This window comes from Peromyscus californicus, unplaced genomic scaffold (assembly GCF_007827085.1).
Source record: "Peromyscus californicus insignis strain IS unplaced genomic scaffold, ASM782708v3 Scaffold_5__1_contigs__length_169319896, whole genome shotgun sequence".
In the NCBI taxonomy this organism is placed as follows: Eukaryota; Metazoa; Chordata; class Mammalia; order Rodentia; family Cricetidae; genus Peromyscus; species Peromyscus californicus.
Window position 1 is genome coordinate 125,536,456 of NW_026294573.1, and position 144,179 is coordinate 125,680,634.

General features: G+C 41.3%; 2 protein-coding genes and 1 pseudogene across 5 annotated transcripts in view; 1 reads left to right on the forward strand and 2 right to left on the reverse strand.

Annotated features, from left to right (window-relative positions):
• The window catches only part of Ggh (gamma-glutamyl hydrolase), a 21,022-nt gene extending 10,997 nt beyond the window's left edge, over positions 1-10,025 (reverse strand). Inside the window, exons 1-6 of one of the 2 annotated variants that reach the window (XM_052716362.1) lie at positions 9,840-9,954; positions 7,361-7,409; positions 6,325-6,439; positions 3,464-3,514; positions 1,296-1,380; positions 1-17 (exon numbers count right to left, since the gene is read on the reverse strand). The exon at positions 1-17 is cut by the window's left edge and continues 122 nt beyond it. In XM_052716362.1, coding sequence (XP_052572322.1) covers positions 1-17; positions 1,296-1,380; positions 3,464-3,514; positions 6,325-6,431 — 260 coding nt within the window. In that variant the 5' untranslated portion in view covers positions 6,432-6,439; positions 7,361-7,409; positions 9,840-9,954. Of the gene's footprint in view, positions 18-1,295; positions 1,381-3,463; positions 3,515-6,324; positions 6,440-7,360; positions 7,410-9,839 lie in introns of both variants that reach the window. The other variant, XM_052716361.1, reaches the window with a different exon arrangement.
• Positions 10,026-23,745: 13,720 nt separating this feature from the next.
• Positions 23,746-48,273, reverse strand: Ttpa (alpha tocopherol transfer protein). Of its 3 annotated transcripts, XM_052717915.1 has the most exons (5): positions 48,031-48,273; positions 41,624-41,777; positions 33,917-34,110; positions 29,330-29,440; positions 23,749-26,074 (listed from the first exon to the last, which is right to left on the reverse strand). In XM_052717915.1, exons 1-5 carry the CDS (start codon positions 48,232-48,234, stop codon positions 25,901-25,903), a joined length of 837 nt encoding a protein of 278 aa, XP_052573875.1. In that variant the 5' UTR covers positions 48,235-48,273; the 3' UTR covers positions 23,749-25,900. The 3 variants fall into 3 exon arrangements, with proteins under 3 accessions (XP_052573876.1, XP_052573875.1, XP_052573877.1); XM_052717916.1 differs by lacking the exon at positions 29,330-29,440 and having other exon boundaries at positions 23,746-26,074; XM_052717917.1 differs by lacking the exons at positions 29,330-29,440; positions 33,917-34,110 and having other exon boundaries at positions 25,888-26,074.
• Positions 48,233-98,982, forward strand: LOC128097049 (40S ribosomal protein S6-like; annotated as a pseudogene).
• Positions 98,983-144,179: the final 45,197 nt, after the last annotated feature.

Below are 144,179 nucleotides of genomic sequence, written 5' to 3' on the forward strand. Positions count from 1 at the left end.
TCTCCACCATCATAACTCTTTTGGGAGAATGAAAGAGAAAGAGAAAACTATGTTGATTCAAACTTTATATATACATATATATATGTATATATATGTGTGTGTGTGTGCATATATATGCATGTGTGTATAACAAGCAATACACACATATTACTTGTTAGAACTGCAACACAGATTTTTGCAGAATTCTCTGAGATTCATAAGTAGGCTACCACTTAATCTGTCTTCAAAAATATTCTGAGGCAGGATGGAAAAGGGGAGTGAATTGTGGGCACATTATGTCTTCACCCAAAGAGTATAAAAGGTCATGAGTTATTTAGTCTAGCTAGTAAAAGTTATTAAGCAAGTATCTCAAAAAAGTTGTTATTGAGGAAAATGTTTAAGAGAGGCTGGCAAGATCTGAGTGCCAGAGATGATAAATGAAAAGTTGCTGACGCTATTTCAAGGGAGAAAAGGGGATCTAAGAAGCTGTAACAGAAGTGCAGACTCGAGGTGAGGCATGGCATAGTAGCCAGGGGCTCTGCATGGTAAACACACAGGCATGTGAGCTCAAGTTCTCTGATGAAGCCACATCTGTCCTGAAGAGTCGAGACTGACCAACTGACTAGATCTTGTGCCTATGAGGAGACAGCATGCCACAGATTGACAGCCTGAATTACCTTGAGCTATCTTTCGTCTCTTGATAACCATTTATTAGCAGCCTTTGTGTCTCACTTGACATATTTATTATTGCTAGACACAATCTTTAAAATATATTGCTGAACTTAGCAAATATATGGCCTCCCCAACCCTAAAGCTAAAAATTTTGGAAGCTAGTACCTGAAACTTACATAAGAGACCCATCAACTCTACTGCAGTTTGTCACCATCAACTTGGCAAACTATTTTTTAAACTCCCCTTGTTCTGTAGCTCTTGTCTTTCTCTCGTACTTAGCTCAGAATAGAACCTCTCTAGCAAGAGCAGAGGGCTGTGAAGAAGGAGGAAGGTGGACGGAATCACTGAGAAGAGGAGAGTTATTAGCAGAGGCATGATACCCAGTACATAACAGAAGAGGTCAGAGGGAGGGACTAGCTCTGCTAGCTACAAAGTGTGGTTTACACATGAGTTCCCAAATTACAGGAGGCCAAACTAACAGGTGGAAACAGACACTTGATTCCTGGAGAGCAGGTGTCTGACTACTAAGGGGAATAAGGCTAAAATAACTGTGAAGGAAGCAATACTATACACTTTATGAAAGATAACCATCCTTATGGAAACAGACAACCCATTTGGAGTGATAAGTAATAGCAGATATTTACCTCTATGGCCTTGCTGTAAAACATTTTGGCAACGTGGAAGTAATCTGAATGCATTATGTCAGCACTTCCTCCAGGAAATAGGACTCTGAAACAAATCAATTAAGATGTATTTTCCTCCATTCACCGAGCAAATAAACATGCTTCATTTAAAGAAAAATTTCCTTAGTATGTATGTATGCATATATAATATACTACACATATAATATACTACATATATATTATTCATAATCTTAGCCATTCAGAAACTATTGTGATTAACAACTTTGCACATATTCTCATTGAAGAAAGCATAATCTGAACAAAAAAAAAGGGGGGGGACCAAAGAGTGTGACAAAGAAGAGACAAAAGCACAGGTGTGGCTGGCTTTGAATCAAGGCGATCAGCAAAGCCAATTATAAATACACACCTATTTTAACTCCCAATTGATAATGAAACTACAAAGCACATAATAATCATAACACATACTTGGAATAGAATTAAATATCTACAAGAATCTGCTTTTACACAGTCCTGATATTTCTTAAGAAATAAACACATATTAGGAAATCCTGAAATTCCACACAATTATCATTCTAGAAGCTGTCTTGGAAGACTCATAAATGTTAGATTCTCTTTCTTTCTATCCAAACTGATAAAGTATAGAAAAAAATTTACCATGTTTTTATACCAGGTCTTTAGATTAACATTAATGTTTGCATTCTTTAACACATCTTGAAATGACCAATATACTAAAAAAAAAGTAATTTTCAATATATCCTTGAATAACCAAGGCTATACAAAAGTGGCCTGACTTTTCTGGCCAACAAAAGTTGGGCTAAACAAATTAAAATTCTAAAAATATTTAAGTATGAGTTTGAAATATTATGCTTGAGACTATTTTATTTTTTAATTTGTGTGTGTGTGTATGTGTGTGTGTGTGAGAGAGAGAGAGGTGTGTGAGAACAGGCACACATGTTCTCTTTCCACATGTGGGGACAGAACTCAGTTCACCAGGCTTGTGTGACAAGCATATCTTGAGCCATCTTACCAGCCAGAGGCTATTTTTTCATTTAAGAAATACATTGTTCTTCCTTTGTGAATCAGGTTCAGTTATCAGCCTATGACAAGGCTAATCTCCACTGTTAGGAGACTCACAGTATAATGGAAAAAGTTTAAACACCAGTCTGCTAAAACAGCTGCCACAAAGCCATAGCAGAAAAGAGACCACTCCCCACGAACTCAGTATTCTAAAAGCCACCTCCGACCAAGTCTGATCTATGGAACCTTGCAGTCCTTTTACCCAGTAAAACTGGACCAATACCCCCAGATGACAGTCTCCCTTAGGACAGGCTCCGCACTTTGTCCGATAGGTGTTTGCCCACAAAACAGTGTGGGGTCCACTCCACGGTACCTCAGGGAAAGTATTTTTTGAACTTACATTATTGTACTTTCTTTCCCCCTGTTTCCATTCAGAAACAGTAAATTACAACCCTTAATTTTCACCAATCCAGTGCCCAGCGTTCAGCGCCTGTGCTGTTGAGAAAGTGCCAGTCTTTGGGAGGAGGTCAGTGAACTTCCTTAAGCTGAGAGCAATAAAGGGTAATTTTCATTTGATTTCAAATCCTGTTCTGGGGGCTAACTATTCACACATTTTATGGTGAAGCAGAGAAGAAATTTTTTTCTAAGTACTATTCAAATTACTTCTAAAAGATAATCAGCAACCTCAGACATAGGGCTTTGACATTTCAAGATATTTAAGCATTTAAACAAAGGTTGCGTTAAAACAAATGGGCCTGTTATGTAACAATTACGTATGTCCTACTTGCTCCCTACTCAGTACCAGGACAAGGCCTAGAGCCTTGCGCAGACCAGGCGAGTGCTCTACCCACTGAGCTGCACTCTCCACTCTCTTTTCTTTTTCTTTCTCAGACTGGTGAACTTTCTGCTCTCTTCCCGCAGCCTCCCGAGGAACTGGAATTACAGTACAGGCCTTGTGCTGCCTCTCACTCTTTACTGGAGCTTTACATCTCCCTTCAAAACATTTCAACAAGAGCACTTGGGAAATGAACAGAAAGCTTTAAGAGAGCTCTGTAGAAACATACAATATTTATATGTACATTTCGCAAAGCTGTGATATGTGCTCACTGACACACTGTAGTAAGACTTGATACAATATCGTGCCAACTTACCCATTGAGAGATTTGAAAAGTTCTGCATATTCTATATGTGTAAGATCAAGCCTGAAAATAATAAAAACAGTTTCACAAATAAAATCAATTTCTGAAGCCTGAGGAAAAAGAAGTCATCACCTTAATTTTTAATAAATGAAAATTAAGTTTTTTGAGGTACTGTGGATTGAACCCGAGGACTTGAACATACAGGGCAAACACTACAACATCTTTGCCTAACTATCAAACAACATCGCATCTCTACATTAGAGGTATTCTTGTCAAGCTATGAAAATCTCAAAATTATACCCTGGTTAGCTAATCAGAAAGGAAAATTTGTTTTTCTGGGATTTAATGAAATATTTTAAAGTAGATGCTAATATATCAAACACTGAACACTAGTAGTATCTGTTAGCCAAGAAACCTAAAAATATCCAGCCATTTTATATAAGGACAAAAATTGTAAAAGCTTTATGAGGATAGAGAAAGGGCTCAACAGTTCAAAGTTCTTGCTGCTCTTCCGGAGAACATCACGGGCTTCTGTGTAACCCATGAACTCACAGCAGTGGCAGTGATCTGCACAGAGGCTACAGAAGACTGGGCTAATGAACATTCATTTTACACGGAGAATTCCCATGCCATAGATGATAGTTACTACAGGATCACACAATTCCAATTTAAAGCAGTAAGTCTCAAAATGAACTTTGATACCAGAGCTGGAATTTAGCCTACATGCTGCCAAGCAGGTTTTCAGTATCTTGTCAAATGCTAATACTCCACAAGTCATCTGGTTTCAATACTCCCCAGGTTTTCAAACTGGCACCTATTTCTTTCTCTGCACCCTTGTATTTGATAAGTCATCATTTTGACTGATTTTTTAAGGACACATACCTATCGATCAACTCACAACCTCACAACCGCTGCTCAGCGGCACTCCCCTTTCATTTCACACCCAGCATTCTCCAGCAGCCTCTGAACTGGGCTGCCCACTGTGATGGCTCTGCAATGTCTCTCCCACATTTGCACTAGCCTCTTCCGTAGCTTGCATTTTAAAACTTCCATAATCAAAACTTTGAGACACTGTGCTGGAGACTCTCAGGGGTCTCTTCCTCAGCTCTAAAACTTGAGTATATGATTTCACATGAGCTTAGATTCAGCACTAACAAATTAAACACTAACCTTAAGGGTATGGACAGTTAATCAACTGCGAAAGGTGAAACAAGACAATCCTTATGAAACTCAATATAAAGACTATTATTTTTATAAAACCTTAAATCAGAGGTTCTTAACCTGTGGGTCATGGCCCTTTGGCAAACCTCTATCTCCGAAAATATTTACATTAGGATTTATAACAGTAGCAAAATTACAGTTATGAAGTAGCAACAACAAAAAAAAATTATGGTTGGGGTCACCACAACATGAGGAACTATATTAAAGGGTTGTAGAATTAGGAAGGTTGAGAATCACTGCTCTAAATCATAAATAAAATGCAAATATTTTGACTACTAATAATATTATATAGATTATAACTTTTTATTGTAATTATTTGCAAAATAGGTTGTAATGGCTGTGTTTTGTGCAAAAAATTTCCTAATAGATGAGAATTCCGTGAGACTCTCATGCACTAATTTTAGCCAACAACATAAGTGCTTACAAGATTTTTGCTTATTACCTCTTCAAGTGACAATGTGTGATGAACTCAGTCCCTTCAAACTGAAAGTATGAGATCAATCATATTATTTTTACTGAGTCACATTATCATAAAATAAACGTAGCACCTTTATAAAGGTACTTTTATTATTATTATTATTTAAGTTGTGTGTGTGTGTGTGTGTGTGTGTGTGTGTGTGTGTGTGTGTGAATGTCCACTACATGTGTGTTGGATCCCATAGAGCTAAAGTTGCGAGTGGTTGTGAGCTGCCCTACATGGGTGCAAGGAGGCAAACTTTGATCCTCTGGAAGAACATCAAGTGCGCTTAACCACTGAGGCTTGTCTCCAACCCCAAATAACACCTTTAAAACTAGAATACCTATCATTTACACCACAGCAACACTAAGACAGCCATCTTCTAAAAAATGTCCTTCATTCCTTAAGTGTTCCCTCACACTAGTACTAGGCTTTCTGAGGCTGGCTAAACTGGAGATTCTATTACGATTTTTATGGTGTCTGTAAGGAACGTCTTTTCTGGGGTGAAGAAAGCTATCATGTCTTTCTATACGCTAACAGACATATAGCATACTTCCAGTGACATTACAGACACATAGAGCTTCATAAACAACTTAGAGGGAGACTATAGGCAATAAGTTTATGGCTGAAATCAGATGCTGTGGTGATATTTTATTTGTATGTTAATAAATTAAGTTTGCCTGGAGATCAGAGGTCATAGCCAGCCATAAACAGAAGTCAGGCGGTGGTAGCCCACGCCCTTAATCTGATCACATGGCAGGCAGAGTCTCTGTGTGTTCAAGGACACAGCCAAGTGTGGTGACGAACGCCTTTAATCCCAGTACCAACCATAGAGACCTGGAGGTCTGTATAGACAGGCAGTGATGAGGAAGTGAGGTGGCTGGGCTAAGAGCCAATGAGAAGGCAGAAGAGCAGAGTGATAAAGGCACAGGTTAGACAGGAAGAAGCTGGTTCAGCTCTCCTGGGAAGCTATGGCGGCGTGGCGAGCTATGGTTGGCTGGTGGCGATCACTCTGATCTCTACGGCTTTCACCCCTGTATTTGGCTCTGTGTTTCTTATTTAATAAGACTGTTTAGAAATTCATCTACAAAATGCAACATCCTTACATTTAATGATGCAATTATAGGAAAGAAAGCATTACTTATCAAAATAAAAGACCAATCTTTAATCTATGATGACCATCACAGAAGCATACCTTATGGGTACAACTCTTGCACCTGCAGACTCTATATACTTCACATAGGATGAAGCAATGTAGTATTTTCCCAAGTTTTTCATTTCCTTCGTACGGCATTTTTGCATTAATATTCCTAAATTCAAAAAAAGAAGTATTAATTTTAAGCAGTTTCATTTATTTCTTACTCAAAACTGAATCGTGGCAGGGTATAAATGTCACTATTTTGGTTTCTCAGCTCAGAGACCTGCAACTCCTGCAAATCTACCCATAGTCATTGGGAAAGCAGTGGAGAAGGATGATCGAAGTTTTTTATCACACCAGGAATGTTTAAGTAGCTCCCAGAGTAAATTTATAATAGCCCCAACTTTCTTCACACAACCTTAGACTATCCATAGACAACTTACTAAATCTATACTGTGCCACCCCTTCCCCCACAAAGACGCAGTTCTATACTTGTCAGCAAAGCCAGAGTAGAAATACCTTTCGTCTTCATCTCTCTACTACTATCATAATCTAAGTAACCAGCATTCGCCAAACCCATGACTATTAGAAAGTCTTCATCTTTTCTTAACGAACCCTTGAACTTCAGTTTTCCACAGGAATAAGGCTGACTACATCACCATTCCCTCATCCATTCAATATTGTTTAATCACACTGCATGCCAGGCACTGAACTAGGTGCTTAGGACACAGGAATTAAAAAAAGAAAGATACAATAAAAAAAGAAAGAAAGAAAGGTCTCCACCCTGCTTTAATGGTAGTGGGTGGGAGAGGGAACAGGTAAGACAAACAATACAGAGATTTATTTTTAGATCCAATTATGAAGGCTGGTGCTTGTGTTAAGAAGGAAGTCAAAGAAACGGTGTCCCATTTACAGTGTCTCTTAAACAGGGTGGCAGGTCCTCCCTGAAAAGGTAGAACAGGATTTCAGAGAAGTGCAGCAAGTCCTTCCTGGGAAGGTATAATGTAACACTTAGTCCAAGGCATCAGTGAGGTGTTGCCATGAACCATACACCCATCTGGAAGAAGAACAATTCAGGGCAAAAGAACAGTACCATGCCAAGGTCATGAGCCAGCCGGTCACTCTGCAAGAAGTCCATCAGACTGGAAACGTGAGAGAAAGCAAGAAGGCAACAGTTAATGGGGCAGAGAAATGCAGGCCAGTAGGGACTATCATTTCATTACATACCTCAGAGGTTCCTAGACTTCATGGTCTGTCCTTCTCATCTCTCTGATTTCCTCTTACCAATGAAACCCAAGTCTAGCACACTACTGACATCCAACATACATCAAAGCACGACAGCATATGCTTAACATGGACAATGTCTTGGGTTAATCCTTGGCCTCCAAAAGGTAAACAACAACAAAATATCATATCTGCTCATTGACTATCTGTGAGTCAGTATATCACTTTATCTGATTTGCCTCAGTGGGACACAACACCACCATTTACATTCATCACATCTGTATTCTCAGCTTCTTACAATAGTTGACATGAATCACTACTGAATATAAAATGTCAAAATGTATCTAGCAAGAATGTTTCTCTCCTCCCCATTACATGGTCTTCACAGTGGAAAACGAAATTTGGCTAAGAAAAGAAGAGTACAAGAGTACTCTGGGAAGAAAAGAGTGAAGTAAAGCAGGAGAAGGGCCACAAGGGCAGCATGCAGAACCGTGGGAACTGAAGTGCCTCCACAGTAAATTCATTCTACCATCACACCCCAACCCATTCATCTTTCCCATTCTTAGGCAAAGAGCTCAGACTGTGTGCCCTGCCTCTCAACATGTGCCCCAAACATCATATGCACTTTGGGGTATCTCACAACTTCTGTGGCTTTCTTGTCTTTGAATCCTTTGTGCCTCAAAAAGTCATAACTTACACAGACTATGTGCTCAGTCAACTACATTATCTTAATTGATTGGGTAGAGGGGGCTTCAGGATGGCTTAGCAGTAGGTACAGGCACTTGCTGCTAAGTCAGAGGACCTGAGTTCAGTCCCCAGGACCCACATGAAGAAAGGAGAGAACTGACTCCTCAAGTTGTCCTTTGACCTCCATAGGTGCATGTGACAAGCATGAACATGTATCTAATAACTATAAATATAAAAGAAAAATAACTACCCACACAAAATAATGATAACTATAAAAGAAAAATGCAATTGATCAAGTTAACCAAAAACTTATTCTACTGAGAGTTGCCTCAATTCTACAAAACAAAAATGAATCTTCTGTCATCTTTTCTTTTTTTTTCTTTCCCCTAAACCCACAAATGAAATTCACTACATACGTTACATGATTCAACTTGAAGAATCTAACCATCACCAGAAGTAGCTATGAAAGAAGGGTTCCAAATATTGCTAAGAAACCCATTTGAAAACTGGGTCACCCCGATATATAAAACAATTTTCTAGTTTGTTTAGTGCTCAACTATAACACAATGGCATAACCCTACATGTGTCTACCCATAAACTTCTTTTGTCAGATTTTAACTCCAGGCTGATTTCTCCTTGGTAGCTTTTCAAATGTCAGACATAAATGCAAACCAACTTTGCCCTGTTTGAAACACAAATATGCTGGAAACTATGACATGCTTTATTTGAAATAGAACTGACGTTCAGATCCTCAGAGCCACTCTTGTCACTTAAAAATGACAAAGTCCAAGACACATTTTAATTTCTTACCTATCCCACTTTTATATCTAATGGTATTGTATCTTCATATATGTCCTCAATCAAAGAAATCTGAGTAAATTTAACCATGTGCAGAATTTCTGGGTCAGGACAGGCGGGGAAAATGGTGGGGACACGGGGCAGGAAAAGTATTCCTCAAGGTGGAGTCTTGTTGAATCCTCCCACCAGCTAACACTCAAGAGTAAATTCACATTTTTTTTAAAGGCCTTTCTTCCTTCTGTGCAGTAAACCTTTAATTTTCTAGGCGTTTCATTCGAAACTTCCTTTGCCGTAAGACACATTGTAACCCCTTGCTCAACCCTCGTCCTTCCTGGGTCTATCCTATTCAAAGCATCTCCGCATCCTTATCAGCATCATAGAAGAGGAGAACAGGAATGGAGACTGAGGTCCTGTGGAGACCTCTTGAACAAGCACCACCAAGTCATCAGAAGTGGAGTCTTCTGGGAGAAGCCACACCACGCTCTCCCGCGTGCTTCATTCTTAAACTGAGGGCCTCTCTTCCCAGCTCGGCTTCACACCTCGCTTTCCCTGAAATTCTTTCCCTCCGCTTGGAAGCCTCAAAGCCTGGGTGTGCCTGAGCCGTGGTTCCTAACGATTACAGGACCGTCTCAGGCTCCCTCGGGTGGGTGCCGGGTGGCGGCGTGGAGCTGCGCTCGTCCGGACCCCGTGGACGCTGACACTTGTAGAAGGAATCAGTACAAAGTCCCTTTGCTGAGAAGCGTGCCGCGGGCGCCGGGGCCCCGCACACCTCGGAAGCCGTGAGAGCTTCGCGGGCTGCCTCTCCTCGACACCGGTGCCCACCCTGCTGAGGACATCCTAGCCGTGGTCCCGGGCCCCCTTACCGATGATGGGCTTCTTGGGGCCGCGCTTCTGGGGTCTGGATAATCCGGGGCTCGCGGGCCCGCACAGCAGCAGACCCAGCACGCACAGCAGGCGACCCAGGCTCGCCATCGCCCCCGGGCCCGCGCCTCAGGCCGCCTTTCAAAGGCTCTGCGGCGCGGCGCGCACGCGCGGGCGGGGGCGGGGGGCCGAACGGGGGCGCGGCCCCGCGGCCTGGGCGGTGCTTGGGCCTCGGGGGCGCGCACGGCCGCGCCGCGCGCTCGGGCCTATGGGAAATGCAGGCCGGGCGCGCGCGTGCGGCGGCCGCGGGGCGGGGGCGGGCGGCTCAGGGAGCGTGCTCGGCGCCGCCCCATCGCCCTGCGCGCGACCCGCGACCCGCGGCCCCGCGAGGGGCACGAGCCCGGCAGCCTCCGCTGAGACGGGGGAGACGCGGCGGGCGCACCCCCGCTGGCCTCCGCGTGCTGTGAGGTCTCCCCGTGAACTATTATGTCTCCCGGCAGAGGTCACCCACACTGAACCGAGGCGGCCAGTCCAGGACCTGATTTGGCGAGCTCGGGTCCCGCCGAGCCCTGTGTGGTAACCAAGCAGCGGAGGCCCGCGAGGTTCTAGAAGTCGTCAAAGAACTCTGCTGCATAAAAGCCTAGGTCCCTGGCTCCGACATGCTGACAGCATTCGGTGTTAGGACAGGAGGTGACTTCGGGGGACGTTCCACTGATCTCTGTTTGGGCACACGGATGTCTGGAGGGACTGAAGCGCACAGAGGACGTACATCTTCACGCGCCCTTCTGCTAGCCTTAGGACTGGGTCAAGGGAAGGACTGACTGCTGGCACCTAGCCCAAAAAGGCAAGAGCAGGCCACACTCAATGGATGCTTGGACCTAGATAAGCTTCGCTGTTAGCACTAATCCCAGAAAAGCACTAGTTATCTTATAAAATGATTACAAGAACAATAGATAAGCAGTTAAAGACTCAGTATTGATCAATGTATTTTGAAGGTGCCGGGACAATGCATGCGTTCATAGCCTGAAGCACAGGGACGTTCCTAGTTATCAAGGCTCAGTTAGACCCCAGATTAAAATAGAAAAATCTATTGAAGATGAAAAGGTGTATTAAATGGTGTCTTTTGTGTAAAAGGTTTACAATTTAGGGAAAAAAAAGTGACTTGTGGAAAAAACAACAGCAAAACTCTGGCATGCATCCAGAAAAAGAAATGCAATACATGATTTGTTTAACAAAGCAAGAGTATTGCAGAAGGGTGTGGTGAAAGATAAGTCCTAAAAGATGTGGGGAGAGATACTGAGAAAATGCCAAGTAGGTCTGAGCCTAATTGAGTTGATAAGGATCTATAGTAAAGATACATCTGTGCTGGTGGAGAAATTGACTATCCACAAAGGAGGAAAAAATTACTCACAAAAATCAACTCCAGATGGGGAAGTTGTAAGTGGGAAAGGTGAAATACTAGACTTTGGTAGGTAAATAGAGGTGTATATGTGTGTTCCTAACTTTGATGGTCAGATGTGTTCATAAAACCAGTCTTACGAACATCATAAAACATTTAAACCGGGTTTATGAACATCATAAAACATTTAAAAATGAATTATTATTGAAAACTGAATGGGTTGGTCCATGTTAAAGTTTAATACATCTGGTAGATTGTCAATTATTTTAACCATTTTATGAAGCTCTTAGGTAATGTCTGATAGAGGTGGAAAGCTACATATTCTATAATCTACCACTTCTCATATGTAAGTATATGCCTACTGTGTAGACTCACTATGGTTTGCCACCCTTCCGCCCACACACATATGCTTGAAGCTTTGTCCTCAGTGAGACCATGATGAGATGGAAAATTTAGAAGGTAGAGAGCCTAGTGGAAAGTAAGTAGGTCAGACTCCACCCTTATAAATAGGCAAATGCTATCACAGATGCGAGGATCTGGTCTGGTAGGAATAGATAGTTCCCTTAAAAGGGGGGGGGGGGGGTGTTGTGCATGGAACAAGACTAGCTCCTTTTGGGTCTCTTGCTTCCTCTTGTAAACCTAATGTGAACTCTCCCACATCCATATGTGCTCTTGCTAACTGTGATGGATTGGCTATGAGGCCATGAGTCTCACCAGAGACCGGCAAATGCTGGTTCCTGTTAGAATGGAGACCTACCCTTTAAGATACTGTTCACACTAAGAAACCAGATATGACAGCCTGAAGAAATCAGACCATGAACCCTGTTGCTCTCTCCCCGGGACAAGGAGTCAAGAAGTTGCCACTGTCTGTGTTCCTAACCACGGCCTGGCTCCTCCGGGTGCTTTGTCACATGTGTAATCCCAGATTCAATCAAGTGATGCGAAACTTCCTTATTTGAAAAAAAAAAAGCTCGATGTGGTACACACCTTTAATCTCAGCCCTCAAGAGGCAGAGGCAGATGGGTCTCTGTGAGTTCAAGGCCAGCTGAGGTTACACAATGAGATGCTGTGGATATGGAGGTGTGTGCATGTGCATGTATATTTTAAATATGAAAGCCACATATTTTCCTTTGTTCAATAGATTTCTCTGACAGCTCCTCTGGCCTCCCCTGCCATCGTGTTTTAACAGCTCTCTCTCTTCTCTGACTTTAAGCTGTCACTCTTAATGAAGTACCTGTCCAGGATTTAAAGAGAATCCTCTCACTTTATGGCCTGTTATGCTGTCGTTTGGTGACTTGCCTTGAACTTACAGAGATCTGCCTCCCAAGTACCAAGATTAAAAGCATGTACCACCGCTTCCATTGTGATTTTATATCCCATCAAGTTGGCAATTAAGATTAACCATCACACGATCTCATGAAATTCAAAAGCTTCTAGAGACACGAGAAACTGTTAATCAAGTGAAGAGACAGCCTACCGAGTAGGAAAAAATCTTTACTAGCTATGCACTTTGTCAAAGTACTAAAACCTATGAATATATTTTTTAAAAAGCTACACAGAGAAACCCTGTCTTGAAAAAAAATTCAAAAATATATACAACAAAAATTAAACAACCTAATCAACAACTTGGTTAATAAAATAGTTCTCAAAAGATGAAACATGAATAGCTAATAAATACATTAAATATTCAACCCACTAGCTATCAGAGAAAAATGAATTAAAACTACATTGATATGCCATCTCACCTCACTCAGAATGACAGTCTTAAAGAAATAACAAATGCTAAGTGAGATATGGGCAAAAAGGAACTCAGATACTATTGACTGGAGTGTAAACTAGTTCATCTACTACATAGATCAATATGGAAGTGTTTCAAAAAAAATAGGGGCTATTTAAAAATCTCAGTGGGGACTTGCAGGTCAGCAGGCAAGATTCCTGCAGGCAGGCCTGACCACCACCACCACCCCACATCGGACCCTGTAACCTACAAGCCCCATTCCATCCCCCAAACCCATTCATCCCCAAGACTGAAGCTGCTCCCAGAGACACAAACAACTCCATTGCTAATTGGACCAAGAGGTGAGTGATTGTTCTCCCAGCCAGTCAGTCCAGTCTCTAGGCTCTAGGCCTGGAGGCGCAACCTGTTCCCCACCACCACCACTCATTGCAGCCCCAGTTATTGCAGCCCCAGTTGCAGACCAGCAGCAAGACTCCTGTGAACAGACCTTCCCACCACCACCCCACACTGGACCCTGCAATCTACAAGTCCCACTCCATCCCCCAACCCAACCCATCCCCCAGATCCCAGCAGCTCCCCGAGACAAACACCACCAGTTCCCATTGGACCAAAAGTGGCTCACTGAGAGACAGACACGGCTAACACCAATTGGAGGTAGATATGGGTAGATGCCAGTGCAAGAATACATTCAATAACATTAAGAGCAATATGGCACCACCAGAACCTATCAGTTCTACAACAGCAAGACCGGAACATCCCAATGTAGGCGAAGCAGATGAAAATGACCTTAAAAATGACTTTATGAAGACGATAGAAGCCTTTAAAGAGGAAATGAAAATTTTCCTTAAAGAAATCAAGGAAAGCCGGGCGGTGTCGGCACACACCTTTAATCCCAGCACTTGGGAGGCAGAGGCAGGCGGATCTCTGTGAGTTCGAGGCCAGCCTGGTCTACAAAGCAAGATCCAGGAAAGGCGCAAAGCTACACAGAGAAACCCTGTCTCGAAAAACCAAAAAAAAAAAAAAAAAAAAAAAACAAACAAACAAACACAGGCAATAGATAATCCCACACCAACAAATCCCAAAGAAGGGAAACACACACACAATACCACCAAAAAAAACCCAGGAATTAATAATCACTGGTCATTAATATCCCTTAATATCAATGGACTCAATTTGCCTATAAAAAGAAACAGGCTAACAGAATGGATACAAAGCCAGGATCCATCCTTCTGCTGCATACAAGAAACACACCTCAACTTCAAAGACAGACACTACCTCAGACTAAAGTGTTGGGAAAAGACTTTTGAATCAAATGGACATAAGAAGCAAGCTGGTGTAGCTATCTTAATATCTAGCAAAATAGACTTCAAACTTAAATTAATCAAAAGAGATCAAGAAGCACATTACATATTCATCACAGGAAGAATCCGTCAAGATAAAGTCTCAATTCTGAACATTTATACCCCAAATACAAGGGCACCCACATATGTAAAAGAAACATTACTAAAGCACAAATAATCACACATCAAACCGCACACACTAATAGACAGACTTCAACACCCCACTCCCATCAATGGACAGGTCTGCCAGACAGAAACTTAGCAGAGAAATAAGGAAATTAACAGATGCTATGACTCGAATGGACTTACTAGACATCTACAGAACATTCCACCCAAACACAACAGAATATAACTTCTTCTCAGCATCCCATGGAACCTTCTCTAAAATTGACCACATACTCAGTCACAAAGCACATCTCAACAGAAAGAAAAAAAATTGAAAAATCTCCCATATTTTATCAGATCACCATGGTTTAAAGTTAGAATTCAACAACAACACAAATTACAGAAAGCCTGCAAACACATGGAAACTGAATAATGCTCAACTGAACCACTGGGTCAAAGAAAAAATAAGAAAGAAATTAAAGACTTCCTAGAATTCAATGAAAATGAATGTACTACATACCCAAACTTATGGAACACCATGAAAGCAGTGCTAAGAAGAAAATTCATAGCACTAAATGCCCACATAAAGAAGCTGGAGAAATCTCACACTAGTGACTTAACATCACACCTGAAATCTCTAGAACAAAGAGGAACAAACTCATCCAGGAGGAATAGATGCCAGGAAATAATCAAACTGAGGGCTAAAATCAATGAAACAGAAACAAAGAGAACAACACAAAGAATCAATGAAATAAAGAGTTGGTTCTTTGAGAAAAAAACAGACAAACCTTTATCCAAACTAACCAAAAGGCAAAGAGAGAATATCCAAATTAACAAAATCAGAAACAAAAAGGGAGACATAACAAGCATAACAAGAGACAATGAAGAAATCCAGAGAATTATCAGGTCATACTTCAAAAACCTATACTCCACAAAACTGGAAAATCTAAAAGATACGGACAATTTTCTGGATAAATACCACATACTCAAATTAAGTGAAGACCAGATAAGCAATTTAAATAGACCTGTAGAAATAGAAGTAGTCATCAAAAGTCTCCCAACCAAAAAAATCCCAGGGCCAGATGGATTCAGACCAGAATTCTACCAGAATTTCAAAGAAGAGCTAATATCAATATTCCTCAAATGGTTCCACACAATAGAAACAGAAGAAACATTGCCAAACTCTTTTTATGAGGCTACAGTTATCCTAATACCCAAACCACACAAAGAAAGAGAATTACAGACCAATCTCCCTTACGAACATTGATGCAAAAATACTCAATGAAATATTGGCAAACCCAATGCAAGAACACATCAAAAAATTATTCACCATGACCAAGTAGGCTTCATCCCAGAGATGCAAGGATGGCCCAACATATGAAAATCTGTCAATGTAATACACCATATAAACAAACTGAAAGAAAAAAACCACATGACCATCTCATTAGATGCTGAAAAAGCCTTTGACAAAATCCAGCACCCGTTCATGATAAAGGTCTTGGAGAGATCAGGGATATAAGGAACATACCTAAACGTAATAAAGGCCATTTACAGCAAGCCAGCAGACAACCTCAAATTAAATGGAGAGAAACTCAAAGCAATTCCACTAAAATCAGAAACAAGACAAGGCTGTCCACTCTCCCCATATCTGTTCAATATAGTACTCAAAGTTCTAGCTAGAGCAATAAGACAACAAAAAGAGATCAAGGGGATACAAGTTGGAAAAGGAAGAATTCAAACTTTCACTATTGGCAGACAATATGATAGTATATATAAATGACCCCAAAAATTCTACCACAGAACCCCTACAACTGATAAACACCTTCAGTAATGTGGCAGGATACAAGATTAACTCAAAAAAATAGTAGCCCTCCTATATACAAATGATAAACGGGCTGAGAAAGAAATCAGAGAAACATCATCACCCTTTAAATAGCCATAAATAATATAAAATACCTTAGGGGTAACTCTAACCAAGCAAGTGAAAGACCTGTATCTTTTGAAGAAAGAAATTGAAGAAGATATCAGAAAATGGAAAGATCTCCCATGCAGTCTTACCAAAAGCAATCTACAGATTCAATGCAATGCCCATCAAAATCCTGACACAATTCTTCACAGACCTCAAACGAACAATACTCAACTTCATACGGAAAAACAAAAGACCTAGGACAGCTAAAACAATCCTGTACAATAAATTGACTTCTGAAGGTATCATCATTCTTGACTTCAAGCTCTGCTATAGAGCTATAGTAATAAAAACAGCTTGGTATTGACATAAAAACTGACATGTGGAACAATGAAATCAATTGAAGACCCTGACATTAATCTGCACACCTATGAACATCTGATTTTTTTACAAAGAAGCCAAAACTGTACAATGGAAAAAAGAAAGCATCTTCAACAAATGGTGCTGGCATAACTGATGTCAACACATAGAAGATTGCAAATAGGTCCTTATCTATTGCTATGCACAAAACTCAAGTCCAAGTGGATCAAAGACCTCAACATAAATCCAGCTATACTGAACCTGATAGAAGAGAAAGTAGGAAGTAATCTTTAACACATTGGCACAGGAGACCACTTCCTAAATATAAAACCAGTAGCACAGACACTGAGAGCAACAATTAATAAATGAGACCTCCTAAAACTCAGAAGCTTCTGTAAGGCAAAGGACATGGTCAATAAGACAAAATGACAGCCTACAGAATGGGAAAAGATCTTCACCAACCCCACATATGTCAGAGGGCTGATCTGCAAAATATATAAAGAACTCAAGAAAATAGACATCAAAATACCAAACAATCCAATTTTTTAAATGGGCTATAGATCTAAACAGTGAATTCTCAACTGCCCAAAAGACATTTAAGGAATTGCTCAATGTCTTTAGTCATCAAGGAAATGCAAATCAAAATGACTCTGAGATACCATCTTACACCTGTCACAATGGCTAAGACAAAAACCACTGATGACAGCTTACATTGGAGAGGATGTGGAGGAGGGAAAAACTCTACTGTTGGTGGAAGTGCAAACTTGTACAGTCACTTTGGAAATCAGTATGGCGACTTCTCAGAAAATTGGGAATCTACCTCAAGACCCAATGATACCACTCTTGGGCATATACCCAAGGCATACCCAACTATACCACAAGGACACTTGCTCTACTATGTTCAGAGCAGCATTATTCATAATATCATAATAGCCAGAACCTGGAAACAACCTAGATGCCCCTCAACCAAAGAATGGATAAAGACAATGTGGTACATACACAGAATAGATTATTACTCAGCTGTAAAAAAAAAACGATGACATCATGAAATTTGTAGGCAAATGGATGGAAATAGAAAATATCATCCTGGGTGAGGTACCCCAGACTCAGAAAGACAAGCACGGTATTTACTCACTCTTAAGTGGATACTAGATGTAAAGCAAAGGATAACTACAGTACAACCCACAGCTTCAAAGAAGCTAGGAAACAAGGATGACCCTAAGAGGGATGCATGTATCACCTTGGGAAGGGGAAATAGATGAGATCTCCATGAGTAAACTGAGGACAAGGTGGGGGGCAATAGAGGGGAGAGGATGGAGGATGAGAACTTGAGGGAACAGCATGGTCGAGCTGGGAGAAGGACAGAGTAGAAGAGCAATGAAAGAGGTATCTTGATAGAGGGAGACATTATGAGGTTAGGGAGAAACCTGGTGCTAGGGAAATTCCAGGAACTCACAAAAACAACCCCAGATTAGACTACTAGTAATAGTGGAGAGGATGCCTGAACTGGCCTACCCCTGTAATCAGATTGGTGAATAACCCAACTGTCATCATAGAGCCTTCATCCAGTAACTGCTGGAAGCAGATAAGATCCACAGCCAACCACAAGGCTGAGCTCTGGGAGTCCAGTTAAAGACAGGGAAGAGGAATTATATGAGCGAAGGGGGGGGGGGTATCAAGATCATGACAGGGAAATCTACAGAGACAACTGAACCAAGCTCATAGGAACTCATGAACTATAGACCAACAGCTGTGGAGCCTGCATGGGACCAAACTAGGCCCTCTACATACAAGAGACAGTTGTGTCGCTTGGTCTGTTTGAGGGGCTCCTGGCAGTGGGATCAGGATCTATCCCTGGTGCACGAGCTGGCTTTCTGGAACCCATTACCTATGATGGGACGCCTTGCTCAGACTTAATGCAGTGGGGAGGGGTTTGGTCTTGCCTCTACTGAATGTACCAAGCTTTGCTGACTCCCCATGAGAACCCTTAACCTTTTGGAGGAGGGAATGGGGAGTAGGTTGGGGTTGGGGGGAGGAAGGCTGGAGGGGAGCAGAAAGAGGGATGAGAGAGGGATCTGTGGTTGGTATATAAAATGAAAAACATTTTCTTTAAAAATTTCACCAAGTAAACCTGAGTTTAATTCCTAGGACCCACATGTTGAAAGGAGAGAATCAACTCACTCAAATTATCTTTTGACCACTTATGCACTGTAGCATAGGCATATTCACACCACACAGACAGAATAAATGTAACAAAAAATAATTTAAAACTAGTTTAAAAATAGATCTACCATAAAGTAGCTATAGCATTCCTGGATATTTACCCAAGAGACTCCAAGTCAGCATATTATAGAGATGATTGCATATTGGTGTTTATTGCAGCACTGTTCACAATAGGTACATTGTGTAACCAACCTAGCAATGAAGCAACAAAAGAAAATACAGAAAAGGTGGTATACATACACAATGGATTTTTTTCAACCATAAAGGACAAAGATGTCATTTGCAGGAAAAATGGATGCAACTAGAGATAATCATATTAAGTGAATTGAGCCAGTCATAAAAACAAATATTGTATATTTTCTCTCAGGTATGGTTTCTAATCTTTATAAAGATATACAGTCATTTATGTATATGTGGTATGAAGTAGAAATCTTCTAGAGGAACCAAGAGAACTTAAGAGATGAGGAGGGGAAATGGAAGGATTGAGAACAGGATGAGGGACACATTCAACATGCAATGTATACTGTTTATCCCACTGGGCAAGAATAAGACCATGACTACAATTTTGGACCCAAATTTAAAGCAAGATTTAATTAAATACTGGCCAGAACAATAGACACTGACCAGATCCATGCTCAAGATTCCTAGCGAGAGGCCACAAATTATGTTAGTCAGGTGTTTATTAAAGGCAAAACCCACAAGGCTATGTTTTTCCTGGCTTCTTTCAATGGGGGCAAACATACATCCTGACATACTTCCTGCCTATGTGTGATCAAGCACGTCCTGTGCAGTTGGGGCAATCAACCCTGTTTATAGAAGTGAAAACGCCTAGCTTGTGATCTTACATAAACAGCCCCAGCATTCCAGAAACTGACTTGTCCTTGGGCAAATGGGGCTAACAGGTTAGAGGTATTTTTGTTTTACTGATCGCTTAAGCACAATAATTTAAACTTAAAACATAACTTTAGCTTTTAAAATACTTGTAGAAAAATATCCTTCTGTAACACAGAACTGTGAACTACCACTGACTCAGAGTCTACCAATCTACTGTACATAATCTATAATATTTAGTGCTGTTGGTATCTAAGGCCTCCCATATTCCTAGGTGATTGAACCACTCTCTTATACCACTCCTCTTGACAAAACACATGACTATTTACTATTTCTCAAAAATGCCCTACTTGTTCATCTCTCTGTGTCTTTGCCCATGTCTCCTTTTCTTAAATGAAAATGGCCCCCACAGGCTCATATGTTTGAATTCTTGTTCCCCACTTGGTAGAACTAACTGATTAGGAAGGATTAGGTGGTGCAATCTTGCTGGAGGAAGTGTGTCACTAGGGGCAGCCTTTGAGGTTTCAAAAGACTCATGCCATTCTCTGTGTGCTCTTTGCCTCTTACTGACCATGCAAGATGTGAGCTCTCAGCTGTTCCTGCTGCCATTATTGGAATTACTCAAATGTCCTTTACTATATAATGTACTGTTACCTGACTATTTTTGATACACTGTTTTCTCTCTCCTAAGTAGTATCTGCTTAATGTTTGTAATGGATATCTTTGAGTGCATAGTCACCAGGGAGTGGAACTGTTTAGAGGATTAGGTGTGGCCTTGTTCAAGGAAGTGTGTAACTGGGGGTGGGCTTTGAGATTTCAAAAGCCCATACACGGCCCAGTCTCTCTCTCTCTCTCTCTCTCTCTCTCTCTCTCTCTCTCTCTCTCTCTCTCTCTCTCTCTCTCTCTCTCTCTCTCTCTTGTTCTGTAAATCAGAATGTAATTCTCAGTGACTTCTTTAGCATCATGCCTGCCTGTCTGCCTGCCTGCCTGCCAGATGCCATGATGACAGTGGACTTGCCTCTGAAACTTGCCCCCAAATAAATACTTTATAAGAGTTGCCTTGGTTATGATGTCTCTTCACAGCAATAGAACAGTGACTAAGATAGAAGATGGTAACAGGAAGTGGTGTATTGCTGTGATAGACCTGTCCATACTGTTTATTTAAAGAATATGGAAGACTTCAGGACTTTGGACTAGAAAACCAGTTGAATACTGCAAACAGGGCTTCATGGTCCATACTAATAGGAGAATACAAAATAGTGGTGCTAAGGGCCATGTGAACTGTGAGGGTTCAGCTCCAGAGTTTCAGAGGGGAAGAATATCATCTGCTGACCTGGAGACCATTCTTGTGCTATTTTGGTGAAGAATGTGGTTGCTTTTTGCCCTTCCCCTAAAAATCTGTTTAATGCTAAATTCAAGAGTTTTGGATTAATGGCATTGGTAGAGGAGATTAAAAGATGCCCTAGTATTGGCTGTGTCATGTGGTTATTAGGGATCACTCTTATGCAGGTCTACAGTGTGATGGCTAGGAAAACACTGATCTGTACCAGGTAACCTCCTTAGTAGCTTTGCACTGAATTCCTAAAAGATGGGCTCCTAGCAACCTGCACCCTCCCCGAATGATATGACTGCTGTGAGGTAACCACTTGTTCTGGCTTTGGTAAACCTGCTTATCTCTGTGTCGTCAAGGAGGAGACAGCTCCTTTATCACTGTTTAACAGGGAGAGAGAAGGACAGCTCCTTACAGCTGAGAGGCGGGAAGCAGTTTCTCAAGCATCTGCAAATTCCACCTTTAAAAAACCCTTTGACTAGTTCTTTCTGGGTGCCACGCCTTCAATTTGGCTTTAAGGCTGTTGCCCTGTTAACGGTAATAATAAACATATTGAATTATAATTTGGATTGAGTCTGTGGTCCTTTCTCAAAGTCTCAAAGTCCATAACAAATGAAAAAGAGCAAGCAGGGCAAAAAGAAATGCAAAAATGTACAGTTTGAGGAGAAAAGAAACACCAAGAAAATTTTTAATTTTGAGCCAAGTGCAGTGCTCAAAGACATACAAAGTTTAAAGAAAAGCCTGATGCTAAATGGAATAAAGGGAGTGCTAACCTCAGGGCAAGACCCCATCCAGCTAAGCTTCCAACTTGGGAGAAGGAAATAAAGGAAAGCTTAAGCAGTGAAAGAAACCATTAACAATAGAAAGCTGTTGCAAGTGTAATCCAAGGAGAGGGTGAAGTAGCGGCACCAGGAAGCAGCAAAACTTGCTGCTTTCAAGTCGAAGATACAAAAAAAGGGGTTGTTGACTCTCCCTCTGCAGCTAAGGAAAGCCATGGAGGCCAGGTGTGTGTTAGAGGCCACTGGGAGAAGCTGTGAGGGTAAAGTCTGCATTGCGTCCTAGACCCCAAGATGTCGGAGATGCCAGAGGCTTTGGATACCTGCCAAGGAGAGCTGAAGACTGGTTGACGAACCAGCCCTAGAGCGAGAAGTAAGCAATTGGAGAGCTGAAGAGCACTTTGATATCAGACATGAGATGCAGAGTTTGGAGTTTGCTCTCCTGGTTTTCCGTCTTGCTCTGGTCTCACTATGCTCCTTTTCCTCCCTTTTGGAATGGTAATATATATCCTGTGCCATTGTATGTTGGAAGCATGTGATTTGTTTTTTGCTTTTGTTTTGACGTGGGGTTACAGTTAAGAGATTGCCTTATGGACTTTTAAATAGTCAAGAATGAAAGACTATGGGGCATTTCACATTTTGATATGGCCACTAGCCTATAGAGACCAGGGAGTGGAATGTGGTGGTTAGAATAGGAATGGCCCCCATAGGCTCATATGTTTGAATGCTTAGTGGAACCAGGAGAACTGTTTGAGGATTAGAAGGATTAGTACAACCTTGTCGCAGGAAGTGTGTTAGTAGAGGTGGGCTTTGAGGTTTCAAAAGCACATGCCAGGCCGAGTGTCCCTCTCTGCCTGCTGTCTGTGGATCAGGAATGTAGCTCTCAGCTACTTCTTCAGCACCAAGCCTGCCTGTCTGTTGCTATGCTCCCTACCATGATGACAGCGTACTCACCTCTGAAATGGTAAACAAGCTCCCAATTAAATGCTTTATTTTATGAGTTGCCTTGGTCACACTGTCTCTTCACAGCAATAAAACAGTGACTAGGATAATGTTTCTATTTGCCACAACACAGGATTTAATCCACGGTGTTGTCAAAAACAGACATGTAGGGCTGGAACAATGGCTCAGCAGTTAAGAATATTGGCTTCTTTCCAGAGGACCCAGGTTCAATTCTTAGCAGATGGTAGTCTCAGCCATCTGTCACTCCAGTCTCAGAGAATCCAGCACCCTCTTCCAGTCTCTATGGGCACCAGGCAAATATGTGGTACAGAGAAGTAAATGGAGGCAAAACACCATACACATAAAATAAAAATAATAATTAAAAAGTAGGCAATCTGATTGACTTAAATAGATAAGAGCAATTAGTCAGGTGCTGAGGATGTGGTGGGAGAAGGAAGGCCTGTGTCTTGGCTGAGCAGTGTTTTCCACCAGTCTTAATATTATTGGCTTCAATTCTGTTTCCACCTTTGTAACTCCCAGGTTCTCTAGTTTGCCATCTAACAAATGGCAATACTCAGCACACACAGCCTGTGAGGAGTGTTCCAGAAAATACAGTGTCACTCATGGGCTGGGTTGGTTTCTTTCTGTATTTAATTTTTGACTTATATATTTAATGTAAGTGGTAAAGAGAATATTTCAAAAGAACTTTAATGCTATTTCTATAAGTAAAATCTAGTTTAACAAATAAAATCATGATCTGGATTGGTAGGAAATTATTCTAAAATTGGATTATCTATTTTTTACTTGTTTTATGAAATGCTGGGAATAGAACCCATCTCCTCAGCACATACATAAAAGGGACCACAAAGCTAATTGTTTAAAGCATACTTGAAAGTCTAAGCAACATGGAAATAAAACTAAAAAACACAAGTCAGTGTGCTACTGAGTCGACCAAATAATTTTTGTTTAATAGGTTTTATTTTTTTTTAGGTGTTTTTTACTCTCCAAGTAAAACTGCACATGAATTTCAAAGACAAATAACTCAAGGACAGAGCAGAACATATGGTGCAGTGTCTGTTCTGGACACAGCAAACCACACCAAAGGAAGCACAGCAGCAGGCAAAAGCACCCTGTACCTAAAATTTAAAAAGAAAGGAATCAACAGTCATACAATGGGCAATAAGAAGTAGTACATTTTTGCTTAATTTTTTTCTGAATGAAAAGCATTTTTTAAAAGAATGCCTCATTTACATTTTAAATGAAAAAAATTAACACCATGGTCTATGAGAAAGATGTTTATTTTTAACAATATTAAAACAAATTATTGTGAAGTTCTACAACACAGTAAACATGTATGGAATTCACCTTTCAGAAAACGCTTCTGGTACAAATGCAGTGAAGCCACATACAGAATTCCAGTTATTTGCCCAGAACTTTTCAAAACTATTTATTCACATTGTTCATCAATGTTCTTCATAGAATTGCTTCATTTTGTAAAAGTTTCAAAGCCCCATTATAGAATGTGCTTACATTGATTGACATTTTAAAATTCAGTCCATTATTACTTCACTAATGTACACATTAAAAGACATTTAAAACATTAGTCTTTATATTAATATACCATTCCTCCACAGAATCATGGCAAGTGATTGAACAGCCACATGTAAATAAAGTGATATCTGAGTTTCCTTCTGTGATTTAAAGTTTGAAAAGCGGGAGGTGTTTTGTTTCTGTTTATTCCCTTAACTGATTTTCTATTATTTTTGTTTACACAATTTTAATTTTATGATTTGGTAAAGACTAATGTTTTTTTAAAAAGAAAGATTTTAGTAAAATTAAATAGTAAAATTAACATCTAACTGCTACTCAAAATTATACACATTCTCTTACGAACATCTGCACCTCCTTTTGATTTTGCCAGAATTATATGTACAGAGAATCATAAGTATCAGCTCATCTGATTAGACTCATTTTCTTATAAAGAAAAACACCCTGTGCAATGAAAAATATCCTTGCACAAAGATACTATTATATGACTAATATTGAACACATATTCAATAAACTTCCTACCTTGTATTCTTTCAAGTTTAAAATAAAATTAATTAGAAAACATTAAGTATAAAAATTATGTCAGAAATTTAAGACTGTACTGAATATGGGATAAGATTACATCTTTCTCAATGAATGTAAGTCTTATAAAATGAGCAGCACTGTGGTACAGACAGCACACTCCACCTACTGACTGTCTAAACTGAACATGAATTGTGGGACTTAGAATATTCTGAGATAATACTAAAACTCAAATTATTTCATGAATAATCTGAAAACTGCTAGCTACAACTGGTGATGGTTAAATATGATGTAAACACTTCCTTTCTTTTGTGTAGTTCTGTTAGGTTTTTCAAGTATAAGCAGTCCTCGTAAAAGACATGTACCTTTACTTCCATGTCTAAATCATAATCAGAAGCCACAATTATATTCTTTACTTATTTGAAAACACAAAACTGTGGAAGAAACCATCAGCTGTGCCCAGAATATTTTCTAAAGTTTTAAATCATTTTTATTAGTTACAGTGATTTCATTGCATACAACACGGTGGCATGTAAACTTACATTCAAAGGCTTCTGTTGTGCATATGCTAAAGTGGGATTTTCCTGAGATAAACTATCCTGCTGGCATAAAGCTGTATTCACATTGCAATCTGAATTATAATCTGACATCAACCTCAACTGAGCACTAATATTGTTTCACCATCAGTTGATATGCACAGTATTTCTTTGCAGTGGACTAGTCATCAATCTAGTATTAAACAATGTGATTATAAAATTTTGTTTAAAATGAATTCCCAAACCATACCAAGATACAGTGGAACAGGTACTTTAGATGTATCTATGTTTTCTCTTCACATGTAAACAGGAATCTCTTCTAACATTAATTAATTCAACAGGAACAGAGCATTGTAAAAGTTAAAACATTCCCCAGATATCCATGTTGCATGTTTAAAGATCAGATAAGCATCAATTCAATTTGAAGGTTTGCTCTTGAATTTAGTAACCAAATAGGATCCCATCCTTAGATTTTTAATGACGAAGTCATGCACAGGAAATAATTTCTCATTGGATGGCCTCAGAAATGCTGCTGAGATAGTCTTCAGACTTCATTATAAAATTTGTCCACTCCTGACAAATATCCTCCAGGGAGAACTCGTCACCACCATATTCCAGAGGAAGAACGTCTGGGAAGTGCTGAAGCAGGCTTGATTTGTAATTGTTCCCATGCAGATGAATCTGAAATAGCCACAGTGTTTTAGAAGGTGTTGGCTTTGACTTCACCATGCTAGAAGCATTTCCAGTGGAAAAACAAACCCTACAAAGTATGATATACCAAGGCTAGCAAGTACATATATATACTGCACCCTTTGTTCTTCTATTTTCCAATCTAGGAATGGTACTTATATTTAGATGGTGCTGATGTGAATGATAATTTTATTGTTCTCTTTGATTTGCATTTGTATATTTACAAAAGGATGATAAAATTTACTACCTGATATTAATTCATAGTAAATAGAAGCATATAGCTGCACCCATAATTAGGCTCACGAGGAGTAATTTATATGGTTACAGTCAATGGATGCAATACCATCAAGAAATTATAACAGTTGTGAGCCCTAAATTTTCTTTTCAAATTTTAAAAAATGACTGTAGATTGCCAATAAAGGCAAGATAAAGCAAGCCACAGAAAGCAAAAGTAGATCTTGCTAAAGAAGAAAAGCAAAAATACCTTTCCCATAGCTAGGGGTGTAGAAGGACATGACACTCACATGCTTACAGATAATACTAGAGAGAACAGAGTTGTTAAACACATGGGCTTTTTTCTTCAATGGACAAAATTGACATCTGTTCACCAAGAAGGCTGGAGTGGATGTTGTTTGATAACTTGATGATCTTTTGCTATTCTGTTGACCTAGCCATCACTCCAATCCCCCAGACTCCTGAGGATTGTTTCTCTGTCAATATAACACATTCTTATGAAAAAGGCCCCATGGACTTTGCAAAAGATGCTTGTTTTTTGCTGTTATGCTTATTACAAACCCTTCCTCCCTAGACCCTTATCCTTCTCAGTCAATAGAACCCATCCTTGTAGAAGAGGTCACTAGTGCTTTCCAAAAGAGATGTGCTTTGCAAAAAAGTTTCAATATAGCCCTGCCTTAAGCTTTGTTGTGACAATTGTCAGGAGGAAACTTTTTTCCCCCAAGTTTTACTGTGTTTAACTATGGAAAAGATAAACCACTTGGGGTCAGACTCCAGATGATCCAGCCTGGCTAACTAAAGTCATGCTGAACCGAGTTTCATTCTTGCCTCTCTGCGGATCATTTCCCAGCAGAGCTGGCAGGGACACTCACATAGAGGAAGATGTTCATCAGTGCTTTCAGCAACCATTTGATAAGAACCTATATGTGCTAGCACGTGAGGGTTGGGAATGGAGAGATGGCTCAGTGAACCTTAGTTCCCAGCACCCACACTGGGCAGTCTTAACTCCAGCTCCATGGATCTGATGCCCTCTCTGGCCACCTTGGATATTTCATACACACACACACACACACACACACACACACACACACACACACACACTTTAAAAAAATCTTTTTAAAGGAAAAAGAAATGAATGATAAGTATCCATACTTAAGAACCTCAGATCCCAACCCTTGACTTTTTTCGACTACCTAAGATGCTATCAGTTAGCTGAGAAGACATTCTATCTTCTCGGGAAAGGAGAAATATTGAACTGTATATTGCTGTCGAGAAGCTGAGAAGGAAGAGTGCCTGAGTTTGGCTTCCCATTTTGGCTAGTCTGCTGTGAGTTAACATTCACCAAGCTGCCTCACTTAACAGCTCAGTTTCTAAAGTTTTTGTCTTTTTGGTTCATATTCTCCCTTTTCATTAGACTCAGTTATTCTCAGTTTTGTTCTTAATTGTTCAGAATATAACCCAAAATAGATATGCTTATTTTTAGAACGTTAAGAGTTAATCAGATGATATCTGGTATTACTAAGTAACACTAAAAGGAAAACAAAATGGCCTGTATAAAACACTAAAATGCAAAGTAGCCAGAAGTGGCCGGCTTCACTAGAGCTGACAATTTAGGGATGATTTTTCTTAATGACAGAAAGAAATTGGCCTGGAGAGATAAGATGGCTTGATGCTCTTTTAGAGACCAGAGTTCAGTTCCCAGCACCTATATCAGGTGGTTCCCAACCACATGTAACTCCAGCTCCAAGAGATCTGACACTCTCTTCTGGCCTCCAGGACACCTGCACTCACAGCACATCCCTCCACACGGACATACCCATAACTAAAGAATAGAACAAATCTTTTTTTTTTTTAAGACAGAAATACCCATTGACAGTCACAAATAACAATAGAAATCCTAGAAAGAAGGAGAGGGATTTGCTGGGAAGAAGCAGTTCAATGGCAGTGGAGGAACCTGGGAAAGGGTAAGGGGTGGCGGAGGAGCAAAATACATTAGACACATGCTTGGAATTGTCAAAGAATAAGGAGATCCATTTAAGGAAAATAAAGGGAAAGAAATACCAACTGGATTGCTTAATCTGTGAAGAATCTTTCTAGGGTCATAATGTTCTGACCAAGTATAAGATGTTATGCTTTCTGAAGATGGAAGAATAGTTTCTGGACTTCTAAGTATCTCATTATAATGAATACCATCACTACTGTTATTTTTTAGGTTTGAATCACAAAGTTCTTCCAAAACCACTTGTAGCAGGCGAATGGTGCACACCTGTGCATTCCCCAGCTTCTCAGAAAGCTGAGGTGGGAGGGTCACTTGAACCTAGAAAAGAGAGTCAAACTGGACAACTTAACAACACCCTGAACGAAAGCTGTAAGGATGTTCCTCCACAGGCTAGTACAACACATCCACATAACTTGGAAGTCAAAACAAGATTAAAAACAGAGATTTTGCTACTAACTCAGCCTTCACTCACTGTCCCTGGATCATTTGGGAATCATCCATATTTCTGTTTATCCTGACAAAACACTTTTTTGTGCAAACATAATGTTTTCATGGAAAAGGCAGCAAAACCACCAACACGGATCTGCCTGGTATGCATCTCATCTTAAAACACACCCTGCAGGCTTGTGTGAGTTTGTCATAGCTCCTTCCACCAGCCCCTCGCGATGGATGCTCGATTGTCTTAATCTTTTTCTGTATCTACGCTTTTGTTGGTGCACAGCTCTAGCTTGTCATAACTATTACCACACTGCCCTCTACAGGGAATGCACTTTACACTCCAGTGATACACGCATGTCCGTTTCCCCAGGGTCTCACAGCCAGTAATGCTAGGTTTTTTTAAGTAAATTTTAATTTATAAGAGTAGTTGTCATGTTTGATAAGTATTTGCAATATTGGTCCAGTGGTTTATGGCCAAGGGACATGGGAATATAGTAAAAAAAAACCCTGTCCTTAAATAGGAAGAGGTAAGAATGTTCTCAGGAGATATAATCACTTGAATATATTTTACTCACCCGGCCCTTAATCTTTTCAGTCAGAAATGGTTTAATCATGGAAAAGACAGCATGGAAAATGACTGGTTCATTTATCAAATGGATGCCACGAACTTTCAATGGAAAGGAATCCTTTTGAAAGTAAAGAAAAAAAAACCTTAATAACACAACATAAATACTGCAGTTACATTCCTAAAGACAAGTCTCTTCTAGGAACACATTATAAGTTTATGGTAGGGGTCTGGAAGATGACTCATTGGGTAAAGTGCTTGCTATACAAGCATGGAGACCTGAATTCGGACCACAAGCAACCATGTAAACAGCTGGCATGGCTGTGCCTGTCCCAGTGCAGAAGAGCAGAGGCAAGCGGATCCCTACTCTAACCAGTCTAGCAGAAATGATGAGGTGTAGGTTGATTGTAAGACCCTGTCTCAAAAAAAAGTGGAGAGAAATAGAAAACATTAACCTCTGTCCTCTATGTATGTATGGGCGAGTGTGCATGAGCACACACACACACACACACACACACACACACACACACATCACATTTACAGCAGACTCTAAAGTGTAATTCCATTTTCAAAATCGTTTATTCCATCAATATGAAAGCCTGGTTTATCTATCACTGCCAGTGGACTCAAAAAAGATCTGCAGGAAGTTTTTTCCTAATAGCTTAGACCAAGTATGTTAACAGCCATGCATACACTTTCACCAGAAAATCCACTCCCTGGTCACACATAAAGCTTCTCCTAAGGAAACAATGGCAATTTAGGGCACTTTTTTAATTTAGTATTTTTACCAAAAATATTTTTAGAGGAAAAAAATCAAACATCCATGAAAATTGAAAGAATATAACAATAAGTGCACACTTTTTAAATTTTGACTTTGGGATATATCTTTAGTAACAAAGTCACACACTGCTTAAAAAGCTTAAAAGGTTAATAACCTGAAAGAAAAATAAACTCATCAATAGCTTTCTTATCCAAAAGTTTAGTCATTACTGTTAATGCAGACTTTTTCCTCTTTTATGAAGACTATCTTCCCCTTCTTGCCCTTTTGAAATGTATTATTAATTGGGTTTTTCCCACATTCTATATATAATTTTATTTAAACTTAATTGGCAATATGTCCTCTAAGCATCTTGCATTCTGTTCCGTCTCATTGTTGTAATATGATTTGTGGTGAGCATTGTGAGTTTTAGCATTGTTGAGATGGTCCAACAAATGGATATGTCATCGTTTAAGTGATCACTTTCCTATCTCTGGGCAAGTAAGTTGTATCTAAATTTCCTCTATTGGAAGTCATGCTGCAGGCACTGTCTGTGTACAGGAAGAGAGGTGACTGTAGAAAGCTTTTACATCAGCAGATCTGGACTAGGATCCTTAGGTCGCTGCTGATTTGAAGTGGTCATTGTCTGCCATCACCCGGGATGGCCATTAAGTAGAAAAGCATTTGGAAGACTTAGGAATCTAGAGCATAGTAAACTATTATTGCTACAACGTACAAAGCCCTTACTATAACATGACTATTTGTTAACTGGGTCCCAGAAGTATAATTACTAGGTTAAAGATAATGGCTTTTAAAAAAGACTTTGGGGGCTAGAAAGATGGCTCAGTCCGTCACCCGCTTGCCATGCAAACATTAGGACTTGGGTTTGATCCCCAAATTCTTGAGGTAGGGGGAGCTGAGCATGTTGGCATATGCTTATAATCCTAGCACTGAGGTAGTGGAGAAGAGCCCCTAGGTTCATTGGCAGCCAGCCTAGCCTAATCAGTGAAGGCCAATGACAGACTGTGTCTCAAAATAGGGTAAATGGCACCTGAGGAATGACACCTAACGTTGTCCACTGGCTTCCTTATATACATTCACCCATGCACAGGTACACACACAAGAACACAGGTATATACATAAAGACTTGATTTCTGAAGAAAGGCTTATCAATTTATAGCTAGCAAGACATGTGAAATCTTACTGTATCCTTGTTATATTTTTTTGTAGCAGGCTTTATCGACTGTCAGCCCCCAAACCATGACATGGAGACTTATTATTTATTATGAATGCTCAGCCTTAGCTTAGGCTTGTTTCTGGTTAGCTTTTTTAACTTAAATTAACCCATTTCTATTAATCTATGTGCTAGCCCAAGACTCGTTTCCCTCATCAGTGTACTGTCCATCCTGCTTTCCTGCTTCCTCCGTGTCTGGCTGGCTGGGCCCCAGCTGGCTGGCTCCCCTTTTCTCTTTTCCCACCAGTCCCACCTATCCCTCTTCTGCCTAGCTATTGATCGTTAATCTTTTTATTGGACCAACCAGCTTCCTTAGGCAGGTAAGGTGAAAGGGCAGCACAGCTTTATGTAGTTAAACAAATTCATCATAAACAAAAGCAACACACCTTTACATAACTAAACAATTATTCTGCAACACAAACAAATGCAACACATCTTTACATAGTTAAAAAAAATTCTATTCCATAACAACTTTTTAGTCAACTTTTGTTGTTACTGTTTTTTTATGACATCAGATCTCATGTAGCCCACCCAGGCTGGCCTTCTGATCCTCCTGTTTGTACCAGCCAAAGGCTGGAATTTCAGATGTGTTCTACCATGCCTGTCTTGAGCCAACTTTTTAATTTAGGAAGAAAACTTAAATAACAAAAATAAAACAAAATCACTTTTATATTATAATGTATACATTCTGTATTTACTTAGTTTGAATGTATTTATTTTGAAGTTTGTTAAATTTTTAATAAATTAATTATGTCTACTGCTAACATTGTTTAAATATATATCTATCATTTCTAAAATGTAAGTTTCTAAAACTGTACAAACACAATTAAACACTATTATATATTTAATACCTGACTGTTAGATATATATACTCACTGCTGTGGGATGGTCTGTATGTCAAATGTGTTGCTGATTGGTCAATAAATAAATCACTGATTGGTCAGTGGCCAGGCAGGAAGTATAGGCGGGACTAACAGAGAGGAGAATTGAGAGAACAGGAAGCTGGGTGAGAGAGACACTGCCAGCCGCCATCAGGACAAGGAAGATGTAAAGTACTGGTAAGCCACAAGCCACGTGGCAAGGTATAGATTAATAGAAATGGATTAATTTAAGCTGTAAGAACAGTTAGCAAGAAGCCTGCCACGGCCATACAGTTTGTAACCAATATAAGTCTCTGTGTTTACTTGGTCGGGTCTGAGAGGCTGTGGGACTGGCGGGTGTCAGAGATTTGTCCTGACTGTGGGCTAGGCAGGAAAACTCAAGCTACAAATGGCGTCCAACGTGGTGGCAAGAGTTTCCACCTAAAACCTGAGAAAAAAGATTCTAAAATGGAGCTAAAAACAGTTTCTAGTTGTCTCTTTCAAGTTAGCGGCAGCCTGCTGGTTTGAGCTACTGGCGGGTTCCTAGCGTGCGCGCTCGACCTTCGGTATGGCGGGAATGAGGCCTCTGCAAGTGGCACATTAAGCTGCTTGATGGATTTAGCCTTTGCTAGTACAAAACAACAAAAAAAAGAGGTTTCTGGGCTACATGCTGCTTGGATAAAAGCATAGACCCACGATGGCTCCCAGAGCTGGTGGTAAGCATACCGCTGCCATGTTGGGAAGCTGAAGTGGGTGGAGCCAGCAGCGCCAGCGCCATTTCAGGCTTAGAAGGCTGCAGTTTAAAGCAATAGGCTCAAGCTAATATAAAAAAAATAAGCCACGTAAAGATGGCTACCACACAGAGAATCTGGATTATGTTCTCTTTGATATTCGTAACTAAAGAAAAACATTTGATTACAAAAGCTGTTGAGTTATGCCAAAATGTATATTTTAAAGGTACCTTGACTTCAAAATTTGGATGTAAAGATATGTTGCTTTGGAAAGGAGGCTCTGCTTTTGTTTCCACAGAAAGCCAGAGGCTATGGATTTGTTCCAGATTAAGATACATCAGGTTTGACCAGTCAAGACCCCCTGAAAGGTCTCCGATGACACCATGGCCCAGATGATCCAACATCCAGAATGGTTTGAAGGCAACTGGCTCAGACAATACAGCCTCATGGACTACTCCATAATCCTAAAGTATTCTTTGTGTCCCCATAAGATACAGCAACCCCCTCCAGCAGGAAGTAGTAAGAGAAGCTACGCCCAAATTCCCAAATATACCAAGCTGACTTTGGAGATGTGTAAAGGTTAAAACCTTCCTTTTTAAGAAAAGAAAAGGGGAAGTGCTGTGGGATGGTCTGTATGTCAAATGTGTTGCTGATTGGTTAATAAATAAATCACTGATTGGCCAGTGGCCAGGCAGGAAGTATAGGCGGGACTAACAGAGAGGAGAATTGAGAGAACAGGAAGCTGGGTGAGAGAGACACTGCCAGCCGCCATCAGGACAAGGAAGATGTAAAGTACTGGTAAGCCACAAGCCACGTGGCAAGGTATAGATTAATAGAAATGGATTAATTTAAGCTGTAAGAACAGTTAGCAAGAAGCCTGCCACGGCCATACAGTTTGTAACCAATATAAGTCTCTGTGTTTACTTGGTCGGGTCTGAGAGGCTGTGGGACTGGCGGGTGAGAGAGATTTATCCTGACTGTGGGCCAGGCAGGAAAACATTAGCAACATACTCACTGTAAGTACAGCAGCAATCTTTTTGGCTACAGATGGGGTAATCTGGAAAGCGTGCGAAATCTGCCAGCCTTCCAGGTCAAATATGGCCTTGACTCCATTCCGCTGAGTTTCCACCTCCTGTACAATGAGCTCGGATGTGATCAGACTTACACGAAACACATCATAGGCTGTAAAAACTTTCGGGTCCCAGGACGCTACAATAAATAAATAAAGACATTCCATCTTAGCATTGGGTGAAGAATCAGAAAGTTTCTTTAAGGGAACAAATGAATTTAAGACCCAAAGGATGTGTAGAAATAAAATCATGAACAAGGGATCATGAGTTAAGTAATAGATTGAATCGAAGTGCAAATATTTGCCTGCTTCTCCGTGCTTCCTTAAATTTCTGGAAATGAATAGATTTTAAGAGCACCGACTAAGAATGAATGCAGATCAAATTGGATTGATAAATGAAGTCACATCATCACCTCAAGAGAGGGCCGTGCCTAGGAATGGACATGTTTACTGCCCCGACAGTGCTTCAAACTCAGAAGTGTGAGCCTGGGTTGCCATCAGCAGCAAGGATTATAGCAACTGGATGGATCTGAACTAGACCCACATGCTCATGTGCTGCAGGTGTGGTTACTAGTGCATCAGCATTCAGAGGTCCTCCTGTTTGGAGGGAACTAGCTAATGAGGGCTCTAAGCTCATCAGTGGACTAAGGCATCTATGGATTCAATCATGAGTGGATTGGGGGGGTGGCACTGAGAACTTTGGAAATAGGGCCTGGTTGGAGGAAGTAGGTCATTAGGTGTGAGCACTTGAAGAGGATCTTTTGTCTCTTCTTCTCACTTGTTGACTCCTGGACACCATAATCCTGTCAGGTTCCCTCCATCATGCTCTCCCTGTTGCAGTACTCCGCACCCACACAAGCCCACAGTAATTAAGCCAACCAATGACGGGTCTAAACCTCCAGAACCAGTCTTTCCTCCTCTCCCATTGTTTTCCTCAGGAACCCTGTCACAATGATGGACAGATGACTAACACACCAACCAAAGAGGTTTCTACGGGAAAAGCCTGTGGAGCAGATAGACAAACTGGTCATCTGCCAGATCTCAGGGACCAGCACAGAGCAGTCACGTCCCTACAGGCTTGAGCAGGAAGCTGGGCTTAGAAAGGCAACTATACACACCTAGAGAAAACAAAGAGTACCTACAGTGAGAGGAGGTACTGATACTCTTGTCCACACAGCCTGTTCCTCCCCACCATTCTTCAGACAGGTCATGGCCAGCAGAAATGATAGTAGTAATGGTCAGGCAAGGAGGTAGTGTTTAAAAGTGATCAAGATTTATCAAAACTTGTCATATGGATACACATACAGGAAGACAGGAACCAAACTCCATATACAAAGCAGTGAAAATCAAGGGAACAATTAAGAGAGAAAACTGAATTAGAAGAAGCAATCATTTCAACAGACATAAGAGAGGACACTGGGAGCTATATGTAAAAATAGATAGGGTCAGAGGGATGGTTCAGTGGGTATAGGCTCTTGCCACCAAGCCTGACTGCCTAGCTCAGTACCAGGAACCAGCATGGTAGAAGGGAAGATTTGACCCCTGAAAGCCTTCTGACCTCACCCATGATGTGACACCCATGCACCCATCTACATACTCACACAAACATAAACACAGTAAATAAATAAACAAGCAAACAAATAATTAAATAAATGTTTTGGAGAGGGTGATTACTGGTGGTAAGACCACATTGCTGAAGACACCACACACTTTGATCACCAAGGGACTTAGAAAAAATCAAGCAGGGACTAACCTGGAAGCCTCCCGACTGCTAGCACTGCTAGCTAACTTTCATAGTGCTGGAAGAGGATCAAAGTCATCAACAGTCTTATCCATCTGTGAACTTGAAGAGCTATCGTAATACCAGATCTAGCAAGATATGCCCACTGTTGCAACAGTGGTGTAACCATTATGCAAGCAACAAACTGCTTCCTGATTGGGTGTGAGGCCTGCCACACGCCTGCTATTGTAAATCTGGTCACAAGACTACAGACAGGAAGTCATAGGCCCTATGGGGGAACAGACGGCTGCTATTTTGCTAAATGGTCCTGATACCAAACTGCGTTCTAAATACTTACCTTTATACTCATAGATTAGTGCAGCTCTCTGCCCTCATTGGAAACATTTCTTTTTGCGGTGGATGGTGGTTAACACAGAAACTTACAAACTGTCAAAGTTGAAAGAAAAGTGACTGTAGAGACTACAGCCATAAATGGGACATCTATCCCACACACACACACACACACACACACACACACACAACACACACCACACACCACACACCACACATACACACACACACACCACACACACACACACCACACCACACACACACCACACCACACCACACACACATACACACCATATACACACACACCACACCACACACCACACACACACACCACACACACACACACCACACACACATACACACCACACACACACACCACACCACACACCACACACACACACCATACACCACACATATACATACAACACACACCACACACACATACACACCACACACACATACACACCACACACACACACCACACAACACACACACATACATACCACACGCACATATACACTATATACACACACACCACACACCACACACATACACACATACACACACCACACACACACACCACACACACACACCACACTACACACACACCACACCACACACCACACCACACACACACATACCACACACACATACACACCACACACACATACACACCACACACACACACCACACCACACACCACACACACACACACCACACCACACACACACACACCACAGCACACGCACATACACACCATATACATACACACCACACACACACCATACACCACACATATACATACAACACACACCACACACACATATACACCACACACGCATACACACCACACACACACACCACACACACATACACACCACACACACACCACACCACACACACACACACACACCACACCACATACACACACCACACCACACACACACCATATACACACACACCACACCACACACCACACACACACACCACATACACACACCACACCACACACACACCATATACACACACACCACACCACACACCACACCACACACACACACCACACACACATACACACCACACCACACACACACCACACACATACACACCACACACACACACCACACAACACACACACATACATACCACACACACATATACACCATATACACATACACCACACACATACACACATACACACACCACACACCACACACACACACCACACACACACACACACCACACCACACACACACACACCACACCACACACACACACACACACACCATACACACATACACACCACACACACATACACACCACACCACACACACACACATACACACACACACACACGACACACACACACACCACACACACACACACATACACACACACACACACACCACACCACACACACACCACACACACACACACACACACACACACACACACACACACACACACACCACACATCAGGGAACATCACAGAAGACCTAGTGGAAAGATTGTAAGAACTAGAGATTGGGGAGGACTGCTGGGAAACACTGTCTTCTGGATGTGACAATGGTGGTGAAAGAACCCCTGACCTCATAGTAGCAGGGGTGGCCTGCACAAGAGCAAGCCAGTGAACATTCCAGCACGGATGGGGCAAGGCTCTGAGTCCCATCCTGGCTGAGAAGCTATTGTCAGTGGATCCTGCTGGGAGAGGGAAAGGCACTTGTCTTCAGGGACGTGGCCCCTGTTCAGTTGTCCATGTGCCACTGTATACTCATTTGATATGGGCAGCACTGATTGGACTTAATGGGTTATTTGAAAAGGACAGGAATTTGGAAAGGGGATGTGGGGGGGGCGGTGTCTGAGAGGAATTGGACAGGTTAGATATGATCAAAATATATTATACACATGTAGGAAATTCTAAAAGAATAAATAAAATACTTTATGTTTAAAAGAATAATTATTTTTAAAAAGACTCAGTTGAAATCTTAGAAATAAAAATTAACTCAACTCAAAAACACCAGTTGAGATGGAGGCAGATGTAGAGATCCACAGCCAAGCACTGGACAAGCTCCCAGAGTCCAGTTGAAGAGAGGGAGGAGGGATTGGAGGAGCCAGGGGAGTCAAGATCACGATGGGGGAACCCACAGAGACAGCTGACCTGAACTCGTGGGAGCTCATGGACTCCGGACCAAAGGGGGCCTGCATGGTCCTAGGCCCTCTGCATGTGAGTGACAGATGTGTAGCATGGTCTGTTTGTGGGCTTCTAGCAATGAGATCAGGACCTGTCCCTGGTGCTTGAGCTGGCTTTCGAGAACCTGTTCCCCATGCTGGGATGCTTTGCCTACAGTTATTCCAGTAGATATAGAAGTGAAACCAGACCAGGGGCAGATGAGAATCTTGAGAAGTATGGTTGGTGAACTACAGGAACCAGGAGTCTGGCTGAGAACAGAAAAGGTGAGAGCAGAAGGGGCAGGTGGAGGCTGGAATGGGACTAAGGAGCAGTTTTGTTTTCAGAGGCTGAAGCTTAACAGTTCTAAATGCTAGCTGGTATTATAAAGCCATGAAGAAAAAGACAAAGATCTAGAAAGGGAAAAAGTGGCCATGGGATTTCTCTTTGATTTACAGCAACTCAAATTCTTGGTAAGAATATGGGAATTATTTATTCAGCTCAAAAATATGACACTTCTTCAGCTGAATACGACAATGATGAAATACAAGCTGAACAAAGGAAATTTGCAGATTATAAAAGCTTCTGAGCCAGCTAACCTGCCAGACCTGTTCCTCCCTGTATTCACTTTCTGTGAGTAGAAAATAAAAGTTCATTTTCTCATCCGAGTAGCTTCAGTTCAAACTTGCAATAGTTATGTGCAGGCTAGCAGCTACGGTATAACAGGATCGTTACAGAAGGTTCTATTGCACAGTACTAGCTAAGTAAACTCCATAAAGAAAGAAATGAGAAATTAGAATTTTAATTTCTTCCCTAGATCCACCTACCATTTATTATTCATTGTGTGCCAGCTAATGTTCTTGACATATGTGTGCATGTGCTATGTAAAACAAGACACAATTCTCATAGCAACTCTGTGTTAACAGGTTTTTACTGTGTGCATTTTACAGATTTCAATAAAGTCAACATGCCCCATAGCTTCAACTCATAATAACTCAACTATGGTTAAATATTCATTGCCAAAATTTGCTTTTGCTGCTGTAGTAAAGTAGTTGCTCTCCAAGGCCTCAAATTATGTCCTCTGTCATGGAGCTGATAAAGGTCCAAATACACTGAAGGGCTCTGCATTCTCTCTCTGCTTTTACTGTACAGACAAGGTACAGAGGGGAGGTGGCGGCCATGGGCTTCATGGAAAAAGTCAGCTACTCCATTAATTCAAGTAAATTGAGAAAGTCCATAAAATCTTATTTTATTCATAAAATACTTCTAAGTTTCTTCCTTTTGTTCTAGAATAACATAGCACACAGGAGGCTTGCAGCATACCTTTCTTTTCTGACCTTCCTTAATCCTATGCATCTTTGAGTTTAAATATCTTTGAGGTAAACAACACATCTTTGTGTGTGTGTGTGTGTGTGTGTGTGTGTGTGTGTGTGTGTGTGTAACATGCACATGTGGCTGTACATGAAGGTAAATGTTGTGTGTCTTTATCATTCTCTGCCTTATTTTTTGAGCCTCAAGCTCACTGATTCAGCTAGACTTACGGTGCAGCAAGCCCCAGGCATCTACCTGTCTCCATCTCTAGGGTTACAGACAAGCACTGGAAAAGGCAATGGCTTTTTACATGGGTCTGGGGGAAGCTGAATTCAGGTCCTTATGCTTACATAGCAAGTTTTTTTACCATCTGATCTGACGTCCCAGTTCCTAAATATCACACTTTTAAGTTCCTATACTCCCAGAGGCCCAGGCTATACAAAAGACCTGCTAGTGTGCTATTAAGGCATTTGTGATTTAAAAAAAAACAAACAAAAAAAAAAACAAAACACATTGGCTTTGTCACTATAAAAAGGTTGTTTTCACCTATTTTGTCTCAGTTAGTTAGAAAAACAAAACGAACAACAAATGCCCAGCCAGGTATTCTAAAGCCCAGACACTTAAAAGGTGGGTGGGGAGGATAAAATAAAACATCTGGATGTTTCAGTTTTATGCTCCTGGAACACAGCTGTCACAGAAAATATAAGCACCACTTAAAAGTGAATCTCAGATAAATTGGGTACAAGATTTAGCGTAAGTATGTCTCAAGCATACCAAAATCTAATTTGTGGTTTATCTGAAATTTAAATTCTACTGGTAACCCTAAGTTTTTATAGTATATTCATTTTTTGATAATTCAAACATATATGTTGGCCAGCCCATCCCTAAGAAGCTTCCTTTGACATGGATGGAGCCACAAAAGAACAGAAAAGCCACTACTGTGTGGTCTGTGGATAATATAAAACCTGGGGCAAGAAATAGAGAATCCAGTCATACTTACTCATGTAATACTTTCAAGAGTTAAAAAACAGCATCTTGCCATCGACAAAGCAACAAGCAATTGAGATAAAGGCAGAGGTCTTACATAGAGGTAAGTAGTGAACACTGATATATGTGCATTTAAAATCTTTAAAGAAGAAACTAGCTGGGCATGGTGGTCTGCCTGTAATCTCACTAAGTAGTAGGAGGCTGAGGGAGGATGATTGCTTGGACCCAGAAGTTCGAAGCCACCTGACCTCAAAGTTCAAAGTCAGCATGGTCAGTATTTTGAGATTCCATTGAAAGAGACAGACAAACAGACAAAGACAGACAGAGATAGATATTTGTAAATATAATTCAAAGACATTCTGTTCCTGAAATGGTTAACTGTTCTTTCAAATGGACTATGAGACAGTGTGGGGAGAGTGAGATTCTCTTCTCTCACCTGGAAGTTTTAACCACACAGAACTAAAAATGTAACAGAGATTATAGGTCTCCAGTTATGGATCTGAAAATTTATTTGGTCTCCTCCAAAGTCATATGCTAGAATTCTACCTCCAAGTTCATGGTACTACTCTGCATGTACTCCTCTGACACATACACATACACACACACACACACACACACAAAGAGCCTGCCATGGTCAGAGGATAATTTTAGGGAGTCAGGTCTTTCCTTTCATTATGGGTTCCAAAGTTCGAACTCAGGCCATCAGACTTTTGTAGCAAGTACTTTTATCTGCTGAGCCATCTTAATAATGTAGTTCACGGTATTAGGAAGTAGATTGGAGAATAAGGGTAGAGTCCTCATGAATGGGATTAGTGCCATTTTAAGAAGTCCCAAGGACTACTGTATTTCTTATACTATGTGAGGGCAGGGTGAGATCTCTGTGTACCAAAAAACAGTCCCTCATCAGAACAAAATCACTGGTGCTTTCATATTGTATTTCACAGCCTCAAGCACTAAGAACAAAATTTCAATTTTTCTAGGCCACCAGTCTATGGGACTGTACTATAGTAGCCTAATGAAATAAGACATTGACCAAAAGAAACACTAGAACACCTAGTCATGAAAGGGAGAGGTAAAATCAAAACAGGACAGAGAAGCAGAGCTGCAGATGACTCACCAATTCTGTAAATAAGAACCCTGCTGCCGGTGGGATCCCTGGACCTCAACACTCCATGGTAGCCAGCCTTCAAAAGTCCAATGATACTTCTAGGGTGTAGATCTGCACTTAATTCTGGACATTCTGCTCGCCATTTATAATAGTTTTTCAGTAACTGAAAAAAAAAAACAAAATTAAATATGGCCATAAATGATGCACATGGTAAACATTTTTAAAACAGTTGAAAGGCTTGATGTTGTGTGTGAACCTTGTCATCTATCATATCAGAATCTGGAAGAGTTTTTTAGTTATAAAAGACAAAGTTCCTTTCATTAAGGATTTGAGATCACAAGAGTTGGCCTTGGACTCAAGACTCAGTCATTTTTAGTTGCCGTCCATAATAGTCTCCCAAAATAGTCACCAATGAGTCTAGACCTTCTGATGTATACCTTCCAGAAAGGGGTGGAATTGGCTTTGGAGCTGAGCTGTACTTATACCCTGATTTGACAAATAGTGTAGTAGTGGAAATGACACTATGCTAGACCTGAAAAGTCTGGTGCCTTCTGAGTTTACTTTTAGGGATAGAGGCATATATAAGATTACTGGATGGTAACAGTTCACATGGAGAGAAGCCTGGGAGATGGAGAGGCCATCCTAAATAGTATACCTTCAGTCAGGTTCCCACTGGATACCATGAGGAGCCAAAATGCATCATCGCACTGAGCCTTGGTCAAGCACAGAACACAGGCAACTGTGGAGTCATGCTGTATGTCAAAAACCTTAAGGGAGATTTCCTACTTAGCAATAGATAACTGAAACACTACCCCTAGAACTTTTAGAACAAGGAATGAAAGTCAATCAAATGAATTAGAAGTAAAGAAACTATACAACTAAAATTTAGATCTTGGAAAAATATAGTTTAAAGGAAACCCATTGCGCCCCCCCCATAGAAGCACCACCATAATTGGCTTGTCAACAAAAGTTATTATCATTTAATTTTCTTTGTGATTTTTGGCATTGTAGTATTTCCTAAATTGACATTGTACTTGTTTAATGCTTAAAGGGTGCTATTAGCCACTTTGAACCTCAGTTAGGTGAAAGGCATTTTGTGGAAACACTAGAAAGATACCTAAGGGAACCTTGTCCTTCGCTGAGTTGGAGTCTTAATCTGGGGAAACTTCATCAAAGGAATTTCATATTTGAAATCCATTATCATGAGCATAATAACTGTAGTCACAAAGCAGTAATAATCCAGAGGAGACCCTACAAATAGCTTATACAGAGGGAGAACTCTCAGCTGAGGAGGAAGTCCCTGGCTGGGACTGAGCTGGAGAAGAGCCAGTTGGACCGTGAGAAAAATGTCACCATGGAGTCCTCTAGGACAGAGCCTCTGTGGTCCTCCCTTCTCTCTCTTTCCTCCCTCTTCCTATTCTCATGCTGTCATCTTCTCTTTCTGTCTGTCTCTCTCATCTCTGCATCTAATAAAGTCCAGTTCACTTAAAAGAGAGAGACTTACTAAAAGTCAAACGCAGCAAAGAAAGAGGAAAGTCAGAGAATTTGCCCGGAAAACTAGTCGGTGACCTAAATAGCCATTTCCAAAGGAAGCAAGAACAAGAGGCACATTGTAGCTCTGATGCATTCATTCTGTCCAATACTATGAATCTCCCTTCCTCCTCCTGTCCTAGGTGGCATCAGAATCGGTGTCAATAGCATTTTATGATGCTCACTTACTTTTCAACAGTTTCCTCAGACAAAAGTAAGCCTTTAAATCCTTATTTGGTGTAAATGTTGAAAGCAGCATCTTGGTGACTATATAGAATAATGGTTTTATTGTCCTGGGAATATCTAAGTGTATCTCGCTATAGAGGATCCTTGAGTTTATGAAGGCAGCGCATTCAGCACGTATCTGTAGAGTGTGGGCTCTCGGAAGATGAAAACATGTTCAATGAAAGAATGGGTCAATCATGAACCCATCAGCTCTGCCCACACTTGAAAAGAATCATTTCCGTAAGTATGAACTATTACTATCATGCGTCTTGACACTTAGATCTCCCAACGGCTCAAAATCCAAATCTTTGGTCATTTATTCCACACTGATAAACAAATTCACAAGTACAGTTTACATAAATGTTAATAATAAAAATAAATTGCCACTAAGCAATTCTCAAGACAAACTCAAGTCCAGAGCAACAGCAACAAAAAACCAGCTACAAATGAATATTTTTTACTATTGTTACTGAAAGCTATCTATTTCAGTCAAATTGGAAGGGTCTATTTAAAATGTTCTATTAGGGTAGGTTCCCTCTTACATTTTTCCACCTGTTTTCAAACCATCACACACACACACACACACACACACACACACACACACACAAAAAACATATTTGTGCCACTATTATGAAGTACAATACCATCTTCTCAGTGTTGCCTTCTAGGTAACTACCATTATCCCACTATATAGGTAATGAAGCCTTGAGAAATTATGTTTATCCACTAAGCAGAATGAAGATTGAAATTTATATATGGTATGATAAATTTCACAAAAAGAAGCTACAGTTTGATGGAAATAGTCAGGAAGAAGAAGAATTTTAAAAGCTTCAAAGTCTTGGCATAAATCATAAAGATGATTAAAGTACTGAGCACACTGTATATGTTTTGGATCATTTTGTTGCTAATAGTATAATAACATAGATGGCACCAGTTATAAAGAGATGAAGTTTATCCTGGCTCACATTTCTGGCCCAAGGTCTAGTGGACCACTAATTCTGTTAGCCTTCTTGCTGGTAGAGTCCTCAGAAAACACCAGGCATTATATGGCAAGACTCAGGGAGTGTATATATATAGCATGGTCTCTCTTGCAAAAACTATCAGTATTCTATCATGAATGCTCCACACTGACCAACTCTTTCCAGAAAAGCCCATTCTAAACACTGTAGTTGGATTATATTTCTGCCGTCTTCATACTTCACCATAGGAATTAAACCTCTATATGAGTTTTGAGGGAACCAATCATATCCAAACCATCACAGCTTAAGACAGAAATGTAAGGAACTGGACAGTTTACTTGTCAAACAGATGGAGGCTATTTTCATGCTACCTGTTCTGAGCTGAAGGAGCCAGTCCCATCTTCCAGCAGCACAGGCTTTCCTGAGCTTCAACCAAGTTCAAAGCCATGTGCCACAGCTTAACAGTTATGTGATACTGATGAGTTACTCTACTGTGCCACAGCTTAACAGTTATGTGAGTACTGGTGTGTTACTCTAGTCTGCCACAGCTTAACAGTTATGTGAGTACTGTTGTGTTACTCTAGTGTGGCACAGCTTAACAGTTATGTGAGTACTGGTGTGTTACTCTAGTCTGCCACAGCTTAACAGCTATGTGAGTACCTGAGGAGTTACTCTACTGTGCCACAGTTTAACAGTGAGTACTGAGGAGTTACTCTATATCTCAATTTCTTGTAAAATGAAAAAAATAGACAATATAAACAGTTCAGCAAAATGCTTGTCATTCTATAAACATGTTGGCTATTAAGACTAGAAAATATAATTTATCATAACTTCAAAAACCAGAAATGAGAAAGTCCATTATAACTGAGGGAATTTTTGAATTTTCTTCCTACAAAACATTAGGGCTTATATACCATGAGTAAAAGAGTTTGCACTAACTAGCACTGCAGAAGAAAATAAAAAGAAAGTTGCATACATTTGCCCTTTCCTCTTTCTTTCCAGTTGGCACACAAGACAGAGGTCACAATCAGAAACTTGGGTTCTGTCCAGTGGACTCAGACACAGTCCTACTAGGCAATTCATCAAGGGTCTAGGCAATAAAAACCATTCAGCAAAAGAGGGAATACAGGAAATGTACACATTCTCAGAGAGGCTACAGACTGATTCTTTATCTTTACCTGCTTTCTCATGACTGTTGAAGAAGCAGCTAAGACCAACAGCCCATAGACTTTGTTATTAGGTATCTCTCTGTATTTTAAGGACTCATTTAAACTTACAAGTAATGCATTTTCATATTCAGTAGCTGCAAAGTACATACTAGTGTATTCCTTGATCATGGTGTTCAGAAACTTCACACCTGGCAATCACAGGGAAAGAAGTGAAGCTGTATGGTTATTTAATTCCTAACATCAAAATAATCTCCCTAAATTGAAATCAGCGTTAAAAAAGACAATCTATCCATAATTCATTTCTAAAGACATTGTTGGATAGAAGCATTTATAAAAGGCCTGGGGATGTAGCTCAGTCATAGACTACTGACCTACCATGTACATGGCCCTGGGTTCAATCCCTCTTCAAAATAGAAAAGAAAGAGAAATAAAGAAAAAGAATTTTACAGTACCCCAACAGAGGCTAGGGGCATGATTCGCTGGCATAGTGAATGTTTATCCTGTGCAAAACTTGAGTTCATTTCCATAACAAGAAAATGCTGGTCCTCTGAAAGGAAAATCACCACAGGAGTGGCAGCATTTGTCAAGATCATGAGGCTCTACAATAAGAATTAATAATAATAATAATAATAATAATAATAATAATAATAATAATAAATACAAACAAGAAACAGTGAAAGGATGGAGGAAGCTCACTTCCCCGGCTCCATGGCTGCTGCACATATGGCAAGTCTTAGTCTTTTTTTTTTAAGAAATTTTTTATTCATTCTACATATCAATTACAGATCCCCCTCCTCCCTTCTTCCACCCCTCCAGCAAGCCTTAGTCTTGATGATGACAAGTTAACTGGCTAGCCTTCTTCTGATACACTGCTGACGTCACCAGAAAAGAAAGCACCAATGAAACCCAGGAGCAAACAAAAACTCGTCAATCCATTTAATCATGTCTAAACATTTCAGTTCTTTCAGAAAGGACGTAGTTAAATAACAGATAGGCTGTAAGCTAAGACAAAGACCTCATTACTTTGATGTAGACAGGTGTTTTTGAAACAAAAAAAAGAATAAATGAGAAACAAAGAAGATAGAAAAAATTAGTTTTAGATATCTAAAATATGATTAACCTCACTTACACCAAAATTAGTGCATATTATAAGGAAAATGAAAAATTGTTTCTCATCTAGCAGGCATAACCAAGTGAAAACTCCCTGAAATGCTGTCGCAGTCCTCAGCACTGAAAATAGCAGCACCATACTGCAGCAACTGATGGATTTGTTCAATAGAGACCCATAAGGGTATGTTCCTATGTGTGGATACAGATGAAGTATAAAGACAAACCAGAATGCAAAGTCAGTGATAGAAGAAAACACCCACCTGACGATGGCATTTTCTGTACTGCTAGACAGAATGAGGATGTAGAGAAAGAGGAACATCACATGAAGGGATAAGTGGCGGGCATGGCAGCACTGGAGTCCCCATGCCTGGATGAAGGCATGAGCAGTGAGCATGGGAGCTAGCACCACCCGGTAACAGTCTCCACAGCCACAAACAGGGAACTGATTAGATACGTTTAATGTAATATCTCCATCTTAAGGGATAATACAGTCCAAAAAAGTGTAAGATGTGTATGCACGTGCTCACACGACATGATTCTGTACAACAAGTGGCTGAGAAAAGCCAAAAGCAGACAAACAAAAACAAAACATACAGGCACCTGTATGAGTGAATACTGACTATAGGTGCGAAGTAACAGGTAATGCATTTCTGGGCACTCAACTACTAACTAAAGTTTGTGGTGGGAATTTTTTTTTCCTTTTTGGAAATTCCTTTGCACTTATTATTATTATTATTTTTATTGCTTGTATTGCTTTTGCCATACGCAGCGTTTATCCAATAGAAGTAGTTTCATAAAATTCGGAGATGTTGGAATTCCGCACCTTAGTATCCCTTGGAGAAAGGTCTTGGTCATGGTCAGGTCTTCCTACTGACCGCTGACCGCTTACTCGGTGCCAAGCACAGGGCTGAGCACATCTTGTTCTAGCAGTTACAGGTTAATGTGCAATTCTCGAAACTACTGTCATGTCCTCACAGTTACTGAACAGATAAGGGCTCTGAGCCCAAGGTACAAATTCAAGGTCGCATCTCTTTGGCCCCAAGACCCCTTCTCAGTGTCCTGTGAATGCCTGAAACACAAAAGAATCGCCCGTTCCGCCCTGGATCCCAAACACTCCAAACTACCTGACAGTAGTGGCATTTTTAGCTCTATTAACATAGACTTTTTCAAGATGCCTTCAGAAGTCCATTTCGTCCTTCTCTGACCGCGCTTGGAGTTACCTACTCAGGTGTGTAGCGGCTGAGCTCCCAAGTCTCCACTTCCTCCAATCCCCGGGACCAAACTAGTTCAAGCGAAGGTCCAGACCGCCGGGACCACAGCCACCGCGGGGAAGGGGAGCGGGGGACACACCCGGGGGTCTGGGCGCACCTGCAGCCACATCGCCACGCTCAGCGCGTGTGGATCCTGCCCGGTGCACACTTACCCGCCAGGCCAGGTCCAGATCGAAATCCCGGGCGCGCAGGAAGCGCAGCAAGAAGGCGTCTGTGAGCGGGTGCGGGGTCTGTGGGACGCCCGCCTCCTCCACTCGGCGCCTCAACTCCGCCAGGCCCGGCTGTACCAGCGGCGAGTGGTCCGGCAGCGCGTTGAGCTGTGGCCCGGCCACTGGCCCCGAACGCATCTCTGCCATGCCCGCCGCGCCACCGCCGCTGCCAGGGCGGCGGGGAAAAGCGTGGGCCCAGCGCCACCCTCCGCCCCCACCCCCCACCCCCACCCCCGCCGTGGCCGCCGCCCCACGCACACTCACCCGGGCAGCCCCGGACTCCCCGCGTCCCTCCGGTGCAAGGGCCACGGCAACCCTCTTAAAGGAACCCACGTGGTGCCCGCGGGTACTGATCACGTCTTTAGGGCTTTCTAGCGGTAGCTGGAGCCAGTCCCAGTTAAGGAAAGTCCTAGTGTTGAAAGTCAAGAATGCGAAGTCAAAAAGTTATTTGGAGTGTTTATGAGTCGGCTGCCAGAGGACCTTTCCCACTCCTTCCCCTTTGTCCCTCCCGCCCCTGCTCCTTTTTCATGAAGCTGTAAAGAGCCTTTAAACAGCTATTTAATAGCTGGTGGCAGAAACTCTAGGCGTCGTCCCGTCCCCCCCCCCCCCCCCCACTCCTTCCTTAAGGCTGAGCTCAGGCCATCTCCAGTATTCTAACTAGTTTCCAAACTGCAATTCTAGGAAGCTACCTTGGCAGTCTGACTGCTCCTCCAGCTCCTTGCTTCTGTCCAGAAAAATGCTTCCCAGATCTTGGCATCTAGCTCTGTTAGAGTCATATACAAATAAAAGGGGAGGTGATGGACGCAGGCACTTTTTAAACATAATAAATGTATGTGTTTAGACTTCACCACGAAACCCTTAAGTGATGGGATCAAAAGGATCGCTGGTGAAGAAGATAAAGATAAGACCCAGATATCCGAAGATGCATAAAAGTACTTTTTCTTTCATTTCCATCCGTTGACATTATCCTAGAATTGAACTGCCACCTAGACAGAAGAGAATCCATAAAACTAATTCCCCTTGAACGTGCAGCACATGCTCACAGAATGCTGGTCTCATGAGTGAAACCAGACCCTTGCCTTTAAGGAACTCAGAAGGTGGCAAGAATGTCTGATGTTTCAGTCATTGTGGCGTGGTTCTTACGTGGCACCCTCTGAACACAACAAAACTCTTGCCTTGGAAAGGTTTTCATTTTTGCGTGGGTTGGGGGTAAAAACAACAGAGAAAAGTCATTAAACATGGTGTAAGAGAACATGATACAACAGGAAACAGGCCAAGCTGGCAGAGATTCTGCAATGATACGGTGTGAACTGAGTCTGGAAGACAGCTGGCTAGGGATGTTTGGGGTTAAGGGGCTGCAAACTTTGACTTCTATGTTGAGGGAGGAAATGGAACAGTGTTAAATAATCAGAATCCAATCTGCAATCTGTTAAGTCTCAAACCTGGGACTAACCTCTGAGGTGCCTATTTAACATACCAAAGCCAGAATGGACCTGGCCACCAGGTTCTCCCAGCATCCCTCAGTCCCTACCTGAACTCCCCAGCCCAGGGGCTATGCTCCCCTTCTCCAAAGGCTCTTCCCTATGTAATTCAGACATTTTTGGTTACCTGCCTTTTGTTTTTTTTTCTTTCCTTTTTTTCTTCACCTTTCGCCCTTTTGACCGATGCTCCTGGTTCCCCTCTTTCCCTCCCCCATGGCTCAGGTTCATGTCCACTAGATGCCTCTGCTTCTAGTTATGCTCTCCCATTTATCTTATTTACAATAAGCTTTCTCCTCCACCATACCTAGGAGCAGTCCCATTCTTTTTTTTTTTTTTTTTTCATTCAGAAACCAAAATGACTGGGGACTGGAGAGTCTAAGATGATTCTTGTGCGGAGATGGAAAAATTCTGGGAATGAAAACTGACACATCAACACAAAAACTCTGAGAAGAGTCGGAGACAGACCTCCGGGCTAATGGAGCCCTGAGAAGGCTTTACAGGGGGGCCCTTTTCCAGACCTTTGTGGCTGCATGGGAAGTACTCCCCAGCAAAGGAGGAAAAGGCCTGCCAGGCAGGAAGAAAGGTATCAGATGGGAATAAACTGCAAGTCTTTCTTGGAGCTCTGAGATATCAAACTGTAAGAGGAACCTGCCCTTTCCAGCAATGCCAGATGTTTGAAAATGTTGACAAGGGTGCTGGTTACTTTCCTGCTCAACATGACACAAACTAGTGTGACCTGGGCAGTTGAGAAACTGCCTCCATCAGACACCTGGGTAATATCTATAGAACATTTTCCTGATTAATGACTTATGTGGGAGGGCCTAGCCCATTATGGATGGTGCCACCAAGGGCAGGGAGGGGGGCTAGATTTTAAAACAAAGCAGGCTGAACAAGCCACAGAACACCTGCCAATGAGCAACTGCCTCGGTGCCCTGTTTCCGTTCCAACCTCCAGGTTCCTGCCTTGCGTTTCTTCCCTGACTTCTCCCAGTGATGCACTCATCCCTGGAAGTGTAAGATGAAAGAAACTCTTCTTAACCCATTTCCTTTTGACCACAATTCTATCACAGCGACAGAAAAGCAAATTAGAACAAGACAGACACAGCATTTTTTCTTCTCTTTCAAAAAGTTGCTTTTTTTTCAAAACTACTTTCTAAATGGTTCCTAGTATTAGCACCTGCGTCTTGGAACTTGGATAGAAAGTTCAGTAAGAGTCCAAGCACATTGACTATCACATCCTTTTTTTTTGGAAAGTTCAGTATATGTGTTTGTTATTTCCGCATCTGCAAAACTCAGAAGCACAAAATTATTTCTATAAACATATAAACAGAGCTAACTTGCAGCCACGGGCAGGGCAAAGGTTTCTGAATACACACCAGGAAGTAGCAGGGGAACTGTGGAGATCAACAAGTAGGCTGAGGAATAGTGTTAAGGCAGAGAAGAATTGGAGAAATGGTGGAGTAGATATGCACAGAAGGATTCCTACAGTAAAAATTAATTACTGGGGGGGGGGGTGCAAACATTCTATTTTTTTCAATAATGTATCTTGAATCTATATTAAAAACTTTTAGATTCTTATATGTTATTAAGGTTTATTGTTGTTTGTTTTGGCTTTTTAAGATACAGGTCTCATTTTGTAGTCCAGGATGACCTGAAACTTGATATCCCCCTGCCTCAGCAGCCCTTTCAACTTCTGGCATCCAAATTCTGGTATGAGCTATCAGGCCCAGCTCAAAACTTAGGAATTCTTGGCATATATTTTTCAAGTGACATTCTTCAATGTTTGCTTGAAGTATTTCTAAATGTGTTGTGCTCATAGTAAATACTGACAAGTTCAGCTTATAATAAGTTTTGGTTTTACTCAATTACCGGGCAAGCCTCAGTGAAACATTTCACAATTAGGATAAGAATTTATACTGTATCAAGCTGATAATAGAAAAATAAATTTAAAAAAGTGAAAAAAAAAGCTCCCAGGGGGGTGGGAGTGGGGGGAAATACTGACAAGTTCTCAATATTCCTAGAATGCAGTCAGGCCTCTGCCACAGACATTCCAAGGAGGGTTTTGGAGCCAATGGTATATTTGTTGCCCTTCTGTAAGGGAACAGAACCAATAGAATGCACCTATCATGAGGGTACTATTATATGGATTCAAATCGTCAAAAGTCACATAGACCCACAATGGCTGTCGATAGTTTGGAGACCTGGAGAACCAGTAGCTGCTAGTGCATGAAGCTGGAACGCTCAGAACAACAATGCTACCCCTGCCCAAGTCTGAAAGCCTGGAAGGCCCCTGGAGAGTGGCTGGTATAAGTCTACTTTCCAAAAACAAAGAACCTAGAGTGACCACAGTAGCAATCCCCACACCTGATGAAGACATGCTGTGCTTGTACACATATGTACACTTGCTGCTCTTCAGGTTTTATTCCCATCTAGGCCTCTGGACTACTGTAGATGTAATTCTGAACGGTTTTATTAAATAAGAAACACAGAGCCAAATGAAGAGTTACCGCCTTCTTACCCCTGGCTGCCGCTGCCGTCCTTCCCCTCAGGAAGAGACCTACTTCCTGTGTGTCTGTCTTTTTATTGACTTTCTGTCTGCCTTCTCATTGGTTGTAAACCCAACCACATGACCTTCTCATCACTGCCTGTCCATACAGACCTCCAGGTCTCTATGGTTGGTATTGAGATTATAGGCGTGTGTCTCTGTGCTGGTGGTGTCCTTGAACACACAGAGATCTGCCTGTCATGTGATCGGGATTAAGGGTGTGTGCTACCACTGCCAGACTTCTGCTAAATGGCTTGTTATTAGCTCTGACCCCCAGGCACTTCTATTTATTAGCATACAAATAAAATCACATTTCAGCACAAATAAAATATCACCATAGACTACTAGATAGTACCAGTTACATTCAGGGCTAGTCTCCTGTCTCAGTCCTCTACTCACATGCCAGTCATCTCTGGAGATACCCTCACAGGTTACCAGTTTTTTAGGCATCGCTCAATCCAAGTTTAACAACCAAGAATGAGTGTTAAAAAATACATGATGAAATTTAAAAAGTGAAAGGAAAAGTAAATATTTATACAACTAATATTGTATTATTAAAATTATTTCCTGATTAGGAGCTGGCCAGGTGGCTCAGCAAATAAGGACACTTGCTGCTCTTTCCCAGAAGACCCACATTCAGTTCACTTTCATTTTTATTTCAGCATCAGTGGATATCTGTAGACCCAGGCTAGGGGCAAAGACAAGTGGATCTGGGGTCTTGCTGGCCAGCCAGTCTAGACAAAACTGGCATTCCTGAGATTCAGTGACATACACTGTCTCAAGGAAAATAAGGTACAGAATGATAAAGGAGATTCCTAATATCAACCTCTGGCAGATGCATCCAAGGATGTACACACACACACACACACACACACACACACACACACACACACACACACACAATTTATCATATATAAATTTAACTGTAATTGACATAGCAATAATGAATCCCAATACTACACACTGAAGCAATGTCATTTTGGAAATCATGTTGGATCTATCTCTTCTGTTTTAAAAAGAGATTCTACATGCATCATTTTTTTTCTGGAATGCACTACAAAATTCATTTTGTATACCACTGAAATACACTTTTCAATCCTTAGCAAACAGCAGTGGTCCCCAAATATCATGAGGTATACAGCGTACAGTACAATGTCCCTTTCATCCAATCCTCTAAGCTATCCAAATTAAGACTCACATAAAGTCTACATGTTGAATTTGGTTGTTATATCTAAACATCTAGAAGAAATAAAGGGAAAAAAAGGAGACCACTCCCTTTGTTAATCCTATTAGTGTATTAGAGTAGGAGGGTCAATCTTCTTAGGCTTTCCCACATTCTGTATTCCTCTGGTTGCTTCCTACTCATGGTGTTAAAGTGTTCCTCTTTCTCCTGCATTTCCAGTGAACAGTATTTTAGATCCAGAGCTTTGTTTAGTCTCAATCACACTTTTAAATGAATTAGTGAAGAGGACATTCACCTTTGCGTCACAAGAATGTTCATGGTGTCTGTGCTGTCCTACTGTTTGGCATAATAATATTGGCTGGTTGGTGTAGGTGTCTTCACCTTAATCCTTCCATCTGAAAGTTCCCAGGTCCTTTACCAAAATACAAGCTCATTACGTAACTAGGTGTGGTGATATTTTGTTTGTGCTGATTTGGTGATATTTTATTTGTGCTTTAATAAATAAAGCTTGCCTGGAGATCAGAGGGAATAGCAAGCCATTTTAAGTAACAAGGAAGTCAGGCAGTGGTAGCACACGCCCTTAATCCTATCACTTAGCAGGCAGGATCTCTTTGTGTTCAAGGCCACACTAGGGAACAGAGCTAAGCATGGTGACACACGCCTTTAATCCCAGTACCAACCATAGAAATCTGGAGGTCTGTACAGACAGACAGAAAGTGACAGAGCTGTGTAGGAAGAGGAAGTGATGTAGCTGGACAGAGAAATCAGTAAATCAGATGGCAGAACAACAAGGCATATCTGAGTGGGTAGACAGGAAGTAACTTACATTTGGAAGCTGCAGAGTTGGTGAGTAAGGTTGGCTGGTGGCTTTCCCTATTTCCCTGATCTCTCTAAGGCTTTCACTTCTATATTTGGCTCTGTGTTTTTTTGTTTGTCTGTTTTTCTTTTTTATTTATTCCTTTTTAATTTTATATAAGAGATTTTCTAGTCATTTTACATATCGGCCACAGATTCCCCTGTCCTTCCCTGTGTTTTTTTTTTTTTTTTTTTTTTTTTTTTTTTATTTAATAAGACCATTTAGAAGTTCGTCAACAACTCGGGGTTACAAAATGGTCATCTTCTGATGCACCATTTTCTTACTTATCATAGGAAAGAATTTTATACACTATAGCAAGTCTTTCTCTGTACTGCCAGCTCCCAAATAATGACACAGAGACTTATAAATTAATTATGAAAGCTCAGCCTTAGCTTAGTCTTATCCCACTAGCTCTTATAACAAATTAACCCATTTATTTTAATCTACATTCTGTCACCTGGCTTGTTATCTCATCTCTCCGTACTGCTCATGATGCTTCCTCCACATCTGGTTGGTGACTCTACCTTCTTCCCAGAGTTCTCACTCTCTCTCTCTCTGCCCAGAAGTCCAACCTCTACTTCCTGCCTAGCTATTGATCATTCAGCTTTTATTACACCAATCACAGCAAATACATTTTCACACAGTGTACAAATATCCCACAACATAGAAACTTTCTTTTTATTAACTAGTTTGTTAATCTGGGACTCTGTTTTATAAGAAACATGAAATGAATGTATGATTGTTTTCATGAACTGGCATTAGTTACCAAAGTTGATATTTATGCCCACTTATACACACATGTACAATCTATTTACCAAAAATCTGTTATGCACAACAATTTTTTCAACAGAAGACATGTAAAATACTCAGGGGATTTGTTTGTTTGATTAAGTAATGAAAATGTTCATTGATAATGGAAGAGGTATAGAAACTGTTGTGTTTTCATACAGTAGAGCATTATAAGTAAAGTAACAAACTAAATGCAGTGTGTACATATCTCACAAATGGAAAATCAATAAGGAAGGTGGGCATCATTTCATAAATAATAAAAAAGGCAGAACTATTGTGTATTAGAAACCTGGATAGTAGCGGGGGGTGGTGGTGGCGCATGCCTTTAATCCCAGCACTCGGGAGGCAAAGGCAGGCGAATCTCTGTGAGTTTGAGGCCAGCCTGGTCTACAAAGTGAGTTCCAGGAAAGGCACAAAGCTACACAGAGAAACTCTGTCTCAAAAAAAAAACAGAAAAAAAAAGAAACCTGGATAGTGGTAACTCTAGGGAGTAGGTAGTCACCTTACAGGGCCCAAAGGAGGCTCCTATTTTTTCTCCTTCCTGTTGGATTATCAGAGTTTTTGGTGGAAAGAAATATAGACCATATTTATAGGAAACTTCACTATGAGCCCATATTAATTTCATGGAAATCTTCCAGGTTTGACTTAAGATTGTGGTGTTTTTATTTTTTATACCAACTTTTGATGGTCTAATCATTCATTTGCTTTTATCAGAAAACTTAAATGTGATAGTTTAAAAGTCATAGTAGCAATAATTCAATAAAAAGTAAGATGATAGGATACTGCCCAAGGACTTTTTGTGCCATACTTTTTGTCCTTGGGAGTTTATGCAGATAAATAACTGATTTCCCTGGACTTCCTAACATTCCTGTAAAAATCACTAGTCTTCTAGAACCATCTTCACCAACACTAGTGATCTGGTATGTAGTTATGTATTAAGTTACTAGTCCTCACTGGAGAGAACACTGAAAGCTCTCCTGGCCCTGGAGACAGCTAAGTGCCTGAAGATTAGTTCTTGGATAAACCTCACTCATGCCAGGATGTCTAGAATGAAGATTCTTGCAACTGGCATTTCATGGAAGGAGGTCCAAAAACCAAATAGTGCAGATGGTGGAGAAGCTGAGAGTCAAGATAAGGTAGGAGATTGTGGTGGTTTGAAAGAAAATGGCTCCCAAAAGGAGTGGCACTATTAGTAGATGTGACCTTGCTGGGGTAGGTGTGGTCTTGTTGGAGGGAGTGTGTCACTGTGGAGGTGGGCTTTGAGGTCTCATATATGCTCAAGATACTGCCCAGTGTTTCAGAGCACTTCCTGCTGCCTGTGAGTCAAGATGTAAGAACTCTCAGCTCCCTCTCCAGTACCATGTCTACCTGCATGCAACCATACTCCCAGTTGCCTTGGCCCACCGTGATGATAATGATCTAAACCTCTGAACTGTAAGAGAGCCACCACAATTAAATGTTTTCCTTTGTAAGAGTTGCAGTGGTCCTGGGGTCTTCTCACAGCAATAGAAACCCTAAGACAAGGATGCTCCCAGGGAGATTTTCCTAGCATGCCAAAGCCATGAAGGAAAGCAAAAAGGAAATATTTTTAGGAAAAGAGGTGGGACAACTGCCTCCCACTCTTCCACAAAAAAAAAAAAATTAATTTTTTTTCCAACCCCTCCATTGCCATAATCAGCACCTAGGAAGCTTTTACCCAGGCAAAATCAAGTTATCCTACAACAAGTAAACAAGTAAATAAAATAAAAGTTAGCCCATTTAGACCATTGTCTCTGATCCAAAACACCTGGCATACATATTCAGTATCAAATGAATAATGGAAACCTTATTGGGTATCTATAATCAAGTTGTACATCCAGTTAAGAAACGCTTTTCTTTATAAGTTCATGCAGCCAATTTGATGAACATATGCTGTGGGATGGTCTGTATGTCAAATGTGTTGCTCTGATTGGTCAATAAATAAAACATTGATTGGCCAGTAGCCAGGCAGGAAGTATAGGTGGGACTAACAGAAAGGAGAATTGAGAGAACAGGAAGGCGGAGGGAGACACTGCCAGCCGCTGCCATGACAAGTAGCATGTGAAGATTCTGGTAAGCTATGAGCCACGTGGCAAGGTATAGATTTATAGAAATGGGTTAATTTAAGATATAAGAACAGTTAGCAAGAAGCCTGCCACGGCCATACAGTTTGTAAATAATATAAGAGCCTGTGTGTTTATTTTATAAGTGGGCTGTTGGACTGCCGGGATTTGGCGGAACCCAGAGAGAAAACTCCAGCTACAAATGGCGCCCAGTGGCTCAAGTTTCCACCTTAAACCTGAGAATATTTAATAAGCAATTCTAAACAGAGTCAAAACCAGGTTCCTGATTCATGTCTCATATGGGCAGCTAGACACCACAAAACACGGGTTTGAGCTACTGGCGGTTTCCTGGCATTTGCGCTTGACCTGCAGTATGGCGGGAATGAGGCATCTACAAGCAGCACATTACGCTGCTGCTGTGTGATGGATTTAGCCTTTGCTAGTATAAAAAAAAAAAAGAGGTTTCTGGGCTACATGCTGATTGGATAAAAGCATAGACCCACAATGGCTCCCAGAGCTGGCGGTAAACGTACCACCACCATGTTGGGAAGCTGAGGTGGGTGGAGCCAGAAGCCATAGGGCCATTTCAGTCTTACAAATGCTGCAGTTTAAAGCAGTAGATTCACAATAAGACAGATTCAGATGTAATAGTTTACAATGTGTGTAAAATATACATAGGCTTGAAAGAGAAAAAAAAGGTGATATATACAGTTATATAAACAAATACATAGTTTTAAAAAATAAAGTCTTTAAAGAGATAGTAAAATTAGCCGGGTGGTGGTGGCGCACGCCTTTAATCCCAGCATTCGGGAGGCAGAGCCAGGCGGATCTCTGTGAGTTCGAGGCCAGCCTGGGCTACCAAGTGAGTTCCAGGAAAGGCGCAAAGCTACACAGAGAAACCCTGTCTCAAAAAAAAAAAAAAAAAGAGAGATAGTAAAACAGTAAAATTAATATAAAAAAATAAGCCATGTAAAGATGACTATTACACAGAGAATCTGGATTGTGTTGTCTTTGGGATTTTTAACTGCAGAAAAACATTTGATCATAAAAGATGTTGAGTTAAACCAATATGTATATTTTTTTTTTTTTTTGGTGTGTACTGATCTTTTTTTTTTTTCTTTTTTTTTTTTATTAATTTATTTTGCAATACAATTCAGTTCTACATATCAGCCACGGATTCCCTTGTTCTCCCCCCTCCCGTCCCCCTCACCTTCCCCCCAACCCCCCCCCCATTCCCATCTCCTCCAGGGCAAAGCCTTCCCCACAGACTGAGGTCAACCTGGTAGACTCAGTCCAGGTAGGTCTAGTCCCCTCCTCCCAGGCCGAGCCAAACAATCCTGCATAGGCCCCAGGTTTCAAACAGCCAACTCATGCAATGAGCACAAGATCTGGTCCCACTGCCTGGATGCCTCAATATGTATATTTTAAAGGTACCTTGACTTCAAAATTTGGATGTAAGGATATGTTGCTTTGGAAAGGAGGCTCTGCTTTTGTTTCCACAGAAAGCCAGAGGCTATGGATTTGTTCCAGATTAAGATACATCAGGTTTGACCAGCCAAGACCCCCTGAAAGGTCTCCGATGACACCAAGGCTCAGATGATCCAACATCCAGAACCGTTTCCAGGCAACTGGCTCAGACAATACACCCTCATGGACTACTCCATAATCCTAAAATTTTCTTTGTGTCCCCATAAGATATAGCAACCCCCTCCAGCAGGAAGTAGTAAGAGACACTATGCCCAAATTCCCAAATATACCAAGCTGGCTTTGGAGATGTGTAAAAGTTAAAACCTTCCTTTAAAAAAAAAAGAAAAGGGGAAGTGCTGTGGGATGGTCTGTATGTCAAATGTGTTGCTCTGATTGGTCAATAAATAAATCACTGATTGGCCAGTAGCCAGGCAGGAAGTATAGGCGGGATTAACAGAGAGGAGAACTGAGAGAACAGGAAGGCGGAGGGAGACACTGTTAGCCGCTGCCATGACAAGGAGCATGTGAAGATGCCAGTAAGCCACAAGCCACTTGGCAAGGTATAGATTTATAGAAATGGATTAATTTAAGATGTAAGAACTAGATAGCTAGAAGCCTGAGCCATTAGGCCAAAAAGTTTAAATAATATAAGAGTCTGTGTGTTTATTTTATAAGTGGGCTGTCGGACTACCGGGGCTTGGCAGGACCCGGAGGGAAAACTCTCCAGCTACAAACATGTTTATTCATTTTCCCAACTTACATTCAGTTTGGAGAGATTATGTCTCCATTTTTTAATAATTTAATTTTAAGTTCAGTTATATAAAACATTAATTGACTTCAGAGTTTAAAAAAAATGGAAAGCTGGGCATGGTGGTGAACACCTTTAATACTTATGCTCAGGAGACAGGGGCAGGAGGATCTCTGTGAGTTCAAGGGGCCAGCCTGATCTATATAGCCAGTTCTAGGCCAATCAGTGTTTCGTGGTGAGACCTTGTCTAAAAAAATAAATGAACAACGATTATATTCAGAGAGGAGTTTGTTTGTTTTAGTTTATTTTGTTCTGTTTGCTTGTTTTTGAGATTTTTAACGCTTTATTTCATTCTGTTTTTAGTGTCAAATTTATCGAATTCTTTTTTTTCTTTTATGGAGAATAATTTTTTTTTTTGTCTTGGTTACGATTTCCCATCACTCTGTTTCTCCAAGTTCCTTCCCACTTCCCTTCCCATAGGTACCCACCCTTCCCTCTTTCTCATTACAAAATAAACATGCTTCTAAGGGATAATAACATAATATAATAAGATAAAACAAAAACTAACACTTCAGAACAGGACAAAACAAACATGAAAAAGAGCCCAAGAAAAGGCACAAGAATCAGAGACTCATTCTTTTGCACACTCAGGAATCCCATTAAAACACCAAACTTAGCCCATAATAAGTACACAAAGGACCTGTAGGATAAAAAGGGAGAAGAAGAATATATAAATAAAATAAAATAAGACATTTTTTTAAAAGGAAAGGAAAATCCCTGACATGATAAGACAAGGAACCTCCAAAGATGCTGTTGAGTTCATTTCCAGTTGGCCACACCCTTAAGAGTAGCTTGTTTCCCCAGTGAGACTCCCTTAGAGAAAACTAAATTTTCATTTGCAAATGGTTATCAATGGGAGGTAGATTTTGAGCCAGGGATGGGGGCACATGCCCACTTCTTTCAGCTCTAAGACTCCCTCTGGTGCAGACACATGCAGGTCCGGTGAGTCTCTGTATGTCCACATGTGCATTGATCCTGTTGATCTAATTTTCTTGGTGTCCTCCAACCCCTCTGGATTTTGCACTCTTTCTTCCTCCTCTTCTGCAGGGTTCCCTGAGCTCTGAGGGGAGGGATTTGAAGGAGACATTCTGTTAGAGCTGAATATTCCAAGGTCTCTCACTCTGCATAATGTCTGGCTGCTTGCCTATGTATTTATTGCCATCGGGTTCAGGAGGAAGCTTCAGAGAAGGTTTTGGGGCTTTTTTTTAAATTTTTAGTTATATGTATGTGTGTGGATTTGTACACATGCATGCAGTGTCCACAGAGGGAGAAGAGGGCATTGGTTCTCCTGGGGCTGGGGCTTATATGAACAGAAGCTGTCATGTAGGCACTGAAACCCCAGCACTGGTCCTCTTCAAGAGCAGTTCTCTGACTCTGAACCACCGAGCCATTTCTCCAGCCATTGACAGAGCTTTTATTTTCATAGCTGCTCTCTTCACTTTGTTCTTTTCTGTGCGGCTTTTTATGATTGTTTGATATTTCTGTTTTGTTTTGTTTTTCTTTTTGAGAATAAAAGCAAATACAGTCAAGTCTTGAAAAACCAATTTAAACTATATGGTGTTGTAGATTACCAAAAATTTGTTAAATAAAAAATATCAAAATAAACCATATAGCCTAGACTCATAGAAAAAATAATAAAAAGAAAAGGTAATGGTACCTCTACAAAGATGTGTAGATAGTAGTAACAACTATTAGAACAGCACATACATGTCTACTCTGCACAGTTAAAGCAGAACAAACATGAAGATGTAACCACATTGAACAGCCATAATAATTCCACAGCCACCTCTTTTCAATATTGCAGCAAGCTTGAGTGCTGTGTATAGCTACTTAAAATGCGGTGCATTGCTAATCACTTCCATGAGTGCTGTGAATATCTACTTAAAATGCTGTGTGGTGCCAATCACTTCAACATGCACAGTTTGTGTCTTCAGTACGTAATGAATGGTGCTCAAGAGTGACTTCTCGTGGTTCTCATGCACTCTTCACCTTTTCCACACACCGCTGCCTTTATATGTTAATCACAGCATACTAAACATGTAATGCTCAACTATTATTATTTAGGCTTCTAGTAAACAGCAGGATAACAGGATTGGAGGAAGTCAAAAGTGAGTTTGGATTCAGAAAGATGGTTTAGCAAGTAAAGGTGCCTGCCACCAAGCCTAACCACATGAGTTCAATCCCCAGGACTCACATGGTACAGGACAGAAAAGACTTGAGCTCTGGAAACAAGTCCTCTAACCACATACATGTACTGTGTCATATTCACACAAGCACATCCATACACAGGCATGCACACAAAATGATAAGATGAAAAAAATGTGACAGACTTTAGGTGTAAGTGTGCCAGTGGCCCTGATCACCATCTTTCAAGTTGTTGTCCAGCTACTTATATTCTTCACTTTTCTACAAAAGATAACATAATATTAATTTTTGCCTTTACTTTTATTTTATAAGCATAGCTTTGACTGCATATATGTCTGGACCATGTATGTACCTTGCCCTTAGTGGCCAGAAAAGAGCATTGGACCCCTTTTGGACATCCAAAGGAACCAGTTGAGTGGAGTTTACAGAAGGGGACTACTTAACAGATTTAGGCAGAGAAATCACCAAGGGAAGGGAATGAGACCCAAAGCATTAGGAGAGCACTGTCTCCAACTACAACCCATACTCTTCATCTCATTCTGAGTCTACACTTTTCACTAATATGAACTATCAGTTATTTTTCAGAAAGCGGGTCACGTCTTCATCCTCCCTTTATACCTGTGCTTGTCAATATTGGTTGCTGTGCCATCCTGAGCAGTGTCTCTGATGGGCGATGTCATTCTGTATGCTGTGAATATGTGTTGCTCTCATTGGTTGATAAATGAAGCCATTTGGCCTATGGCAAGGCAGCTTAAAGGAAGGCAGGAATAGGCAGAGAGATAGGAAAGAGAAAGATGGAGTCTAGGAGTCCCCAGCCAGACACAGAGGAAGCAAGATGACAAGGGAGAACTGAGAAAAGGCACCAAGCCACATGGCTAAGCATAAATAACAATTATGGGTAATTTAAGTGTAAGAGCTAGTCAGTAATACGCCTGAGCTAATGGCCAAGCAGTTATAATTAATATTAAGCTTCTGTGTGATTATTTTATAAAAGGCTGCAGGACTGTGGGTGAGAGATTCCCGACCACGGGCTAGGCGGGACACAGGAAAACTTGCTACTACATGTCTCAAAGTGTATTTTGGCTCTCCACTTGCATTTCTGAAGTCATCCTGAGAATGTGCCCATATAGCCCATTGCAGGGTGATATTTGCTGCAAAGCCAGAAAGTTCCCCAACTGAAGCTATTCCAGTTAAGAGCCGGGTCACTCTCAGTCATGTGAATGAAACAGACCAAATCGGCAGAGCCTATTAGCCAACCTTAGCTGAGCTCAGAAATACAAGCAGTAAACCTATTGACATTGCCTGTCTTGCAACATCATGTTGGTAATAAGTAATGGATTCATTTTATCTAAGTTAATATTCATAGCCAACCACATTCATCTGTTATCCATCCCATGGTCCCTTTATTCTCTTTCAGTGGGACAAAATTCTTTACCGGATGAGATGCTCCAACCCTTTGTATCTACAGGCTCTAGGCCTACTGTGGTCCTGACATTAGTGGGTGGAGCTTCAGTTGATTGCTGCTGAAGATCACAGGTTCCTGGTGAACCTTCTAGGTCACAAACATAGTCTTTTGTCCCTATTGTGTAACAGAAAGTCCTTTCCTGTGGCGATTTCAAACAATCACTCCCCTCTTCTAACAGTTGATTCAGAAGCTTTACACGGCTATTGGAAGTTTCAGTTTATTTATTGGAATAATATTTATGTCACTGTGCTTCCTAGTGAAATTATTTTTTCCTCTATGGAATTAAGACCTCCAAAGTTTCTAAGCCAAAACTTTTGAATTTAGTAAGTGAAAACATTTCTGTAGTAGATTGTTAGATGTCATAGTAAGAGGGATGTGATCATTGCTGCCTCTGGGGTAGATGGTGAATGCTGAGGCAGCAAGTATTGACTATATTTTAAGCACTTTCTAGATCTCTGGGACAACCCACCAACCATTAACATGTTCATCCAGGTCAAACTATAGCTGAGCCATAGGTTGCTCTTTCTCGACCTTTACTAGTATATTAGTTCCTTTCTTGCCACTGTGACAAAAGACCCAAGAAAAGCAACTTCAGGGAGGAAGAGTTTAGTTTGGCTCACAGTTCAAGGGTGTAGTCAGTCATGGTGAGGAAGTCAGACAGTAGGACCTTGAGGTCACAGTCAGAAAGCAGAGAGAGATGAACTCCCGAGCTTAGCTGGCTTTTCCTTTTTATTTGGTTCAGGTCCAGAGAGGGATTTCCAACCACAATGTGACTGAGACAGTCTCACACAGACATGCTTAGGAGCTAACCTAATCTAATAAGCCTTCAAAGGCATACCCAGAGATTCTAGAGCCTGTCAAGGTGACTCAGTATTACTCGTCACAACTGGTTTTTAAGCCAGCAGCTGTTTTAACCGTGGGAATAGAAAAGGGGCTGCAGACAGATTCTGTTGGTATGAACCATTGCTCTGTCTCTGTGCTGCAGAAGAAATTGTGCAGTTAGAGGAAGTGTGCATGGGAGACCACACTGAAGACAAAGCGTCTGTGGCGGCTGCTTGTAGACCCACAGTGGTGTCTCTGAAGCTACTCTGGTAAGAAAAGTAGACCCACATATATTAACAATGTTTTAAGGGCCTGTCACTGCTTCTTCCAAATGAAAGCTACTCAGTGCGATCAAAGGGGGAGGGTTCAGTGGCGACTCCAGGAAACAATGCCATGTTAGGGTTGAAAGTTGGCTTATACTGAGGGCAAATTGGGGAAGATCATGTAAGAGTTGTTGAAAAGAAGGCCATGTTTTTTAGTTTTGAGCCCACATGTCTGTTGCTTTCCCACCATAATTCATACTTTGTAATTGGAAGCACTGAGCAGGTCTAGGTAAATAGGAATAATCACCTCAAGGAAGGGCTGCTTTACCCTCTTGAAAAGGACAGCATCATCTCGGGGAAGGCCCTTGGTGACCTTTTAACTTCACCTGTCCAATTCAAATAGAAACACCATCTCTCTTCAATCTGTGCCCACTCAAGAGGTACAGCTACTATGTTTTCTCCCACTGGCCTGACTGTCAGTTCTGCAGGACTGCTGCTTACAAGTATTGGTCATTTTGACCCCAGCATTGGCCATTTTCTGAAAGTCAGAGTAAAAACAACATTCGGGCCTGAAGTCCTCCAGTGTAAAACAGACAGATAGCTGAGCTCTACCTCCTGAACATTGCCCAGTGGTAGATTTTCCTTCACCCCGTCGAAACTAACCTGAAGCAGGACAGTCATGCAACCATTGTCCATACCCAACTGATGTCATTGTAGTGTGAAACACTGGGAAACTCGGCCATGTGGCTCCTTCCTCCATTTAATTACTTAAAGGGTATCTCCGTGATGCCCCAGATATGAGTTATGGGAGGGATAATAAAGCAGTAGGAGCAAATGCTTTGGGAATTTAGGCTGAATTCATATTATGTGATTGTGCTGTGTAGTAGGTTAGAGCAGTGGTTCTCAGCCTTCCTAATGCTATGACCCTTTAATACAGTTCCTCATGTTGTGTTGTTCCCCTACCATAAAATTATTTCCATTGCTACTTTGTAATTGCAATTTTGATACTGTTATGAATCATAATATAAATATTTGCATTTTCCAATGGTCTTAGGCTACCTCTGTGAAAGGATCATTTGACAGGTTCAGAATCGCTGGGCCAGAGCCTAACAGCATTTTGCTACAGCACAAACAGTATAGGTTGGTAGGTCAGATAAGCTGATAATAGGGAATACAGTACTGTAATTACTTTTTGTTCAAGCATTCAGATTCTAACAGGGCCCAAAAGCAAAGGAGGATGTGTGTGTGTGTGTGTATGTGTGTGTGTGTGTGTGTGTGTGTGTGTGTGTGTGTGTGTGTGTGTGTGTTGGTTGGTTAGTTTCATTGTGGTTGTGAGAGGTATGTTTGTTTGCTGTGGCCTTTAACATGAGATAATTAATCTTCCTGTCTCTGTCTCCCATACTGAGATTCGAAGCATGAACCACTATGTCCAGCTTTTTTGTTTATTTTTTGTTTGTTTTGAGATGGATCTCACTATGTTACTTAGACTGGTCTCAAACTTATGAATCCAAGTCACCGTCTTCCCTCGGTTTCCCACATAGCTGACATTAAAGGTGTCCACCAAGTATGCCTGACTAAAAACTGCATTTTTAAAAGAAGTGTTATGAATAGGACAGGGCTCTGTTATTCTTTAAATGTTTGCATAATTCTAACACCATTCAGTGAGTCAGAATGCCAAATAGCAGGACAGTAGTGCCAGATCCTGGATCTACAGCTAAGTCTTTTCATACACCAGGCCCCTTTCAGCACTGGCAGCTTAAAAGCTTTGTAACAAATTGGTTATATGAAATGTATAGAATCAGAAGTGGGTTTGGATTTTTAATTAAAAAAAAAAAACTTTTTGGTTTGGTTTTTCGAGACAGGGTTTCTCTGTATAGCTTTGCGCCTTTTCCTGGAACTTACTCTGTAGCCCAGGCTGGCCTCGAACTCATAAAGATCTGCCTGACTCTGCCTCTCAAGTGCTGGGATTAAAGGTATGTGCCACCACCACCCAGCTTGAGTTTAAAATTTTTTTGGTGTATTTGTCTGCTTTATGATACTACAACAAAAATATTGGAGGCAGCTAATTATCAAAAGAAGGTTTATTTAACTTGGTTTTGGAGGACCAAATTCTAAGTATGAGTGACCCCCTGACCACCATCACTTACTTGGCTCAGCAGAGGGCAGCACACGGTACCACACAAAAGCAGGAATATACATGAGAACAAGGTGTTATGACTCAGGAGCAGAAGGAGAAAGAAGAGCTGGCGGCAGACTTGGTCTTTGCCTGGTACTGCTCTCAGAAAACTCAATGGGTTGCCCAAGGACTGCCTCTCATTCCCAGTGACCTGAAGATCTCTCTTGAAACTTTACCACTTTGCACAGTGCCAACCATTTCACCACAGTGTCCCTGGCAGGGAGAGGGCATTCCTATAATACCCAAACTTCTGAGCTCTTTTAGGGATGAAATTCAAGTGTAAACATGAAATTTATGACTTTTCTGTGTGTGTGTGTGTGTGTGTGTGTGTGTGTGTGTGTGTGTGTGTGTGTGTGCCTGTAGATGCCAGAGGCATCAGAACCCCTGGAACTGGTGTTATGGGCAGTTATGGGCTGCTTGATGTGACTACTGGGAACCAAATGTGGGTCTTCTTCAAAAGTAACATGCATTGTTAGCAACCCTGAAATTCATGTGTTTTCCATACAACAAGCACAGTAAATTAGGAGTATCTTACCAATTAACATGGAACAGTGTAAGAACGTATAACTGAGTATTTCCATTCTCATCTCAGATACACCTTCCACTCTGCCCTGGATATGGTGGAATAGACATATCCAGCATCAGCATGGGGGTGTGTATGTGGGCATGAGTGTGTGTGTGTGTGTGTGTGTGTGTGTGTGTGTGTGTGTGTGTGTGTGTTTGGTATATGCATATGTGCATGCATGTGGGTGTGGGTGCACTTGCCCATATGTACATATGGAAGCCAGAGATCAACATCACATATCTCCCCCTAATTGATCTCTATCACATTTTTTTTTGAGACAAGATTTCTTATGAACCTGGAACTCACCAATTTAGTAAGGCTGGCTGGCCATTGAGTCCATTGGACCTACCTGTCTCACTGCCTCCGACCTCTGGGGTTACAGGTATGTGCCTGACATTTATGTGAGTGTCCAGTATCTTAATTCAGGTTCTCATAGTAAACATTCTACTTGCATAGTAAACATTCCACCCACCAAGCCATCTCCCCGACCCTAAAGTCGACCTTCATTGATTTTTCTCAGTGTACTTTCCTAATTTCTGGCTCCTACCGATGTTTGATGAACAGAGGGTACTTACTGGCTGGAGAATTTGAGGTCAGAGTCATTCCCTTGGTTCTCTACCATGGACTCACAAACTGGATGTACTCCACTGATGCCAAATAGTGCCTGTTTTATAGTCATGATCTTGTTTTCCAGGTGTCCTTAACTATCTACCTGCTACCTAGTCAAGACTGTATTAGTTTGTGTGAACTGCTGTAACAAAATGCCACCATCAGGGATTACTCAGTGATGATCACAGATTCATCACTGTGGTTCTGAAGAGCCTCTGAAATCCAAGGGTTATAGCTCCTTGCTCCTCTTTTGGAGACTCTGGGTCAGATATGCTACATGCTTCTTCCTGGCTTCTGCTCCTTGCCAGAGTGTTTGGTGTCCCTTGACATATAGCTAACTACATCACACCAATTTCTCTGAGTATTTGTGTTCTCTATGTATGCTTCTATCTGTCTGTTTCCTGGTCTTATGCTTTCATGTTTCCAGCTATGCTAAATTAGGACTCACATAACAAAGTGTGGACTCAGTTTAATTTAATCATATCTGCAAAGGCCCTATTCCCAAATACAACCACATTCTGAGGTGCTAAGAACGATAATTATCTTAGGAGGACACTATTTGACTTAGAACAATGTCTGTAGGTACTAATGATACCAAATTCCATACCTTTTCTGTGCTATATACAATTCTTTTGTTAAACCACACAAATTATCCAGTTTGATTATTCCAGCTGCTTCTGTCCAGAACTAATAGAGGGCTATTAAGATTATCGAAGTCACAAGCTTCCAAGTAAGGGAAGCAATTAAAGAGTAATACCCATCTGTAACACCAAGGACCATGACAATTACCAGCATGGTAAGACATGAATAAAAGTGCAATAAGTGGCATTCACATGTCAGTGGCAACCAACAGCTGTCTAATTGGAATTAAAGCCCAGTCAGAAGGAGGGAAATCATGTCTGGTACTGGGAACTTAGCCAGTTTTCTAGGGCTAGTGACATCATGAATCTTAGAACATAATCTACTATTGCTAAATCAGTATAATTTTTTGCTACATTCTACATCTTATTATGACTCTGTAAAGCATAGCAGCCACCCCTCCCTCATCAAAGAAGCCTCTCTTTATAGCAAATGAAAACCATCATGGAAAACCACAACTGGACATAATGCAGAGATCAGCAGATCATGAGGAGCGCAGCTCCAGTGGACACATCCACATCACAGTTCCTTAATCTATGGCTCAGGAAACACCGCAGAAAAGTGGGGTGCAAGGATTGTGAGAGCCAGGGTATCAGAAGTCTCGTATGAAGCAGTCTGTCCTAGAAATGACTGCAGAAACAAGACTGGGACAATGACAATGGCAATGGACATGTCAACACAGAAGAGGGAAATTTCTACCCCTACACAAAGAACTGCAGGCAGCTAATGATGGCCAGGAGAAGAAGAATTCATCCTCTCTCGTGGATGAACTCCCTTATTGGTTGTCCAATGCAGAGAGGTCAGCCTCAAAACCATATACACACCAGAAATAAAAATGGACTCAACAAATTGTATTTATGTATATTTGTGTTCATATACATATACATGTATGTATGTAATAATAATAATAAAGAAAAAGAGGTTATCAACTTGAGAGTTGGATGTGTAACATGACAGCGGTTGCAGAGAGGGCAGGAAGGGGAAAGTGATGCAATTGTATTTCAATTAAAAACATTTTTAAAAAGTATTTGAACATTAAAAAAAAAGATTATCAAGGTCTGGGAGCTGGAGGAATGGCTCAGTAAAGTGTTTGCTATACAGGTATGAGTTTGAGGCCTGAGTGTGTCCCCAGCATTCATGTATAAAACTGGGCACAGCAGTATAGGCCTGTTTATATGTATCAGTGCTTACAGAAGCCAATGGCGGAGTCTAATCCGCTGGAACTAAAGTTACCATTGATTGTGAGTCACCTGACATGAGTGCTGGTAACTGACCTCAGGTCCTCTGCAAGAGCTTCCTAGAGCTATTAACCACTGTGCCATTTCTCCAACCCCCAAAGACACTATTCTGGAGCTTGGAGCAAGCCCTCCTCAGACCCTGAATCTGCCAGATTTGATCGTGCACTGTGGGAATGTGTGCAATACACTGTTTTTTTCAGTTTGTTGCTGAGTGTCTTAGTTTGGGTTTGTATGGCTCTGAAGAGACACCATGACCACTGCAACTCTTATAAAGAAAACATTTCATTGAGGGGGCTGGCTTACAGTTTCGGAGGTTCAGTTAATTATCATCTTGGCAGGGAGCATGGCAGCATGCAGGCAGAGGTGGTGCTGGAGCTGAGAGTGCTACATCTTGCAGGTAGCCAGAAATCAACTAACTGACTCTCATACTGAGTGAAGCTTGAGAAAAAGACCTCAAAGCCCTCCCACACAGTGACAAAGCCCTCCCGCACAGTGATACACTTCCAACAGAAGATGTAGTCCAGATTAAAGACGTGCCCTCCAGCCTCAAGGTCTGAATTAAATGCATTCCAGGCTCCTCCAACAAGACCACACTTCCTCCAACAAGGCCACACCTCCTAATAGTGCCACTCCCTGTGATCTTATGGGGCCAAATACATTCACACTGAGTCTAAGGTATTTCACTACAGCAGCAAAGATGGACTAAGAAACTGTTAGAAATACTATTGCATATATCACTGCTTAAGAATTCATCGGAGCCTTGCTATACCAGAGACCAGTCTGGGGTGGAGACTGCCCACCACCACCACCACTGCTAGAGACCTCTCAGACCAGAAGAAGTCCAGGTAGGCTGCCCCGCCCCCAGACTTCCACACTCTCACTATCTAGGCTTCCCCCATCTTATCCCAGTCCCACACCCTCCTACTTGCAGTGCCCCAGTCTCCAACAAGGGCAGAGATTGCTGCTCTACCAGAGACCAAGCAGGCTGGGAGAAGTCCAGGTAGGACTAAACACCCATCCAACAAAGACAAACTCAGAAATCAGTACCTAGCCCTTTAATTACTCTAAACCCAGATGTCTAGAGGCCAGCATAAGAACACAAGAAACAATAGCCAAGGCAATATATCACCACCAGAACCCAGCTATCCTACTACAAGTCCTGAATATTCCAACACAATAGAAGCAAAAGAAAAAAGACCTTAAAACTAACTTTAAGAAGATGCCCTCCCACATCCCCCCACCCCTCTTTGCCTGGGGCAGGTGGGAGAGCTGTCCCTGAGGTCATGAGAGTGACAGAACTACAAACAAGAAGCTTCTTGTGCCTTTATAGGCATCTCTTTCCTTTATGAAGGCACTTAGTGCTATGAACTTTGCTCTTATCACTGCTTTCATTGAGTCGCATAAGTTTTGGTATGTTGAGCTTTCATTTTCATTGAATTCTGGGAAGTCTTTATTTCTGCCTTGACCCAGTAGAGAGTTGTTCAGTTTCCATGAGTTTGTAGGCTTTCAGTTGTTTCTCTTGCTTTTGAAATCCAGTTTTAATCTGTGGTATCTGATAAGATAGATGGGGTTATTTCAGTTTTCTTGTGTCTGTTGAGACTTGCTTTGTGACCAAGTATGTTGCCAATTTTGGAGGAGGTTTCGTGAGCTGCTGAGAAGAAGGTATATTATTTTCTGTTTGGATGAAATGTTCTGTAGTTATCTGTTAGGTCCATTTGAGTCATAACATCTGTTAATTCCATTATTTCTCTATTTAGTTTTTGTCTGGATGATCTGTCCATTGGTGAGAGTGGGGTATTGAAGTCACCCACTATTAATGTGTAGGGTACATGTGTGATTTAACTTTTAGCAATGTTTTTTTTACAAATGTAGGTGCCCTTGCCTTTGGGCATAGGTGTTTAGAATTCAAACATTGTCCTAGTGGAATTTTCCTTTGATGAGTATGAAGTGTCCTTAACCATCTCTTTTGATTAATCTTGGTTGGAAGTCTATCTTGTTAGATATTAGAATCAGTACACCAGCTTGCTTCTTGGGTCCATTTGCTTGGAAAACCTTCTTCTAACCCTTTACTCTGAGGTAATGTTTGCCTTTGATATTGACGTGTGTTTCTTGTATGCAACAGAGGGATGGTCCTGTTTTTGATCCATTCTGTTAGCCAGTCTTTTTATTAGGGAATTGAGTCCACTGATATTGAGAGATATTAATGACCAATAATTGTTTATTCCTGTTATTTTGTTGTTGGTGGTGGTGGTGGCAGTGGTGATAGTGGTGATGGTGGTGGTGATGGTGGTGTATGTATGTCTTCTTTTGATTTTACTGATGTAGGATTATTTATTTCCTGGGTTTTCATGGGTGTCATTAACCTCCTTATGTTGGAGTTTTTCTTCTAGCACCTTCTGTAGAGCTGGATTTGTAGATAGATACTGTTTAAATTTGACTTTGTTATGGAATATCTTTTCTCCATGTATGGTGATTCACAGTTTTTCTGGGTATAGTAGTCTAGGTGGGCATTTGTGGTCTCTTAGAGTCTGTAAGACATCTGTCCAAGTTCTTCTGGCTTTTGGAGTCTCCACTGAAAAGTTGGATGTAATTCCAATAGATCTGCCTTCATGTTACTTGGCCTTTTTTCCTAGTGGCTTTTAATATTCTTTCTTTGTTCTGTATGTTTATTGTTTTGATTATTATGTGGCAGACGGGATTTTCTTTTCTAGTCTAATCTATTTGGAAGGAAGATAGGATAGTAGACAGGAAAGTTGGCAGAGGAAATGTGAGGTATGTTGAAGCAAAATCAGAGATAAAATCATAGTATAAGCTTTCATACACTTACTTTTGGCAATAAAATATGAACAGTAAAATATTTACATTATATTATCACTATATATACACATATGTGTGTGTGTATATATATATATATATATATATATATATATATATATATTACTTTAGTAGCTCATAAGTAGATAATTGAGATCAAATGCATTCACCCACAATGTACTCACCAGCTCCTGGTAGCTTCTATTCTAGTCTCTGCCTCTATGAATTTACCTATTCTGAGTACTTCATACAAGTGGAATAAAGCAGTACTGTCCCTCTGTGTAAGACTTACTATCCTTAATACAATTTTTGAGGTCCATAAATGTAGCATATACAAAATTACATTATTTATATGACTGTCATAGTTTCTAGCTGCCAATTTGACGTACCTGGGAAGAGGGAACTTCAACTGAGGAATTGTTTCCATTGGATTAGCGTTTGGGCATGTTTGTGGGGCACTTTTTTGGTTTCTAAATGAAACACAAGGCCCAGCCTACTGTGGGCAGTACTGTCCTTAGGCAGGTGGGTCTGAACTGTACTAAAAAAAGTAGCTGAACACAGGCAGAAGAAGGCTAGTGGTTCCTTGGCTCAGACTCCTGCCTTGAGTTCCAACTTTGATTCCTCTCAATAATGGGCCAAAATAAACCCTCTCCTCTCCCAGTTGCTTTTTGTCAGTGTTTTTATGACAGCAACAGAGACACTAACTAGAACAATGGCTAAGCTTTGCATTATGCACATGTAGCACATTTTACAGTTCATGTTTTATCTATCTGTTCATCTCTCTGTGGACAATAGGATTGTTTCTTACTTTTGGCTGTTAACAATGCTATTATGAGCACTGATGTACAATTACCTATTTAAAGCCCAGATTTAATTTCTTTCAGACATTTACCTTAGAGTGGACTTTATGGGAGCCACAGTACTTCTCTGTTCAACCTTTTGAGTAGCTGACAAACTTGTTTTCATGGGGTTTTCATATTGGTTCAATCTTTTAATCCAAGTAAACTAAAAGGTTGAATGCATAACCTGAAAGGTCACATGGAAGAAAATTAGAGTTGGTGCTATCCTTCCATTTATCAACAAACCCAATGTCAAAATAAGGAAATGTTAATACATCCAAAGATGGCTTAGTGTTCGGGATCAATGCAACTTAGTTCCTTCATGAACTGTTTTAACAAATGCTTCATCTTGATGCACCAGAGAACAATAGTTGCATGGAAATTATGTACAGGAATGGCATAACTAAAGGGTGACCCCAAAGAAGGACTCTGGGTGTGAAGAAGTTAGGAAGGCATTAAGTAAAATAGTGACGCTATGCATACCAGACTTGAAATAGTGTTTTACACTATGCAGTTGGGAGTCTATCACAATGATGGTACTTTTTTGATTCAACGATTTTATTCATCAAACATAATAAGCTCCCTCACCTGCAAAATTAAAGCCTGTAGGATTGGCACACTGTCTGAGGAATGAAAGCTGACCAAGGGATACTATGGCACTTTAAACAATACTTTTCATCCATATATTATTCTAAATATTTCATTTTTAATAAACATAAATGTTAGGTTTTCTGAATTCCACTTAGCTAAGAACTGGAAATTATGCTCAGTGGGTAGTTTTAACTCTTTCCTAAGTTAAAGAAGAGATTAAGGATTAACCTGCTATGGCTATATCTCTTAATATAATGTCTGGTAACCTCTATACTGTTCACACAGGCATATATATATTATATATATATATATATAATATATATATAATATGTTTTTGTAATATGGTAGCTATATGTAGTTGTATTGGGGGTATTTGTTGAGAAAAAAGTTGCCTTAAAGACATCAACAAGCAAGTATTTGTCGATAACAACAGATTGAAGGAAATACCAAAAATCTCTTGGGAACTCTTATTCATAACATGGGCCCATCATGTACGTCATCACATTGTGTTTATAATAAATAGCACAATTATCAGTTACTAACACTGAGAGCCCAAGTTCAATCAACATGATGCCTTTGTAAACCATGTTCACTACAATACAACACCTCCGCACCACAGAACAGGGGAAAGTTGTGTAGCTCAAGGCCCACTGAACTTTGAACTGGAATTTCACATTTCAGGTACACATGCATACCAATTATGTGCCAAGGAGGGAGCTACGAACATTATGTGTCATGTGTGTTACAGATTGTCAGTGTGATTTGGTGGGGGGAGGGGGGATAGAGGATCAAACTTCTCCATTATTCATTACACATAAATTAAACATCTGTAGTGATAATTAGTTCATCTTATAAGTGTTGGTAAGGGACCAGCTCTGTGCTAGGCCCTGTGCAAGACTGTGTGGAATTTTATTTTGTAATATCAAACTAAAACAGCTTATTTCAGGACTTAAATGTCTGTAGGAGGCCAAGAAAGGAGGATTCTAAGTTTGAGGACAGGCTGGGTTATACAGTCAGAACCTGTCTAAAAAGTAAACAAACAAACAATAAAATAACATACAGTTGTTCTCTTCCATAAAAATTATTTACTGTCACATTTCAGAAATAGCCAAAGTGTCTGGGCACAGTTTGGGGGACGAATGTGACAGCTGCTCTCTGTTGATTCAGCAGTAGCCTTTCATACACTTTCTGGCTTTGTTTACTCAGACCGACTCTGGCACGTGTTTACTCAGTCTTGCCCTTTCAGTTAGTTCTGGAGACCAGTTATGAAAATTCACTCCCGTCCTCTTAGGCAAGTCCAAATAATCCTTCGAAATAGCATTTATCTAAGTTTATACCACATAAAATTGGTCTGTGAGTCCTTTAAACATTTCCAAAAGGCATTTTATACCATTTAGATTCGCTTGTCTTTCAGAAGCTTGCATAAACTATAACAAAAGCAATACAATGGTATGTTATTTGTAGTAAGTACATCAGATTACAATTGGTCAAAAGAGAGAGATCAACAGGATTGCTGACAAACGCATTAGGAAACCAATATTTTCAGAGTTAACTTTAGCAGAGTCCATCTAGATTGTTTGGTGATGTGAATCCAAGTGCTCTGATGAGAAGGATATGCAATTCGACCCAGAAACTTACCCAGGGAAGGTGATCAGACCTGATAAAAAAGATCTTCATTCAAGGGAGGTTATTGCTCAGCTCGCTAAATATTTGAAGGTAAATTAAAGCCTGAAGTCCCCATGGGAACTCCCTAACAGATATGACAAGAGGCACCTTCCCACTGGAGCTGGCCAAGCTGTGTCAACATGAGTAATAAAGGCTGGTGGGATATCTCTGCAGGGGACTCTGGAGCACAGCAGTTGAGGCCATCAGGAGCTCCCTGGCTGCAGCAGCTACAGCAATAAGTAGGATCTGCCTTGATTGCCAGGGGAGGTGAGACACAGCTGCCACCTCCAGGGAATGTTTAGGGTGGGAGGAGCTTTTCTAGGATTTAAAAGTTTAAGTAATAGGTGGTGCAATTTGAGTTTCCAAACAAGGAAAACTAGAGCTATGGGAATTGCACGAATATGATAAGTTTTGCACTATGTTACTGGCAATCTATCACAGTTATGGTACTTTTTTGATTCAACTGTTTTATTCATCAAACATAATGAGCACCTTTGTAAGGTGTCAGAAACTGGACTGGAATGAATATAGGGTCACAAATGTTGGTTCCTATTAGTTTATTGTGGGACATAATTTTTTATTAATTTTTTAAAATTTATTTTACATACCAACCACATTTTCCCCTAACTCCTCTCCTCCCGTTCCCTTCCTCCACCCCCTTTATACACACATCCACTCCTCAGAAAGGGTAAGACCTCCCATAGGAATCAACAAAACATGGCATATCAAGTTGAGGCAAGACCAAGCTTCTCCCCCTTGCATCAAGGGTGAGTGAGGCATCCCACCATAGGGAATAGGTTTCAAAGAGTCAGCTCATGCACCAGGGACAGATCTTGGTCACATTGCTAGGGGCCCCACAAACAAAGCAAGCTACACAATTGTCATTCACATGCAGGGGACCTAGTTCAGTCCTATAAGGGCTCCCTGGCTGTCAGTTTAGAGTCTGTGAGCTCCCCTGAGCTTGGGTTATCGGTCTCTGTGGGTTTCCCTTTCATGATCTTGACTCCCCCTTGCTCATATAATCCTGCCTCCCTCTCTTCAGCAGAACTCCGGGAGCTCAGCCCAGTGTTTGGCTGTGGCTCTCTGGATCTGTTTCCACCAGTTGTTGGATGAAGGTTCTATGAAGACAAATAGAGTATTCACCAATGTGATTACAGGTGGAGGCTAGTTCAGGCACCCTCTCCACTATTGCTAGGAGTCTAAGCTGGGGTCATCCTTGTGGATTCCTGGGAGTTCCCTGGCACCGGGTTTCTCCCTTACCCCACAATGGCCCTCTCTATCCATATATCTCTTTCATTGATCTCCCTCTCCATCCCTGCCCCAATTCGACCATCAGGATCCCTCATGTTCCCATCCTCCATCCCCTCCCCTCTACCACCCCCAGTTTACCCAGGAGATCTCATCTATTTCCCCTCCCCAGGGCGATCTATGTGTCTTGGGGACATAATTCTTAACAGCCATTTTAAATTTAAACAAATTTTAAAGTATTTAAACTTACAGAAATCTCAGCAATTTTCCATGCTATTTTTGATAAAAGAAATACAAATAGAATATCATGTAGTCAAGTTTGGATGCAGAGTTTATTTTATCAGTGAACACTTACACTAAAAACTTAGAACTTTAGAGAATCCAAGAATGCAAATTATTGTCTAAACAATGGATACTTATCTAAACTGGAAAAAAAAAGGCTTCTGAACATGTGATAACAGTTTCAAGTTACTATTTGTATGTATAATTCCAATCATTGCTGCATGGTGATTAGTGTGATGCTTGCTTGGTTTGGGGGGGATAGTGGGGGTTGGGGTAAGGGCAATTCAGGATTAGTAACTTCAGAGAGCACCTAACACCTCTGAATCTGGGACAAAAATGCGAAGGGGTCATGGGTCACCAGAACTGTGGAGGAAGTGCCCCTAGGCTGTTGTTGGAACCACAGAAATCCTTTAGAAGATACAGGATCAGCCCAAGGAATAGCCACAAAGTGCTACTGGGATCCTGGAAAGCAGACGGCAGATGCTAAGACTCTCCAGTCCGTCTGAGTGCTGTTGTTGGAACTGAAGAAGAGGCGAAACCATGTAGTTCAAAAAGCGTTCTTCTGGGCTAGTGTGGTAGCATGTGCTTGCTGTCTCTGCACTTGGCAAGCAGAGGCAGAAGGAGCAGAAATTGGTGGTGAGTTTTGGCTGCTCAGTAAGTTAAGGAGCAGCTTGAACTGCATAGAAGCTGCGACCTCAAAAATTCCCAGGGACTGTGGCTGTAGCTCAGCAATAGAGGGCTTTTGTCAGGTTTGCCCCTCAACCTGTAAAACAAAAGAAACACTCTTCCATAACTGGCTGGGCTGCTGCTGCTGCTGCTGCAGAAATCCTCACAGAACAAAGGCTAAGTGGATCTTTCTCCTTTCAAGAAAGGAGCTGAAATCAGCTGCTGTGGGATTCTAGGAAATGAGGTTTACAAGGTTCCCCCTCCAAGGACACATTGCTAAAACACAGAAGGCATGGATGGGCATGGAGAGCAGAGAGGCCAGCAGCGATAGGAGCTGGAGATGCCCTGATGAGAGGTTTGGACTTTAACCATGAAACAAAGAGAAGCTTTCTAGAGAAGAATTACATCAAAATTCCTGGCTGTCTACTGAACTTGAGTTTTAAAATAGGAACATGTGAATAAGCTCACAGTTCATTTTATTTCCATGTATGACCATTTTTATTTTGTTAACAACTCATGCATATGGTATATAATTTAGGGAAAACACTTTTTAAAAAATAAACATTACATCTTTATTTGTGTGTGCAGGTATGCACATGGACCTGCAAATTGTGGGAGGTCAGAATCCACAAGGATGACCCCAGCTTAGACTCCTAGCAATAGTGGAGAGGGTGCCTGAACTAGCCTCCACCTGTAATCATATTGGTGAATACTCTAATTGTCTTCATCCAACAACTAGTGGAAACAGATGCAGAGAGCCACAGCCAAGTACTGGGCTGAGCTCCCGGAGTTCTGCTGAAGAGAGGGAGGCAGGATTATATGAGCAAGGGGGAGTCAAGATCATGAAAGGGAAACCCACAGCTTGTAAGGGTTTGTCTCTGATAGCATAATGTAGGTCCCAAGAACAGACTCAGTACCACGTGCTTTTCCTTGCTAAGGCATCCCATCAACCCAAGAAAACTTTCCTTGTTTGGGGGTTGTTTGTTCATTTGTTTGTTTGATGCTAAGAATCAAACCCAGAGATTCACCTTATTAGTAAAGAAGGGCTCTACCACTGCGCATCATCTCCAGCTCCCAAACACAAAATTATTAAAAAGAAATAATTCTAGGGCAGGGGAGATAGCTCAGTTGGTAAACGCGCTTACCACACAACTGAAAGAGAAAAAAACAAAAACAAAAAACCTTAATTCAGATCCCCAGAACACATACAAAGCAGGATACAGTGGTGGGTGCCTTTAATCCCAGAACTCCTACAGCTAGCTGGGAGGGAGAAACCAAGAACCTAGAGAAACTCACAGGCCATCTAGCCTGGCAGAAACAGCAGCAGTGATCAAGAAGAGACCTAAGTTAAACAACGAAGAAGTCAGGGATGGGTACCCTAAGTTGTCCTCTTACCTCTACACACAGGCCTTGCTACTTGTGAATTCACGTGAACATGTAAACACGCATACAAACATACACAGATATTAAAAAAGAGAAAAAAGGGCTATCTATAGATTGTCACAAATATTATCTAAATATATTTTCTTTTGGCCTTTTGTATAGAAATATATATTTTTTTTAATTTTCTTTTCTTTTTCCTTTTTTTTTTTTTTTTTGTTGCTCATGGTCTCACTATGTATCCCTGGCTAGCTCAGAACTCACTCTGTACACTCAGCTGGACTTGAGTTTACAGAGATAACACTATTTCTGCCACCCAAGTTCTGGGATTAAAGGTGTCCACCAATCATGCCTGGTATAAATACATCCTTAATATTAAAATCCCAAGGAAGTGTTACAGCCTTTTCATCAACCAGTATATTCTGGCAACATTTCTGTATACAGTAGTGTTTAATGGTTGCATAATGCCACATGAAATTCACTATAAATAATTTAACCCTTTGAAGGACTAAGGGTTAGGCAGACTCCCTGATAGGTGGACTAATAGGGAGGGGGCCATAACTAGATATACAAATAGTCGGCCTTCATTACCCTGCTGACTTGTGACAAAGGCCTGGCACCTCTAAACAAAGGTTGTGTGAGGTTTTTCTTCCACCAGAAGACCTTCTGCTTGTGGACTGGTCCAACGAGTTCAAGGACAGGCCAGGATGGTGTGTTTAGCACAGACTTGTGGATCTAGAAGCCTCCCTGTCCTTCTTCACACTGACCAACCCTAAATTGGAAGATGAAGATCACTTCAGGGTCCTTTACAACCCCCAGCCCTCATGGAGAGATTAGATTTGGGGGTCCTAAATGACCTCTCTGCTGTGTGGTGGATCTTTCTCTGTGTACTTGCTGTATTACCTTTACTCACCCTTAAAAAAGCCGTTCTTTGCTAGTTGATTCTGTCTGCTGTGTCTGAGGTTTTCCCTGCTGCATTGAGATTTTTTTTCCTGCCTTTAATTCTTTAATTGGGAATTAAAGAGGAGAAATAACCTGTTTAAGACCCACAGGAAGATAAAACGGAACACCCTGGAGTGTTTAAATATCAGATTACCAGAGTGAACCACACAAAAATTGTTGTAAGGGATATCAAAGTGATTTTCTGATAATGTATTTCTGAATGTGGTATTGTCAATGCAAAACAAAACAAAAACAACAACAACAAAAAAAAAAAAAACCCTTAGCTCTCATTTTAAGGGAATACGAGATAATTTACTCTGAAGTCATTTTGAGTGACCGTGGCCCAGGCACAAAGATTTAGGTTGCTACAAATTCCATGTGCCAACATGAAAGCAGTTTCATACTTTCACAAAACAAAGAAAAACATGTCAAGGCACATGCAAAATACATTGATGGAGACATCGGAGAGGTGGTTACAGCAGGCTGAGAGAAGCTTTTCTATAGGCCTCAGATGCTATCTGATGACAGTCTTCACTTTGGGGCTGGTGGAAGCTAGAGATCTGCTAAATTAACGGATTTCAAAAGGATTTCTTTACCTATTAGTCACAGGATGTTAGCACTGACACAGAGGTGAGCAAGGAATTGCTATTCGGGGTGCTAAAGTTAGCACGAAATAACATAATTAGCTCTGATCCTGCAACATCTCAACCTTTCCACATCACTACAGTTTTAGTCAATCTTTGCTTCTCTTCAAGAATTTTCATTCATAGTATAAAGGACCAAAAGTGGAGATGAAGGGAAGGCTATATAATGAAGGGACCGTTGAAGAGATTCAAAGCGAATCTCAGCGGGACTCAGTAAGGGATTTTCATGTTCTCAAAAGAGTTGGCCTATGATGCAGTCAATAGAGAACAGATGTGATTCTCCTATCATAAAGGCTATCTAGCAGATGAGTATCTGATTCTTGGTTGGAAAACAGCATACATATTCCTGCTCATGGATGCTGTAGAAGCAGGAGCCAGCAGCCAGGAGTTGTTGCCCTCAGAACTTATAAGGGTAAAGGACCAGAGTGTTTTCTGGGATCATTTAAATCTCTCCAAGAGGGATTCCAGGAGAGCACAAGTTCCAAAGAAGCCAGCCATGTTATGTGCTGTACAAGGTGCAGATCTTACATATGTTGGGTAGGGTCTAATACACACCCCAGTTAGAAAACAAGAATGGTAGGGGCCAAAGTGAAAATGAAATTCATCCTTCTCAGTGGTTTCCCTAAGGGATGATTTCATACTTTGAGGAACTTTAGTGATGTGTCAGGATATTCTTTGTTTTTTTTTTTTTTTTTTTGGTTTTTCGAGACAGGGTTTCTCTGTGTAGCTTTGCGCCTTTCCTGGAACTCGCTTTGGAGACCAGGCTGGCCTCGAACTCACAGAGATCCGCCTGGCTCTGCCTCCCGAGTGCTGGGATTAAAGGCGTGCGCCACCACCGCCCAGCGTTATTCTTTGTTTTTGTAGCTGGGATATTGCTGGTGTCATGAGGCCAGGTATGTCCCAAACATCCTCCAATGAAAGAACAGAAAAAAATTACCATCTGTCCAGAAACTCCAGAAGAGATGATTAAGAAACGATCTACATTGTGAAGAAATAGGGAATGAATCATTATTAAACATTACCCAGAAAATAGACTGTAGGATGGTTGTACAGCTGTGCAAGAACATCAAAATACTAAATCCACCTAACTGTACAATGTAAGTGGGGATTAGAATATATGGGAATTATGCCTCAATAAGGCTTGTCGAAAACAATGAGGATTGATATATAGCAAGAAATGTATTGTAAAAACTTCACAAAAGTAACTTACACATTGAGTAAGAAGGACTCAGAAGTTAATCAATCAGAATTAAATTTAATTTATGGCCCACCAGGACTTCAAATTGTCCATTAGAAGTGCTTTCCATGTCCCTCTCATGTAACGCAATTTCCATTGTCATTTAGCGTTACCAACTCCCTTAACTCAGAAGAGAATATTTAGTGTTATTTAATAAGCAAACTTATAAATTTGGTTTAAATTTTCTTGACTCCGTGATGAAGTTCTCTACAACTAACTGGAAAGAGGACAATGGATGACAGTCTCACCCCTCTTCCATCATCATCTCTTTCTATTTTTAACAGTTGTACTCATGTATTTGATGTATTGTCATGATACTCACACTCCACTACCCTCTCTTATCCCTTTTCCTGTTGACCCTTTGTTCTTCCCAACTGCTACCTCTTCTGTGTTCACATTTCCACTATCAATTTGTTAGTTGATGGACATCTAGGCTGATTCTATTTCCTAGTTATTTATTGTGAGTAGGGTCACAACATACCTGTCATGCACTACAGAGACTTTGGGAGATAATTCAGTCATGCAGTGGTTTTCTCTTTTTGAGAAACATCCACATAGATTTCCACAATGGCTACACCAGTTTACATACCCACCAATACTAAGTGTGTTTCCCTCTCTCCATATCATCTTCAATATTTGCTGTTATATGTTTTCTTGTTATCAATCTGAATGATATGCATGGAATCTCAAAGTATTTTTAATTTACATTTACATGATAGCTGATTATGTTGAATACTTTAAAAACGTTTATCAGTCATTTTTGTTTCATTTTTGAGAACTCTGTCTCAGAACCTTAACCCAATTTTTTCATTCATTCATTAATTTGCTTTAGTTTTAATTTTTTATTCAATTTTTTGTATTCTTTGTATTTTTCTAGTTATTAAGTCACCAATGGTCTTCTTCAGTGGTAGACTGTGTGTGCTGTAGTACTGACCTGGAAGGCAAGGTATGCTCACAGTTGCAATAATCGCACAACTGTTGGAGTTGTGGTTGTAAATGACTGCTTTCTGATTGGTACTGTAATCCTTGGGGGAAATTTACCACTAATGTTTTGCTGAATAGATTTAAAGAGAAATTGCTTTCTGAATACTAGGTTTATATCTGTGCTGATTTGAGAGAAGCTCCTGTGGGAGACTCATAAAAGGTCAGATTGTTGATAAGCAACTGTTGAGTGCTGAGCCCTAAACTGGCTATCTCTATCACCTTTTCCAAGTCCAAGGGGACAGAAAGTATGCAAGAGCCAAGATCTGGAGGATGCGGAGGAGTGCTGTGAACTATGTTCTTCTGGATATGACACTGCTTTTGCCATCATGAACACAAAGCAGCTATGGCCACATTCATAAGACCTGCACACCTAGAAGAAGGACGTGAACATGGAAGAGAGACTAACTGGTCAGCAGGGAGAGGAATAAGAGAGGGTAGTGGAATGTGAGTATCATCACAATACATTGAATGCATGAATACAATTGTTAAAAATAAAAAGAGTTGACCATGGTAGGTTCTTGTCTCATGAATCTGAATAATGAAATTCACGGACCACAGAGAGTCAGTTTTAGATAGTTGACTATAGATTCATGAATAGGAGCTTAAGGGAGGAGAAAAGAATGTATATAGCAGGAGGAGGTCCCAGGAAATAAGGTATCATTAAGCTGTCAATCTGGAGGCTTTTTAAATTACTGAAGTGAGTGTCTTCAGAGGTCAGGAAGCAAGAAAGGAACTTTGAGCTTGGGGGAGAGGTTTTGTGGAGAAGGCTAATAAATTAAACACAGAAATCTAAACATTTGAAGTTAATATCTGTATATGAGAGAGAGAAGTACTAAGGCATTTGTGTGTCTGGATTTGGCTTACCACCCTCAGTATAATATTGACCAGTGATGATGAGAATGGGAGAGAACTGGTCAAGTAGAACAGTCTTCTAAATGAGTACTTCTGCTTAACTGCTCTGGTTTCCAAGAGGTCAGTGTGCTGTTAAAGTTGCAGATACTCATACTCTCCCCTCATATGCCTTTCTTATTCCAACCCTAACCATAACACTCACCCTAACCCTAATGTCGTTATGCAGTGCACCTATATTGCTACTCATGGGCTGTGCTTTCTTGTGAGTAGTCACCATTGTACTTCTGTGTGAGCGCATTGTCACAACAGAATTCTTGCTGTTGTAAACATACTACTGTTTTCGATCTGTCTTTTAAAAACTCACTTTACCCAAAGCTACACAGAGAAACCCTGTCTCGAAAAAACAAAACAAAAAAAAAAAAAAAAAAAAAAAAAAAAAACTCACTTTACCTAGCAATGCATGCTCTGCTCTGCTGATGCAAACAACTTCAGAGATGTAAGTGTAAACCTGTCCCCGTTGCTGTAACTGGGATTTAGTTTTGGCTACAGTGGAAGTACCTTGGTTTTTACAAATACACCATTGTGTGATTGTTCAGTCACCTTGGCATGTGTTTTCTAATGGTGGTACTGTGGACTACTAAGGTAAGAGATACTAACACACTGCCTCCCATCCTCTTCTTGTTTTAACGTTAATCATGACTCTAACCCAAGTGTCCCTGTGCAGGGCTACAATAACCAAGTCATGTGCCCTGCTTCTTATACCAAATCACCACTTCCCTTGTTGTGAGTTTCCTTCGGGTGCATTTCTTTCATCCATTTTTATGGTTGTAAAATTCTGTGTTTTAACTCTGTCTTCTAAAAACACACTTTACTTAGGAATGAAACATCTCTTCTTCTGATGCATGCAAGTTCCATGATGCATGGAAGACCTTTCCAAATTTTACCTTTGTAAACGGGGTTTTATATTTGCTATAATGGAAATGCAGTTCTTTTGATAAATGCACCATTGTGCAATGTTTTAGTCATTTGTGCTTTTGTTTTCTTACTGTGACTCTGGTGTGCTGCTAAACTTATAGAACTTTTAATATTTTTACCGTATTTCCTTCTTGTTCTGACCCCACCCTTAACATTAACTCTAAATCTTTGTCCTTAAGCAGGGCAAGAAGAGTAACCTTCTTGTTATGTGCTGTCTTGTAAATAGTCACCACCCTCTTCAGTACTTCTCCGTAAGGTGCATTGTTACAACAGAGTTCTTGCTCTTCTAAAAATACTACCGATTTCACTCTGTTTTTTAAAGACTCACTTTACTCAATGTGAGATCTGTTGTTATGATGCAAGCAACTTCAGATATGTATGAGAAAACCTTTCCAAACTGTTGTAAATGGATTTCTGTTTTCGCTATAGTAGAAGTACATTGGTCGTTGCAAATATGGCACTGTACAATGTTTTAGTCGCTCGTGTGTTTTCTAAAGGTGGTCCTGCGTCCTGTTAATATTGCAGACACTCATCCTCTGCTCCCCCGTTCCTTTCTTGTTATAACAATCTTAACTCTAACCCAAAGAGAGTGCAGGGCTACAATCATCAACACAGTTGTGCCCTGCTTTCTTACCCTAACCCCCCTCCCTTGTTACATTCCCTGTGGTGCGTTGCTTTAACAAGATGTTGCAAATGTAAAAGGATGACAATTTTCACTCTGTTTTTTCAAAACCCTTTTTACACAGGAATTGATCGTCTGCTCTTCTTCTGACGCAACTTCAGAGATGTATGAGGAAAACTTTGCAAACTGTTGTTCACTGGGAATTTTGACCTGGATTTTTCACCCAAGCTTTTCTCCTACATTTTCGCTAGGATACTTCACCAGGCTTTGTGCAGGACTTTGGACTAGATTTCCTCATGGCTTTTTCTGCTTGTATTTCTCATTTACTTTTTCAACTAAATTTTCGGCCTAACCTTTTTGCTCACTTTTAATCTGGTTGTTTTGCTTTCCACCCAGGCTTTCTTCTGGACTCTTTGAGTAGACTTTGCTCTGGTATTTTGTCCCCTTATTTTTCTTCTGAATGATTCTTTTGGACTTTTGTCTCAGCCTTTTTGCCCAGCGTTTTCACCTGGCATTTTTGCCAGTGTTTTTCACCAGACCTTTGTACCATTCTTTTCTCCTAGACTTTGGTCTCTGCTTTTCTGCCCAGTTTTTCCCTGAATTTTCCTCCTGGATTGTGGGCATGACCTATGTGGGGAGCCTGTCCACCTGGCATTTTTATTTGATTTTGTGCTGGGTTTTTCACCTAGAATTTTGTGCCTGTACTTTTCACCTGAATTTTTTTCTTTCCAAATTTTGCCCCTTGTTTTTGCCCATATTTTTAATCCTGTTTGTTTGCCAGGATTTTTCAGGTGGCCTCAGTGGCCGGACATTTTGCTTGATTTTTTGATGCAAGCTTTTGGACCAGCCTTTTCATCCAGCATTTTTACCAGGATTTTCAACCCCATTTTGTACTGGACCTTTTCCCAAGATTTTGCTTTCAGCTTTTTGTGTCTGTATTTTCTGCCTGAAATTTTCTTCTAGATTTTTGGCTCAGTCCATTCCCCTAGCTTTTCACTGGGATTTTTCATTTTCTGTTGACATTTGGGTTCACTTACATCGAATCCATGGCTTTACTAACAAACCGAGCTAGAGCAGGCACTTGCAAACAATTTAGGTCTATACAAAAGACAAGCACTCGTGATCTCAAGTACAGTACAGTGTTCTTTCTACACTTCTCGGTGAGACAGCCTCCTGAACTGGAGCTACTGCATACCACACACCCAGGACTCAGGACGCAAAGGGAGTGGGGTACTCCCATGCTCTCCTGTTGCAAAGAGCGGAGTTCCCGTTACAGAGTGACGGCTTGCTCCCTTCTTTCTCCACCTTCATTCAGAACACCAAAGCCAAAGCTGTCCATAAGTAGGTCTTGACATCAAGTCCCAAGCAAACTAGTGTTCTTTTGCAATCAATCAAACACTGCCAGTTTAGCAGGAGCAATCCAGAGGTGCCACATGAGAACCTGACGTCTAATCCTGAGACCGTACAAATTGAAAAGGTACCTAGGGAAGTAACTTTAGATTCTCTATACTTCTTTTTAAAAATGTTTGTTTGCATAGTTTTGTTTTGGGTTCTGTTGTTCCTGTTCTTAACATAAGGTTTTCCTACCAATTTAAGGGAATGCGAGCCAGTCCAGGCCAGTCACCATGTTGAAGTCGTGAGCCCTTGACTAGAAGTCACAGTGTTTTGTGTTATATTCTAAAGCCCTGGAACCCCAGTGCTCGTGACCTAAGCAATCACAGCTTCTCCACATCTGTAAGGCTCTGTCATAGACAACCTGCCATGCAGACACTGGTGCAGGCAGAAACATAAAGCCATGTGAAACCATCACATACTCAGATATTATAATTATGGATGTCCATTCAAAGCACCTTCTTTAAAATATGTGAGACGATGGGAAGGAGGTGATAAAGACAAAATGCACATATCAATAAATACAACGCAGATCATCGTGAAAACGTGGCATTCAAATTTATGAAAAACTGCACTCAGAACCTTCCAGAGCTCTTTCCTGACATGCTAAGCAGCTCCGCCAAGAACATTTCTATTCAGAGCTGCTGCGGCACCAACTAATTTCTGGGGATTAGCCTGGGCTACGGGGAAAGGAGTACAGAGCAGACGGCAGCAGCCAGACCTTAGCACCAATGTGTCTTTGCTTCTTCCTGCTCATTCTTCCAGTGGGTACTTTTCATTCCCTTCATCATCTCACATCCACTCTTCCTGGAGGACTCCTCACCTCCTGTTCACTCTCCCAGTGGGTAGTTTTCATCCCCTTTACCACCTCACACCCACTCTTCCTGGAGGACTCCTCACCTCCTGTTCACTCTCCCAGTGGGTAGTTTTCACCCCCTTCATCATCTCACATCCACTCTTCCTGGAGGACTCCTCACCTCCTGTTCACTCTCATGCTCACCACGTCTCCAGCTTCCTATATTGTATTTTTTGATATCCTTTGAGTCCAACATAGTGGAACCCATCACCTCCACCACCAGCCGCAATCAATGCCCCTGCGCTCTGTATATGACACTTAGAAGTGAAGAGTAAAGGAGTGCAAGCCCAGACTCCAAAACAAATGGCTCACATTCCACTGTTCCACGCACCAGGCTCTCCCAGCTGGGTCAGACCACATCCTAAAACACTAGGGGCATTCCCACTCTTACACTCACACTGTCGTTCTGACTGATAATACGACTGAATCCAGTGTTTTCTCTAAAACCCAGTCAAGCTTTTCCTATACAAAGCTTTCTGTAACCAGACAAGGCTGTGTCCACCTACAGTCTCAGCCCTTGGAAGAGGAAAATAGGAGGGCCACGGTAAGTTCAAGGCTAGGCTAGGATACATAAGACCCTGTCTTTTAAAAATCTATAAATAAAAGAGGGAGAACAAGAACAGAAAGGAGCCGGGCGGTGGTGGCGCACGCCTTTAATCCCAGCACTCGGGAGGCAGAGGCAGGCGGATCTCTGTAAGTTCGAGATCAGCCTGGTCTACAGAGTGAGTTCCAGAACAGGCACCAAAACTACATGGAGAAACCCTGTCTCACAGAACCAAAAAGAAAAGAACAGAAAGGAAGGAGGGAGGGAGAAGGAGGTGACAGAGGGAGGGAGGGAGGGAGAGGAGAAGAAGGGAGAGAGGGGAGAAAAGAAATCAGTGCTCCTTGTATATGATGAAAATGGTACTTTCTGTGTTACCGCTTTCACTCAAACATGTTTTGACTGTCTACTTGGATGGAGAGTGAAGCAAATTTCAGGGCTAAAGAGGCAAAGGAGAAACAATGGAGTATGAACAGAGAATTACAAGGTCAGCTTTACAATCCAGACAAATCGGCTAGGGACAGAAGCTGGTCCACTGGGAGACCTAGACTGGAAGCAGGAAAAGGAACATAGATCACTGTAACGCCCCAAATAGCAATGTTGAGAAGTGAAGTGAGGTAGCAGCACACACAGGAGATCACTGATTTGCTGACTTGCCTGCTGAGCATGATAGAGCGAAAAAGAAATCAGAACAACTCAATGTATTCTGGCCTTGACGGCTAATAGTGGAGCTCCCCCTAGCAATGAGACCATGTAAATTATAGGCTACATGAAGAAGCACTAAGTTGAGCACCATAAACCTGCTGGATATTCAGGTGAAAATACTAAACAATGCTTCTCAATTTGAAAAGAAATGCTTTGCCATTAGCGGAGTCCCCAGCCAGACACCTGACACACACAGGGTAAATTGAGGTACAAAGCTTACTACAGGAACGCAGCACATGACAAATGGAGTGTGTGTGTGAGAAAGTGCTCTGGCCCCTAGAACTAAAGGATAACCTACTAGAAATCAGTAGGGGCTGTGAGCAAATGCTACCTAATGTGAATGGTGAACTTAAGAAATCACCATTAACACTGTTAACTGTCAGAGTGCCTATGAAGCATCCTATGCACACCATTAATTAAAAGCTTGTTATGGAATGCGAGTCCCAGCTCCCAAGATATCTAGCAGTAAGATTCAGAGTTCAAAATCTTTGTTTTTGACACAACTAAGGGAAAGTTTATTTTTTTAAGCATATTCAAACATTAAAAATACATTTACATAACTTTATTCTATCATTTTCACCCTCTTACTTCCCTCATATAAACCTAATCACTCTCATATTCATGAGCTCTTTTGTTATTTTACATGTTTACACACATATAAATATACACACACACATATCATTTAAATGCTCTCAATGGACTCTCCACAGCCAGGCCCCAGGTGGAGCTCCAGGAGTCCAACCGTCGAGAAAGAGGAGGGATTGAATGAGCAAGAATTGTTGAGACAATGATTGGAAAAAGCACAAGGACAAATAGCCAAACTAGTGGAAACACATGAACTATGAACCAATAGCTGAGGAGCCCCCAACTGGATCAGGCCCTCTGGATAAGTGAGACAGTTGATTGGCTTGATCTGTTTGGGAGGCATCCAGGCAGTGGGACCGGACCTGTCCTCAGTGCATGAGCTGGCTGTTTGGAACCTGGGGCCTATGCAGGGACACTTAGCTCAGCCTGGGAGGAGGGGACTGGACCTGCCTGGACTGAATCTACCAGGCTGAGCTGAATCCCCAGGAGAGTCCTTGCCCTGTAGGAGATGGAAATGGGGGGTGGGCTGGGGGGAGGAAGAGGGGGGGTGGCGGGAGGAGGGAGTACAGGGGAATCAGTGGCTGATACGTAAAATTAAATTAAATTATTAAAAAAAAAAAAAAAAAAAAAAAAAGGACCACACATCTTAAGACACTATGCCACATGAGCTTATGTGGGCAAATTATATGCAAAGATCCCAGTAATCTAATGATTTTTACAAGGCAAAGGGAATTAGGGAGAGGAGTAGGGCTTGCTAGAGAGACATGTTTGCCATGCTTGGGCAGAGTTCAAAATCTTAAGACTCAAAAACCAAAGGTGCCTGTGTTTATCAACACGACACTGACCTCTAGTGGTGAATCGATGTATACACAAATGACCCTTAGAATCGGAAATAAATTGGAAGGAGGAGCTTTAAGCTTAGAAACTTGGAGAACCGCTTATAATTACTGCGGTAATTACTGCGCAAAGGCCGAGTAATAAATGCAAATACCAGGGTTTTGGTGCTTTTCAAATTTTGTGGAGTAAGAAGTCTTTAAGTCCAGAGTTTGAAATTTAATGATTATATAGCCAAGCTGAGTTTGCTTTGCCTGTCTGCAATAGTCTCATCTAGTAAACACTAACAATCAAATCTACCTAGGAGTGCCAGCAAAACTGAACAGGAGGGTGCATATGAAAGACCTTGAACGGAAGCAAAAGAAAACGCCCCTGTTGCTCTCCTCTGAAAATGGCAGTCACTGTCTGCTGTGTCGCTGTCTACAGGAGACCCAGCAATGCTCAGCTGCTCCGTCACTGGCGCATCTACTGCTGCACTACTTCAGACCTGGAGCACCGTGTCAGTACAAGCAGCAAGCATAATGCATACATACGACCCTGCTGTAGACCCTCTAGACCTCATCTCTCACTCTGGCTTTATCAGCAACCAGAGCTACAGATCCAGACATAATCGAACACCTCTAACTTCTCATCCCAGCACTTTTCTAACCCGGTAAAGAAATAACTTGACACTCACAAAGCCCAACCCATCAGTGAGGCAACACTCACTGAGGGCAGGTAAAGGTGTCCCCAATTTGTTGCTCCCATAACTGGTTCCACAAAGCTCCTGAAAGTCTCACAGATTAAGGATCCAGACTCCTCTAGAGTAGGACCCTATACTGAGTACTCTGTGAGTCCTACGTTTTCTTTTCACTTTTAACCTTTGTTCCTGACGCGTTGGATCTTATTGATGGATGATCAATCTCATATCGATCCCCTCACTCCTTCAAAGAAACAAGCGCTAAAGTGAGAACAGAGTGAAATGGATTGTCAGCCTGTTCTGTGTCTAAAGCCTAAAGGCTACGTGATGTGCAAAGAAAGAAATAAATCAGTCTACGGAGGACTCCAAATACCACCATGAAAAGGACTGCCGAGCCGCTGGAGGTTTCAGCCAGGAGTTCCCAGCTCTCTCAGCACTTCATCCAGACACTAGCTTCCTTTGGCAACTCCGATGTCGTACTCAAGCAAAAGAGATGGGAAAAAAAGAATAGTGATCAAAAGAGGAAAAAATGTCGCAAGATAATCACAAAAAGCTACTTTCTTGGACTACACACAGAAGTACACTATTTGTGTCATATCTAAGGCCACCTTTGTAAGGATTCGTGGATTCCAAAGGATGTCCATCAGTCAGAAGAAAAGCATTAACATAGTGCTTTGGCACTTTTCTCTGTATATTAAGAAAGGTGCTCACTATCTACCGTAATATTAGTCACTAAACATCAAAGAAAACACTAATGGAATAAAAAGGTAATGCAGGGAGTGGGGAACATGCCTGTAATCCATGCATCTCCCAGGGATCAGCAACCAGAATCTAAGAAAGCCTGTGACCCAACAGCAGAAACCAATACAAATGAACAGAGGGCTCGCACAGAAACTTCTCCAAACAGGCACATGAAGACGATTCAATCATTACTTGGGTTGAGTAATCTTCACTGACACTTTGAATTAAAAAGTGGCTTTACTTCGAGGGGTGTATCTGATGGTATTTCCAAAAAGAAGTACACCCCAGGAGCTCTAATCAGTGGATTTATGTCTGGATCAATTCATTACAGATGGAGGTGAGAAAGAAGAACTGGGGCCTAGCTGGAGGACCTAAGCCACTGAAGCATATTCTTGGATGCTAAATTCCCCCAGTCTCTTCCTGTACTTTCTTTTCTGCCTCCTAGATACCATGGTTTGAAAAATCTCTGCTCCTCCACATCATCTCCATGATGATGGAGAGAAAACTCTAAAGCTAAGAGCCAAAGTGGACCACCACTACCAAAAATAATATAAACAGCAAGTGTTGGCAAGAAAGGTGAATAAAGTGGAATCCTGTGTGTTGTTAGTGAGAAGGTAAAATGTATCCACAACTGAAAACAACATTTTAGCTCCTCAAAATAAGGACTAGCAGAAGAACGTATACAAAAGAATTTATTTCAGGATCACGGAGATATTTCAACAACCAAGAGATCAAGATGATACTAATATTCAGTAAAGAAGAAATATGAGATTTAAGTACAATAACCTTATGCTACCTTACAGTTTAGGGAAATCCTCTGACGTGATACAACAGCAAATTACAAGGCATGGTAAGGGACAAAACAGCTCAAAGAGAATGGAGAAGCAATAGGCCCAGAACCGAATACAGCAAAAATGTTGGCTGGAAATGTTTTAAACCCATGACTGCTATGGTAAGAGCTTTAACTGAAAAGCAAGTGACACACAAGAGTAGAATGTAAGCAGACAAATGGGAATTCTAAGACATAACCAAGGAAGAAAGGCCAGAGATCACAAATACCAGGACAAACAAGAATGCCTTTGATGGTACACCAAGCAGAGGACAAGATCTCTGAGCCTGAGATCAAGCAACAACAACAACAAAAAAAATTAAAACTGAAAGCCAAAAAATAAAAAATAAAAATAAAAAAACACATGATATCCAAGAAGAAAAGATGGAGATCTGTCAGGCAACAACAGAAGATAACACCGTGTGAGAGGAATACCAAAGGAAGAGGAGAGTAGGAGAAAGCAGAAGCAATCCATAGGGACAATAGCTGAGTTTCCACAGATTGATGCCCCACACCAAACCACAGATTCAAGAACATCAAAGGCCATGCCATTCAACAATAAATGCAAAACCAAAACTACCACACTTAAGGTATACAATATTTAAACTTCCAAAAAGTCAAAAATAAAAACTTGAGGAGCCCAGAGCAAACAAAACATCATACCTTAAATGAAGACCACATGAGAATAGGAAGAAGCAAAGTGCTAGAGAGGCCCACAGAAATCCACAAAGATACCCACACAACAGACTGCTGGCAATGGTCGAGAGACAGCCCGAACTGACCTACTCTGGTGATGGGATGGCCAAACACCCTAACTGTCGTGCTAGAAACCCCATCCAACTACTGAGGGATCTGGATGCAGAGATCCATGACTAGGCCCCGGGTGGATCTCTGGGAGTCCAATTAGCGAGAATGAGGAGGGTTTATATGAGCGAGAATTGTTGAGACCAAGGTTGGATAAAGCACAGGGACAAATAGCCAAACAAATGGAAACACATGAACTATGAACCAATGGCTGAGGGGTCCCCAACTGGATCAGGCCCTCTGAGTGGGTGTGACAGTTGATTGGCTTGATCTATTTGGGAGGCATCCAGGCAGTGGGACCAGGTCCTGTGCTCATTGCATGAGTTGGCTGTTTGAAACCTGGGGCCTATGCAGGATCGCTTGGCTCGGCCTGGGAGGAGGGGACTGGACCTGCCTGGACTGAGTCTACCAGGTTGATCTCAGTCTGTGGGGAAGGCTTTGCCCTGGAGGAGATGGGAATGGGGGGGGGGGTTGGGGGGAAGGTGAGGGGGGCGGGAGGGGGGGAGAACAAGGGAATCAGTGGCTGATATGTGGAACTGAATTGTATTGCAAAATAAAAATTAAAAAAGCAAAAACAAAAACAAAAAAACATCATACCTATAAGGAAACGTAAGTAATAATCCCATTTGATTTCTCTTCATGGACCATGTCATCAAGAGGAAAACAGGCTTGGTGTGTAAAGTGTGTGCCATGCAACTTTCTGCAGCAAACTTAAAGAAAATCCGAAAACAAGTCATTGCAAGTGTGACGAACCGCCATCAACCTCTCGGTGTTCTCTACCCTCTTTGTATTTCCTCATACATTTACATTAAAAATGATACAACTGATCTAACATTACTTACTAGACATGACATTGAATGAAAAAATGATGTGAGAGAAAGCCATATTGAGATTTAAACATTCTGCTTCAAATAAATGCTCCAGAAAGAAGTTCAACGACAAGAAGAAATTCCAAGACCACAACAAAGTCAAGAACAATAATCCAAGCTGCTCTCCGACAAAGGAAGAGTGATGAAGAAAACCCCTATTTGGCATAGAAAGCATGTACCTTTAGTGTGCCTCACTAGGAAGACCAGGATGAACTTACATCTTGTGAATTACCATGACAGTGAAGCATGATCCTGGGATTCCAGCAAAGGTGAGGGATGTGCCATTGGCCATGTAAGTTGCTACTGAGACCAAAGATAGGGAATTCAAATGCATATAAGGCAACTTCTGATAGAGAAAAGGTCTCTCATGAAGAAAAAAAAGAATGTAATTATGGTTCAGTCTTCCACTGTATAAGCTACTGATAACAAAGCAAGTCTGTAAAAATACACATGTGAATAACATTATAGTTTGTACATGTAAGTATAAAAGTGTTGAAAATACGAAACTTATATATACATTCTAACACACAATGTCTAGAGAAATGTTATAAAGAGATCTGACTTGCGCGGAATAGAAATTCCAGTGAGAAAACAATTGGAACAGCAATGATGGGCTCGACTCCCATCTCCTAGAACAGCTCAAGTTAAAAAGAAAATACTATCAGAGGAGAGTGGATTGTGGGAGAATGGGACAGAGGGCGTGGGGGAGGGGCTTGGAGGAGGAGAAGGGGAACTGCAGTCTGCATGTAAAAGAAAGAAAGAGGGAGGGAGGAAAGGAGGGAGGGAGGACGGAAGGAAGGATGAAAGGAGGGAAGGAGGGAGGGAGGGAAGAAGGAAAAAAGGGAAAAGGAAGGAAGGAAGGAAGGAAAAAAGGAAAGAAAGAAGGCTAGCACTGTGAAAAACAGGAATTCCAAAGCTCAGCTTTGACCACATTCAAAGTTTCTATCAAAGATTCAAAAGTTCAAAACCAAGTGTAGTAGCACACGCCTGTAATCACAATGCTTGAGAAGCAGAGGCAGGAGAATCACTACCGCAAGGTCAGACTTGGCTATATACATTTGTTTTTTAAAAAACATAGTATCCCTCGCTCATTTCATGACTTCACCCTTGTGAGAGTGCCTAGCACTAACTGACACAGAGCAAACGTCCAAAAAGTCCATCAAAATCCAACACTTCCTTGTTATACCCATAGCTTCCATTAACACTGAAGGTTTCTCCCACCAACTCACCCACAGAAAACACAGACTTGGAGAGAAGAATGTCATGACATGGAGATTAAATTTCTACTACCCCCAAATTTTTAAGTAGCCATGGAAAAATCTAATACCATCTTTGCAATTTAGTCAACCTATGAAAAGCCTAGCAGAATGCCCGACGTGAATAAAATGGATGATCCAAATTTTCCACTACAGTTGAAATTTGATGAACAATAGCAGACAGCCAGAAAAAGTACCAGAGAACATGGAGGATGTATCTCCAGTGCCCACTCCGTGTAAAAAGTACATAGAGAAAAGAACAGCCAAAGGACAATGGGGCCATTTGCAACACCAGGCTTTATAAATAAGGTATAGTTTATAAAAGAATAGAAAAGTATCTCATAAAAAATTAAAGGGGAGGCTGTAAGGTCCAATCAAAATGAAGTCATGACATTTCCAGTTTGGACTGCCTGTCTATAAATGTGATTTTTAAGTGCTTTACTGTTATTCAGCAAAGAAACCAGTAAAACATGTTGCAAAAAGAAAACCAAACTAGCTCGATGTTCTCCTGAGAGTCAGAAGTGATGACAAGCTGGGCGAACAGGCGGCCACTGTCCATTCTGCCTGACTGCTCACTGGGTGTTTTCGGTTGTCACTTTCAGAGTCCTTTTCAGGAACTCAGACACAACTTTAAGACACCAATTGCAATATCCACTTTCATGGTGTCATATTCTTTAAAAAAAATGCCACAAAATGCAGCTTTCCTTACGAAGAAAAGAACTAAGCTAATAAAATATGACAGCAAGAATGGCTTGGACCCATTTTTGAAACTTATAAGATCTTTCTAAAATCCATTGGAGATATATTTTCTTCTTGCTAGGTATGAAACTATACAGTCACACAAGATTCTGTTCCCAGTTTTAACTTAAAGCCAAGTGTTGCTCATGATGTTAAAAGTTTCTATTTATCATCTAAACAAAACTTGATTTTGTTATCACAGCAAGTATGTAAGCTACCAAGAATGATCAAATTTACACTCATAAATATATACAGTAGAGGGCCTGTAAATGATTTTGACTCCATAGCTATCATTATGTATGAAATAAAAATGGAAAATAAAAGAATGGGAAGTGTCAACTAGTTAGGAAATAGTTCAGAGAAAAAAGAATGAGAAATTATGCAACAAAATATCAAGAAGTATTATTCAACTTATTTGTTGAAGTAATACAGAGAAATATACTTACTATGTTAAATTTTTAACAAAAATATAATTTATATATTATGTGCTCAAATTACAATGAAGCAGAGGTTAGGATAAGGAACTATAAAGGGTGTCCACTTCTAGCAATGATGAATGTATAATATAGGTAAGAAAAAAGATGAGCAAAATATTAAAATCATCTCTTAAAGGCCCCAGACATGACTAGAAGATGGTAAAACACACCAGGATAGGTTCAACACTGCTTGCAGAATGAACAAAAAAAGATCACTGGCATTGGCATTTTTTTCTTTCTTTCTTTTTCTCTTGGTAGCTTATTTGTCAACATTAGGAGTGGCTAAATGTCTCTTCTGAAAACACAAAGAGACTAAAACCAGGATAAAAGTCACATTCTGTCAAAGAAGGGTGGCCTTGGTAGACTTGGCATCAGAAGTGTGAACAACTGCACCTCCTGAAAAGGGACAGGATTAGACTGCACCATGAAGAACTCCTATGAAGTAGAGGTCAGGTTAAGCTGATCACAAAGATCTAGCACACTCCAGAATTGTAGCACTGTATCAAGTCTAAGAAAAATAAACAGGAGAGTTGGGAACGCATTTCAGTGGTAGAGCACAAGCTTAGCGTGTGTGAGGCCTGAGTTGAATTTCCAGCACTGAAAAAAACATGTATCTAAAATGCTACTTTTCCAAGAAAATATACCACCATCCTCAGTTTTCAAAAGGCTCCTAAACACAATTTTGAAAAGCATTATGTTATGATAAAACAAACAAACAAATAAACAAACAAACAAAAAACCCTACCCACTTGGTCATCTCTAGCACCTGGCACAAAACCTTTACATCCCCTGTGACTTCCTAAATGATGAAGGAAGCAGCATCTTCTTTTATTAGGGTGTTCTTACCCCTACTTCCTGGCTTTAAGGTACAGCATACCTTAAAACCCCCTGGATTAATAAGCCAGGTGTCGAGGCACACCCCTGTAGCTCCAGCACTTGGAAAGATGACACGGGAGCACGGAGAGTTCAATACTAATCTTAATCTGACCAGGAGGAATCTAAGGCTAACCTAGACTACACAGCAAAAGCAACCCTCAAAAAAAAAATTAAAAACAGGACTGGAGAGGTGACTCCATGGATAAGAATACTAGCTGAGCAAGGATGAGGACCTGAGTCCCAGTGAGACTTTTGCAGAAACTGACAAATTGATTTGAAAATATATAGAGAAGCAAAATGCATTAAAGAAGCAAAACACTTTTGCCCAGCAGAAACAAGGCTGGAGATTCTACACAACTTGATTTTAAAACTCACTGTGAAAGTCCAGGAAGACCGTATGCTGTGTGCTGGCATAGCAGATAAACATGTAGACAAAACAAATCAATACAGAGAAAGAACTAACACATTCAGACAATAGGTATTTAGAAACTTTCAAAGTTAAAGATAATAATTCTACACAAGAGAGCTCTGACAGGTACCACATAACCAAGTAATCAAGACTGGTGACACAGGTTATTATTGTATAACCTTGACATGACACACTGAGACATATTAGCTCCACAACCATCCTAACCATACGTAACCTTAATCCAACTTTGCTACAAGCTTCACACAAATCCAAACTAGAAGTTCTCCAAAACAGTGGATTGGTATCAAGGTCTCCAAAGACAGGAAAGACTGGAGGACAGACTCCAACTGGAGAAGCCCGTAGACATGTGACAAGTATGTGTAACACTGGGTCCCCAACTGGGTCCCGGCACATACGATGGATGTTAGCAGCAAAACTGAGAGACTCTAAATAATTTCTAGCATTAGTTAACAGATTTCTATAAAGATTAAGCTCCAACCTTTCATAAATGCAAATGTTTCATGACTCTTTAAGATATTAACCTAAGAGGAAAAAGGAGCTTGGGAAACAACTACACTATTCTTGTGGTTCTTACATAATTTTAAAATTATCACCAGCTCTTTTGCATGACACCTCCTAGGTGGTCAGTTCTTTCCAGATGAAGCTATGTATCTCCTTCCTGGCCATTGGCTATCAAAAACACATTGACATCCATGGATACATACATGGATACATACATGGATGTCAATGTGTTTTTGATTTTTTTACGGGAAACACCTGGCCACAGGAGGAGTTGCTGGTGCTCTGGGTGAGGAGTGGAAGGGTTGTGTTGTCTGAAAGTGCTGGGAACAACAAACAAGGTTTTCCCATGAAGTAAGGTGTCTTGAGACACATGGCAGAGTGCATCTGCTTTTGAGTAAGGGGCATTCTTGACCAAGAAGAACTAGAGAAAGGGACCCCAAATCTGGTTGCAGATACGTTATGGGTGCCCATCTGAGTTTTCTTTACTTGGTCATTGTGGAAAAGAAAGAGAGGGATGTTCACAGACTGACAGATAATACTGTGCTTCAGTGGATGGAGCCAAAAAGAACTAGCAGAATCCAGGAGCTTTTCCATCTCGCTAAAGAAGAGGATGTCCACCACAGTGTTGTCAGAAAGCCCTTAAACAAAGAAGGTAAGAAGCCCAGGACTAAAGTGCCCAAGATTCAGAGTTATGTTACTCTATGTATCCTGCAATACAAACACCAATGTATGGCTCTGAATGCACTAAGAAAACCAAGAAGGCTGCAAAATATGCTAAAATTTTGACCAAAAGAATGAAGGAAACTAAACAAAAATGCCAGGAACAGATTATCAAGAGATGTAGTCTGTCCTTGCTGATAAATTCTACTTCTAAGTCTGAATTCAGTCAAACTAAGTCTTTAAGCAACTAATAAATGATCAGACCTTGAAAACAATGAAATGAAATTATGCCTCCCCCCACAAAAAAAAAAACAATAAAAGACAAGGAATCCATAGAAGTAGCAAGATTGGAACATTTTATGTTAATATTAGGACTATAAAATGGTACGGAATGAACCAACTGAAAAAGCTAAACATCACTTGCCATATGAACAATAACAGCACTTTCACTCATTTTACTGATCCAGTTACCAACACAAAACATACATATTAATAAGTTTTGTGCATAATAGAAAATTATGGAAAAAACTAAAATCATGAAGAAGCTATAAAATAGACTAATACCCAACAACAGAATGGGAAATGATTGCTATGTATATTAACATGAATGAATGAATTGCTAAATGTTTACACCAAAGGAAAGAAGGCCGGGCACGCACATGTGCATGTGTGCATGCATACACACACACACACACACACACACACACACACACACACACACACACACATGCACGCATGCACGCACATGCACACACACACGCACACACGCATGTGGGCCAAGGGTAAGGATTCTTGGGGAAGGTAAGCCCACTGAGCTAGAAAGCAGGTCAGTAGTAGCCACAGGCCAGGTATCATGTTGCTGCTCGAAAGTTTCAGACTTTGGAGCTTTCTGAATCTCAAACTTTAGTATCTAAGATGCTCAGTGTACCCTTTTAAAGACTATATAATAAAAGAAGCTTTGAGAAAAAACAGAGAACTAAATTAAACTGAAAAGCCAACTTAAAACGTGTAGTATTCAGTGAGCAGATGAGCAATGGGTGGCGGCAGGAACTGATAACACTGACTGCACACAGCAGAAAAGGAGCCCAGAGGCAGCTGGAGAGAGGATAGCAAGGCACACCTACAGCAAGCCCAACAAAAACTACTATTACTATATTCAAACGGCTGTCAGTGCAAAGGAAAACAACGAACACAAGAAATAAAGTTGGTTCTTTGAGGAACACTGATGATTCTCTAGCCAGGCTAACACTCTCAGGAATTGGAAAGACGGAAGTTACAAATAGCAGAAATATAAGAGAGAGCACCAATAGTAAACCTATGCACATCACAAATATAACAAAAGAACATGAGAAATGAATCTAATATTTGAAAGTTGGATAAACAAAGAGCAATTCCTTCAGAGATACAATCAAATTTTGATATCAAAATTAACTTCTATCTCCTGAAATAGTTGAATCAATAATCAATAACCTCTCAAATCACAATGTACCAGTCTACTTGGTTCACTGGTGAAGTCTACTAAACATCTAAGGAGGATATAATAGAATTCTCTACAATCCTTCTGAAAAGAAAAGTATTGTGACTATTTCCTAACTCATTCTATGAAGTCAGCATTATTATCATATTATCAAAAAGGAAATATTGGGTGGCTCTGCTGGTTAGAGGTCACAGTCTACCATAGCCTGGCAGCTTTCTCTAAGCTTGGCAACAGAAGGACTCCCTCCCCCACAGCGAGACTTCCTGCTCTCAACTTGCTCTTATCTGGAGAATGTCTCTGGGCCAGGAGGATGACCTTATCTGAAAGCTGTCTCTAAGCCTGGATGCCTGATTTATGCTTAACATGACCCTTGTCACAGTCTCCTGCTAGAAGCCTTCCCCCTGCCATACATATGGTAACTAAGACTTGTACTAGGAGCTTTGTTATAGGACCCTGCTGCCACATACAAAGCCTTATGACAGGAGCATGCCACTTAATGCAAATTAGAGTTTGTCCCCAGGTTTCCCAATCCTTTATATTCCCTATACTCTGGAATAAAGTTGAGCTGCATCACAGAAGTCATCTCCCAGAGGACTATCTCAATCATATCCACCCTGTTTTTGGCTTCTTCTTTCCTCCCTCATGGACCAATGCACCAATGATCCGGAGGAAGAAGCAGAGCCATAAGGAAACATACAACCACTATCTCTAATGAACATTGATATAAAAACCTTCAACAAGAGGAAAATTTAACAATATGTGTCAAATGACTCATACACCACAACATGTGAGACTTATTCCAGGTAAAAGGGGCAGACTTAACATTCAAAAATCAATGCAATTTTTCACATCAGCAGGTGATCAACATGTGATCATTAACAAGAGATACAAAGCAAGCATTTGACAAGAGTTAATACCCACTCATCATAAATCAGTTTAGTGAGCTAAAAATAGACAATAACTCACTAAAAATAATGAAAAGCATCCTTCAAGAACCTACAGCACATCACACTTAACGGTAAAAAATAGACACTTCCATCCTAGAGATGAAGATGAGGATATTGCCACCCACCACTCTCATGCAACATGATACTGGAAGATTTTGGCAAATGTGTAGAATAGAGATGAATATATAAAGGCCAAACGTTATTGATGCCACTATTGAACAAATAGGATCTGAAATTTAAAACTTACAGAAACCAGGGTGGAACTTTCTTGAAAAGCTAAAAATAGTTTTATTTTTAAAACAGTTTTAGTTTTAAACTTTTATTACCATGTGATTCAGCTATACCACTCCTGGGCGTACACCCAAAGGACTCCAAATCCTACTATAGAGACACTTGTTCATCTCTGCACATGGCTGCTCTATTCACAATAGCTAGGAAATTGAATCATCCTAGATGTTCACCAACTGATAAACAGATAGTGAAAATGTGGTGCATATGCATAATAGAATTTTAGTCTGCTATAAGAAAAATGAAATTTTCAGGAAAAGGAGAACTTGAAAATATCAACCCTAGCCCAGAAAGACAAGCACTGCATTGTGCTCTCTCATATGGGAATTTTCACTTTGAATTTTTAAATTTGTGTGTTTAATATGGAGTAACTGTGGAAGTCAGGAAGCCAGAATGGGCCCATGAGATGAGGATGAGCATTAAGGGGTGAAGGGATAGTAAAGCACACGTGCTATGAAAATCAGAAGGGTGCAAGAGAAATGGGGAGAGAAGTAGGGATGGGTTAACCAAGACTAAGAATGCATGAGAAACATTAATGACACCCACTAGTTTTTAAGCTAATTAAAAAACAAAATTTTTAAAGGAGTTTGAACACAGATTCCCTGCATGGGTGGACAATGCTTCCCCAGAAGACTTGGGTTATTAAATGAAAATTTTCATGCCAAGAATGGAATACCTCCCTACAAGTTATTGGACAGGGGAGCCCTGAAGAAACTCAAAACACGTTACCACTGGTTTGGGTTGCCCATCATAACCACATGGTGAAATATCACTGCTGAAGACATAACATATTTCAGTCACAGGACATAGATAAATCAAGAAGAAACTGACCAGAGTGGAGCAGACCAGCAGGAGCAGTGCGGAACTGTAACACTTTGGCTGGGTAAACTTTCCTTTGCTGGAGCAGCATTGTTACACTCTGAGGAAGCTGAGCAGAGCTGTACCAGTTCTCCAGAGCTGAGTGGAGCAGACCTGTAACAACCTCACTGGGAAACCCTCCTGGCTAGAGCAGAGCTGTTACCTTTGCATTAGGGTAACCTTTCCTGGATGAAGGACTCTAACACTTTGCTGGGGAAAGTGCACCCCCATTGGGCCAGAACTGTAACACCTCTGTTGGGATACCTTTTCCTTTCCAGTTGTAGGTAATCCTGGGCTTCGCACGGATACCATTCCCTTCTAAGCTGTAGATATTCCTTGGCCTGTGACTACAAGGATGCTTTTCCCTTCAGAACTATAGGTATTTCTTGGTCTATGACTACCAGGATACCTTTCCCTTCTGAGCTGTAACCCTTACACAAGATACTAGTAAGTAATGACAAGTTGATTTTAACAGTTCTATGGAAAGGAAAAAGACATATAAAAGTCAACAAAATACCGACAATGAGGAGAAAGACAGAGTGGGAAGAGAACCCAGTTTTAAGGCTAACTATAAAACCATAGTAATCAAGTCAATATGATATGTGAAAAAAATAGATAAACAGACAGGAATCCATAATCATTCACACACAGTCAATTAATCTCTGAAAGGAAAATAAAGATAACTCAATAGAAAAATGGTAGTAATTTCAACAGTGTTAGAACTAGACAGTGACACACAATAAAATGGACCAATACACAGACCTTAATGTCATTCACAAAAAGAATCAACTCAAATGCATAACACCCTATATATGAAGCCAAATTTTAAGAGATAATATTATATAGAAAATCTGGGTGTCCTTGGGTTCAGTAACAATTTTTCAGGAATACCACCGAAAGCATGATCCTTCAAAGAAAAAAAGGTGAAAAGAAAAAGAAAAAAAAAAGTGCTAAGTTGGAATTTATTAAAATCAATAAAAATCTTTCTGCAAAAGACACTGTTAAGAGAATTAAAAGACAACCTACACTCTATGGAACAAAATAATAAAAAGGAACACTACCCTTACAAAATGGGCAAAAGACCTAAACAAACATCTCATGAAAGAAGACAAAGAGCAAATTAAAACATGAAGACAGTGCTGTGTGTTTTTATGGAATCACTAGTTAAAACAGAAAGGAGGCCCATTCTAAACCTTTATGGCTGAAATCCAAAAAGCCACTGATGACAGTAACATGCCACTGAGGATGCAATGCAGGGAGCTGGTGCACTGTGGACATTCGTGTGACTCAGTATACCCACCAGTGAGAAGTTCAGCAGTCTTCTACAAAATGAAACATGGACTAACCTTATGACTCAGCGATCATGCTATGAAACTTTTACTAAGATGATTGTGAAATGTGAATTCATACAAAACACCTGTGCACAAATGCATTCAGTCTCCACAGTCTTCCTTGACAAAACTTTGAAGAGACCAAGATGGATGGACAAACTGTGGAACCCTCATGAAACAGAATATTATGCAAAATAAAAACAAACAACAACAAACATAGAAGTGTCACACGTGCACAGTACTGAGTCATAAGGGCCACTGTGAACGGCTCCACACCTTAACAACAGCCTGGAAGAAACAAACAACAGAGTCCAAACACACTGGTTATTGGAGGTCATGGGTATGCACAGATGAAGAGCATGGGCTTACAGCAAGTGAAACTCTCCTTCATAGTGCTACAATAATGGGCATGTTGCACTGAGCACATCAACACCCACAGTACTGGACAAGGTACACGCTAACAAATGCTATGAACTTAAGTTGGTAACAACAATTAAATACTGGACCATCAGTTATAACTAGTATGCCTAACTAATGCAAAACAGTGCACTAAGGGAGATACTTCATGTAATTCAGCAGGCCAGCACATGCTCACCATGCCTGAATCCCAACACACTCACACAAACCAGAGAAATAATGACTGGAAAGTAAAGAGGGCATATGGTAAGTATCTGCTCCAGTTCTTTATGTACCGACACCAAACTTCCCTTAAAAAGGTATAATGTGAGCAGAAGGGTAGATGGGAAAAGGAGAGGGAAAATCAGAAAAAGTGAGAGGCATAGGAAAGGAAAGGAAACTGAATATGATCAAAACACATTATATACCTGTATGAAAATGTTATAATAAAACCATTATTATATACAACTATATTTTTAAAAATAATGCATTATATAGCCTAAAGTCTAATAAGAAACAAAAGCCTATTCATTTTTAGAAAACATTCTGCTAGGTGGTGGTGGTGGTGCACACCTTTATTCCCTGTGAGTTCAAAGCCCGACTGTCTACAAAAATAGTTCAAGAACAGCCGGGGCTACACAGAGAAACCCTGTTTCAAAGAAACCAAAACAACAGCAGCAAAAATCCAAACAAACAAAAAAAGAAGAAAAGAAAGAATAAGAGAAAGAAAGAAAAAAAGAAAGCATTTCAATATTAACAAATCAAGACATCCTCATAGTTTCTAAATCCCTAAGAGGAAACGGCATCTAATGATAACCCTTCATGGGCTAGTGACACGTTAAAAATTTGACTAGCCTTGAGTCAAAAGAAAGCACACCTGCCTCCTGTGCACAGGCAGCTAACCATCACCAGCTCGTTAAGACTCTGTGGCCTCTACACCACTGCTGTGCACAGGCTAACCATCACCAGCTCGTTAAGGCTCTGTGGTCTCTACACCACCAGCACATGAAAAAGCTTCCTATTATCTAAAGATTGTAAGATAGTTTTTTTAAAACTTCATTTTATGTGAAAAAAATTGTAATTCCAGTCAGAACTCACCATCCTTCTTATATATATACAATATATATGTATATATATAATACACACATATATTATTTCCCGCTCATATACATATATATATAATTGAAAATAATATGGCAAGTGACCATTAGCTTCTTTTCCTTCTTTCGGAGAGCCAGGCATTCAGTAGGAGGTATGAGAAAAGACAAGCTGAGGACACGTGGCTCCGGTGGCATGGACCATGTATCTCCACTAAAGCATCCATCTCAGTCTGTTCAGACTCTGTAAGAAGATACTACATACCAGGCAGATGTCAACATTTATCTACTTCCCAGCATTCTGGAGGATGGCAAGTCTAGGATCTCAGAGTGACCAAACTTGGTGTGAGGGACGGCTCCCTGCTTCTCACTGAGTCCTCATGTAGTGAAGGGGAAAGCCCTCTTTTGAACCTTTTTCTTTCCTTAAGATTAACATTCCTATGCATGCACTTTACACTCCCAAGACTCAAGCACCTCCCAAGGCATCACCTCCTAATACATGCTCCTGGAGGTTAGACGTACAGCATGGGAATTTGGGGAAGCCACAAACACTCAAGAACAACAAAGCATCTATCTCTTGAGTTGTAACCAATGCTGACCACACTGAAACTGTTAGAATGCAGAGGCCACCACTGACTTACTTTCACATTAAGCAGAGGAAAACCTCAAAAAATAGTGAACTGAACTAGAAGACATCAAAGGTATTAATGGCAAGCAACTAAAGAACTCTAAAACTATTTTTTAAAATGAAGCTAAAATTTCATATAAGGAAGTATATCCAAATGAATAACTTGTATTATTTTTATTTTAAAGTATAAGATTACGACCTGGGGAAAAGTCAAAGGGCCAGTCAAGAAACCTAGAAGAAGAATGACACTAAGTGAACCAATTTTTTAGAAAATCCTGGAACAAGTAGATTTTTTAAAAGTTTATAGCTATTAAGAAAGCCTATTTCTGTCTGAAATAGGAAAGGGAGGAAAAGTTATCAAACCGAGAAGAAATATGAAAAAGACAGAAAGAAATTTGAGAAAGGTGTTCTAATGACTTCGATCGCTTATAAACTCTACCTCATGAGATAAAGCACCTACTAAAACGGAGACTGGAGGTAAATTTGAGGGGGGGTGGCGCTGAATAACAGGAGGAAGATTGGAAGCATCACTCAGAGCGTAGTTAGGACTTGGGAGGTGGCACATGTGTCTGTAAGCAGCGTGACCATGGTGGAGAAAGAAAAGACGTCGCTTACAAGAAAGTTGATGTGCAGTAGCAGTTCCTTCTGTTGCTGAGGTAGATGTCACTGCGTATGCTTTCCCCTTGAACAGAACTCCCACACCTCAGGTGATGAGAGAACAATGAGAGTAGTTAATAGATACAACCTTCTCTCACCAAAATATCAATCATCCCATGGTCACATGCCCATCAATTAATCTGATCCAATTCCTCCTGTACCCAGAACCCTTCTGCTTACACAGGACAGCGACCTGACATGGACTGAGTCCCCACTCACACCTCATAAACTCATGGCGAAGTGAGCTCCTGCTCAGAATGCTACATGCCACTCTTGTTGTCTCCAGCATCTCTAGTCATCCTGATGATTCATTCTGCTCACATATCCAAGATACACACAGAGAGACAGAGAAATGAGCCCCAGAATCCAAAGGAGCAGCCTGTTGAAACTCAACAGTAGCATTAGATCAAAAGTAAGCTTGTTTCCTCCCTACTCAGTATCAATGGATCTAAACTAAACTAATCAGAACCATCCATGTATCCAAGTGACAGCTCCTAGGAGGTGAGGGACAGACAAGACTTGTATCAGACTGTGGCTTTACCTCGGGAAGGAATGAGAAAAGAAAGAGGATGAAGAATAAGGTGGGAAAGGAAAGAAGAGGGGGAGGGGGGAAAAGAGAGAAAGTAATAGCATTAACTTGTGTATGCACAGATGGATTTTTTTAAGCACTTTTCTTTCCACAGAAAAATGTCAATAGCCTTTTAAGCACTCTCACACTGAAATGTGTGCTCTGACAGTTATGTCAGAGCCTGGATAAAAGCCTTTTCATGGAAATCATTTAAAAGAAAAGATCCAGACAAGAGGCCTGTTTTTGTCCAGGAATGAGGGTGGAACAGAATAAGCTTAGCTTTCAAAGATGGGAGTACCTCTCACATTGCCCTCTCTCTACTTCCCACACCCAGACACCTAAAACTTCAGCAAAGGAGCTCTGAGAGTAGAAGTTAGAGTGAGGGGGAGAACACTGGCAAGAACAGTCACTTGTGATTCAGAGCAAAGGGAATAAAGCAGCCCCAGAATTCCAACCGAGCACCCCTCCTGAGCCCTCTACCCCCAACGTGTTAACCCATGGTCTCACAGATCTCAGCTCCAAACTGCTGAATCATTTCAGCAGGTGCTGTGAACCTGTCTGCTCGTGAGAAATAACTGTCATCCCTCAAGTAAACCATCATTTCCTTACTTCCCAGTGCTAAATGTTCTGCTGCCCCCGAACAGACACTGAGGCAGAAACCCACTCCCCCTGGGAAACTGGAGGTTGAGCCAGCCAGCATAGAAGGTCAGTCACTTTATATCTTGGCTCCAACACTAGGCCTTTTCAAAACATGTTTTTTGTTCCTGAAGGACCGCAGAGATACTGATATTTCCTTTCATCAAGTTAACAACTTTTCAAGGTCTCGCCCACCTGCGCATTCCCAACGTGCACCCTCCCCCAGCTGGGATCAGGCCTGACCTTTTCGTTCATATAGCCCATCAAAATCATTTATAAATGATTATTAACTATGCCAAGAAAAAAAAACCTTCTATTTATTAGTCTCCAGTCACGTGATGCTGACAAAAGCTGCTGTCACAATGATGCTCTAAGATTCCCCGAATGATCTGCTGGCTTTACCCACCTTAGAAAGAAGGGTAACCCCAAATCCAAAGTTGGTGGCATCGAAATAAATCTCAGAGAGCCTGGAGGTTCTTCCTGAAGGCTGGTGTTACTCTTAGCCTCAACCCCACTTCAAAGAAAAAGAAAAAGAAAAACGGTTAATAAACCATGGCTTCAGATTCTCAAAGACACGGAAAAAAATTCCCTTCACTCTTAAAATGAGGGAAATCCTTGAGCTCTTCTGAGTGCTTCTGAACGCTGATGACGGCTATGCCTGGTTTCTGTGCAGCTGGCACAGCGATCTGGATTATTTTACTGAAGTCCCAAGTGTCCCTGTAAGAGAGATACTTCTGTTATTTTCACTTTAGAGAAGGGGAAATTAGTGTGCAGAGATTTGTGTTAAGTCGCCACAGGCTACAAATCCCAGAGCTGCAGAACCAAGGTCTGAATAAAAGCCAGTGAGTGACTACACCTTAATCTGAACAATCACACCTCATGAGCTTAACGGCCTTTCTCACTGATCAGATCAAGGCCACCCTATATTAAAACTATTTAATTCTGGTGTGTGTGTGTGTGTGTGTGTGTGTGTGTGTGTGTGTGTGTGTTGATATTACCATGTTGCCTAGCCTGGTCTCAAAATCCTGGAATCAAGTGATCCTTCAGCCTCAGCTTCCCAAGGGCTGGGATTACAAGTGTGTGCCCAAAACTCAAAGAAGTATTTAAAACAGCCTTGGATGGGTGGCCCCAGTTAGTACGTTTCCTTACAAAGGCCATCTTTACATAAATTATTCAGAATTTATTCTTATAGTTTACTCACCCCTTCCCATTTCTGAGATACACCATCAAAACAGAGAGCTCTCTCACTTACCTATCCAATAATACACACGAAGCACAAGCATCTTTATGTACCAATGAGCCCCATAAGAACTGAAGGAAGACACAGCTGTAAAGGCATCAGGTGAGACTCCCCGGCTTACACAGAGGAACACTAACCACTCTGGAGGCCTCACAGCTTCTAGACTAGTCTCTGCCCTTGCTCACCTTGCACAACCATTCTCTCAGTCGAAAGGAAAAGCATTTTATGAAGTTTTGCTAGGGTGACTATATCGTAACAACTTGTCTCAAAATAGTAGGAGCCAAAATGCCTTTCCTGCATTTTAAGGTCAGGAAACATCCACAATAGAAGAGACCTTTGCTCTTCATTTGCTGAACAAGGAAAACCACTCCTGCAGCATCCCAGCCAAGACAGACCACCCCACATATATTATGGACACTTCAGATGCCAAGCAAACAACTCTCAGGAAGGCTGGTTTGTATCCTCTCCCAAACTCCTACCTGGGGCTACAGCTAAACTTCAGTGGTACAGCTCTTGCCTGGTACCTGCAAGGCCTCCAGTTCAGTCCCCAACACTTCTCAGCCAGTAAATCTATACTTCAATACATAAAATTTAGAAATATATGAGTAAATCTTTACAAACTGATATATCATGGATTTGCTTTTCCCTACAGTAGAAGAACATTAATTTTTGCAAACATGCCACTGTGTGATGTTTTAATCACCTGTGTGTGTGTTTTCTAAAGATCAACTGTGTGCTGATCATGTTACAGACACCCATGCCCTGCTCTTGCATTTTATTCTTGTGTAAAGCCTAACCCTGACCCCTAACCCTAACCCTAATGTCCTTGTACAGTGCTAAAAAAAAAAAAAAATTATTGCCTGCTTTCTTGTAATCAGTCACAATTTCCCTTACAGTAATTTCGGTGCAGTAAATTGGTTTAACAAAGTACTTTCTGTTGTAAAAGCACACTCTTCAGTGTGTGTTCTTATGTGTGTTTTACTGTTCAGTGTGTTTTACTGAGGAATGTGCACATGGTTCTTCTGATGGAAACATCTTCAGAGATGTAAGAGGAAGACCGTCCATGTTGTTATTGGGGGCCAGTTTTTGCAATGGTAAAAGTACATTAGTTTTTCAAATACGCCACCGTGTGATGTTTTAGTCATCTGGGCTTGTGTTTTCTAAAGCAGGTGCTGTGGACTCTTAACATTACAGACACTCATTCTCTGCTCTCCCATTCCTTTTTTGTTATAATCTTACCATGTCTCTAACTCCAATGTCATTGTGCAATGCTACAATAATCAACTCATGTGCCCTGCTTTCCTATACTAAGCACCACTTCCCTTGCTGTATTTTTCAGAGTGGTGCATTGCTTTAACAAAGTTCTTGCTATTGTACAAGTTACAGCAGTTTGCCCTCTGTTCTGAACAAGCCAATTTTACTTAGAAATGTACTCATTGCTCTTCTGATGCAAGCAACTTCACAGTTTCAAGAGTAAAATTGACCACCTTGTTGTAGATGAGATTGAGTTTTCCCTGCAGTAGAAATACGTTGGTTTTTGCAAATGCATCATTTTGCAATGTTTTAGTCAGTTGGACCTGTAGTTTCTAAAGAGGTCAGTGTGCTACTAAAATTGCAGATACTGATACTCTTCCCTCATATTTCTTTCTCTTTTTTTTTTTTGCCTTTTTTTTTTTTTCAGAGCTGAGGACCGAACCCAGGGTCTTGGACTTGCTAGACAAGCGCTCTACCACTGAGCTAAATCCCCAACCCCTCATATTTCTGTCTTATTCCAACCCTAACCATAACCATAACACTCACCCTAACCCTAATGTCGTTATGCAGTGCATCTATATTGCTCTTGTATTAGTCATGGGCTGTGCTTTCTTGTGAGCAATCACCATTCCCTTATGTACTTCTGTGTGAGTGCATTGTCACAACACAATTCTTGCTGTTGTAAACATACTACTGTTTTCAATCTGTCTTTTAAAAACTCACTTTACCTGGCAACACATGCTCTGCTCTGCTGATGCAAACAACTTCAGAGATGTAAGAGTAAACCTGTCCCCGTTGCTATAACTGGGATTTAGTTTTGGCTACGGTGGAAGTACCTTGGTTTTTACAAATACACCATTGTGTGATGTTTTAGTCACCCCGGCGTGTGTTTCCTAAAGATGATACCTCATACTGCTAAAGCTGCAGATCCTTACACTCTCCTTTCATGGTCCTTTCTTTTTTTTTTTTTTTTTTTTTTTTGGTTTTTCGAGACAGGGTTTCTCTGTGTAGCTTTGTGCCTTTCCTGGAACTCACTTGGTAGCCCAGGCTGGCCTTGAACTCACAGAGATCCGCCTTAGTCCAAGTGCTGGGACTAAAGGTGTGCGCCACCACCGCCCGGCTCATGGTCCTTTCTTGCTCTAACCCTAACACTATGCTCACCTTAACCCTAATGTCCTTAAGAAGTGCAGCATTAGTGAACTCATGTGCTGTACTTTCTTGCAAGTGTTCTCTACTCCTCTTACAGTACTTCTCTGTGAGGTGCATTGTTACAACAGAGTTCTTACTGTTGTAAAAGTATTACAGTTTTGCTCTGTTTTTTAAAAATCTGCATTCCTTGGGACTATATGATCTGCTCTTCTGAGGCAAGCAACTTCAAAGACATATGAGTAAATCTTTACAAACCGATGTATACTGGATTTACTTTTCCCCAGAGTAGAACATTAATTTTTGCAAACACACCACTGCATTATGTTTTAGTCACCTGTATGTGTATTTTCTAACGATCAACTGTGTGCTGATCATGTTACAGACACCCATGCTCTAATCTTGCATTTTATTCTTGTGTGAAGTCTTACCCTAAACTTAACCCTAATGTCCTTGTGCAGTGGTTTAAAAAAATCATTTGCCTGCTTTCTTCTAATCAATCACAGCTTCCCTTATAGTAATTTCAATGCAGGAAATTTAGTGTGCATAATTTTGCATTACTATAGCTGAATATCTTAAAGTTAAGGAAAGATGCTACTTAAACCATTACTCAATTTGTAAAAATACCATATTTTAAGTCAGTGACTTACAAACCCTGGTCCACATATTTTCAGTTTTTCCCAGGAGCTCAGCCCTAAGTGTTAGATTGTATGCTTTAAAACATTTATATGAGACCATTACTTACATCATTATTTAGCGCACATAAATAAATTTTCTAAAATATTTAATGGATGCCAAGTCTTAAATCGGCCCAAAATTAGTCATAGACTTGTGATAAGTTGATATTTTTCACTGACTAATAGTGATGCAATGAGGAGAGTGAGTGGGATCAGAGAATGACACCTTTGCTTGCCTTTCAAACAGGACCAAAAAAGGCTAAGAAGCTGGGAGGGCAGAGGTGGATGCGTTCCACTCTAGCACCACCTAGTGGGAATTTAGAAGAATGCACATTTTTTAAAAAGTGCTTTGCAAAGCGGCTGAATGTCAAAAGTCTGCTTGGTGAAGCTCCTCAGAGGAACTCCTCGTGGTGATACAACATTCTTGGAGCTGGGTTCTCAAAAAACTTGAAACTGGAACTTTTATGAGACCCAGCTGTTGCACTTCTGGGCATTTATCTAAAGGATTCTATATCCTGGCATAGAGAGACTTGCACATACATGTTTATGTTTGCTCTATTCACAACAGCGGAGAAATGGAACCAGCCTCGACATCTGCTCAACAACACACTAAAACTAGGGTAAACCTCATAGTTCCATCATGGGAGGATATATATTTCACAGTATAGACGTCTGCACATTCGTGTTTATTGCAGTACTATTCCAACAGCAGTTATGGTGGTGTCCGGTGGTAGGGAAACAGTACAGCTGTTACCATCAACCTGGGAACTTCCCTTCCCGAGTGGAACTTCAGACAGGTAAGGCTGGATTGTTAACTACACTGTAGAAAAGAATTTCAGGAGGAGTCACCATGAAACAAAATTGGTGAGTTATTTAAGATGAGAAAGGCACATGGTTTGGAAAATTACAGTGTGTAGACAAGACATGTGTGGGGACTTCTTGGGAGGCAATCAGACATGTGTGCATGCATGCAGACACACACACACACACAGTGGCATGCATGCACCCCCGCACATGTCACACATACACACAAATAATCATAATTAACAAAATAATAAATTAATTAATTCAAAAAGTTTTTTTTCAGCTTTTTCTAAAGCAGATAGGCAAGGACTTGAGGCATGGCAGTGAAGCCTCAAGACCTGAAAACTGAGGAGGCACTCCCAGGGCTCCAAGCTTTATTCAGTTAGAATGGAAGATGTCACTGAAGATACACAGGTAGTTAGCACTGTATCAGAAGTAGGTCAGCAAGTTAACTGTGCCATCATCAAGACTGAGTCTTGCCATGTGTGCTACAGCCATGGAGCTGGGGAAATGAGGTTTCTCCATCCTTCCACTGTTCTTTTCTATTATTTCTGTATAGCCTTATGATCTTGGACAAACGCTGCCTTTCCTATGACGATTTGCCTCTCACAGGAGCAGCATTTTCCTCTTGTGAATGCACAGGGCATGCTCTTAGAACTGTATGTTCCCCTTTCTTGGATACTGTAGAAAACAGGACACTCAGTGTTTTGTATTGATATGCCTAATATTCTGTGGTGTTAGTACTTTTGAGTACAACTGTCCTCCAGTATCACCTGGATGGGTTCCAGGATCTTCAGAAACATCGAAGCCTGCAGATGCTCACATTTCTCTAACTCAGCAGTTCTCAACCTGTGGGGGATGAATGGCCCTTTCACAGAGGTCTCCTAAGACCACTGGAAAACACAGATATTTACATTACTATTCATAACAGTAGCAAAATTACAGTTATAAAGTAGCAATGAAAATAACATTATGGTTGGGGGTCACCACAACATGAGGAATTGTATTAAAGGGTCACAGCATTAGAAAGGTTGAGAACCACTGCTCAAACTGATGTACTATTTGTATAGGGCCTACATGTATGCTCCAATATCTTTTTGATAGATTACTGAAAATGAACAATTCTTCACAAATACTTTGTAAATTGTTATTACATGGTATTGTATAAGGAATAACGACAAGAAAAGATGTCTGTAGGTATTTGGTACAGGCATATTTTTAAAAATATTTTTGGTTCATGCATGAATCTATAAATTAAAAACCCATGGTTACCATGGACAAGTATGTTTACCTATTTCTTTCTCAACCCCTTTAAAATACATAGCCTAAGGATAGTTTACGTTATCTTTAGAAATTAATCATATGATTTCTTTTTGAGACAAGGTCTCCCTCTGGCCTGGAACCCACAAAGTAGACTAGACTGACTGGCCAATGAGCACCAGAGATCTGGTCCACCAGTTTCCACCATCCCGGTGCAAGCATTACAAGTGTGTAAACCATGCCTAGATGTTCATGTGGGTTCTCAGGATTGAACTCTGCTTCTCATGCATCCAAGGCAAGTATTTTACCAGCCAAGCTATCTCACAAGCCCCCACATCTGACTTTTCAAAAAGCATAGGCTTTTTTTTTTCAATGAGAAAACATATAAAACTAAATTTTAATCATGTTTTAAATGTCCATTTAGAGTAGTCTTACTGAATTTTGTACTGATTGTGACGTCTTCCATAAAGATAGGTTCTACAGATTGACTAAGAAAACTGAACTCATGATATGGGTTTGGGGGAAGATCTAGTGTTGTCTCAGCCACACAGATAGGGCAAAGGTCACCAGGTTATGAACTACATCTGCTCCCAGTCTTCTGGGAAGAAAACAGGTTATACATCTCTCCCTTTGAAGAGACAACTCTGTGTGTTTAACGTTCCTGGTTCCTTTAGTGCTTATCTGTGAGTGAAAGAACTTCCATGAGTCCTACATCTCCCTCTTTTTTATTTTATTTATTTATTTATTTATTTATTTATTTATTTATTTATTTATTTATTTATTTATTTATTTTTGGTTTTTCGAGACAGGGTTTCTCTGTGTAGCTTTGCGCCTTTCCTGGGACTCACTTGGTAGTCCAGGCTGGCCTCGAACTCACAGAGATCCGCTTGGCTCTGCCTCCCGAGTGCTGGGATTAAAGGCGTGCGCCACCACCGCCTGGCTCTATCTTTTTTATTTTTTAAAGAGAAAATTATTGCTGGGCCTGGCTAGTTGCAGGGTTAGTCAACCTGCCTGCTCTCCTTTGTCCTCACCACCAGGGTGAGCTATATTGACCTGGCCAGTTCACCCCTTGCAGCCATGAGCAAGGGGCGGGGCCGGTTCTACTGCTTTCATGTCCTCAGGGTCGGTCCTCCCACTCCTACACCTTCAGGGCCAGGTGTGGTGTAGGATCCACTCTCCTGAGTACTGCAGCTGATGAGGAGCAGGGCCAGTTCTCCTGCTATTATGACCTCGGGGGCCAGCTCTCTCACCTGCCTCAGGCGTTGATGGGTGGAGGTGGAGATGGGGAAGGGAATCTCTCCCCGGCCCATGCCACCACACGGGGACAGCTCTCCCGTGCTTACACCTTTGAGGCTGGTTCACCCACATCTCTACCGCGGCAACTCTTATAAAAGAAAGCATTTAATTGGGGCTTGCTTACATTCAGAGGTTTAGTTCATTAACAATGGCAGGAAACATGGAGAGGTAGCTGAGAGTTCTACATCTGGATCAGCAGGCAACAGGAAGAGTGTGAAAGAGCCACTGGACCTGACTTTGACTTTTGAAACCTCAAAGCCCACCCCTAGTGACACACTTCCTCCAACAAGGCCACATTTACCCCAGCAATATCAGACCTACTCCAACAAGACCACACCTCCTAATGCTACTCCCTAAGCATTCAAATATGCGAGCCTATGGGGTCATTCTTATTCAGACCACCACACCTGATAGCAGAGAAGGCCCCAGACACAGACAGCTGTAGTTCCAGGTGTCAAGCTGATGTGAGCAGCATCCACTACTAACTATGCACTAGAAGCTTGAAATACTGTTTAAAACATGCCTTCAATGGAAGACAGACTCTTGTGAGCCTCCTCTAACTTCCTCCCTTTTCAGAGTCTAATAATTTATGTCAGACCAAGGGTTGGGTAAGGCACTGATCTATGAGTCTAGCAGAATATCATTAGGAATCGTTTTTATTGATTTTTTAATCATCAGAGAGGCTTCCTCCAGCAGCATATGGGAACAGATGCAGAGATCCACAGCCAAACATTATGCAGTAAGAGGGTCTAAATTGGAGTTCTCCATCAAATACATCCCCTCAGAGCTCAGAGAATCCCACAGAAGAGCAGATAGACATATTGTAAGAGCCAGAGGGGATGGAGGACACCAGGAGAACAAGGCTCTCTGAATCAAGTAAGCAAGACACATATGAGCTCCCAGAGACTGAAGCAGCAAGTGCAGGGCCTACATGGGTCTGCACCAGGTCCTCTGGGTATATACCTATTAGCTTAGTATTTTTTATTAGACTCCTGTGTATCTCCCAGTGGTACCCCCTATGGACCCCCATCAGTCCCAGGGTGCAGAGGAGCTGGTGTAATGATACTGTGTGCAGGAGGCCTTGGTGTTTTGGAGCCAAGGTACCCTGCAGCAGGTAAGACATGCCATGTGGGCATGGCAGACAGTGGAAAATTACTCACACAGCGATGTCCATGTGGCAAGTTTATTTGGGGGTTTGGGGAGAGGGGAGAAAAATGGAAGGAAGAAGAAAAGAGAGAGAGAGAGAGAGAGAGAGAGAGAGAGTGCTACTTCTGGTGGAGGAGTTTTTTCCTCTTAAGGGGGCTTTAACATAAGATGACATCAGGACGCTGGGCAGATCTCCAAGGGATGGGTGTCCTCCATTTTGATTATTATAAAAAGGTGAGGCCGGGCGGTGGTGGCGCACGCCTTTAATCCCAGCACTCGGGAGGCAGAGGCAGGTGGATCTCTGTGAGTTCGAGGCCAGCCTGGTCTACAGCGCGAGATCCAGGAAAGGCGCAAAGCTACACAGAGAAACCCTGTCTCGAAAAACCAAAATAAATAAATAAATAAATAAAAATAAATAAATAAATAAAAAAGGTGAGTTATGGAAGCAAGTGGGGGAACAAGGGCACTGAATTCTTGAGACTGCTTCCTGCTGATTTGGGCGCGAAGTGGGAGGGGGAAGTTGGGAGTCGGGGTCACGAATGGCGGGAAGTGTGAGGGAAGAAGCATCACTGTGGAGTCCTGAGGCATCTGTTCCTTGAGGGAGCTGAGAAGGCATGTTGCAGCAGTGGTGTTCCAGGAGCTTGGCAGAATGGCACGCCAAATCAGGAGGACAGGAGCCATCACATCTGCTGTTCCTCTGGAGGTGGAAATGCCTCTATTCATCTTGTAAAATGTGTCAACGAATTAGGAAATAGCAGAGTTTTTATGAGTGGGCATGTATTTGAAGTTAACCTGTCAGTATTCAACCAGTTGACATCCTCAGTTGGTGGTTGGGATCCTTAGAGCTGCTGCAGGGGCTGGTGTTGTATTTGAAGAGTTCCTGAGGATTGGTCTTGGCACAAGTCTGGCAGGAGGGGTGGTTTCTATGCAGGAACCTGTAAGTGTGTAAAACTGGAACAGATTTGCATCTTGGTGTCATAGCAAAAGGCTATGGCTCTGGGTTAAAAGGTATGAACATTCTTAGGGGCCTGGTTTCAGCCCAATGAAACACATCTTTAAATCTATAACCAGAGGAAATTTGCTGAATGGAAGCGGTTGAGTGAACATCATCAGATCTGGAAAGAATATGGAAGTGAACAGAAGTGAGACAGCTTTCCTATCTTCATATAAACAAAACTTAAAATTGTTTTGTTTTAATCTAATTCTCCAGGAGATACCGAGAGCAGTCAATAGTGAAAAGTTATATTGAAATTTGTTCTGTGAGTTTATCTGATCTAGTAACAAGGTAAATTGTATCTCAATCTTGTCAGACAAATTGTTAAATGATCTTAATTAAAAAAAAAAAACAGAGCCAGATATTGGGGTTAAAACTGAAAGATCAGAGAAGCAGAAGAAGCCAGCCATGTTCTTACCACTAGAAATCCTCAGCCAAAGAGAGATCTACTTCCTGTATACCCATGCCTATATGCCTTTCTGTGCCCTGCCTTCTTACTTCCTCTCTCCACCCAGCTACATCATTTTCTCTTTCCGCCCAGCTCTATCACTTTCTGTCTGTCTGTACAGTCCTTGAGACCTCTATGGTTAACTACTGTTAACACCTGGCTCTGTTCCCAGTGTGGCCTTGAACTCACGTAGATCCGGATGAATTTCTGCCTCCCGAATGCTAGGAATTAAAGGCGTGAGCTACCATTGCCAGATTTCTGTGTTTAATATAGTGGCTGGTTTTTTCCTCTGATCCTCAGGTAAGCTTTATTGGGGTGCACAAAGAAAATATCACCACAAGACCTAGTAGCAGCCCTAGGAGAGGGAGACCTGTGAATTTTATATAAAGAACTGAGAAGGCAGCTGAAGCAAAGCCTGGTCATCAAATGGAATCAGAGATCTGAGGATAAATTATACAGCTTTTGAATCCTTTAAGACAGGGACCAGTCCATACCCAGGTCTCCACATTGTTGGAAGCAGAAGTATCAGAACACCATCCGTCTTGGGCCTCCAAGTCCACAAGGTGGGAGTTTTTCCCATGGAAGAGGGACATAGGGAAGACCGATCTTACTTTGTCTAAACAAAAGGGTGCAATCAATTCTCTGATTTCCTGATGTTTGTCCACAGTCTGGCCCAGGGCCTGGCGGTGGGTGTCACTTTGAGGCACCTTGCCAGAGGTCAGTGTTGCCGTCATCCAGATGGAGACTTTGTGGTGCCTCATAATCTTCTTCAGAGACCTTGGGTCACTGGGAGGATCTGGGAGGATCTGGGAGTCTCTGTCTGATGTAATAAGCTTTTTGATAAACATTTTAAATGCTATATTTTTCAGATCTCTGAGCATTTGAGGACTGCCTGACTACTAGGTATGACTGACTGACTATCAGCTTATAGTCTTCAATATGTTAGCAGCTTCCATAAGCTAGGTCCTACTGTCTCCTGAGAAGGCAAAGAGTGACAGGGAAAGATCTCAGGGCCGAATAGGAACAGGAGAAAAGGTGCTCATGAGTCAAGGTGTGGCCCAGCTCTGAGAAAAGGACCTTCTAGGAGGGGCAGAAATTCCATCATAGGATATTTATCTTGTTTATCAAATATCTTATTTATCAAATGTATGCCATAATTTATTTAAATTCTCTAGAGGTATAAATCTCTAAGTTAGCTTTTGTTAATCCAAACAGATAAATTTAGCAAGGACAAGGAGGCTTATATTCTTAAGCCTGAATAGACCTTGAATAAGGAGAGACACTTTTAAGCCATTGGCAGGAATATCTGCATCTATTACCATTTTTAAGGCCCTGTAGTTCTGATCTCTGAGGATAGCCAGATTATAATTCTGAATGATTAATATAGAAATGATAATTTCTTAAGGTCATATAATACCTCGTTGGTTCTGCATAAAGAAGGTCAAGTATCTTATACTATTACAGAACCATTTTAGTTAATAAATCTATTAATTGACAATATTGGGTCCAGTTTCCTGGTATATCAATGGGCACTAGGTAGCCAATTTGTCCCCGGTGTCAGGGATTTTACCTTTAGCATAGCCTTTGGGAACAGGGAGCATAGGACAATGTATTCTCATCTGTAACAGTTTCAAGCTGAAATGGGGAACAGGTGGTCAGAGCCCAGGGAGGCTGAAAGGCCAGTTAAAGGTAAGGAGGGAATTTAGGCAATGGGGCATTAACCAGAAGCATCTGATTTGATCCAGCTGGAAACAAGGAGCGTTCATAATGGCTGGCTTGGTCCATATCAGCTTTCAGCAAGTCCATGTCTCACAGGCTGAAGTCAGTAGCCAATGCCTGGATGTGTCAGTCAGCCAAATGGAAGCCCACTGAAACAGATATAGACTAGAGACAAAAGTTATGAACTTATTTGGAACTTTCAGGCCCATGGTCTTAGTAATTGGGAAAAGGGGACCAGGAGAGAGAAAAATACCATTCTCAGGAATAGACAGGTGAGGAAAACTCATTTATCTGGAGTTCTTTTGAAAGAAAATCCAAAATCCTGAGTTTGCGACCCACATTGCATCAGAACTCTATTAATGTTAAAATCTGAAATTTTAAAATCTTAATATAACAATATCATAGAAGGGGAAAGTAATCTGAAGTATTTAAATTATGTATTTATTTATGTATTTATTTATTTATTGCACGGGGGGGGGGGGGGCGGGTTGAGACAGGGTTTCTCTATGTAGCTTTGCGCCTTTTCTGGAACACACTTGGTAGCCCAGGCTGGCCTCGAACTCACAGAGATTCACCTGGCTCTGCCTCCCGAGTGCCGGGATTAAAGGCGTGTGCCCACTGCCCGGCATTTATGTCAAAGGACCTAGTAAGTTTAGGAAAAGTAAGCCTTGATTTTTTTTTTTAAATCTATATAATGAGCTAGCAAGTTGGCCATATCACCAGCATGTGGCGGTGCTCTGATGCCCTAGAGCTGTAGAGCCCAGGAGGGAGAGGGTAGGTCTCTGGGCCCTGCCCACAGGAGCATGTGAGCATCAGAGGAAGAATGCCAGGCTGCAAGCAGAGGCTCCAGTCCTTGGCCCCAAAAAACAATGCACTGGCACCAGATGGAGATTTCCTGGCCTCCCCCCATACAAACGGCCCAAATGCCAAGCACCCAGCTCATGCTTGAGCCGGGGCAGGAAGTGACTTTATGCTGCCCTTAGTAAAGATGGCCATGAGGTCATATGATTTGTCCTTCTTTGACCTTAGCCAAGATGGCGCCTGCCTGACTAAGTGATGGGAAGTCAGAGATGGGTAGCTCCGACAGAGACCTGAGTGGTGGTATTAAATGGAAGGCAAAGCAGCCAGTGAAAGAGAAAGCAGACTTGTTACAGGCAGGAGGGAGCAGGTCTGCCACAGATGGAGGCAAGTAAGTTGGTACCTTGTGGCAGGCCCTGCCAAGGTATGCCACCAAGCAGACACGCTACACGCAGCAGAGTTAGTGGAATAGGTTTAAGGGAGGAAAGGAAAAGAGTGAAATACCACGTCAGAGTGGGGGCAGGCCCTGATTGCTCACAGAAGTCATACATGTCCCGAAAAAATCACAGTTCTCACGGGTGAGATTGGGGAAAGGAATCCCTACAGCCTGCAGCCATGGGCATCCCCAGGGCTACAGGAGGGACAGAACGAGGACCAAGCCATCAAAGAGGGATGTTGCCACACTCAACAGGGGTCGACTTAGCCTGGCTGAGCCAGAAGTCTCAGCTCCTCGTATTAGGATTTTTGAGGAAGCAAAAACGAAAACCGAGCTCCAAGAGGGAATCTCATCCATATGGAAAGGTCAGGAATCGTGTTGCAAAAGCTGAAAGGCCTAAAAGAGCTGTGGGCAGCTCCAGAGGGGGTGTAACAACCCAATTCAAACTTAGGAGATTGCTCCTGGTGAATGGGGTGGTGAGCCATTGGGTAAGCCCAAGACTGGGTCCAGGATCCTGGCATGTGAGGGGCCGCCAAGTCATGACACCAATGAAATGATAGAGCACATGGGACGCCTTGGTGGCACTTGTGTTATTTATCTTAGCCATTCAAACAGGTATAAGATGGAATCTCAAAGTAGTTTTGAGTTGCATTTCCCTGATGGCTAAGGATGTTGAACATTTCTTTAAGCGTTTCTCAACAACTTGAGATTCCTCTATTGGGAATTCTCTGTTTAGACTTGTTCCCCATTTTTTATTTGAATTATTTGGGTTTTTTTTTTTTTTTTTTTTTTTTTTTTTTTTTTTTTTTTTTTTGGTTTTTCGAGACAGGGTTTCTCTGTGTAGCTTTGCGCCTCTCCTGGAACTCGCTTTGGAGACCAGGCTGGCCTCGAACTCACAGAGATCCGCCTGGCTCTGCCTCCCGAGTGCTGGGATTAAAGGCGTGCGCCACCACCGCCCGGCTTGGGTTTTTTTTAATTATCTAATTTCTTAAGTTCTTTATATGTTGTGGATATTAGTCTTCTATTGATGAGGATTGCATTGAATCTGCAAATTGCTTTTGGTAGGATGGCCATTTTTACTATGTTAATACAGCTAATTAAATTCCATCTTGTGATATTTTCTTCAAGGACTTGAAATTTTTATCATAAAAGTCTTTCACTTGTTGGGTTAGAGTTACCCCAAGATATTTTATATTATTTGAGGCTATTGTTTTGGTTACCTGGTTTCTTTCTCACTCCATTTGTCACTTGTATATAGGAAGGCTACTGATTTTTTTTCAGTTAATCTTGTATCCAGCCACTTTGCTGAAAGTGTTTATCAGCTGTAGAAGTTCCCAGGTGAAAATTCTTGGATAACTTACACATACTATCATATCATCTGCAAATAACAATATTTTGACTTCTTCCTTTCCAACTTGTATCCCCTTGATCTCCATCAGTTGTCTTAATGATATAGCTAGAACATTAAGTTCTATGTTGAACAGATATTGAGAGAGTGGACAGCCTTGTCTTATTCCTGATTTTAGTGGAATTGTCTTGAGTTTTTCTCCATTTAATTTGATATTGGCTACCGGCTTGCTGTAAATTGTCTTTATTATGTTTAGATATGTCCCTTGTATCCCTAATCTCTCCAGACTTTCATTATGAAGGGATGTTTGATATTATCAAAGACCTTTTCTATATCTAATGAGATAATCATGTGACATTTTTTTCTTTCAGTTTGTTTAGATGATAGATTAAATTTACTGATTTTTGTACATTGAACCATCCTTGCATCTCTGGGATGAAGCCTATTTGATCATGGTGGATAATCTTTTTGATGTGTTCTTGGATTCGGTTTGCAAGCATTTTATTGAATATTTTTATATCTATGTTCATAGGGGAAATTGGTCTTTAATTCTCTTTATTTGCTGGGACTTCATGTGGTTTGGGTATCATGGTAATTGTGACATCATAATATGAATTAGGCAGTGTTCCTCCTGTTTCTAGTTTATGGAATAATTTGAGGATTGGTTAACTCTTCTTTGAAAGTCTGGTAGAATTCTGTCTGAAAACCATCTAGCCCTGGGCTGCTTATTTTTTGGTTGGGAATCTTTTAAATGCTGTTTTATTTCACTAGGGATTATAGTTCTATTTAAATTGTTTATCTGATATTGATTTAACTTTGGTAAATGATATCTATTGAGAAAATTATCCATTTTCCAAGTTGGTGAGTATAGATTTTTAACATATGGCCTTATGATTCTCTGAATTTCCTGGATGTCTTTTGTTATGCCCCCCTTTTTTGTTTGTTTGTTTCTGATTTTGTTAATTTGGATATTCTCTCTTTGTCTTTTTGTTACTTTGGGTAAGGATTTGTTGATTTTCCTCAAAGTATCAACTCTTTGTTTCATTGATTCTTTGTGTTGTTCCCTTTGTTTCTATTTTATTGATTTCAGCCCTCAGTATGATTAGTTGTTGCCATCTACTCTTCTGGGGTATGATTATTTCTTTTTGTTACAAAGCTTTCAGGTGTGCTGTTAAGTTACTAGGATGAGCTCTCTCTGGTTTCTTTAGGAAGGCACAAAGTGCTACGAACTTTCCTCTTAACACCGCTCGCTCTCACGGTGTCCTCTAACTTTTGGTATGCTGTGCATTCATTTTCATTAAATTCTAGAAAGTCTTTCATTTCTTTCTTTATTCTGTCTTGACACATTTTTCAATCAGTAGAGAGTTGTTCAGTTTCCATGAGTTTGTAGACTTTCTGTTGTTTCTGTTGTGGCTGATACCCAGGGAGGTGTGATGGGATGCAGGCGTTATTTCAATTTTCTTGTATCTGTTGAGACTTGCTTTGGTGTCTGAGTATGTGGTCAGTTTGGGGGAACATTCCATGAGGTGTAGAAGGTATATTCTTTTGTGTTTGGGTTAAGTGTTCTGTAAATATCTATTAGGTTCATTTGGTTTATAATGTCCATTTGCTCCAGTATTTCTGTTTAGCTTTTGTCTGGATGACCTGTCCATTGGTGAGAGTGGGGTGTTAAAGTCTTCCAACATCAGTGCCTGTAGATCAATAGATGATTTATGCTGTAGTTGTATTTCCTTCACAAACCTGGGTGGCCCTGTGTCTGGGGTATAGATGTTAAGAATTCAAATGTCATCTTGGTGGTCTTTTCCTTTGATGAATATGTAGTGTTCTTCCATCTCTTTTGATTAGTTTTGATTTGTAGTCTATTTTGTTAGTCATTAAAATGGCTACACCAACTTGACTCATAGGTCTATTTTCTTGGTATATCTTTTTCCAACCCTCTACTCTGAGGTAATGTCTATTCTTGATGTTAAGGTATGTTTCTTGGATTCAACAGAAGGATGGATCCTGTTTTCACATCCATTCTGTTAGTGTGTGTCTTTATTGGGGAATTGAGACCACTGATACTGAGGAATATTAATGACCCATGATTGTTGATTCCTATATTTTGCTGTTGTTGGTGGTGGTGTGGTGGTGATAGTGGTGCATATGCATGTGTGTGTGTGTGTGTGTGTGTGTGTGTGTGTGTGTGTGTTTCCCTTTTGATTTTGCTGGTGTGAGATGATTTATTTCCTGTGTTTTCACGGTTGTAGTTAACCTCTTTAGGTTGGAGTTTTCTTGCTATCACCTTCTATGGTGCTGGATTTGTAGATAGACATTGTTTAAATTTGACTTTATCATGGAATATCTTATTTTCTCCACCTATGGTGATTGAAAGTTTTGCTGGGTAGAATAGTCTGTGTTCTCTTAGAGTCTGCAGCACATCTGTCCAGGCCCTTCTGGCCTTTAGAGTCTCCACTGAGAAGTCAGGTGTAATTCTAATAGCTCTTCTTTTTTGTTACTTGGTCTTTTTCCCATGAAGCTTTTAATATTTCTTTGTTCTGAATGTTTAGTGTTTTGATTATTATGTGCTGAGGAGACTTTCTTCTCTGGTCCAGTCTATTTGGTGTTCTGTAAGCTCCTTGTACCTTTATAGACATCTCCTCCTTCAGGCTAGGAAATTTTTCTTCTAGATTTTTTTGAAAATATTTTCTGGGCCTTTTAGCTTGATTTCTTCTCCTTCCTCTTCCTATTTTTCTTAGACTTGGTCTTTTCATAATGTCCCAGATATTCTGGATTTTTTATGGTCCTTAAGATGTAACATTAGTTTTTTTAATTTAACATTTTCTTTGACCAGTGCATCCATTTCTTTCATCATATCTTCAATGCCTAAGATTCTCTCTTCCATCTCTTATATTTTGTTGGTGATGCTTGCCTCTGTAGTTTCTCTTGAATTCCTAAAACTTTCGTTTCCATAATTCTCTTAGTTTGGATTTTCTTTAGTAATTCTGTTTCTAACTTCAGGTCTTGAACAGCTTTACTTATTTCCTTACACTGTTTGCTTGTGTTTTCCTGAATTTTTTTAAGGGATTTATTCATTTCCTCTTTAAGGACCTCTATCATATTCATAAAAGCTGCTTTAAAATCATTTTCTTTTGCTTCAGCTATGTTGGAATATTCAGGGCCTGTTGTGGTAGGATAGAGCCCAGTGGAGACATATTGTCTTGACTGTTGTTGATTGTGTTTTTATGCTGGCATCTCAGCATTTGGGTTTGAGATGATTAAAGGTCTGGGTGCTGATTTCTGGATTTGTCTTTGTTGAGTGGATAGTTTGCTCTTTGGTTTCTGTTTCCTCTCTGAAATTTTTAAAGAGTTTGAAGGCAGTATGCTTCCTGTTTTCCTGGGCCTGTTCAGTTGGTGTGTTCTCAGGGGCATGCTGGTGTTGGAGGATGTGTATCTGGGGTGTGCTGGGGCAAGGAAGGTTGGAGGAGGCAGTCTTGATGATTTCTTGGGGATGGGGTCAGAGAGGAAAGGGAGGCCACAGCAGGTGCACTGTGACAGAACTAGAGATGAGCCTAAGGGGTTGGATCTGAGGAGCAGTAGAAAAGGTGTGGATCTCCCTTCAGCCTGCTTGTTATCCTAGGAGGAGCAGCCCTTGGGTTAGAAGGGGCTGCCTGGTGCGGCTGGGGTCTGGGCCAAAGCAACAAGTGGGAAGAGGGAGCTTAGGAAGGGATGATCTATGGGATCCACAGGAGATGTGGACAGGGGTGAGGGAAGACTGCAGCTAGTGTTCTGTTGCAGCTCTAGGGATGAGACTCTGGGATTGGGTCTGGGGAAGCAGAGAGAAAGAGGAGAATGTCTGCAGGCAGCTTACCTAGTGGCAGGCCTGGATTTATTTTTTTGGATCACTATTTTTAAGGTGAGGAACTCAGCTGACAGAGCACACTAAACCTTTCTTTCATTTCTGTCTCCAAACTACTCATGTCCTATTGGTTCTTACTCTTCCTTTACTAGACTCCCTCCTCAAGAACCTCATCTCAAATGTTTTCATCCTTTCTCTGCTCCCTCTCCACATACAACCCTTCTATACTATTTCTTTTCTCTCATTAGGCCAGTTGCCATTCTCAATGCATCTCTAACCTTTATGTGCTACACATGAGTTCAGTTAAGGTTGAACCTCAATCTTCCTTTAGGATAGCCATTTTGGGTGAGGATGTACAAACAGGGGTTCCAAAGCTACCCATTATGGCTGGAGGACTCTGATTCCTCTTCAGTCCACTCAATAAACAGACATCTGAATTTAAATAGACAGCAGAGTCTCATTTTAGAGACCTATTTTGCCTCTCAGCTTTTTCCACTCTCTTGGGGGTCAGGGGTCTTGATGACTTTGGCTGTCCTCAAGTTTATGTTCAGTTAGCCAACATCAGGGTATAAAAGTATGGAAAGAAAGCAGCCTTTTAAGTCAGGTATAACAATGTAATGTCCTTGAGAAATGATAGTAGGAGAGGGGAGCCCGGGCTGTAGGGTCCACACTGTTTTCAGAGTAGCATTTATGTCTCTGAGATCATATAACAGATGAAATTTATTCTTTGTCTTTTTATGAATTATGGAAATAGGAGAATTCCAAGGACTAATTGAAGGTTCTCTATGTCCTTATTACAATTGTTCCTGTATTAGAAGCCAAGTCTGCTGTAATATTTCCCCTTGAAGGTGCAATTGATCAAGTCTATACTCAAGGGAAAATGAAAAGCCAAACACTGGGCAGACAACTCCTGGGGCTCATGCTGCAGCAGAGCCCTGCCTGCTACTCCACTGAACTCATTCAAAGTCTGCTCAGCCTCCCCTGCCAGGGCCTGCCAACATGTGTCTGGCAGGGAATTTTTTTTTTTTTTTTTTTTTTTTAGTGATCCTCCTGAGAGGGTCCAAGGAATACTTTACTGTAGTCCAGTTTGAAAAATAACTGGAAGGATTTTCTCCTCCTTTGCATGGGCTCTTTTTAATTAGCTCCTGTATATTTCCAGTTTTCAACACCAATAATTCTTTGTTCAAGAAATGAAAGATTAAATTTACAGATACTTGTACAAAGTACCTGAACTGTTACTCTGAATGTTTTGCTCTTCTGGATCTTAACAAACATCTCAATAATTGTATAAAATGCTTTGCCTCAGAGGACTGAGAAGAAGCCGCATTGTTTCACTCTTTCTTATGTTCATGATCCCGTGGGTGAGAGGACTAAACTTCTATTCTCTGCTTCTATTTAAAGAAAATATTTCTTATCTTCCATGAGGGTAGAGCCCCAATGTGGTAGTTTTGATAATAAAAAAAAAAATGGCCTCCATAGGCTCATAGATTTGAATGCTCTGTCATTATGGAGTGGCACTACTTGACAGGTCTTAGGAGGTGTGGCCTTGTTGGAGGAAGGGTGTCACTAGGGGTGGACTCTGAGGTATCAAATACTCAAACCAGGCCCAGTGTCTCTCTCTCTCCCTGCTGCCTTCTGATCCAGATACAGAGCTCTCAGCTCCTCCCCAGCACCACGTCTGCCTGCATGCCACCATGCTTCCCACCATGAAATGAATGGACTAAATTTCTGAACATAAGCCAGCTCCAATTAAATCCTTTCTTTCATGAGTTTCTGTGGTCATGATGTCTCTTCACAGCAACAAAACAATGATTAAAACACCCATGTTGGCAGGGAGGGGGACCCTGCAACCAACATGGCCAGTAGAGTGGCCATCCACTGCAGGCGAGTGTTTCAGTTCAGCACAACTCAGCAGCTGAGCTGGTTTAAACTTCAGAAGTTTCACACTGGACAGTTTATTTTAGGCACATGTAAGCACAACACAATTTGGTGAAAATATTCCTGGTGATAATCAACTCAACCCCATGTGTGCAAGAAAGCTGAAGGTATGACTACATTAAAACTCTTTGTCAAGTACATGTGCCATCTTCCATAAAGATAGGTTCTGTAGATTAGCTGGAAAAAAAACAAGCTCATGATAAGAGTCTCAGGGAAGATCTGGCATGGTCTCAGCCATAGATAATGAAAAGGTTATCGTGCCATTAACCACTTCTGCTCCCAGTCTTCCAGTGGGAAGCAGGTTATTCGTCTCTCTCTTTGGAGAGACAACCCTGTGTGTCTAACATTCCTGGTTCCCCTAGTGCTTTGCTGTGAGAAGAAGAGCCCCCACGTCTCCCATAAAGAACACCTGTGAATAGTGAAGGAAGTGGCTGGGAAGGAGCTAGAAGTGTAAAACCGTGTGAGGACAGAGGGAACGGCCTGTACAAGATACAAAGCCAAGAGGCAAGGCAGTGCGTGGAGGGCATTCTACAGAATGCATTCTGGCTAGAAGGCAAGAGTTTATGAGTATGAGAATTGACAGGACCTAGGGGAAAGAGAGGAGGAGACAGGCCCATGGAATAGATGGCCGAATGTATATCTTCTGCAGTGAGTAAAACCTATCATTTCTCTTAATTTTATTATAGTACATATTTTTACTGTGTAATATTTAACACATTTTTACTACTTCATATTTTAACTATGTAATAGTAGCCAGGCAAAGCAGTGTATGGCCATAATCCCAGCATTTGAGATGGAGGCAGAAAGATTAGGAGTTCAAGGTCAACGAGTACATAGTGATTTGAGGTCAGCCTTCATTATGTGCTGAAAGATATTTAAGCAGAGTCTCATCTCATACAAATATATATGTGTATATATGTATATATGTGTATATGTAAATATACATATGTTTATATATGTGTGGTGTGTATCCTAATGATAATGAATGCTAAAAATTATTTTTGAACTACAGGTTTAGTGAAATTTGAAGACAACTGTCTAGACAGAAGGCATCCGTGATAGATTTTAAGGGGAGAAGTAAAATAAAATTCCAAATTTCAGTATCAGGTGACTGATGTCAGAGAACATTTGAAGGAAGAATCAACATGAGAAATGGGGGGGGGGGGAACTAAGGTGGTAGCCACAAGAAGAGTGAAAACATGACAGAGTGCTGTATGGAAGTGCAACAGGGCTTGGTAAAGCAGCACATGAAACGTGGAAGAGAGACAGAGAAATGAGATGGGTCCCTCAGGAAGTGAGAGCATTCAAGATCAGGGGACCAAATCAGTAGTTTAGTAACAATACAGAACATATGTCCATCATGTGTATTCCTTGAATGAGAGAAGGCACTTGCGGGTCTAAATTATCAAGCCACATAGTTACAATAATACAGCAGATGTGTTGTGGAAACTTCCAATCCAGATACATGAGAAAAGTGATGAGTTCTAGTGAAAACTGGTCTAAAGTTCTACATTCACTTATTCTTGTAAATACCATAAAATGTGTAAAAGACAGGGACATAATTACTGGACTCTAAACCATTAGGAGTGACCTTGTCTGAAAACCATGTGAAGCCTCAGACAATGTCTAGAAATAGGCACAGGGTACAGGAGTGAACATATTTTTACTCCCAAACTCAGTCATGCAAGTTCATTTGGAGCCTTGTGGCAGAACGCTGTTTTAAATAGTGGCTGCATTTTCCTCTGTGCCTTTGACCTGAATGTGCTACATTATCTTATTTTCCAGTCAACATGCTTAGAAAACAAATGAAATAATAATCATCTGAAAATGAGATCACCTTTAATCCCAGCACTTGGGAGACAGAGACAGGCAGGTCCCTGGGTTCAAGGTCCACCTGGCCTGCAGAGTGAGTTCCATGATGGCCAGGGCTACACCAAGAAACCCTATCTCAAAAAAACAAAACAAAACAAAAACAAAAAAACAGAAAAACAAACCCAATATCTAAACTAATATAATAACATGAAACATAATAATGTTCAAAACTTGAAACTTGCTTCCAGCTGTATTCACACAAATTCACCCTTTACCTCCAACCCTAAGTGTTCTGGTTTCTCAGTTCTGAAACTAGCTGTACTTCCTCCCCTCTGCTACTCCTCCACCTCTGACATTTCACCTTGGGGATGCTTAGGCCAGGCTTTAGTTTTAGCCTAGTTTCCTCAAGGAGGCATTTACCATAACAGCATGAAATGCCAAGATTTTATCGGTATGCTCTGATGTGACTCCCTTTGGGCAATGTGTCTTTGATTTGCAATATAATTTTAGAACCTACCTCCTGAGTGGATGGTAAGCACCATGAGGTCAAGGACACCTCCTGGCACAAATTGGCACTCGGACAACACTAACTGAATTAAATGGAGCTTGATGGGCCAAACATATAAGTAGGTATAATAGACCAGAATTTCTGCTTACAAATTCAGATGTGTAAGAAGCACAACATTATCTGTGTTTCAAGATGACTTTCACTGCATCTTTGTAGAGGCTGGCCGAAACTTTGCCTTGGTCAAGACAATCAGATTGTTCTCTTTTTCCTCCCATGATGCTATGGAGCCACCTTAATGAGAAGAAGCCAGTTAATCCTGGGTGTCATTCCTCATCTGGGCTCCTTTAGAACCTCCCACGAGGTTGTCTAGACCTGCTGGACAGTGAGGCAGCACTTCTTCGGTCTCTCACTCCTGCCATGGAGTTAGGCTCCTTGGAGGCGAGGCCCCTCGAGCTCAATGGGTCCAGCTTTCTGCGAGGCTTCCCCATGCTTCTCCTGTCAGGATTGGAATTCTGGGCCTGGAGGGACTCTTGTTTGCAGAATGTAAACAGATGTAAAAGAGGAAGAGAGAAAAAAATAGAGGAAGCAGAAACTTTATTGTTACCTCTAGTTTTCTTATCTATGCCTCAGCGTCTTAGGTTTCTCTGTTGGCCTCTGCTTTCTAAAATTGAACAGGTGGAAAGAGCATTGCCCTATCCCATGGAAACCTCCACCTTGCTTCCTGTAGCCAAGTTCCTTCCTTGAGTAAAAATGGAAGAATGTGGTTTCATGTTAAAACTGTAAAAATCTCAATAACCAAAATGAAAATAAAAGCATGAACTTAGATAAAAATAAACATTGTGCTGGGCAGTGGTGATACGCACCTTTAATCCCAGCAGTCAGAGACAGGCAGATCTCTGAGTTTGAGGCCAGCCTAGTCTACAGAGTGAGTTCCAAGACAGCCAGGGCTACACAGAGAAACCCTGTCTGGAAAAACCAAAATAAATAAATAAATTCTGACTCCTGTGGTCTAAATGTGAACTGTCTCTCTCAGGTTCACGAAAGTCTGGGCTGAAGGTCTGCTCTGGAAAGCCATAGAAACTCTGAGAAGTATGTGTGGGAAGGCGGGACTAGCTGGAGGCAGTAGGGTTCCTGTTTCCCTTTGGCCCACAAGGCCATGGGGTAAGCATATCTACCCCATCATGGCCTCTCCCCTGTGATGTTCTGCTCACTTCAGAACCAGAGCAACAGAGCTAAAGCAACATGAACCTCAAGCATGAACCAAAATGACTCATCCTTCTGTTTCAGCTGTTTGTGCCAGGTATGTTTTCACAGTGACAGCAAACTAACACAAGTACTGAATGAAGTACTCATTTAGGATCATTTGAATATTGTTCATGGGAGAATGCAGAATGATGCCATTGAATGGACCATCTTTTGGCATCTTCTCAGAGAGAATTTTCATTGGATGAGTCCCTACTGGGTCCCAGGTATTGGAAATATGCGTCAAAGCAACCCTGTAAGGTTGGCGTGATGACTGCATTTTTAAAAAGAGAAAACTGGGTCAGCAAGATGGCTTAGGGGATAAGAACACTTGCTATGGGCCAGGCATAGTGTCATACTCCTTTAATCCCAGCACTGTGGAGGCAGAGGCAGGAGGATCTCTGTGAGGTCTAGGCCAACCTGATCTACATAGGGAGTTCCAAGACAGCCAGGACTACATGGTGAGATCCTGTAACAAGCAAAAGCTGTCTGCAATGCAGTCCTAAAAAAAAGCCTGATGCAGTTGAACTCATTTGTGCTCCTAGCTGCCCTAAGGTGAGATGCAAGACACAGAAGACTAGGGTGGAAGCTTTTGGGACAAGTAGGCTTGGGTAGTCAGTGTAAGAGAAATGAGAGAGACTTTGCCTCAAAATAAGGTGAGAGGAAAAGCAAGCTCTTAACAGTTGTCCTCTGATCTTCCCAGACACATCATAGTATGGCACCCATGTGCACACACACACACACACACACAGAGAGAGAGAGAGAGAGAGAGAGAGAGAGAGAGAGAGAGAGAGAGAGAGAGACTGTGAAGTAACCATAAAATGAAAAATTAAATTTAAATGAGTAAACTATTGGCAGCTCAGCGAGTATTTGAAGGCTGAAGTTAAATGAAACATCTGTGTTCCCACTATTTTCACTGCCTCTCGGAGTACTCTGAACTGAGTCTGATGTTCAGGAAAGAGACCCATTAGCTGTTTTATTCACTTTCATGGGTTTCCATGAAGAAAATGACAAGCATCTATGAGAAACACATTGCCGCCCAGTTCCACTATTGGGGCCGTGCTGCCCCTGAAACCTGAAGTACTCTTTTTGCTACCCTCCTGGCTTCAGGTTTGCTGATGTGGTCCACATGTGAGACTGCCTCCTGTTGCACAGGCATTCTCCCTGTGTGTCTGTGTTGTTTTCCTCTTCTTAGGTGGACATCAGTCATATTGACCTAAGACCCCAGCATACTCCAGTAAAACGCATTGTAAGTAATTATACCTGCAAAAACCCTGCATCCTAATAAGCTCATATTCAAAGTTTTTAAGTACTGCATCTGCATAGCTTTCCCCACACAGAGCCCCGGGTGTGGAAGAGTCAAGTCAGGACATTGTACATTCACTCTGAGATACAGGCCCAGCCTTGGACTTCAACATTGGGCGGGAAACAACTAAACCCATAACATATAGGTTCTAGGTACCTTAAGACTAAATTCCCATCACCGAAAATGCAAGTTGTTTTTGTATACAATGAACTAGCATTTGATGGTTAAGTACCTATAAATCGAGAAGAAAAAAAAGTATTAGTAAATATGTCAGTTTTTTTCATTATTAGCTAGACCCTTTCAGATTTAGAAATGTTTAATCTTGAGTAGTATATTAAAATGCTCAAAATATTTAAAAAGAGTAGCTCTTAATGAGTATTGCTGATATAACAAGTTAATAAAGAAATTACCATTTTCATAATTTGGTGTGGCTGTGTGTGTTGCTAGGGATTGAACCCAGAGCTTCACATATAGTGAAAATGCACCCTACTACTGAGCTATAATCCCAGCCCTCGCAATGTACTGCTTCTTAAGTTTTAGTTTTAGTTTTATGTATGTGGTATGCCTGCATGCCTGTGTATGTGGTTGTGGGTGACAATAGAAGCCAGAAGATTGTGTGGGAACCCATGGAAATGGAGTTACAAGTGGTTGTGAGCCACCCAATCTGGGTCCTGGGGACCAAACTCCAGTCCTTGGCAAGAGCAGCAAGGGCTCTTTACTGCTGAGCCATTTCTCTAGCCACACAAAGAACTTTTGAGTGTAATTCCTCATTTATGCTTCAAAACTACAATAATATATTTTCCTCCATTAAAATTTAACATATTGGAATTCTTGTCACCAAATGAGGGTGTTAAATTAGTGTTTCGGACACACCTACTTCAAAGGAAAACAGCACATATCTTAGTTCAGTTTTCTATAACAAAATAGTTAGGTTTTTTTTTTTATAAAATTATAGTTTATAAAATGAGATAATTTTAGGTATCTATTTAAATATTAAGTAAAAATTTAAAATTACAAAATGAGATAATGGATAATTTGTAAATGAGAAAAAGCTTATGTAGCTCATAAAAGTCCAAGATGGGAAAGTTACATCTGATGAAGTTCCTGTGTTACTTCAACTCATGGTGAAGCTTAGAAGGCCACTCTGTGTATATGGAAGAGAAACAGAAGGTTCAATGACCACTAACTCAGCCTCTAGAGACAAAAACTTTAATTCCTTCACTGGTGCACGGCCTCCATACCCCAAAATCTTCTACCCTGCCCACACTGCTTCAATGGTGATCAAATTCCAGAAATAAGTTGCTGAGGGAGAAAACCACACTCAAGCCATCATAACAGATGAATTCACACTTCCTTAGTGGAACTCTGGCACTCCAGACAGACATTTAAGCACATTTTAATATTACAGAACAAGGAACGTGATAACCACCGTCTTAGTGACTGTTCTGTTGCTGTAGTGAAACACTATGACAAGGGCAACTTACAAAGGGAAGCGTTTAATTGGGAACTTGCTCACAATTTCAGAGGGTGAGTCCATGAACATCACGGGGAGCACAGTGTCAGACCGGCAAGTAGGCAGGCATGGTGCTGGAGCAGTAAGTGAAAGCTCACATTTGATCCGCAAATTGCAGGCAGAGAGAAAGTGAGACTCGGTTTGGCATGGGCTTTTAGTGCCTCAAATTCCACCTCCAGTGACACATTTCCTCCAAAAAGGCCACACCTCCTAATCTTTCCCAAAGCAGTTCCACCAACTGGGGACCAAGCATTCAAAGATATGAGCCTAGTAGAGCTGTTCTTATTCAAACCACCACAACCCCTGCATGGGTACCATGTGCTAGAAACAATGTAAGCACTGAACACACATACACTTCATTTAACCCTTCCTCCAAGAACCTCAGTGGAGGGTATAAAACCAAGACACAGAAATGTTAAGGAATTATGGGGGTGTGCTTTGAGGTCCCAAACACTCAAGCTATGCCCAATGTGACACACAGTCTCTGTCTGCTGCCTGTGGATCAAGATGTAGAATTCTCAGCTCCTTCTCCAGTACCATGTCTGCCTGAACACCGTGCTTCTCATCATAATGATAATGGACTAAACCTCTAAAACTGTAAGCCATGCCCAATTAAATGTTTTCCTTTATGAAAGTTGCCATGGGTCATGCTGTCTCTTCACAGCAATAGAAACCCTAACTAAGACACTAGCCAAAGTAAGAGTGTTTATCAACACTCAACAAATTAATATGACTACTCAAGTGCCATTACCGAGTTACTAAGTATTTACAAATGTTAGTTGTCTTGTGTGTAAAATGAAGGTACACTTGTAGTATGCCTAAATTAATAATGTATGTAAATGGCTTAGCTCACATCTGTCATGTAACAAACACTAATTAATTATATTTATGAGTCAGAACAATATGATAGTTTGTTATTCAAACAGTACTCAGAGGGTGGGAGGACAAGATTATTAATTTTGATGGATAGAACCAGAGAAGACATTCCAAGAAAAATGGGTCTAGAGGAATAGGGAAAATGTGAATAGGTAAAAAGGGGCACTGATGTAGCAAAGGCTGCACAAAGTCTGCACACAACAAGTCTGTGCACACTGTCACTGCCTGGAGGAAGAATCAGGACCAGTAAAGACCACTCTTTACAGAGTTATGGCGGCTGTGATCCCCAAGTCCATGTCCACCAGCATTGCTAAGAAGTTTTTAAATGTCCTTTTATAGCTAGCCATCAACAGTTTTCAATCCTCTGTTCCCATGTGTGGACCACTGCCAGTTATCCATCGACTACTTTCCTCTGTACCCATACATTGCCACTCTTACGGTACCAGAAACAGCTGCATTCCATGCAACGGTCCCTCTGGCTCCTGGTTTTCTAAGTCACACGTATTTGATCTTTCTTCTCTCCAAGGTCCACCAAGCCTGAAGCCATGGGCCCCTCTGGCCACAGGGTGAAGAGAGCAGGGCTGTGGTTTGGAGCTGCAGGGAGAGCAGGCACCTTACAGCCTTACCTAACTGCGGGGGTCAAGTGGTGGCAACTCTCTTCCCATTGGTCACACTCCACAGCTCCGATATAGAAGTATCTGGTGTCTTCATGGGAAGGGGGCCAAGTAAGCAAAGGGACTTCTCTCATACAGTGCTTTTAAGGTAACTCAAGAATTAAGATTTCTTCAGAAGTCCTGGATAGCACAGAAAACAGACAGTTTCTAGGGGGATCACACCCTGAGATGTTTCAGCCCCCCCACCCTGAACCTCTCCTGCCTCTAGTTTTACTGCCCCAGAGGCTCTCAATTTCCCTACCAAAATAGAGGGGAGGGGGGGGAAATTACAGGTCTCCTGAATCTGTCATCTTTGGAGGTAAATCTGTTTATGGTGCCTGCTGAATAGGCCACTTAAAAAGGCTGGATGTGGCCCTAAATTTCCAGTGTCCAGAATCTAAGAGAGAACTTACTGGGCCCCTGGTTTAAGTCTATGTGGTGGCCACCTCTGATTGCCTTTACCATCTGCCTGTTTTTGTGTCTTTCTGTGTGTTTCAGTCACTTCTGTTGGTTGGGGAAACAGATCTAAAATGGAAAGGGGAGTGGACCGACCCAAGAAACCATTGACGTGCATGTTAAAACACTTCCGTGAGGGTTTTGCTAATGAGGATGGATATGGTGTCCATTTCCTGGGGATGGGGAAATAGTTTCCATTGCCCTGCTCATGGAGTGGGGGATAATCTCTTCTACCCTAGACCTCCCTCTCCCCTCCATAGACATGGAGTGGCTCTGACTGTGGAGGGAGCTCTGAGAAGCATTTCACAAAGTCACAAGCAGTCCTTGTCCTCTCTTTAATGGTGGCAGCTCTGGTGAGCCTAAGGTTCCCCATGTACCCCTTTCATGGTTTGCAGCTTCTTTTCAACCAATGATCTATATAGCTAGAAAACTCAGAACCCAGCATTCTTTGAAAAAAACAAAGCAAAACAAAACAAAAACAGATTCTCATTAGTCTCCTCAAGACTGTCTCTTACCCCGTGAGCTGACCTGGGATGAATGCCAACAGTTCTTGGCCACCCTTTTTATGGTTGAGGAGTGGGACAGTGTGAGTGTAGGAAAGGTGCCCTTGGCCTGGTGGGAAATCACTTGAGGACAGTGCAGCCTGAATAGCAGATGTCCCCCTCTGTCTAGCCTGGCTGGGACCTCAACATTGACCAAGGCAAGGATGTTCTGGACAATTGTTGCCAGGAGTTGTTAGGATTGAAGGCAGCTGCTGGAAAAACCAGCAGTCTGTCTAAGGTGAGTGAGGTTGTACAGTTGCCGTAAGAATCACCCACTGGCTTCCTGGAACACTTATGTGAGGCTTATAGACCTAAACACGCAGGAAAAACAACAAGCAACCAGTATTGCTTTTGTTGTGCACTTGGCTCCAGATATTAGAAAGAAACTTCAGATGTCAGAAGAGTTTGTGAATAGAGCTGCTGGTGGTGGTGGCTCACGTCTTTAATCCCACCACTTGGGAGGCAGAGGCAGGCAGAGATTTGAGTTGCAGGTCAGCCTGGTCTACAGAGAAAGTTCCCGGATAGCCAGGGCTACATAGAGAAACTCTGTCTTGAAAAAAAAAAAAAAGAAGGAGGGGAGGTGGAGGTGTAAATAGGTCCCAATTATTGGAGAATGCCCAAAGGATTTACAATAATTGTGATTCTGTAGAAGAAAAGCAGAACAAAAGATTGACCCGAGCAGTCATGGCAGTGCTTAGGGAGACAGATAAAAGAGGTCCCAGAGGTGGAAGTCAGAGGTATTGGGGAAGAAGGAAACTAGACAAGGACCAGTGTGCTTGTTATAGGCAAAAAGAACCCTGGAAGAATGAATGTCCAAATCAGAAAAAGGATGTCACATTCATCCTTCATTTCAGCAAGGACTGGTGAGGCTGGCGCTCCATTTCCCTGAGCCACCAGGAGCACACGGTAACATTAAAGGTAGAGGGCAAATCTGTTCAAGTTCCTGGTCAACATGGGTCATTCAGTCCTGACAGAGCCACTTGAACAAGGGACATCTTGATGGACTTTTATCCAAGGGACAATTAGACTGTTCTCTTTCCCTAGATGACAGTGGCCTTGGGCCAGGGTACTGTGACTTGGCTACAAAGTAGGCAGCTCTAGAATCAAGGGCCTCTCCAGATCTTGATTACCTGCCCAAACCTGAATTACTCCAGTCCCCAAACTACGCATAGGAAAAAACCACGTGGGCATAAGGGTAAGATGCCCAAAAGGAGGAAAATGAGTGGAAATGAGTGGATCCTGCTAGATGGAAGACCAGTACTCCCTGCTGCTATCAGAACACAGATGGTCACCAAACTCCACCAGGCACCCATCTGGAGACATCCAAAACTGCTGAGTTACTCAGGCCCACATATTACATCCTTCATCTAGACAATCTTGTCAAAGACATTGTATCCAGATGGACCATTTGTACACAAGTGAGTCCCAATGGAGGAAGAAAAGCCCCAGAAGGAATCTGGGCCTAAAGAAGCACCCCTGGATAACACTGGGAGGTGGACCTTACATAGAGGAAACCCACAGATCTTGGGTTTAAGGATTTGTTAGTTTTCATAGACACCTTCTCTGAACCGAACCCACCCAAAGATAGCCTCAACAGTCAGAAAGAAACTCCTCCAAGAGTTAATTCCTGAATTTGTGTTGCCTGTCTCTTTAGGGTTCGACGATGGCCCCAATTTCATGGCCAAAGTTTTCCTAAATCTGGCAAAGGTCCTATCGTTGATTGGAAATGGCATTGTGCCTATAGGCCACAAAGTTCGGGACAGATAGAAAGCATCCTTGAAATCAGTAAAATTTTGTCCAACCTCCTACTATCTGCCTTTGTAAAGGCTAGGTGCACCCCATATCAAGAAGATTTCACCCATTTGAAATTATGTTTGGAAGGCCTCCCCTCTCCTCCCTAAGCTAAGAAATGTTCATAAGGCAGAATTTGCTAACCATTCCCTCCTTGAGTCCATATCAGGCCTTGAAACAAGCCCAGAGGACTGTTCATCAGCTGGTTTGAGAGGTTGTGCCCTTGCCAGTGTTGGAGTCTGCTCACAAGTTACAGGCTGGTAACCTTATATGGGTAAAGAGGATCCAGACTGGAACCTGGAGCCAAAATAGAAAGTACCATGCCCTGTGGTTCTCACCACCCCTACAGCAGTGAAGGTTGCTGGTGTCACCCTGTGGATCCACCACACCCAGATGAAGGAGGCTACAGAGGACAATGATAGATGGATGGGTCATGGTCAGGTCCTCTGGCTCACTAAAGATAGAACTGACATGGACCTTATGACTATAATTTTTCTTCTTTGTCTCCCTGTGGGAAAGGCCCATAAGCCCCATAAGCCAAGAGCATTAATTAAGAAATTAAGGGAATTAAGAAAGACCAAAACTGGTTAGCTCATAGCCAGTCTATCTATCCCCTGAAACCCAATCCACCTTTCAGATTGATTTCTGCAAAATTTTACATCCAGAGGCAATTGGAAGAAGAGGCCACAAATGAGTCTGTTCCTGGAGCTGTAGGTCCACTCACTATTAAAGAAAAGGGACTTCGATCTACCCAATTCTATGTCTGCAACTGATGTCCCCCCAACAACTGCCAAGAGCCAGGCAAATACCATTATGCTCAGTGGGGTTGCAAAACCGATTCCTCCGGAGAGCACACCAACTCCTTCATAGATTTAGAAAGGAAAACATCATAACTTACTTGTGGTCTTGGGCAATGCAATTCCTTGTCGATAAATGTTAAGGCCAGGTAGGAAACTGAAGGTCATTATTGGGAAACTGGTAGAACCTGTTACCTGTAAATGGGAGAGACTCATCAAATTTACTATCCCCCAAACCCTCCACCTAGGGTCATCTGGCCCATTGGCCCAAACCCCCATATATTGGTGAAATTATTAAGGCCACTCCATGTAGTTAAAAGGGAAGTTTATTTAGTGGCGTAACTTACAAATGAAGGGACAGGTAGGTTGCAGGGTCTGGGGAAGGTGTGTCGCAGTCCGGCAGTGTTCTCTGAAGAACTCTGCTCTGTCTACCTCCACTGTCCAGGGTCCAGGCACCAAGAGAGGTGGCGCATCCAGATCTTGGGTCTTCAGGGTCCTCTCTTGGCCCCCCCTTGTAGATGTGACAGTTACCGAAGCCTCAATGGGGGTTGGAACTTCCAGATCAAAGCTGGAATGGCTACCTACTACACCCATATTATGTTGGGATTGAAATGAATTAAGCAACAAACCACACTTCCAATCTTAACAATTGTAAACAGAATCAACCTAAGCCCATCCTAGGAGACCTGGGGAACCTGCTTAATGTCTCCAATATACTCACCAGATATTTCCTCCTATGTTGATGCTTTTAGCCATACACAGCAGGTTAACTCCAGAAATGGCAGTCAAGCATATTTCTAGACCCCAGACACTACCTGGCTGGCTGGCACTATCAGCTTAACCAAGTGTGCTTCTTCTAAATTGTTTACAATGGTGGAAACCCTATTCTTTTATGTATGTTATACCAGTGTTCATCTATAATGGAGAAGAGGGCAGAACCAAACTAAATCTAGATTCTGAGCTTCCCTGTGCACTGTGGGCCACCTCTATTCTTGTTCCCCTGTTCACAGAGGAAGCCACTGCAGGCTCCACTGTAGTAGGAATATCAGCATTATTTGTAGGGGATCAAAACTTTAAGGAACTCATTGCTTAAGGAGACAAAGACCTAGGCCATCTGGAAAATTCCATTTTCCATCTGGAAGTGCAGGTCGACTCCTTGGCAGGGGTTGTTCTTTATGATGGCAGAGGTTCAGGCCTCCTCTTCATGAAATACGGAGGCCTCTTTACAACACTGGGAGAAACTTGTTGCTCCTATGCCAACCAATCAGGGTTATTAGAGAAAGTTTAACTATGGTCAGAAATAACTTTAATGAAGGAGAAAAGAGACACCAAGAACCTGACAGCTGGTATCTATCCTTGTTCTCTTGGTTAACTACTCTACTTGTGGCAATTGCTAGGCCATTCATTAATGCTTTTGCTCCTGGCCCTCACTCTAGGACCCTGCTTGCTCAAATGCATACTTCACTGTGTAAAACCGAGAGTGAATTCTACTAAATTGTTAGTGCTGAGATGTTATAATTCCCTCCCTCAAGATGAGCCCGTGATATGACTCATGCACATTGATCTAGTGGGGAATGTAACAGGCCTCCATATGTTAGCACAACTAGTGACGTGTTAGAGGTACCATTCTCACCTTAAAACCCAGCACACAGGTCCCAAGACCTACCAAATTGGAACAGAGACCTAGTCCATAGTTCCAGGGAAGTCTCTGAGTTAAAAAAAAACAAAAACAAAAAACTCCAAATGTACTAACCTTGTTTTTTTTGGCATTTGTAGTTCCATTTCTTGCTAACTGACATGGGCTAACCAGGATGTGGGTTTTGTGCATAAAAGAAAAAGAGCTATAATGCTTGGGGCTGCATGATTTGGGCAAATTCCCCATGCAGCTTCTGGCCAGAAATACAGACTTTTTAGTGGGTTTTAAGAGGGTCGTGTGGTGGTCTCTGGTGGATTTACCTGCCAATATAGGGACCAGAAAGCTAGAAAGGGGCCACTGGGAGAAAAGGGAGAGAAGCCTTCAGGGAGGAAGATAATAGAATACGTGTGATATGAAGGTAGAGGAGAAAAATACTGGGGGTAGAAATATTTTTTTAAAGATTTATTTATTTTGTGTATTTGGTACTCTATCTGCATGTACACTTGCATGCCAGAAGATGGCATCAGATCCCATTATAGATAGCTGTGAGCCACCGTGTTGTTGCTAGGAATTGAACTCACGACCTTGAGAAGAGTTGCCAATGCTCTTAACTGCTGAGCCGTCTCCCCAGTCCCAGGAGTAGAAATATTTAAAGGAGGATGGGAGTGGGGCCATATAGAAGAGGAAGAAGTGGGAATGGGGGTTAACCAAACTAAGGCTGTGTAGTGGTTTAAATGAGAATGTCCCCCATAGGCTCCTGTTTGAATACTTGACCCCTAGTTAGTGGAACTGTTTTGGGAGGACTAGGAGGTGTGGTCTTGTTAAAGGGTATGGGTCACTGGGGGCAGGCTTTGAAGTTCCAAAAAGACTTTAGCTGTTCCTAGTGTCTCTCTGCTTTCTGTTTGTAGATAGGAACCTGAGCTCTCAGCTGTTGCTCAATCCCATACCTCCCTGATGCCCTGCTCCTCACCATAATGGTGATGGACTCCACCCCTCTGGAATTATAGATCCCAAATAAATGCTCCTTTCTGTAAGTTGTATCGGTTGTAGTATTATATCACGAGAGGAAAAAAAAGACAAAAATTAAAGTCAGATGTCTGAATTTGAGAGACCTTCTAGTTTGTAAGTTAATTAAGAAATATGACTTTTTAAAAGATGTTTGAATGAGCCGGGCGGTGGTGGCGCATGCCTTTAATCCCAGCACTCGGGAGGCAGAGGCAGGCGGATCTCTGTGAGTTCGAGGCCAGCCTGGTCTCCAAAGCGAGTTCCAGGAAAGGCGCAAAGCTACACAGAGAAACCCTGTCTCGAAAAACCAAAAAAAAAAAGATGTTTGAATGGAGGTACCCTGTGTGTTTATACAATGCTGTTCCTGAAAGCCATGGGTTATTAAATGAAAATACCCATGCCTCTTTATGAGTTGTTGGTCAGGGAGGCCCCTGGAAAGCTTGCTAGCTTACATAGGACCATAGGATGCTATGTGAGCTAATGAGGAAGAAGACTCATCAGTTGTTTTATCTAGTTGGGGACCTCGTGAGTAATCCTATCAACCATACAAGCAAGTGTGCCCTCTGGTATGACTGTTACAGGGGTAGTTAAGAACTTTATGACTGGGTTTGACACCTGTTCCATGAGAAAGAATTCCTGTTTGGTATGGTAAACTTGGACAAAAACTCATGACTGGGGATACCATAGGCCCTAGGGGGTGATTTACTGTAGATTTTCAAAATAGACATGGTGCCAAATAGTTCACTAAATATTTCTGCTTACACCTACAGATTAATGCTATTCTCAGGCTTAGCCAGAGAAGTTGCTCTTCACAGCCAAAACATGTAGCTGCTCAAAGTGCTGAGAATAAGTGGCTATTGAATCATCAGCCATAAATGGGACATCTATATCATGCCCTCTAAAATTCAGAAAGCATCACAGAAGAGGTGTCAGAAAGAATGGAAGATGTGGAGGATGGGCAAGTGCTGTCATTGAGGTATGATGTGGCTTTACTGATGTTTGCTTTTCAGTAAAGCAGCTGTGGTTACCTGCACAAGATGGGACTGGTCAACATTCCATCCAAGATAGAGGATGGGCCCTTGAGCCTCCACCCCTCTCTGAGGAGGCACTGGCTGTTAATGTTTTCTGGGAGTTAGATTTCTCAATGGTATAGACATGGTTAAGTTCCCAGGTGTAGACGTGATTAAGTTCCCTGCGCTCCGGTAAATAGCCCCCACCTATGCTCTTAGCAACTGTAATTAAATTCAGTGAGTCACAGAAACAAACCAACAATCAAAAGATGAACATAGGAGAAGGGAATTGTTAGGATAAAGAAAGGGTTCAGCAGGAGTGAGAGAAAATGAGAGAAGATAATGCAGGGTGAAAATGACCAAAATATACCGCATATTTATGAACTTGTCAATGGATAATACACAACCCTTTAATCACCCCCAAATAATTTTGTATTGTCTGCACCAACGAGAAGGAACACTCACTTACTTATCACAATGTGTCAATTTAAATATGGTCTGAGACTCTTTGCTTGCTGACATTGTATTTATAACATGCTTACTAATTTTAAGGCATTTGTAGGCTTCAAACCCACTGGATAGCACATTCTTCTTGGTCACAGCCATGTGGATGTGCAGGATGGAGAAAGGATTTGCATGGCTGGAAAAAAGGTTTGGTCCCAGAAGGTGTGAACCAGGCCGTGCTCTGCCCTCTTGTTTCAGATCTTACACTGGAAACAAGCTTCCTTTTGGTAGTATATTTCACACATTCAAACCTTTTCCTTACTGATTCCATTGTTTAAAATGGTTGCCACATATAGTACTGAAATTTAGTGTACCCCCTGCAAGAGACTGTGATATACCTTACAGAAAAAGCGGGTGTGCTAGATTACCCTCGTTCAGACAGGTGTCACTGTGCTGTTGTCTCTGAGTTGGAGGTTAATGAATCAACAGTTTATATTAAACAAGACATCTTTAAGCTCAAGCATTAGCAAAACAAGGCTACACAAATGATCTGTTGATGAATATGTGACTCAAGGCTTGGGGGAATATAACCCTGTGCTACTCCTGGGAGCAATGGCCCTATGATAGTTAAT

Bases quoted from the DNA above. Each gene is read 5' to 3' on its own strand.
- Ttpa (XM_052717915.1), bottom strand. From the start codon at position 48,234: ATGGCAGAGATGCGTTCGGGGCCAGTGGCCGGGCCACAGCTCAACGCG. The intron at 29,441-33,916 runs GTGAGTATGTTG...TACTTTCAAAAG, and splicing joins AGATTGCTGCTGTACTTACA to GATTCCTTTCCATTGAAAGT. The intron at 26,075-29,329 runs GTGAGTAAAATA...TGGCTATTTCAG, and splicing joins CTGAAAAGATTAAGGGCCGG to ATTCATCTGCATGGGAACAA.